This window comes from Triticum urartu, chromosome 5 (genome assembly GCF_003073215.2).
Source record: "Triticum urartu cultivar G1812 chromosome 5, Tu2.1, whole genome shotgun sequence".
Taxonomy (NCBI): Eukaryota; Viridiplantae; Streptophyta; class Magnoliopsida; order Poales; family Poaceae; genus Triticum; species Triticum urartu.
In genome coordinates this window covers 91,268,433-91,412,611 of record NC_053026.1, presented here as the reverse complement: position 1 = coordinate 91,412,611, position 144,179 = coordinate 91,268,433, and the positions used below count along the sequence as shown (strand labels likewise).

Here is a 144,179-nt window from a genome sequence, read left to right as displayed (position 1 = left end):
TATATTTCCTTATATCATGATAAATGTTTATTATTCATGCTAGAATTGTATTAATCGGAAACTTAGTACACGTGTGAATACATAGACAAACAGAGTGTCACTAGTATGCCTCTACTTGACTAGCTCGTTGAATCAATGATGGTTATGTTTCCTAACCATAGACATGAGTTGTCATTTGATTAACGGGATCACATCATTAGAGAATGATGTGATTGACTTGACCCATCCGTTAGCTTAGCACGATGATCATTTAGTTTGTTGCTATTGCTTTCTCCATAACTTATACATGTTCCTATGACTATGAGATCATGCAACTCCGAATACCGAAGGAACACTTAGTGTGCTATCAAACGTCACAACATAACCGGGTGACTATAAAGATGCTCTACAGGTTTCTCCGATGGTGTTTGTTGAGTTGGCATAGATCGAGATTAGGATTTGTCACTCCGAGTATCGGAGAGGTATCTAGGCCCTCTCGGTAATGCACATCACTATAAGCCTTGCAAGCAATGTGACTAATGAGTTAGTTACCAAATGATGCATTACGGAACGAGTAAAGAGAATTGCCGGTAATGAGATTGAACTAGGTATTGAGATACCGACGATCGAATCTCGGGCAAGTAACATACCGATGACAAAGGGAACAACGTATATCATTATGCGGTTTGACCGACAAAGATCTTCGTAGAATATGTGGGAGCTAATATGGACATCCAGGTTCCGCTATTGGTTATTGACCGGAGATGTGTCTCGGTCATGTCTACATAGTTCTCGAACCCGTAGGGTCCGCACGCTTAACGTTCGGTGACGATTGGTATTTTGAGTTTATGTGTTTTGATGTATGGAAGGTAGTTCAGAGTCTCGGATGTGATCACGCACATGACAAGGAGTCTCAAAATGGTCGAGACGTAAAAATCGATATATTAGAAGCCTATGTTTGGACATCGGAATGGTTCCGAGTGAGTTCGGGCATATACCGGAGTACCGGGGGGTTACCGGAACCCCCCGAGGAGTATATGGGCCCTAATGGGCTTTAGTGGAGAGAGAGAGGCAACCAGGGCAGGCCGCGCGCCCCCTCCTTCTCTGGTCCAAATTGGACTAGGAGGGGGGGCGCTGAGGGAGTCCTGGATTAGGGGGTGTCCGGATAGCCGGACTATACCTTCGGCCAGACTCATGGACTATGAAGATACAAGATTGAAGACTTCGTCCCGTGTCTGGAAGGGACTTTCCTTGGCGTGGAAGGCAAGCTTGGCGATACGGATATGTAGATCTCCTACCATTGTAACCGACTCTGTGTAACCCTAGCCCTCTCCGGTGTCTATATAAACCAGAGGGTTTTAGTCCGTAGGAACGACAATCATACCATAGGCTAGCTTCTAGGGTTTAGCCTCCTTGATCTCGTGGTAGATCTACTCTTGTACTACCCATATCATCAATATTAATCAAGTAGGAGTAGGGTTTTACCTCCATCGAGAGGGCCCGAACCTGGGTAAAAACATCGTGTCCCTTGTCTCCTGTTACCATCCGCCTAGACGCACAGTTCGGGACCCCCTACCCGAGATCCGCCGGTTTTGACACCGACATTGGTGCTTTCACTGAGAGTTCCTCTGTGCCGTCGCCATCAGGAAGGATGCCTCATCCCGTCTTTAAAGACGACACCGTTGCTAAGGGAGCTTTGGCTGTCGGCCAAACTCTCCGGCTAGGTGGTTTCCTTATGAACGCTTGTTCGGCTGCTGCGCCGACGATGACCTCTCGGGTCATCGAAAGCAATCTTCACGTCAGCTCGGAATTCGCCGAGCAGCTAGATCCAATGGAGCTCTCTTCCCTAAACGAGCTCTTGGATCGCATCACCACCCTGGGAGTCGCTACGGATTATGACCAGATTGGGCCTAAACCCGATCTGAGAGAGATTAACTCTCCCCAGATCACCCATCACGTTGCCGTGGTAGAGGGACAGTGCGGCGACCCTTCATCTATCTTAAGGACTAGCTATGTCCATATTCCCTATCCCTCCAAGACGGATACCCGCGGAGGTGAGGACATCACTCAAGACCTGAACTTAAAGTCAGGCGACGGGCTAGATTCATTGGACAGCATCCAAGAATCCAAACTTCCGAGTTCGGAAACTCCTTGGCCCCTGGGTCTCAGATTGGGTGAGGTTTCGGATTTGATTCCACCCACCCACCTGTACATAAGCGATCTATCCCAAATTAGGCAAGAGCCCGAAGAAACAGTACATCATTACTGGGCCAGATTCCTCCTAGTTATGAACAGGATAAAGGACTGCCGCGAGGAAGATGCAATTTCATTCTTCTACAATAATTGCAGGGACAAGGGAATCCTCAACGCCATAAGTCGCCGTGATATTACACGCTTCGCTGACTTGGCGTCCATAGTATGAAAGTACTGTGCGATGGAAAGCGCCTGGAAAACCGAAATAAAATTTTGGGACAATCCGGCCCTCAATACAAACCCAGTCCGAAATAAAAGGGTGCATCATCGCCAGACACCCGGGTTCAATACCAAAAAGCAAAAGCCCTCTACAGGGCACGGAACCGTACTGGAAGGATGGCTTAATGGACCCTGTAAAATTCACAGTGCAGAGGGCGCCACATCAACTCACAACCTTAGAGCATGTTGGATACTCCGGCAGGTGGCAAAAATTGGCGAAGATCTTCTAATTCCAGAAGCCACAGAAAGCCACCCCAGAGACACCAGTACGATATTAACAGTCTTCGAGACTTTCACATCAAATAATATGCGAAAAAGAACACTCCGCAGCCTTGCCGAAGTCTACCAAGTAGCAACAATAAACCCATGGAGTGACTCGGCTATTACTTTTAACGCCAGTGATGAACCTAAATTCCGAACAGCCCGAGCACCAACCGCATTGGTCCTCAGTCCAATAGTGGACGGCTTTCGTCTTACCAAGGTACTCATGGATGGCGGCAGCGGATTGAACCTCATTTATGAGGAAACCCTTCAAAAAATGGAAATAGACTAGAACCGCATTGAGTGAAGCAGCACAATCTTTAGAGGAATAATCCCCAGTCGGGAAGCGCGCTGTACAGGAAAACTCACACTAGATGTGGTGTTCGGCACGCCGGATAATTACAGGTCCGAACAGGTCACGTTCCAAGTGGCCCTGTTCAGTAGCGGATATCACGCTCTGCTAGGGCGGGAAGCGTTTACAATCTTCCAAGAAATACCCCATTACGGGTACATGAAGCTCAAGATGCCCGGGCCTAATGGAATCATCACTCTCGCTAGTGATCCGGACATAGCACTCCGTGCCAAAAACAAGACAGCCACACTGGCCCTCAAGGTGCTATCCGAAGCCCTAGCGGCTGAGGAACTGACTACGCTGCACTCCACGGTGAATAGGGACGATGTGATACTCGACAAAAGATCCAAGTCCACCTCCTTTAAACCGGCGGACGAAATAGTCAAATTCCAGGTCCATCCAACGGACCCCAATAAAACAGCTTCCATCGGGGCGCAGTTAAACCCTGATGTAGACGCCACACTGCAAGAGTTCCTACGAGAGAACTGGGACATTTTCGCCTGGCACCCGTCAGACATGCCAGGAATCCCACGCAGGCTGGTCGAACACAGCTTAAATATCCTAAAAGGATTCAAGCCAGTCAAACAGGCTCTTCGGCATTTTTCCGAACCTAAGAGACAGCCATGGGAGAGGAACTAGCCAAGCTATTGGAGGCCGGATTCATCAAAGATATAAAACACCCGGACTGGCTAGCAAACCTGGTGATGGTACCAAAGAAGGACAAATCCTAGCGCCTGTGCGTTGATTTTAAAGACCTTAACAAGGCTTGCCCAAAGGATCCCTTCCCTCTCCCCCGCATCGATCAAATTATTGACGCTACCACAGGACAAGATTCGTTGTGTTTCCTCGACGCATACTCCGGCTACCATCAAATAAAGATGGCAGAGTCAGACCAAGCCGCAACGACATTCATCACACCATACGGCCCATTCTGCTTCAACACAATGCCCTTCGGGCTCAAAAACGCCGGCGCAACATATCAGCGCATGATTCAGACATGTCTGGCAAACCAGATCGGCAAAACAGTGGAGGCATACGTAGATGATGTGGTCGTTAAAACAAGACATGTCGAATCTCTAGTAGACGACTTGAGGCTAACATTCGATAACCTCCGAACATACGACATCAAGCTCAACCCGGAAAAATGCGTTTTCGGCGTTCCAGCTGGAAAGCTCTTGGGCTTCATTGTATCCGGTAGAGGAATTGAAGCAAATCCAGCCAAGATCCGAGCTCTGTCACAATTGGATATCTTGAAGGACCTCAAACAAATACAAAAATTAACCGGATGCGTGGTGGCTCTAAGCCGCTTTATCTCCCGCTTGGGAGAAAAGGCCCTACCCCTTTACCGCCTCCTTCGGCGCACCGAACACTTCGAGTGGACGGATGCAGCCACGGCCAGACTTGACGAAATAAAAGCCATCCTGGCAACAAACCCAGTCCTGGCCGCGCCAAACATTGACGAACCAATGCTATTATACATTTCAGCAACCCATCAGGTCGTAAGCGCAGTGCTCGTCGTCGAACGAGAAACGGACAAACACAAATTCCCCCTCCAAAAGCCGGTCTACTATGTGTCCACTGTCCTTACTCCGTGCAAGTCACGGTACCCGCATTATCAAAAGATTGCGTACGCGGTATTTATGGCATCCCGGAAGCTGGGACACTACTTTCAAGAGTGTTCAATAATAGTAGCCTCGGAAGTGCCACTTAACGATATTATAAACAACCGCAACGCGACGGGCCGGATTGCAAAATGGGCCATTGAGCTCCTCCCGTTCGACATAATTTACAAGCCACGGCGAGCTATCAAGTCGCAAGTTTTGGCCGACTTCGTCGCAGAATGGACGGAGGCCAAACTCCCTAAAGAGTACGACACATATTCAAACTGGGTCATGCACTTCGACGGCTCCAAAATGTTGGCCGGTCTAGGGGCTGGCGTCGTTTTGACGTCCCCCACAGGAGACACAGTTCAATACGTACTCCAGATAATGTACACAGACTCCAACAATGCAGCCGAATATGAGGCCCTTTTACATGGTCTCTGGATGGCAGTATCCATGGGCATTCAACGCCTAGAGGTGCGCGGGGAGTCAAACCTCGTAATATCCCAAATAAATGGAGACTTTGATGCCAAGGATCCAAAAATGGCAGCTTGTCGCAACACCGTCCTAAAAATGTCAGCTCGGTTCGAAGGGCTCGAATTTCACCATATAGCCCAAGAAAATAATCAGGCGACAGATGTCCTGGCACGCATCGGCGCAAAACGCGATGTAGTCCCCCCCCCAACATCTTCTTGGAAAGGATGTTCAAGCCATCCGTAGTATGGGAAGGGGAACCCAGCAATAATAGCCCGGACCCAACCGCACTGCCCGACACCGAACACTCTGACATAATTGGAGGCTCTGCCAATGAAATAACACCTTCAGCCCACGTAATAATGGCCGTCATCGCCCCATGGACAGAACCATTCCTCGCCTACCTTACTAGGCAGGAACTCCCCGAGGACCAAAATGAGGCACGCTGCATAGTGCGACGATCTAAGGCCTATAAAGTCCATGAGGGAGAGCTTTATAAGAAAAGCACTACCGGAGTCCTTCAAAGGTGCATCTCCGAAGAGGAAGGGCGGAACCACCTGGCTGAAATTCATACCGGACTCGGCGGTCATCACGCCGCAGCTCGGTCCCTTGTAAGCAAGGCCTTCCGTACAGGCTTTCATTGGCCGACGGCCTGGGCAGACGCCCAGGACTTAGTCCAACGATGCGTCGGTTGCCAGCTTTTTGCAAACCAAAGCCATATGCCACCCACCGCCCTCCAAACTATCCCCATCACTTGGCCCTTCGCGGTCTGGGGGCTTGACATGGTTGGACCCCTTAAAGGTGGAACCCACAAGAAAAAAATACTTACTGGTCATGGTGGATAAGTTCACCAAATGGATAGAAGCCAAGCCTGTTAAGACGGCTGAATCCGGACCGGTGATAGACTTCATATCCGGGGTTGTACACCGTTACGGCGTCCCAACAGCATCATCACTGATAACGGCATGAACTTTACGGCTGACGAGGTAAAACTCTGGTGCAAAAACATGGGCATCAAGCTCGATTATGCTTCCGTCTATCACCCACAAACTAACGGCCATGTCGAACGTGCAAATGGTCTTATCATGAGCGGCATCAAACCCAGATTAGTGCGGTCCCTTAAGGAATCTAATACCCACTGGGTAGAGGAGCTCGACTCCATACTCTGGGGGCTGCGGACCACGCCGAATCGCACCATCGGATACACACCATTCTTCATGGTGTATGGCGCAGAGGCAGTTTTGCCCTGCGACATAATTCATGACTCACCTCGAGTGCGCATGTATGAAGAAAGAGAAGCCGAGCTCGATCGGCAGGACAGTTTGGACGCCTTGGAGGAAGAGCGTGACTTGGCAAAAGCCCGTTCTGCATTCTATCAACAGCAGGCTCGAAGATACCAAAGCAGAGAAGTACGGGCCAAAAATTGCAACGTTGGTGAATTAGTTCTACGCCTGCCGGACAAGAAAAAGGACAAACTCAAGCCCAAGTGGGAAGGTCCCTTCATAATTGACCAAGTCCTGACTGGTGGAGCGTACCGCCTGCAAGATGCATCGGATAACCGACTCGAGCTGAACCCATGGAACGCAGCCCGTCTCCGAAGATTCTATGCCTAGCACCGGACTCTGTGTTCATCTCCTTCCTCTGTCCATTTTTTATATACTTTCTGTCTTACATTTCTCTCCTTCTCCTCTCTCTCTTATAGCCTTTAAAGGCTCATAAAGTGACGCGCTATCCGCGCTCATTAAACCTGGGGGCTTCTTTAAATAGAAGCTTATTTATACGGGCTTCATGCCCAACACATGTGTCACACTTCCACATGTACCTTTTATTCACCATTATATGCATCGATATGACTTAAGTTTTGGTCAAGCTGGCTTGCCTGGCTCCTGTGCTTACCCCTACGTTCCCGATTGTTCGGCTAGGTGGTAAAGGGAGCACCTCTGCGATTGTTACTGCCGGGTCAGCCGGATGTGTACCTCAGACTGGGTGAAGCCGAAAGCTAGCGTTCTTAGGGGAATATTCGGTCGGTGAACTAAAGATGATATTTTTTTCACTTATTTATCTATACGCCCCCAGATGTTTTTCCTGTGTCTCTTTTCGCAGAATGGACATGCACTTTAGGGCATGCCTCCCAGGGAAAGGAACCCCTAACGGAACTATTCTCCCTGGAAGATGTTTCTTACTAACCATGTAATATAACATAACTAGTTGGGCACTTGTCTGTTCAAGCACTAATGACCCCTACGCCTGGTCTCCATGCATACCCCAGTTCTTATATAATCGCGAGGGTATTCGGGCACACTCCGGACCGTCAGGTCCCGAGGTTGAAGCGAAAAGGTCGGCCATGACAAACGATCTACAATCCGGCTAGAAGGCATTACACATGTCAATTAAAATTACATAGTCAATCTGACTGATTGTATTCCTCTTTAATACCATCTAATAGGCTGTCTAGCTTACAGTCCTGTTGGGAATAATTTGCGGCCAATTCTACTTGGCCGTATACTAAGCTCATAGGGATCTCCTTCCCATCGGGCCCCATGGGTCCGACCTCGGCCATGTGGTTTGGGTCAGCCTTCGTGTACCGCGTCTTCACCATGGCCCAGGCCTCCCTGGCGCCTTGACGGCAGGCCGACATCTTCCACAATCGGAAGCGCCGCCGCGCTCCCTTCATCTTCTCTACAAGCTCTCCAAGGCCTTCGAGCATGGAGACGGATGGCCACAAGGCCTGGGCGAAGCCTTGCATCACCTGCCGAACTCGCTCGTGCAGTTGTGAGAGCTCGGGAAGAAGGTCACCCATAGAACCGGGAATTTCCTCTGCAGGACGACCTGTTAGCATACGTACAGACATTACTCTGTTAGCCGACTTCCTCGCCGAACTCTTTTTTCAAAGTTCGTTTAAGAACTTACTAAATATGCCGCGTCGAAGCCGCTGATTCTCCTTAACGGAGTCCAACAGCTGGGCACGAACATCCTTCAGTTCAACGCCCAGCTTGGTGTTGGCATCTTGGAGATCGTTCTTCTCCCGCCTAACCTTTGTCAGCACACTCTCACCAGCCTTCAGCTGGCGTAGGAGTTGTTGCTTTTTCGGATTTAATCCGGCGCCATCTACAATTTCATTTGTTAGATTTGCACCCACGCCGCACTTCGCAAAATACTTATTTTTCGAAGCATATATTACCAGAAGGGGTCTCCTTGGGCTCCCCTGCCGCGGCTAGTGCGGCCTCAAGTTGGGCTTTGCACTCTTCCAGCTCCTGGGATAGTAGGGTATTCTTTTCTGTAAGAACCTGCATAAGAAATGATCCTTAAATCAGTTATTCTAACTGTTTCAAGTCTCGGGGGCTACTGGTATATATATAATCACCAAAATTTTCTTACCTGTATGTCTTTTACATACTGCTCCGTGGCTCTGGCTAGACCATTTTGAGCGGCACGGAGGTACGCATCTCCCGAATTGAAGGCATCCAATGCCTCTTGGGAGAAACAAGCATCGCGAAGAACTGTCCGGCGACGCCTGTGGTTCATGGCACTCTCCACCTCGGAATTGGTGGCAGACAGCCTGTCCGCATCCTCTGTCGGAGGAGCGTCCGGTGCGCGCCTTGTGTTCGCCTCCACTTCCGGACTAGGCTTTGGAGCCTGGCTGGTGGAGGCGTGATTGGCAACCTCTCCGGATATAGTCCGGCGAGGTCTCCTCGTCCTGAAGAGAGCACGAGCGTTAATATGCCTTGAAGGAATAAACCTGGGAATAAGATGGTGCGCCATACCTTTGCGCCGACGTCTCAGTCCGGACCGCACTTCTTTTCAGCCCGCGGGGCCTTACCGCCCCTCGTTGGCTAGTCGCCGCAGGCTCGGCCTCCCGTCTCAAGGACCTCCCCTGCAAAACACGGTTGTCATACGGCAATCGAAAACGCGCGAGGATAGATCCCTTTTCAAAGTGCTGGGACTTCGGTCTCAGTTACCTGTGAGGCTGGGAGTAGCCCTGGGTAATCGGCCGTAATGGCCACCAATGCGTTGTCCTTGCTCAATTGATGAAACACCCCATCAATCAGCTCCACGGATAAGTCCGGATCCTCTTCAGAGGCCGGGTCGAGGGACCGTCCCGGATCCTCGGGTTGTGGAGGAGGGCTGTTTATTTCTTTAACAGCCTGGCGCAGCTCCTGCGTTGAAGTCGTTAGAATGAATATTTAACGATGGGAATATAAAACATATGGGCAAGTAAAAGTGTCCACTTACCCAACTTGGGGGATTGTACATAGAAAATCCACCCTGTGGGTTGACGCGGAGAAATTCCTCCTCTTCTCCCTTGTACAAAGCGGACAAGATCTTTATTAGAGCGGCAGCCGAATCCGGCCCCTTATGGCCGTGACGGGTAGCGTCGTCCTCCCTGCTGAAGTCCCGCATGGGTGGCCTCTATACTGGAGCGGCTGCACCCCTCGCATGATGCATGCGGCCATGACCCCGATCATGGTCAGTCCAGAATGAGCTAACAATCTTATCCGGCCCATCAGGTAAAGAACGTCCTTGTCACTTTCCCTCCGAGGGCTCCATGGACGCTAGCTTAGGCGCTTCTTTAGGGGAGCACTGTCGAACTCAGGGAGGCCGATCCGGACAGGATCCGGCAGCGGGACGTCCTCCATATAAAACCATTCCGAAGGCCAGTCCTCGGACGCCTTCTTTGGGGTTCCGGATAGATATCCGGTCCCGGCAATGCGCCACACTTCGGCTCCGCCCACTTGATATATTGAACCCTTCTGAGAATGGGGCACAAGGCAGAATAGCCTTTTCCACAGCGCGAAATGAGCCTCGCAGCCCAAAAACAGCTCGCAAAGGGCTACGAAGCCCGCGATATGCAATATGGAGGCAGGCCTGAGGTTGTGCAGCTGGAGGCCATAGAACTCCAGGAGCCCCCGGAGAAACGGATGAATTGGAAATCTGAGCCCTCTTATTAAGTAAGGGACAAGGCATACCCGCTCTCCTTTGGAGGGATTGGGGGCGCTCTCCGCTTGCTCTCCGCCATTATAGGTGGCAAGTCCGGCTCGAACCGGGACCATAGAGGCCGGGGGAGCAATCCCTTGGTCTGGAGCGTCACTAGCTCGCTGTGCGGGATGGAGCATCTCTCCCAATCTCCAGGCTGAGGGCTGGAAGGGCGAGAGGAGGAGCTTTGACGGCCGGCCATGATAGAATGGACCTTTGTCGGATACGCTCTGATGAATACTCGCGGAGGGGAGAAGGTGTGGTTTGGATCTAAATCCTCGTCCCCTTAAATAGGCGGCTCATTCACGCGGCTAGGGGTGTAAATATAAAAACACCCTGACTTTTTGTATTCGTTTGACATGTGGAAGACGGCCATTATTGGGCATAGAAGCCAAGGAGCGCTACATTTACAAGAAACCGGACACTATTCAACAGGTACACGGAATTTGGAGGAGAACCCGCCTTGCAATGCCGAAGACAATTTGCGCGCCGGACTCGTCGTCATTGAAGCCTGGTTTGGGGGCTACTGAGGGAGTCCTGGATTAGGGGGTGTCCGGATAGCCGGACTATACCTTCGGCCGGACTCCTGGACTATGACGATACAAGATTGAAGACTTCGTCCCGTGTCTGGAAGGGACTTTCCTTGGCGTGGAAGGCAAGCTTGGCGATACGTATATGTAGATCTCCTACCATTGTAACCGACTCTGTGTAACCCTAGCCCTCTCCAGTGTCTATATAAACCAGAGGGTTTTAGTCCGTAGGAACGACAATCATACCATAGGCTAGCTTCTAGGGTTTAGCCTCCTTGATCTCGTGGTAGATCTACTCTTGTACTACCCATATCAGCAATATTAATCAAGCAAGAGTAGGGTTTTGCCTCCATCGAGAGGGCCCGAACCTGGGTAAAAACATCGTGTCCCTTGTCTCCTATTACCATCCGCCTAGACACACAGTTCAGGACCCCCTACCCGAGATCCGCCGGTTTTGACACCGACAGGCGCCCCCTTTCCTTCCTCCCTCTCTCCCCCTTCCTTCTCTCCTAGTCCAACTAGGGAAGGGGGGATCCAACTCCCGGTGGGAGTAGGACTCCTCCAGGGCACGCCATAGAGGGCCGGCCCTCCCCCTCCTCCACTCCTTTATATACGGGGTAGGGGGGCACCCCATAGACACACAAGTTGATCATTGATCTCTTAGCCGTGTGCGGTGCCCCCCTCCACCATAATCCACCTCGGTCATATCGTCATAGTGCTTAGGCGAAGCCCTGCGCCGGTAGCTTCATCATCACCATCATCACGCCGTCGTGCTGACGAAGCTCTCCCTCAACACTTAGCTGGATCAAGAGTTCATGGGACGTCACCGAGCTGAATGTGTGCAGATTGCGGAGGTGCCATACTTTTGGTACTAGGATCGGTCGGATCGTGAAGACGTACGACTACATCAACCGCGTTGTCATAATGCTTCCGCTTACGGTCTACAAGGGTACGTGGACATCACTCTTCCCCTCTCGTTGCTATGCATCACCATGATAGATCTTGCATGTGCGTAGGTTTTTTTGAAATTACTGCATTCCCCAACAGTGGCATCCGAGCCAGGTCTATGCGCGGATGTTATATGCACGAGTAGAACACAAAGGAGTTTTGGGCGTGGGTATATACATATTGCTTGCCGTCACTAGTTGATTCTTGATTCAGCGGTATTGTTGGATGAAGCGGCCCAGACCGACATTACGCGTACGCTTACGCGAGACTGGTTCTACTGACGTGCTTCGCACACAGGTGGCTGGTGGGTGTCAGTTTCTCCAACTTTAGTTGAATAGGATTCAATGAACAGGGTTCTTTCTGAAGATCAAAAAGCAATCACTATACCACATTGTGGTTTTGATGCGTAGGTAAGAACGGTTCTTGCTCAGCCCGTAGCAGGCACGTAAAACTTGCAACAACAAAGTAGAGGACGTCTGTAACAGCCCCAATGTCATGCTATAGTAAACCCCTGTTAATGGTGCCATGTCATCGTGTTACTGTTGCTAATCTTCACTTGATCCAACTCACAGTTCAAATTCAAATCCAATCTAAAGTAAAAAAAATCATATTTGTCAGACATGAAATCAAAAATGTTCATCTTGTGGCAAATAATCATTTGTTAATATTGGTGGTGGACCAACATTTTTGCAAGGTGTTTAAATGGCCTAAACCAATTAAAGCAGTGGCTAAAGCAACAGATTAAATGGCTTTTTAATTTATAAAAATTTCTACCTTTTTCAAAAGCCTCACAATTCTTTTTGTGGCATTGCACAATAATTCTGTGGAATTGTTTTAGCCAGTGGCCTAATTTTGCTAAGTCATTAGTGGCTAAAAGAACAGGCAAAAGCTGCTGGAAAAGAAAAAGAAAAAGGAAAGGAAAAGGAAAAGGGAAGAAGAAGGAGTGGTAGAGCCCGTGGCCTCCCCTTGGACTTCGGCCATCCCACCTGGGTCGGCCCACATAACCCACCCCAGCCGGCCCACTCCCCCTCCCCGGTCTCCTTCCCCCTTCTCCTGTTCGACCGACACGCGCCCGTGGTCGCCGACGAACCCGCTCGTCGCCTCGCGCCTCGCCAACGAGGGGATAAGGATCCCCTCCCTCTGCGTCGCCTTGATCCTCTCTGACTCTCCCTCTTCCTCCCAGATCCATTCTCCTCTCCCCTTTGCTCGCGCTCGCCTTTTTCTCCCCACTACCCGAGCACGCCCGTCGCCGTCGCCCCGTCAACCCCGCGGCCGCCGTCATCGCCCCGCATCTCCATCATGCCATAGACGTCCGCCGTCCTCCTCCACGTCGACCGGTGCCCGCCATTGGAGCCAGAAGGCACCACAGCGCCGGATCCACCATGTGTTCCTCCTCGGGACGCTCGAGCTCGCCGCCGTCGATTCGCTCCTCCTAGCCTCCCCCGAGCCCATGGTTGCACACCTGCAGGCTCCCGGTGAGCCTCTGCTTCCTTCCCCCTTCCTGCGACACCCCCATTCGCCCGTAGCCATGCTCACCGCACTAGGCCGAGCTCAGCTCCGCGATACGCCTCGCCGCCATGGCCACGGCCCCTGTCGTGCTCGCTTGAGCACGACATCGAGCTCCTAGTGCTCACAGGAGCCCAATGCGCATGCGCACGCGCCTTCCCGTGCCACCTAGCACCTAGCTCAATGAGCGCCCGAGAACGTCGCCGACTTCGCTCGCCGCCGACGTGCTTCCGGTGACCAAATGGTCATGTGCTCACGATCGTTGGCCTCGTCGCAACGCATACGCCCTGCCCAGACTCTCTTGTCGCTCGCTAACGTGCCACATCGCCAATTCCTCTCGAGGCCGAACACCGGCGTCCGCCACGCCGCTCACCGCCGTCGCTACGCTGCCTCTCCGGCTACGGTGTCGCTACCGTTCGACGCAGCTTCGTCTCTGTGTTCGAACGCCCCCAACCCCATGACGAACCGTGCCCCGTGGCCTCGCCTTCGAACTCGCCGGGCCTCGGCGTCCGCCCGATGTCGTCGCTGGCGACCATTCCGGCCACCCCCGCCGTCGTGCTTCCCTCCATCGGACGCGGCGTGAAGTGGCCATTTCAGAGAGCCTGGCCGCGCCCATTTTGGGCCACAGTGGCGAAATCCCGAAGCTCGCCGGTGCCCTTCACCGTGTTTTGGCTCACCAGGGCAACTCCGGTGTCGTCCGCCGACGTAGCTAGGCGGGCCCCACCCTTGGGTCACTGCCAGTGGGCCATGGGGGCCCCATTGATTGGGTTGACCCAGTCAACGTGCTGACTGGGCAGCCTAGTGGCACTGACATGCGGCCCCCACCGCGTAATTAAACTAATTAAAACATTTTTAGAAATAAAACTAATTAGTTAACCTAATCAGTCACTGACATGTGGGGCCCTACTGCTAATTAACTCTGTTTAATTAAAGGGTTAATTATCCTTTTGCCCCCAGTGGTGTCCATGTGCTCAGTTTTGCCCTCAGATGTGAATTGTCCTCAGTTTTGCCCCTAGTCCGAGCACAACAACTATGACGAGGCCAAACGGCCATATTTGAGTCCATTCCGTCCGCCGGCATTAGTGGTTGTGGGTCCGGAGCTTACACGTGGGACCATGTGGACGTGGGTCCGGAGCTGACATGTAGGCCCGTGCAACTAAATCCCCAAATCATTCTAGCTCACACCCATCCACCCGGTTGGCTGTCCTGCGCCGCTGCCGCCGCCACCTGCGCCGCGGCCAGCACCTGCCCCGCCACCAGCTGCACGGCCTTCTCCGCCGCTACCTCCCTGCGGCTATGCTCCACGGCTACCTGTGACGCCCACCACCTTCCCGCGACGCCACGGGTGGGGCGCCCGCCACCTGCTCGATCCGCGGTGCGGCCTCCTTCCATGCGCCCGGCCGGAGTGCTCAAAGGTGGGGGGCTCCTGGAGCTATTTAAACTAGGAGGAAGAACCCTGGGGCGAAATGGTGAGCAGCGGTGACCCCGGAGTATTTGGTGAGGCAGGCATCGAGCTGGAGATCCGCCACGTCCACGACTGGGTTCCCGAGGGGTAAGTCTCGCCTCTTGTTTAGATTGAGCTTAGTTGTGCATTTGAACACTCGATTCGAGTAGGTTTGCCCAATTAGTGTGCTGATTGCGTCTCTGTTTTTCGCCGGTTAGGATGGAGTTGCGGTTTTCTTTCATGGTGCACATTAGAAGGGACCGATACATGTTCGATGCAAAGGATAAGAAGAAATACCAAGGAGGTTTTGATTATCGGTTGCCAATGGCTAGTAATTGGAGTTTCAGACAATTTGGGGAGGTAATTTGTAGCCAATATCCTTGGGGTTTGCTTGATGAAGTGGTATACAAATACTATGATGGGGAAAAGAATTGGGTGACAATTAGTAATGATGAAGAGCTAGCTACCATGTTTGTTAGGCATAAAGAGAAAGATAATTTTCATGTGAGGCTGCAAGTTGATGTGCTTGAGCAGGCATTTGGACCTAGGATGGTGGGTGCAACATCTCGGGGAGAACCAAGTCGTCGTAATGGCATATCTAGCCAGAACAGTTCAGTTGGTGCACAACGACGTGGTAGCTCGACAAGTGTGGGCAACAGCAGTAGGGCCCCCCTTGAAGTGGAGCCTGATGGCTACAATTCTGAGGTTGATGAAGAGAAGCTATATTCTGATGTTATTCGGAATTTACGACGGGCACCTCGGACTGAAAATCAAGATGAGGCTCACAATGCAGTCCGTGTGGATGATGACGCGATGGGTGAGGACGAAGACCTTGCAGCTGTTGAATGGGACCCTTTGAACCCTCATATGGAAGAAGGTACAGTTTTTGCATCCATGAATGAGTGTAGAAATGCACTTGTGACATACTGCATCAAGGTAGAACGTACTTTCAAAGTTGACAAGAGTGATCATGTACGTTACAGAGTGCACTGTCCGACTGAAGGTTGTCCATGGAGGCTGCTTGCATCTAAAATGCGGAATAGCACTAATGTTCAGGTCAAAGTGAACCCTTTTAAGCACACATGCCAGGAATCAACCCTTAGGAAGGATACAATCAGTAGAGCCAAGTCAAGATGGGTGGCAGAAGAAGTAAAGAAGTGGGTGAAAGAAAACCAGCAAGTGGGTCCAAAGGAATTGCAGAAGAACATCAAAGATAAGTTCAAGATAGATTTACCATACATGAGGTTGTTCAATGGTAAACAACATGCTATGGATTCTATTTATGGTAACTGGCAGGAAAGTTTTCAATTTTTGTATTCATTCAAAGGTGAAGTGGAGAGGACAAGCCCAGGTAGTATTGTAGATATTGATCACCACACCGTGGAGTACACATTCAGGGGAGTGACAAAGACCAAGGAATGCTTTAGGAGGGTTTTTGTCTGCTTTGAGGCTTGTCGCCGGGTTTTTTTGGCAGGCTGCAAGCCTTATTTGGCTATTGATGCCACTTTTCTCACAGGGAGGTTTAAAGGACAGTTAGTAGCAGCTTGTGCAATTGATGCACATAGTTTTGTATTTCCAGTTGCCTATGGTGTGCTGGAGACAGAGTCTGAGGAGAGCTGGACTTGGTTTTTGCATAATATCCGTCGGGCTATTGCACATCCCAATGGGTTGGTCATTCATACAGATGCCTGCAAAGGTTTAGAAGTGGCCGTGGACAATGTGTTCCCTGGAGTAGAGCATAGGGAATGCATGTGTCACCTTGCTACAAATTTCATGAAGAAATTCAAAGGAAAGGTGTATACCGACAATTTATGGCCAGCATCTTTGACATGCAGTGTGAAGAAGCACAACTACCACTTGAGGCAGTTATACATGAATCCCAAAGTGAAAGAATACTTGGAAACACACCACTCCAAGTTATGGGCCAGAAGCCAATTCAGTGAAGTGAGCAAAGTTGACTATGTGCACAATAATCTAGCAGAGTCTTTCAACTCAACGATCCGGAAACTAAAGGGTCATTATGTGGTGGATTTGCTTGACATGATAAGGATAGAATACATGCAGAAATTTCATTATCATGCAGGAATAGCCGAGGCAAAATTCATGGGCCACATTATCATCCCTGCCGTGATGAATGAACTAAAGCAGAAGACAACAGGCTTGGAAATGAACATGACTCTTTGCTCGGGTACCACAGCAGAGATATCATATTTGGATAAAGAGAAGAGGGAATGGAGATATCCAGTGGATTTAGAAGGTAGAACTTGCAGTTGTAGGCAATGGCAGATAACTGGGTTGCCATGCATTCATGCCTTGTTTTTCATCACTTCTCTCCCAGGTCCAGCAGGGAACATACAGCAGTATGTGCATGATTACTACTCTGTTGCAAGGTTCAAAGCCACATATGCTTATGCCTTGCCTGCTATGGAGGGAAAACAACAATGGGACATGGTGGACCCTGGATTCAAGCTTTGCGCTCCAATTCTGAAGAGAGCAGCAGGTAGACCAAGGAAGAGTCGAATCAGACCTCGAAGCGAAGGAGCTGGACTTGGAGCGAGGAAGCGTAAGTGCACAAGGTGTGGTGGGTCTGGTCATTTTGGTAAGTATTGTGATAACACAGTAGATCCAGCGTTCGGAGAGAGTTTCTATGAAGGCTTCGATGAAAATGTTGGTCAGCAGCCGGTTGCCTCAACAGATGATGAAAATGATGGTCAACAGCCGGTTGCATCAGATGAGGATTTTGACGAGGTTCCAAATGATGATGGTCAACAACCGCATGATTTTGACGATGATCCAAAATATCCTCCAAATAATGATTCAAGTGAGGCTCCAAATGGTGATCCAAGTGAGGCTCTAAATGGTGATCATGGTGATCCAAGTGAGGCTCCAAATGATGATCCAAGTGAGGCTCCAAATGGTGACCAACCTTCTGTTGTTGTGAGTTCTGCTAGGTATGTAAATCTTGCAAGGGTCAAATACTACTGTACATCTATCACTTGACATGATCTCATTACCGTTTATGTTTTGCACAGCTCTATGGTAGGTTTGAAGAAGACGCGCAAGGTACCGACAACCAAGAGAAGAAGAGAAGAAACAATAAGCACAAGGTGCACGAGGAGCAAAGTGATGGCAAGAAGCTCAAGGAACAGACAGAAGCCCCAACGCTATCTATGAATAATTATGAAACATTATGAATAAGGGATGATGTTGTATTATGAAACATTTATCACTTGACATGTTGTATTTCTGTTGGATGATGTTGGACCTATGTTAGAAGTATGTTTGACATGATGTTTAAATATCTGTTGGATGATGTTTGAATGAGCACATGGTTTTTCCTTTTTTGATTTTTTTGAATTTTGTTTTGCTCATTTAAATTCTGGTCAAACCTAACTTTGACCAAGATTTAAACAAGTCTAAAACATCAAAATGAAAAACTAAGCTTGGATACTTCTTAGTCAATCCAAAATGAAGTTGTGGTGAGCTTTTTGAAATTTTCATGAAAAATGTGCTAAAAAGAGGGGTCCAAAGGTAGGGTAAACGACCTCATTTCTAAGCAAAAAAAAAAATTCGACCTTGTCTAAATCAGCCAAATAACTTTCCTACACATATATTCTATATGTACAGACTATGTGCGCTGGTTTTTCCATTTTTTGTTTTTTTTAAAATTTGTTTTGCTCATTTGAATTCTGGTCAAAATTAACTTTGACCAAGATTTAAACAAGTGTAAAACATCAAAATGAAAAACTAAGCCTGGATCCTTCTTAGTCACTCCAAAATGAAGCTGTGGTTAGTTTTTTGAAATTTTCATGTTCATTTCCCCAAAACACTTCTCTTCACTTCATACAAGAGAGTTTGAGATACTCGAGATATCATACAATACACATGAACTTATCATTTAAATGTATGTAAAGCTTGTTTATCAACTTAAATCGTTAGTATATGACATAAGAAGACTATGTGCGCAGGTTTTTTATTTTTCTGATTTTTATTTAATTTATTATGCTCATTTGAAATCTGGTCAAACATAGCTTTGACTGCTCCAAACCCCGCTAACCCTAGCGCTGAACAAGGACCGTTCATCTAACCCTAGCGGCGATCAAGGGCCGTCGATCTAACCCTTCTAGAAGGAATCTGCGGGGAGGAGGGGGCCAATCCGCGAGATGCAATCTGATTGGCTGGGAGATTGTTTTTTTAACAAATACCGGGCGCACTGGATGGACCATTGGGCCGTCTCGTGCTCTGGGCCTGAGACCACAGTAAATAGCCCGTCTCAGCCTTTCCAGGCCTTGCATGCATGGAGGCGGCGACGTGGGTTTGCATGCGCGGGAGGCGGCGACATGCATGCATGCGAGCGAGGCGAGCGAGGCGCTCTAGGTGAGCTAGGCTAGCGAGGCGAGCTAGGTGGTTCAGTGCAGTGGTTCAGGGCAGCAATTCACATGCACCGCCCAGTCAAAGAGCTATGCAGTGATTCAGATGCACGCACGCGCCCCATGCATCGTTTTCGTGCAAAAATTTAAGTGTGCAAAACGTAACGGATACACACACGTGTCCGGATTCACACATGCACCATTCTCATCCTTTCTCTCTTCCTCTCCCATGCACAGGCCTATAAATGGGGTGCCTCTCTTCCTCTCCCACCCACAAGCTAGATCTGATCCTCTCCAACTTCAAACACCCAAGCGACCGAGCCCTCCCCAAGCGAGACCAAGTGAAGATGCAGTTCAACGGGCCGACCTTCAACCGTCCGCCTGTCGTGCCGGAGCTGCGCTACCCACCGGGCGTGCTCGTGGAGATGGAGCTCCGTGTGTGGGCTATTTCAAGGTGGAGGGGTTCCGTCGAACTCACCCGCGCCTTCCTCAGAGCCGGCTATGCCCACCTCCCACGGGGCTCGCCAAGGATGTTCACCCTCAACGAGGTTCGTGACCTCGGCGGCATCCTCCTACTGCTCACGGTCACCTTCACCAACCTGTTTGACGCACGCGAGCTCCTCGGCCAAGTCTTTTGGTGCAGCTGCGAGGCCATCTTATTCACCGTCTACAACATCTACACCAACTACGAGCACATCTTCCCCGCTCCAGGCCAGATGCACTCCCTTCCCTACGACGAGGAGGAGGAGGTGTGAAGATGAAGACGGTGTTGAAGGGGCGCGCGCGGCCAAGGTGGAAGAAGAAGGTCAAGATGAAGATGTTCAAGCCCGGAGTCAAGCTCGTCATGTTTCATTTTTTATTTTGTTGCTTTTCTATGTCGTGTCGTGTCGTGTCATGTTTCGTCATGTGTCTGTGAACTGTCCGTGAACTTATCTAAGTTATTGCAATGGTACGGTGTGTTCCATCTTATCTAAGTTATTAGGGTTTATTATGTGTGTTAAAAAATGTCCGTGCCCAAACATATCATTCTTCCCTAAACAAGTCATGAAGTTCGAGAACTTGTGGTTTTCATTAATGAAAATCGGAGGGGGTGAGAAGCCCTCTGTTTCATTCAAACAAAAAGTCATGAACTAACATGCAAATTTATTCCCTTTAAATCCTAAACCAAGTGCCACTCTAACCCTAAACCAAGTGCCACTCTGACCAAAATCATGTGGTAGTGCAACATACATTTTCAACCTTCCAACCCTCCAAAATTTAAGTGCAAAACAATGGAAAACCACTCTCACGCATGTGCAAACATTCACGGTCTCACTATTTTTTTAAAAAAATTCACGATCTCACTATGTATACCTTCCTTCCCTATCCATGTCAAAGTCTTGCCATCTGTCCTAGCGGTTACCAGCGCAGCCCTAAACACCACAAACCCACGCGGTCCTGGGTTCGAGTCCCCAGCCGCACCAATTTTTTGTGCATTTTCCACCCTTCATTTTTTAGACAAATTATGTTTTTCTCAATGTAATGCCCTTAAAAATTGTTCATTTATTTTGGCACCTGGCGTAAACCTCTACCAGAGCTGAGGCACATTTTCCATGACATTTTGGTCTTTGATTTAAATCACGGTGTATTTGAATTGGATTAATTAACAGCTCCAAAAAATTTCTAACCTTAATTGTTTGGCTCCAGAATAATTCAATTAGCTTCCACAAAAAGTTCCATCATTATGATTTACTGCCTAAATTAAATCAGAATAGAAAACAGAAAAATATGCAAGAGAACCCCCGAATGGGCCTAATTGGATGCAGTTGGCCCATTAGTCTAGCCTGCACTTGGCTCTACGCTCTGAATTTGGCCCAAGAGCAACCTTTTTTTGGGACAGAAAGGCAGAGCAGAGAGCTGCATTTCATTGATCAAAAGTTTCTGAATTCCTACTTTCTTCTCTTTTTTCCAACATATTTAAATGTTGGTCACTTCTTCTCTTTTTGTTTCAACATTTAAACAACTTTAACCAACATTTAAACTAGGTGGATTTCTCAAACAATTTCAAGATTACAAATTCCTCCATAATTCATGCCTTTCCATACATTTTCAACATTACAAGCAGTGCGATTACCATACCTACAAATGCCCAAAAGTATTTGCAAATGGGTATTGGTAGTGCTTGATCTTCAAGCTTCCTAACCTTCTTCTTCAACATCCTAAGCTCAACAGCTAGCTCTCTGTCAGTGCGTGCTTCGCCCTCCATCCCTTATTTCGGAGCTCGTGGTGCGGCCACTGCCGTTCGTGGCAGCATGCGCAACCATTCTTCATGCTCTTCTTGCAGTTCATTCATCAGAGTCTTGGCCAGAGCATCGACCCAAAGAAAGAAGCATGTCACCTGCATGAACACCAAACAGATCAACCCATTGCTCAAAGATCCCGACCACGAAAATGGTGCAATTGCCCCGATTCTTACCCCATTCTCGCTGCACACGTAGAACGGAAGATTCTGGTTCCTCGGTGTCTGAGAAACCCTCCGATCAACGCCCGCCCGGCACCGCGGACAGACGAAGACAGGCATGTCCACACGCGCCTGGCTCTGCATCCGCGAGGTGGCGCGGGAGCTTGAGGAAGACATGGAGCTCGGAGCCGAAGGGATCTCAACGCCGCCGCGCCCTCCACTGCTAGCTTCCCACCGCCGCGCCCTCCACAGCTAGCTTCCCGCCGCCGTGCTCTCTCTCTCTCGCCGTGGTCACTGCCGTGCTCTCTGTCGCCATGGTCACCGCCGCTGTCGCCCGCTTATATAGCACACCCTCCAACGGCTCTCTGCTGGGTCCCACAAGCCACGCGTGCAACGGTCTGAATAAAATTGGCCGTTTCTATCGCCTGGTCCCACCTGTAAGGGCCGAGTCAAAAGGTTGACCTGACAGAGACGGCAGAGTTCACGGAATGAGTCGGTGCGCACGGACTAGGGGCAAAACTGAGCACAATTCGCATCTGAGGGCAAAACTGAGTACATGGACACCACTGAGGGCAAAAGGATAATTAATCCTTAATTAAAATAACCCACTGTTAGTCCTTTGTGTATGACATGTGGGACCCACTGGTCAGTTTGACCTGGTCAGCAGTCCTGTTGACTGCTGACATCATCAACATGTCATGATGACGTCATATTTCCCTATCTGTCAATTTAAATAATTTCTGGAAATGCTTTAATCTTTAGAAAATCATAGAAAATAAACCGTAGCTCGGATTAAAAGGTTTTATATATGAAAGTTGCTCAGAACGACGAGACGAATCCGAATTCGCTATCCGTTCATATGTCACATGCCCCTAGCATGCTGAACATGGAACATTCCCCCTCCGGTCCTCTGTCTGACACAGGTCCGGAACCGAGAAAACATTCCTGGTTGACTTCCCCTTTCACCGGTATCGTGTAGCACCGCGTTAGAACACGTCTAGCTCTACCCGTTGTCCTGTTATGCACTTGCTTGCTATGTATTTACTGTTTCTTCCCCCTCTTCTCTTCGGTAGACCCCGTGACGATGCTGATGCCCCTGTGACCGACGACCCCTCCTTCTCTTATGAGCGACCAGGCAAGCAAACCCCCCTTGAGCATTCTGATATCGCCCATTTCTTTCCCTCTCATGCTTGCATTAGAACTGCTACTGCTTTCTGTATGATCCTACTATGATGCATAGCCTGTTGTTGCTACCTTCTTTCATACCTTACCTGCTTATCCTAAACTGCTTAGTATAGGTTGGTTAGTGATCTATCAGTGACCCCCACCTTGTCCCAGTTGCCCGGCTTTATGTTCGATGACTCGATCAACATGATCGACGTCCAGGCCCCGACACCGCACATCACCCCCTTAGTTGTACGACTCTGTAGAGTTACCATCGAGTGCCGAGGGTGGAACCTCTTACATCACTCCTGATGAGACCTCTGTAGTGTAGCTATTCGGTCGTGGTCATTGAGGGTGATTTCCTCCTTAACCACTTCCGATACGGCTCTATCGTGCAACCCCTCAAGTGTGAACCTCGAGGGTGGATCCTCTTACGTTCACCTTGATGGTTACATTGAGTGGAATTCACCGGGGGTGATTCCTCGGGTTTCCCCCTTGGTGCTAGACACACAATTACTATGGTTACCATGACTTTACACTGAACCATGTTACTAAAGACGGGTCGGCCCTGAGGGGTACCCGTGCGAGCTTAATAGCGAGTGATGTGGAGTCGGGTTGACCTGGAAGGTGCCCGCGAGATACTTACGAGGCGTGGCCGGGCATTCTTAGCCCTTGCCGCAAGTACTCGAGATGGGGCGACGGGATCACATCTTTCGTGAGTCTCTGCTCGTGACCACACTACCAACACACTAACGGTTTGGATATTTGATCCGAGGGGCCTCTGGCTTGATAGCACTAACCATCACGTGGGCATAGTATGGGCGTTCTGCGTCGTATACATGAGCCGAAGCTTAATAGACGTCAGCGACTCAGCGGCGCGCACCGGGCTGGACTGCGTAAGCACCTGCCTTTTTTAAGGAGGTAGCTAGGTCTGCTCACCGGCCGCCCATGCAACATGCAGGAGTTCCCGGGGCGATGGCCCATGACCCCTGGGGGCATAGGTTTAGTCCGGCGTGCTGGCCTCTCTATTAAGCCTAGGTCGGGTTGCGGCGTATTGTTTGGCCGAGGCCGGGCATGACCCAGGAAAGTGTGTCCGGCCGAAGTTAATCGAGCGTGGTGGGTAAGTTGGTGCACCCCTGCAGGGAAGAAAACATCTATCGATAGCCTGTCCTATGGTAATGGACACTTGGAGTTGTATCCCGATCGATACAACTAGAATTGGATACTTGAGATGAGAAATGGTTATGAGAAATGGATAGTATGGCTCTGGGATTTCTTTCTCGCAGGGAGTCGAGAAAGGATCTCTGGCCAAGGTTGATAACACTACTACTACTTTACATTATGTTGATCTGTACTCTTCTATATGCTGCAAGATGCTTGAAGATGCTAGTCTTTGATAGGCTAGGCTTTCCCCTTCCTTCTGGCATTCTGCAGTTTAGTCCACAGATACAGCCCTTTTCCTTTGATACAGATGCATACTTAGTTTAGATCTGATGTAAGTCTTGCGAGTACTTTGGATGAGTACTCACGGCTGCTTTGCTATCTCTTTTCCCCCATACCCGATTGTTGCGACCAGATGACAGATCCCAGGAGCCAGACGACACCGCTGATGATTACTACTACCCCGAGGGTGCCTACTACTACGTGACGACCACTAACGACCTGGAGTAGTTAGGAGGATCCCAGGCAGGAGGCCTTGCCTTTTCGATCGTTGTTGATTTTGTGCTAGCCTTCTTAAGGCAATCTTGTTTAACTCATGTTTGTACTCAGATATTGTTGCTTCCGCTGACTCTTGTGTATTCGAGCTTATGTATCCGAGCCCTCGAGGCCCCTGGCTTGTAATATAAAGCTTGTATTATTTTAATTTGTGTCTCGAGTTGTGTTGTGATATCTTCCCGTGAGTCATTGATCTTGATCGTACACAGTTGCGTGTATGATTAGTGTACGATTGAATCGAGGGCGTCACAAGGTCGAACTTGTTTTTGCAGGCATGTTGTGATATGATATGGTCAAGACATGATGCTAAATTTTATTGTATGAGATGATCATGTTTTATGACACAGTTATCGGCAACTGGCAGGAGCTATATGGTTGTTGCTTTATTGTATGAAATGCAATCGCCATGTAATTGCTTTACTTTATCACTAAGCGGTAGTGATAGTCGTAGAAGCAATAGTTGGTGAGATGACAATGATGCTTCGATGGAGATCAAGGTGTCAAGCTGGTGACGATGGTGATCATGACGGTGCTTTGGAGATGGATATCAAAGGCACAAGATGATGATGGCCATATCATATCACTTATATTGATTGCATGTGATGTTTATCCTTTATGCATCTTATTTTGCTTAGTTCGGCGGTAGCATTATAAGATGATCTCTCACAAAATTTCAAGGTATAAGTTTTCTCCCTGTGTATGCACCATTGCTAAAGTTCGTCGTGCCGAGACACCACATGATGATCGGGTGTGATAAGCTCTACGTTCACATACAATGGGTGCAAGCCAGTTTTGCACACGCAGAATACTCGGGTTAAACTTGACGAGCCTAGCATATGCAGATATGGCCTCGGAACACTGAGACCGAAAGGTCGAGCGTGAATCATATAGTAGATACGATGAACATAGTGATGTTCACCATTGAAAACTAATCCATCTCACGTGATGATCGGACATGGTTTAGTTGATATGGATCACGTGATCACTTAGAAGATTAGAGAGATGTCTATCTAAGTGGGAGTTCTTAAGTAATTTGATTAATTGAACTCTAATTTATCATGAACTTAGTACCTGATAGTATTTTGCATGTCTATGCTGTTGTAGATAGATGGCCTGTGCTGTTGTTCTGTTGAATTTTAATGCGTTCCTAGAGAAAGCTAAGTTGAAAGATGATGGTAGCAACTACACGGACTGGGTCCGTAACTTGAGGATTATCGTCATTGCTACACATAAGAATTACGTCCTAGAAGCACCGCTAGGTGACAAACCCGCTGCAGGAGCAACGCCAGATGTTGTGAACACCTGGCAGAGCAAAGCTAATGACTACTCGATAGTTCAGTGTGCCATGCTTTACGACTTAGAACCGGGACTTCAACGACGTTTTGAACGTCATGGATCGTATGAGATGTTCCAGGAGTTAAAGTTAATATTTCAGGCAAATGCCCGGATTGAGAGATATGAAGTCCCCAATAAATTCTACAGCTGCAAGATGGAGGAGAATAGTTCTGTCAGTGAACATATGCTCAGCATGTATGGGTACCACAACCACTTGACTCGGCTGGGAGTTAATTGATATGTCTCCGTCGTATCTACTTTTCCAAACACTTTTGCCCTTGTTTTGGACTCTAACTTGCACGATTTGAATGGAACTAACCCGGATTGACGTTGTTTTCAGCAGAACTGCCATGGTGTTATTTTTGTGTAGAAATAAAAGTTCTTGGAATGACCTGAAAATCCATGGATAATTATTTTGGAATATATAAAAATACTAGAAGAAAGATCCACGTCAGGGAGGCCTCCACCTATCCACGAGGGTGGGGGCGCGCCCTACCCCTGGGCGCGCGCCCTGCCTCGTGGGCCCCCTGACGCTCCATCGACCTCAACCCTGACTCCATATATTCACTTTCGAGCAGAAAAAAAATCAGAGAGAAGGATTCATCGCGTTTTACGATACGGAGCCGCCGCCAAGCCCTAAACTCTCTCGGGAGGGCTGATCTGGAGTCCGTTCGGGGCTCCGGAGAGTGGAATCCGTCGCCATTGTCATCATCAACCTTCCTCCATCACCAATTTCATGATGCTCACCGCCGTGTGTGAGTAATTCCATCGTAGGCTTGCTGGACGGTGATGGGTTGGATGAGATTTATCATGTAATCGAGTTAGTTTTGTTAGGGTTTGATCCCTAGTATCCACTATGTTTCGAGATTGCTGTTGCTATGACTGTGCTATGCTTAATGCTTGTCACTAGGGCCCGAGTGCCATGATTTCAGATCTGAACCTATTATGTTTTCATGAATATATGTGAGTTCTTGATCCTATCTTGCAAGTCTATAGTCACCTACTATGTGTTATGATCCAGCAACCCCGAAGTGACAATAATCGCGACCACTCCCGGTGATGACCGTAGTTTGAGGAGTTCATGTATTCACTAGGTGTTAATGCTTTGGTCCGGTACTCTATTAAAAGGAGGCCTTAATATCCCTTAGTTTCCAATAGGACCCCGCTGCACGGGAGGGTAGGACAAAAGATGTCATGCAAGTTCTTTTCCATAAGCATGTATGACTATATTCGGAATACATGCCTACATTACATTGATGAACTGGAGCTAGTTCCGTGTCACCCTAGGTTATGACTTTTATATGATCGATCGCATCCGGCATAATTCTCCATCACCGATCCAATGCCTACGAGCTTTTCTATATATTGTTCTTTGCTTATTTACTTTTCCGTTTCTACTATTACAATCACTACAAAACCCGAAAATATTACTTTTGCTATCGTTACTTTTGCTACCGTTACCACTACTATCATATTAATTTGCTACTAAATACCTTGCTGCAGATATTAAGTTTCCAGGTGTGGTTGAATTGACAACTCAGCTGCTAATACTTGAGAATATTCTTTGGCTCCCCATGTATCGAATCAATAAATTTGGGTTGAATACTCTACCCTCAAAAACTATTGCGATCCCCTATACTTGTGGGATATCAAGAACATTTTCTAGCGCCGTTGCCGGGGAGCATAGCTCTATTCTTTGAGTCACTTGGGATTTATATCTGCTTATCATTACGAAGAACTTGAAAGATCAAAGAACTAAGATTTTTCCCTCAACTACGAGGGGAGGTAAGGAACTGCCATCTAGCTCTGCACTCGATTCACCTTCTGTTTTGAGTAAGCTTGCGACACCTAAACCTGCTTCTGCTATTAATTCTGATATGTCGCATGTTATTGATGATGCCACTTTTGCTTTAGATGATACTTATGATGAAACTACTTCTATGCTTGATACTACTGTGCCACTAGGTGAATTTCTTGATGAACAACTTGCTAGGGCTAGAGAGAATGAAATTATTGAAACTCATAATATTGATGAAAGTGATGATGAAGATTCTCCCTCTAGATATGAATTACCTGTTGTTCCTAAGGGTTATGTTATGGATGAAGAAACTGCTAGAGACTTTCTTGCTTGCAATGATAGGAGTGATCTTAAGAAACTATTAGCTAAGCTGAAACAAAAAACTTTGAATGCTAGAATGAAATATGATCCTGCTTATGCTACTTCACCTATCTTTATTACTGATAAGGATTATGATTTCTCTGTTGATCCTGAGTTAATTACTTTGGTTGAATATGATCTTTTCTATGGCTATGAATCTGGAACTGTTGTGGCACATCTTACTAAATTAAATGATATAGCTACCTTGTTTACTAATGATGAGAAAACTCACTACTATTACATCCTTAAATTATTTCCGTTCTCATTAAAGGGTGATGCTAATATATGGTTTAATTCTCTTGATCCTGGTTGTGTGTGTAGTCCCCAGGATATGATTTACTATTTCTCTGCTAAATATTTCCCCGCTCATAAGAAACAAGCTGCTTTAAGGGAAATACATAATTTTGTGCAAATTGAAGAAGAGAGTCTCCCACAAGCTTGGGGAGGCTTCTCCAATTACTTAATGCTTTGCCTGATCATCCTCTCAAGAAGAATGAAATACTTGATATCTTTTATAATGGACTAACCGATGCTTCCAGAGATTACCTGGATAGTTGTGCTGGTTGTGTTTTCAGGGAAAGAACTATTGATCAAGCTGAAATTCTATTGAATAATATGTTGACCAATGAAAATAATTGGACACTTCCTGAACCAACTCCTAAGCCAACTCCGAAGAAAAGGGGTACTCTATTTCTCAGTCCTGAAGATATGCAAGAGGCAAAGAAATCTATGAAATAAAAAGGTATTAAAGCTGAAGATGTTAAGAATTTACCCCCTATTGAAGAAATACATGGTCTTAATTTGCCGCCTGTTGAAGAAACACATGGTCTCGATAACCCGACACAGGTAGTGAAGGTAAATTCTCTCTATAGATATGATAAAGCTGAAATCCCTCCTACTAAGTTTGCCAACCAATGTTTGGATGAATTTGATAACTTTATGGTTAAGCAAGAAGATTTTAATGCTTATGTTGGTAGACAATTGAAACATAATGCTTACATGATTGAACACTTGAGTGATTATATGGCTAGTGTTAAAGGTGAACTTAAACTTATTAGTAAACATGCTTCTATGGTTACCACTCAAGTAGAACAAGTACTTAAAGCTCAGAATGATTTGCTCAATGAATTAAATAATAAGAATGATAATGATGTTAGAGTTATGACTAGAGGAGGCAAAATGACTCAGGAGCCTTTGTATCCTGAGGGCCACCCTAAGAGAATTGAGAAAGATTCTCAGAGAACTACTATAGATGCACCTAGTCCTTCTAAAAGGAAGAAAAAGAAAAATGATAGGACTTTGCATGCTTCTAGTGAACCTGTTGTTGACACACCTGAGAATCCCAATGATATTTCTATTTCTGATGCTGAAACACAGTCTGGTAATGAACATGAACCTAGTGATACTATTAATGATGATGTTCATGTTGATGCTCAACCTAGTAATGATAACGATGTAGAGTTTGAACCTGCTGTTGATCTTGATAACCCACAATCAAAGAATCAATGTTATGATAAGATAGACTTTGTTGCTAGGAAGCACGGTAAAGAAAGAGAACCATGGGTTCAGAAACCCATGCCTTTTCCTCCTAAACCATCCAAGAAAAAGGATGATGAGGATTTTGAGCGCTTTGCTGAAATGATTAGACCTATATTTTTGCGTATGCGTTTGACTGATATGCTTAAAATGAATCCTTATGCTAAATATATGAAGGAAATTGTTACTAATAAAAGAAAGATACCGGAAGCTGAAATTTCCGCCATGCTTGCTAATTATACTTTTAAGGGTGGGATACCAAGAAACTTGGAGATCCAGGAGTACCAACTATACATTGCTCCATTAAAAGAAACTATGTTAAAACTGCTTTATGTGATCTCGGAGCCGGTGTTAGTGTTATGCCTCTCTCTTTATATCGTAGACTTGATTTTAATAAGTTGACACCTAGTGAAATATCTTTGCAAATGGCTGATAAATCAACTGATGTACCTGTCGGTATTTGTGAGGATGTGCCTGTTGTGGTTGCAAACGTCACTATTTTAACGGACTTTGTTATTATTGATATTCCCGAGGACGATAGTATGTCTATTATTCTTGGAAGACCCTTTTTGAATACTGCAGGGGCTGTTATTGATTGCACCAAAGGCAATGTCACTTTTCATGTTAATGGTAATGAGCTACGGTACACTTTCCGAGGAAACAACCTCAAGTCCACAGTAATTCTATTGGAAAAATTTCAACAATCACTATTAGAGGTTTTGAATTTCCTCTTCCTACTGTCAAGAAGAAATATGATATTATTATTGTTGGGGACATGCATATCCCCGTTGAGGTAACATATTGTTATTCGAAATTTCTTCGGTTTCATGTTACTTGAAATGAGTTTGTTAACAAGACCTGATCAACCTTGTTAGTGGATTCCTTTTGATGAGCATGAGATGGATGAAATTAGAAAACACAACTCTTTGTACCCTCTTTTTACTTTCCGTTATTTATATTAAAAAAGCAAAAACAGTATATTCTGTCTGTTTTCTGAATTATCCATGCAATAAAAATACCCCGAAAATAAAAGTTCTCCAAATGCCCTGAAAATTCAATATGATTTTTTCTAGAATATTTGAGAATATCTGGCACTAAGAACACAGCAGGGGAGCAAGCACCTGGTCACGAGGGTCCAGGGCGCACCCCCTGCCTCGTGCACCCATGGTGGCTCCCCTCCACTTATTCCAGCCACCACACACTCCTTCTTCCTCCCACAAACATCACTCACCAGCTCAAACCCGAGTTCAAGCTCATCTTGCTGTCATTTTCGATCTCCTAGCTCAAAGCTCCATTCAGAAAACTGCTTTGGGGGATTGTTCTTTGGTATGTGACTCCTCCAATGGTCCAATTAGTTTTTGTTCTAGTGCTTTATTCATTGCAAATTTTTGCTGCTTAGGTGACCATGTTCTTGAGCTTGCATGTCAAATTTATATGGTCAAAAGTAGTTTTGATGCATGATATTGTCTCTAGGCACTTGTAGGAGTAGTTGCTATCAATATTGTTGAGTTTGGTTCACTTTTATTTTGAAGTTACTAAAAATTTCAAAAAAAATTCAGAGGAAGAAATATGTTTAGGAAAATGTACCAAGGTGGTTCTTCAAGGAAGCAAGCACTCAGACTTGCAATACGCGATGCAGACGAGGAACCACCAAGGGATGCTCAAGTGCGGCCCTGTGAATGGCCGTCGGAGGACTTCATGATTCAAGAAGGAATCAAGGAGGAATTTGATGCATATGTGCGTAATGATGATCTTGAGAGCTCCGAGGCAGATAAGTGCCATCAATGCCTCTATTTAACTGATTCATTTGTGAGAAGGTTTAAATTTTCATCATCACGCAATTCTCAAACTGTCTTGTTTGATCTTTATGATAAATCTTATACAATGGACTTAGAAGATTTTACCACTGCTTGTAAACTTCCACAGTGGGGTGATGTTAGTGAACCTCGCAAATATGAATTTAGAGATTTTCTTGCTAGTATAACTGTGGGGGAATCTAGAGATGTGACGCAAGCTACCATAGGGAGCATTCATTTTCCTGCTATACATTATTTGCTCTCCTCATAGGTAGATGCATTAATGGTAAAGATGAAGCATGTCACATGTGTGTGCCTGATCTTAGCGTTCTCAGAAGTGCTATTTTAGGAGATAAACAATACAACTTGGGGGCTATCGTTGCACGTAGGTTGCATAATAATCGTATTCATGGAGATTTCTTTGGTGGAATTTAAGCAACCTGTATAGCTAACTTTCTTGAGATACCCATACGTGGACATGATATTGAGTTGCCTCCTTCTTATCTAGATTATGAGGCTATGGTTTGTCATCAGTTTGTTGAGAGGAACGATCAGTTCCTCCAGTACCGACTAATCTTTGACAGACGACGCACCTATCACATCACTCTCCCTGCTCCTACTTTCTTTGACTTTCAGGCAAAGGGGAGATATGTTATAACCAGGGAGGAGGCGACCGAGTACGAGATGAGGGCAGAGACAGCTCGCCTCCAAGCTGCAGCTTGATACGTCCATTTTCCATCATGCTTTTATATCAATATTTATTGCATTATGGACTGTTATTTCACTTTATGTCACAATACTTATGGCTATTCTCTCTTATTTTACAAGGTTTACATAAGGAGGGAGAATGCCGGCAGCTAAAATTCTAGGCTGGAAAACGAGCAAATATTAGAGACCTATTCTGCGCAACTCCAAAAGTCCTGAAACTCCACGGAACATCTTGAAATAAATAAAGAAAAATCCTCGCCAAAGATGAAGGCCAGGGGGCCCACACCCTGCTCACGAGGGTGGGGGGCGCCCCCCCTAGGGCTCGCCCCCTACCTCGTGGGCCCCCTGGTGGCTCTCTGACGTCCATCTTCTCCTATATGAAGTCTTTTGATGAGAAAAAAATCAGAAGTAACCTTTCGGGACGAGACTCCGCCGCCACGAGGCGGAACCAATCTAGAGCTCCAGCAGAGCTGTTCTGCCGGGGATACTTCCCTCCGGGAGGGGGAAATCATCACCATCGTCATCACCAACGCTCCTCTCATCGGGAGAGGGCAATCTCCATCAACATCTTCACCAGCACCACCTCATCTCCAGACCCTAGTTCATCTCTTGTATCCAATTCTTGTCTCAAAGTCCGGGATTGGTGCTAGTAGGTTGCTAGTAGTGTTGATTACTCCTTGTAGTTGATGCTAGTTGGTTTATTTGGTGGAAGATCATATGTTCAGATCCTATATGCATATTATTACCCCTATGATTATGAACATGAATATGCTTTGTGAGTAATTACGTTTGTTCCTGAGGACAAGGGAGAAGTCTTGCTATTAGTAGTCATGTGAATTTGGTACTCGTTTGATATTTTGATAAGATGTATGTTGTCTAGCCTCTAGTGGTGTTATGTGAACGTCGACTACATAACACTTCACCATTATTTGGGCCTAGAAGAAGGCATTGGGAAGTAATAAGTAGATGATGGGTTGCTAGAGTGACAGAAGCTTAAACCCTAGTTTATGCGTTGCTTCGTAAGGGGCTGATTTGGATCCACATGTTTCAGGCTATGGTTAGGTTTACCTTAATACTTTTGTTGTAGTTGTGGATGCTTGCAATAGAGGTTAATCATAAGTGAGATGCTTGTTCAAGTAAGAACAACACCCAAGCATCGGTCCACCCACATATCAAATTATCAAAGTATCGAACGCGAATCATATGAACGTGATGAAAACTAGCTTGACGATATTCCCATGTGTCCTCGGGAGCGCTTTTCCTATTATAAGAATTTGTTCCGGCTTGTCCTTTGCTACAAAAAGTATTGGGCCACCTTGCTGCACTTTATTTACTTTTGTTACTTGTTGCTCGTTACAATTTATCTTATCACAAAACTATCTGTTACCGCTTATTTTAGTACTTGCAGAGAATACCTTGCTGAAAACCGCTTATCATTTCCTTCTGCTCCTCGTTGGGTTCGACACTCTTACTTATCGAAAGGACTATGATAGATCCCCTATACTTGTGGGTCATCAAGACTCTTTTCTAGTGCCGTTGCCGGGGAGTGTAGCGCCTTTGGTAGGTGGAATTTGGTAAGGAAAAATTTATATAGTGTGCTGAAATTTACTGTCACTTGTTACTATGGAAAGTAATTCTCTGAGGGGCTTGTTCGGGGTATCTTCACCCCATCCAGTAGAGAAAAGAGTTGCTCCTCAACCTACTGAACCTATTGAAAATGAAACTCCTTTTGAATTTCCTTTGGGTATGATGGAAAAACTGCTAGCTAACCCTTTTACAGGAGATGGAACAAAGCATCCTGATGAGCACTTAATATATGTGGATGAAGTTTGTGGATTATTTAAGCTTGCAGGTATACCCGATGATGTTGCTAAGAAGGTCTTCCCTTTTTATTTGAAGGGAGACGCATTGATATGGTATAGGCTATGTGAAGATATGAAATCATGGAACTATAAAAGATTGAAATTGGAATTTCATCAAAAGTACTACCCTATGCATCTTGTTCATCGTGATCGCAATTATATATATAATTTCTGGCCTCGCGAAGGAGAAAGCATCGCTCAAGCTTGGGGGAGGCTTAAATCAATGTTATATTCATGCCCCAATCATGATCTCTCAAGAGAAATGATTATTCAAAATTTTTATGCTTGGCTTTCTGAAAACAATCGCACCATGCTCGATACTTCTTGTGCTGGCTCTTTTATGATGAAGACTATTGAATTTAAATGGAATTTATTGGATAGAATTAAACGCAACTCTAAAGATTGGGACCTCGACGAAGGTAAGGAGTCAGGTATGACACCTAAGTTTGATTGTGTTAAATCTTTTATGGACACCGATATTTTCCGTAAGTTTAGCACTAAATATGGACTTGACTCTGAGATAGTAGCTTCTTTCTGTGAATCTTTTGCTGCTTATGTTGATCTCCCTAAGGAGAAGTGGTTTAAATATCGTCCTCCCATAGAAGTAAAAGTAGCTGCACCTATTAAACTTGAAGAAAAGACTGTCACTTATAATGATCCTACTGTTCCTACTTCTTATGTTGAGAAACCACCTTTCCCTGTTAGAATAAAGGATCATGCTAAAGCTTCAACTGTTGTTCGTAAAAGCAATATTAGAACTTATACACCTCCTGAGCAAGTTAAAGTAGAACCTAATATTGCTATTGTTAAAGATCTCTTGTCTGATAATATTGATGGGCATGTTATTCAGTTCGAAGGTGAAACTGCTAGAATTGCTAAACCTTGTGATAAAGATAAACATAGACATGTGGTAGGCGTGCCTGTTATTTCTGTTAAAATAGGAGATCATTGTTATCATGGCTTATGTGATATGGGTGCTAGTGCTAGTGTTATACCTTATGACTTGTATAAAGAAATCAAGCATGAAATTGCACCTGCTGAGTTAGAAGATATTGATGTCACAATTAAACTTGCCAATAGAGATCATATTTCAGCGATGGGAACTGTTAGAGATGTTGAAGTCTTGTGTGGGAAAACTAAATATCCTGCTGATTTTCTTGTTCTTACTTCTCCGCAAGATAGCTTTTGTCCCATTATATTTGGTAGACCCTTCTTGAACACTGTTAATACTAGGATAGATTGCAAAAAGAATGTTGTTACTATTGGCTTGGATGATATGGTTCATGATTTAATTTCTCTAAATTTAGTAAACAACATCGTGAGGAAGAATTACCTAGTAAGGATGAAATTATTGGTCTTGCTTCTATTGTCGTACCTCCTAGTGATCCCTTAGAACATTATTTGCTAGACCATGAGAATGATATGTTCATGAATGAAAGAAGGGAAATAGATGAAGTATTCTTTAAACAGGAACCTATTCTGCAACACAATTTGCCTGTTGAAATTTTAGGGGATCCTCCTCCACCCAAGGGTGATCCCATGTTTGAGCTTAAACCCTTGCCTAATAATCTTAAATATGCTTATCTTGATGAAAAGAAGATATATCCTGTTATTATTAGTGCTAACCTTTCAGAGCATGAAGAAGAAAGATTATTGAAAACTCTGAAGAAGCACCGTGCTGCTATTGGATATACTCTTGATGATCTTAAGGGCATTAGTCCCACTCTATGTCAACATAAAATAAATTTGGAAGCAGATGCCAAACCAGTTCGTGATCCTCAACGACGTCTGAATCCTAAAATGAAAGAAGTGGTAAGAAAAGAAATACTAAAGCTTCTGGAGGCAGGTATAATCTATCCCGTTGCTGATAGTTAGTGGGTAAGTCCTATCCATTGTGTCCCTAAGAAGGGAGGTATTACTGTTGTTCCTAATGATAAAGACGAATTGATTCCGCAAAGAATTATCACAGGTTCTAGGATGGTAATTGATTTCCGCAAATTAAATGAAGCTACTAAGAAATATCATTACCCCTTACCTTTTATTGATCAAATGCTAGAAAGGTTATGCAAACATACACACTATTGCTTTCTAGATGGTTATTCTGGTTTCTCTCAAATACCTGTGTCGGCTAGAGATCAATCAAAGACTACTTTTACATGCCCTTTTGGTACTTTTGCTTATAGACGTATGCCTTTTGGTTTATGTAATGCACCTGCTACCTTTCAAAGATGCATGATGGCTATATTCTCTGACTTTTGTGAAAAGATTTGTGAGGTTTTCATGAACGATTTTTCCGTCTATGGTTCCTCTTTTGATGATTGCTTGAGCAATCTTGATCGAGTTTTGCAGAGATGTGAAGAAACTAATCTTGTCTTGAATTGGGAAAAGTGCCACTTTATGGTTAATGAAGGTATTGTCTTGGGGCACAAAGTTTCTGAAAGAGGTATTGAAGTTGATAAAGCCAAGGTCGATGCTATTGAAAAGATGCCATGTCCCAAGGACATCAAAGGTATAAGAAGTTTCCTTGGTCACGCCGGATTTTACAGGAGGTTCATTAAGGACTTCTCAAAAATTTCTCGGCCTCTGGCTAATTTATTGCAAAAGGATATACCATTTGTCTTTGATGATGATTGTGTGGAAGCATTTGAAACACTTAAGAAAGCATTAGTCTTTGCACCTGTTGTTCAGCCACCTGATTGGAATTTACCCTTTGAAATTATGTGTGATGCTAGTGATTATGATGTAGGTGCTGTTCTAGGGCAAAGAGTTGATAATAAATTAAATGTTATTCATTATGCTAGTAAGACTCTAGACAATGCTCAAAGAAATTATGCTACTACTGAAAAAGAGCTTTTGGCAGTTGTATTTGCTTGTGATAAGTTCAGACCTTATATTGTTGATTCTAAAGTAACTGTTCACACTGATCGTGCTGCTATTAAATACCTTATGGAAAAGAAAGATGCTAAACCTAGACTTATTAGATGGGTTCTCTTGCTACAAGAATTTGATTTGCATATTGTTGATAGGAAAGGAGCCGAGAACCCTGTTGCAGACAACTTGTCTAGGTTAGAAAATATTCATGATGACCCACTACCTATTAATGATAGCTTTCCTGATGAACAATTAAATGTTATAAGTACTTCTCGTAGTACTCCATGGTATGATGATTATGCTAATTATATTGTTGCTAAGTTTATACCACCTAGCTTCACGTACCAGCAAAAGAAAAAGTTTTTCTATGACTTGAGACATTACTTTTGGGATGACCCACATCTTTATAAAGAAGGAGTAGATGGTGTTATTAGACGTTGTGTATCTGAGCATGCATAGGAACAGATCCTACTCAAGTGTCACTCTGAGTCTTATGGAGGACACCACGCTGGAGATAGAACTGCACATAAGGTATTGCAATCTGGTTTTTATTGGCCTACTCTCTTCAAGGATGCCCGTAAGTTTGTCTTATCTTGTGATGAATGTCAAAGAATTGGTAATATTAGTAGACGTCAAGAAATGCCTATGAATTATTCACTCTTTATTGAACCATTTGATGTTTGGGGCTTTGATTATATGGGACCTTTTCCTGCCTCTAATCGATATACACATATTTTAGTTGCTGTTGATTACGTTACTAATGGGTAGAAGCTATTCCAACTAGTAGTGCCGATCATAACACTTCTATTAAAATGCTTAAAGAAGTTATTTTTCCGAGGTTTGGAGTCCCAAAATATTTAATGACTAATGGTGGTTCACACTTTATTCATGGTGCTTTCCGTAAAATGCTTGCTAAGTATGATGTTAATCATAGAATTGCATCTCCTTATCACCCTCAGTCTAGTGGTCAAGTAGAGTTGGGCAATAGAGAGCTCAAATTAATTTTGCAAAAGACTGTTAATAGGTCTAGAAAGAATTGGTCCAAGAAACTTGATGATGCATTATGGGCTTATAGAACTACATATAAAAATCCTATGGGTATGTCTCCGTATAAAATGGTTTATGAAAAAGCATGTCACTTACCTCTCAAATTAGAACATAAGGCATATTGGGCTATTAAAGAGCTTAACTATGATTTTAAACTTGCTGGTGAGAAGAGGTTATTTGATATTAGCTCACTTGATGAATGGAGAACCCAAGCTTATGAAAATGCCAAGTTGTTTAAATAAAAAGTTAAAAGATGGCATGACAAAAGGATACAAAAGCGTGAGTTTAATGTAGGTGATTATGTATTGCTATACAACTCTCGTTTAAGATTTTTTGCAGGAAAACTTCTCTCTAAATGGGAAGGCCCCTATGTTATCGAAGAGGTCTATCGTTCCGGTGCCATAAAAATCAACAACTTTGAAGGCACAAATCCGAAGGTGGTAAACGGTCAAAGAATCAAACATTATATCTCAGGTAATCCCATAAATGTTGAAACCAATATTATTGAAACTGTAACCCCGGAGGAATACATAAGGGACACTTTCCGGAATGTTTCAGACCCCGAAAAGGAATAGGTATGTGGTACGGTAAGTAAACCGACTCCAAAGCAATTTTAAGGCAATATTTCTCCATTTTGGAATATTTAGAAAAATAGAAAAATAAGTAGCAGTCCGGGAAGGACACGAGGGCCCCACGAGGGTGGTGGGCGCGCCCTACCCCCTTGGGCACGCCCCCTACCTCGTGAGCACCTCGTGTGCCTTCCGGACTCCATTTTCTTGCACATTGCGTATTTTGGTCGGTAAAAATTCATTATATAACCTCCCGAAGGTTTTGACTCCCGTATCAGGCAATTATTCTCTGTTCTTGTTTCGAGCTGTTTTTCTGACAGATCTAGATTATCATGACGTCCCCAAGTGCTTCCAAGGACAAGTTCTTCGAGAAGGTCATCAACCCTTACCTCGCGGAGGTGCTGCGACACCCTCAAACCATTGAGATGTGTGATGGGTTGTTGCACATCCGCGATGTTGAGGGACCAAAGGGAACCGGAAGCGTGGAGACGAGGCTCGAAGCAATGGAGCAACAAGTTTTCAAGTGCCAGGGGATGATGGAGTGTGGAATCAATGCTAGCCACACGATGCTCGCGGAGTTCACTAACAACTACAAGCCGGACGCCAAGAACACCGAGGAGGCCATCTTCAAGCTATATGAGAAGATCGAGCACCTCCAAGCCCAAATCTATGACCTGCAAAACCAAAACTGTGAGTATGAATATAGATTCAAAAGAATGAGTTTGGCTGCAGATTCGAGGATTCTGGAGACTCGATCATCCTTCTATGATGGTGAACCTATGCCTTGGAAGATGGATGACAAGCCTGCATCATCAACAACATCTCCACCTTGTTCACCAACCAAGGAGATATAATCACATGGGTATGGGCACTCCCCTTGGCAACTGCCAAGCTTGGGGAGGTGCCCCGGTATCGTATCACCATCACAACTCCTATCTTTATCGTTTTTCTTAGTTCGATCCTATTAGTAGTATCTTGATCTAGTGGAATAAAGTTTATGGCATGATCTAGTTTTGAGTTTTGCTTTTTGATCCCTCTATGTAATAGAGTCCGTGAGTTATATATAATAAAGATTAGTGTTGAGTCAAGGGCTTGATTATTTTGCCATGATATTGGGTGAATAAAAGAAAGGAGAAAAAGAATAAAAAGAAACAAAAGGTCATATTGATCTTATTGAGAGTAATGACTTCACATAGAAAGAGTATGATGATTAAAAGTTGCTGGGAGTTGGCAGACATAGCTTTGGTCATTGTTGCAATTAATAGGAAGTAATAAGGAAAGAGAGATTTTCACATATAGATATATTATCATTGACATCTTTTATGATTGGGAGCACTCATTAAAATATGACATGCTAAAGAGTTGATGTTGGACAAGGAAGACAACGTAATGAGTTATGTCTTTCTTATATCTGAGATAAAGTATGTTGTCATGGATCCTCTAACTTGTTGAGCTTGCCTTTCCCCCTCATGCTAGCCAAATTCTCAGCACCAAGTAGAAATACTACTTGTGCTTCCAAATACCCTTAAACCAGTTTTGCCATGAGAGTCCACCATATCTACCTATGGATTGAGTAAGATCCTTCAAGTAAGTTGTCATCGGTGCAAAGCAATAAAATTGCTCTAAATATGTATGATTGATTGGTGTGGGAGAAATAAGCTTTATACGATCTTGTGATGTGGAAGTAATAAAAGCGACGGACTGCATAATAAAGGTTCATATCACAAGGGGCAATATAAAGTGACGTTCTTTCGCATTGAGATTTTATGCATCCAACCATAAAAGCACATGGCAACCTCTGCTTCCCTCTGTGAAGGGCCTATCCTTTATTATTATCTTCTACCTTATGCAAGAGTCATGGTGATCTTCACCTTTTCTTTTTCATTTTATCCTTTGGCAAGCTCAGCATGTTGGAAAGAACATGATATATATATATATATATATATCTAATTGGATGTAGGGGAGCATGAACCATTATTGTTGACATTACCCTTGAGGTAAAAGGTTGTGGGGCAAAACTATAAGCCCCTATCTTTCTCTGTGTCTGATTAAAACTCCGTAACCACAAGTATTGTGTGAGTGTTAGCAATTATGGAGGACTAAATGATAGTTGAGTATGTGGACTTGCTTTTTAGCTCTGACATAGACTCTTTCCGATGTTATGATAAATTGCAATTGCTTCAATGACTGAGATTATAGTTTGTCGGAGCCCAATAAGGTTTATGATTTACACTTTTGCATTGTGAATAGATCATCACTTGAACATAAGTAATCATACGACAAAATCTATATATGTAGCTGTTATGAGAATAATCATGACGCCTTCATGTCCGTATTTTATTTTTATCGACGCCTCTACCTCTAAACATGAGGACATATTTATTGTTATCGGCTTTTTGCTTGAGGACAAGCATGGTCTAAGCTTGGGGGAGTTGATACGTCCATTTTGCATCATGCTTTTATATCAATATTTATTGCATTATGGACTGTTATTTCACTTTATGTCACAATACTTATGGCTATTCTCTCTTATTTTACAAGGTTTACATAAGGAGGGAGAATGCCGGGAGCTGGAATTCTAGGCTGGAAAAGGAGCAAATATTAGAGACCTATTCTGCGCAACTCCAAAAGTCCTGAAACTCCACGGAACATCTTAAAATAAATAAAGAAAAATCCTCGCCAAAGATGAAGGCCAGGGGGCACACACCCTGCTCACGAGGGTGGGGGGCGCACCCCCTACCTCGTGGGCCCCCTGGTGGCTCTCCGACGTCCATCTTCTCCTATATGAAGTCTTTCAATGAGAAAAAAATCATAAGGAACCTTTCGGGACGAGACTCCGCCGCCATGAGGCGGAACCAATCTAGAGCTCCGGCAGAGCTGTTCTGCCGGGGATACTTCCCTCCGGGAGGGGGAAATCATCACCATCGTCATCACCAACGCTCCTCTCATCAGGAGAGGGCAATCTCCATCAACATCTTCACCAGCACCACCTCATCTCCAAACCCTAGTTCATCTCTTGTATCCAATTCTTGTCTCAAAGTCCGGGATTGGTGCTAGTAGGTTGCTAGTAGTGTTGATTACTCCTTGTAGTTGATGCTAGTTGGTTTATTTGGTGGAATATCATATGTTCAGATCCTATATGCATATTATTACCCCTATGATTATGAACATGAATATGCTTTGTTAGCAATTACGTTTGTTCCTGAGGACAAGGGATAAGTCTTGCTATTAGTAGTCATGTGAATTTAGTATTCGTTTGATATTTTGATAAGATGTATGTTGTCTAGCCTCTAGTGGTGTTATGTGAACGTCGACTACATAACACTTCACCATTATTTGGGCCTAGAGGAAGGCATTGGGAAGTAATAAGTAGATGATGGGTCGCTAGAGTGACAGAAGCTTAAACCCTAGTTTATGCGTTGCTTCGTAAGGGGCTGATTTGGATCCACATGTTTCAGGGTATGGTTAGGTTTACCTTAATACTTTTGTTGTAGTTGCGGATGCTTGCAATAGTGGTTAATCATAAGTGGGATGCTTGTTTAAGTAAGAACAGCACCCAAGCACCGGTCCACCCACATATCAAATTATCAAAGTATCGAACGCGAATCATATGAGCATGATGAAAACTAGCTTGACGATATTCCCATGTGTCCTCGGGAGCGCTTTTCCTATTATAAGAATTTGTTCTGGCTTGTCCTTTGCTACAAAAAGGATTGGGCCACCTTGCTGCACTTTATTTACTTTTGTTATTTGTTGCTCGTTACAATTTATCTTATCACAAAACTATCTGTTACCGCTTATTTCAGTACTTGTAGAGAATACCTTGCTGAAAACTACTTATCATTTCCTTCTGCTCCTTGTTGGGTTCGACACTCTTTCTTATCGAAAGGACTACAATAGATCCCCTATACTTGTGGGTCATCACAGCTCATCAGGCAATTGCCGTTGCATCTCAGTATGACCCCAGCTACAACTTTGGATATCCGCCAGGCCAGCCGTGGCCATAGACCAACTTAGGCCAAAAGCCTAAGCTTGGGGGAGTACGTATTTCTCACCGACATTACATTCATGTTCACACACTCATGCTAGTTGTTGGTTCTCATACTTTTTCACTATAATATCCATGCTAGTTTATTTTCCTTTTTATGCTTTCTTCTTGTGTGTTTGATAAACCTTAGAAAAACCAAAAAAATAGTTGTAGCTTTTAGCTAATTTACTTTTCATGCTTTAGTAGTAATAATTAAAAGAAAACCCAAAAAGATTTATCGTTCTTCTTTTGCTTGTTGGGAGCTCTCCTGTGTAGATAGTTTTATTTCTTTTCTTGTTCTTTGGGGTCGAGAGGAGAAGACCATAATGAAAATGTTGAGTGGCTCTCATATGCATTATTGTTGATCTAACAAAGAGCCCATATTACCTTGTCTTCTCTCTTGAATTGAATGCTTGCAGATTCCAGCTTAGCCCAATGCACGTGCACTATTATTATTATCCACACTATTCGGTCGTGTGAGTGAAAGGCAATAATGGTGATTATATGATGAACTTATTGAGATGAGAAAAGCTGGTATGAACTCAACCTCTCTTGTTTTTGTAAATATGATTAGTCCATCGTTCCTGATTCAGCCTATTATGAAAGAAACATATTTGCAATGACAATTAGAGATTATAGTTGCTTATGCCATGCTTAATTAGCTAGGATCTTATAATGGTTTACCTTGCGTGCCAACATGCTATTAAAATGGTTGTGATGTGGTATAATAGGGTGGTTGTGACGCCCCAAGGCCGGAGCTTCCGGTGCCTTCCAGGGTTTTTGGGTTTTCGTCGTGTGAGTTGTTGGTTTGTTGCATTCATCATTGCATCATGTGCATTGCATCATGCCATCATGCCATCATATTATTTCTTTTCTTAACTCAACTAAATAAATTGCATGGATCTTCGGTCCATTTAAACCGAGGGAATTCACGTGGTGATTCTCTTTATAACATATCCTCCCGATATTATGGAGCTATATTAAATATTCCATTTTCGGAATCACCCATAAACACACGTGCAAAATAATTCTCATGTCTATTCCTCTTCGAGCTTGACCTCAAACCTTGCCATTTATTCTTTCATCATTTCCCAGAGCTCCACCTAAATTCTCAACATTTTTGGGCACTTTGATAAACCTGTCCAAGTTCAAACCTTTTGAATTAAATTCAAAGGAATTTGAATTTAATCTTTCAGACTTGACCTTTTCTATTTTCCCGGACCGTGCACATTTTTCTGAGCCCATAAAAATTACCCCCGTGCCCAAATTCTTCCTCTAACCTTCTCTTCTCTCTTTTCCCTTCTTTTTTTTCTTTTTTTTTGTAAAGAGAAGGAGATGGGAGAGAGAAGAGCCCGGCTGGGCCTCCCAGCCCAGCTACAACCTGCTAGGCAGGCGCCATCCCCGTGGCCAACCTAGGTCTAGCGGCCTCTAAGGCCCAGCAGCGCCTCACTGCAGTCCCTAACCCTAGGCCCAACATCTCCCCTCACTACCCTCTCCCGACCGCATCCCCTTGTTCCCTGCTGCCGCCATTCTCCCTCGTCCTTCTCTCGATCGCATCGAGCCAGGGAGCCCTGTGCTCGATCCTTTTCTCTCGCTCGCTGCCTACCTTCCGCTCGATCTCCCTCATCCCTCGTCTCCTTCCCCTGCTCGTGTGCCAGAGAGGAGCGAAAGTCACGCGCTCGATCTCTGCCTTTGCGCCGTGGCAGAGGTCGCCGCCCGCTCCTTCCTCTACCCCGCCTCTGCACCGCCGTTCTCCATGGCCGCTGCCGGCCAAGCTCAGAGGACCGCCGTTCCACCCCGTCGCCATGGCCGAAAGCTGCGCCTCGGTTGCTTCTTGTATCGCAGCCGCCGGCCTCTCCTCTCCTGCATCATCCCCGATGCCGGCAAGCCCGCCGCCGCGCCATAACCAGCGCCTCCCCTGCGTTAACTCTGCCCGCCAGGAGCCCGCGACCCATGCTCCTCCTCCATGGTCTTCCTCCTTGCCGCCATGGGCGCGAGGGTCGAGCTCGCCCGCCCTACCGCGTCGCCGGGGCCGCCGGGCACCACAGCCTGCCGGCTTCTTCTCTGCTTGAGGATCTCCAGCAGCCGCGCATGGCTATGCCTCCCATGGAGCTCCGCCGCTGGGGCTGCTCCTTGCCTGCGTCGCTGCCTTCCCTCGCGCTGCTACTCCTCTGCTTGTCCTCTGCCGCTCGCAGCGTGCGTGGCCGAGCTGCCCTGCCTTGTTCGACCACCGGAACCGTGCCAAGTCGTTGCCTCTTTGCATCAAGTACCAGGACACTACGAAACCTGAATCGCCAAGGCCGGACTCGTCAAGTACCCCTTTGGATTCGTCAAGACCCTCATGTACAACTACACCCGATGATGTGACAAGTACCCCGACAACGTGTACATCTACGCCGCCAAGACCGGACCGACAAGTACCCCGACGTTGCGTGTACCACTACCGTCACCCCGAAGACATTGGAGTCATCAAGTACCTCTCCGGAACAAATGTGTACCACTACCGCCGCGAGTACCTCTACCGTCGTCGTGTACCCCACTACTTCCACTACGAACGTCCCGAGAACGTCTACTTGCTCTACTTGACACCGATCGAGAACCGTCCCGTTTGCACACTTCGAAGGTATAACCCGAGTCGACGTCTGTGTAACGAATGCTTGCGTTGTTTGGGATGCTCATGTTCGAACCGTGTTTGAGTTGTCATTGCACGTTCCTCCTCGGTTGCCATGCCGTCGACCCATGGGAAACCCGGTATCCGGGATCACCCCACCATCCTCGCATGATCCGTTCATCCACATTTTCTCTTGCACCGACATCTCAATGAGTTGTCGGATCACCCGGAATGTTGCCGTGGCACCATTTCCGTGGTAGTTGGCATGGCACCCTTTTTTTCCGCCATGACGACCAAATGCTTCATAATGCTCATGTCAACTCTTAATAAAAATTGCATAAAACTTGCTCATGTCATTTGCATCATGATAATAACATTTAAATGTTTAAAATTGTTGTTGCACCAAATTGATAAATGCATATGGGGATTTACCGGATTTGTTGTTTGTTATATCCAGCCCCATTTAAATTGTTTAGATGGTATAGTTTTGTTATGTTTCACCTCTTGCCATGCTAACAACATTTAATCTTGTTGGGTACATAAACGAGAGAGAACTAAATAAGTCATGTGGTTTTTTTTCGTCAATATGCAACTCGTTGCATAATGAGCTCCACTTAATTTGTAGGATTGCTTGTGCACTTTGCCATGCCATGCTTCTTTAAACCGGTCATGCATCATGCCATGATTTTTGTGGTGGTTGTTTACTATGTTGTGTGCTTCTTTCCGGTGTTGCTTCTTCGGGTTGGTTCCGGTAACGTCGCGTTTGTGAGGACCCGTTCGTCTACATCCGTTTGTCTTCTTCATGGACTCGTTCTTCTTCCTTGCGGGATTTCAGGCAAGATGATCATACCCTCGAAATCACTACTATCTTTGCTATGCTAGATTTGCTCGCTCTTTTGCTATGCCAATGCTACGATGCCTACCACTTGCTTTCAAGCCTCCCAAATTGCCATGTCAAGCATCTAACCCACCTTGTCCTAGCAAACCGTTGATTGGCTATGTTACCGCTTGCTCAGCCCCTCTTATAGCGTTGTTAGTTGCAGGTGAAGATTGAAGTTTTGTTCCTTGTTGGAACATGGAGATGTTGTTCCTGGTTGGAACATGTTTACTTGTTGGGATATCACAATATATCTTATTTAATTAATGCATCTATATACTTGGTAAAGGGTGGAAGGCTCGGCCTTATGCCTGGTGTTTCGTTCCACTCTTGCCGCCCTAGTTTCCGTCATATCGGTGTTATGTTCCCGGATTTTGCGTCCCTTACGTGGTTGGGCTATAATGGGAACCCCTTGACAGTTCGCCTTGAGTAAAAATCTTCCAGCAATGCCCAACATTGGTTTTACCATTCGCCACCCAGCCTTTTTCTTTTCCCTTGGGGGTCGCGCGCCCAAGTGTCATCATTATTTTACCCCCCGGGCCAGTGCTCCTCTGAGTGTTGGTCCAACTTGTCAGCCGCCAGTGGCCACCAGGGGAAACTCTGGGCTGGCCTACCAGAAGTTTGGACGATCCGATGTGCCCTGAGAAAGAGATATGTGCAGCTCCTATCGGGATTTGTCGGCACATTCGGGCGGTGTTGCTGGTTTAGTTTTACCCTGTCGAAATGTCTTGTTGTACCGGGATACCGAGTCTGATCGGAATGTCTCGGGAGGAGGTCTATTCCTTCGTTGACCGTGAGAGCTTGTGATGGGCTAAGTTGGGACACCCCTGCAGGGATTTGAACTTTCGAAAGCCGTGCCCGCGGTTATGGGCAGATGGGAATTTGTTAATGTCCGGTTGTAGAAAACCTGAAGTTGACCTTAATTAAAATGAATCAACCGTGTGTGTTACCGTGATGGTCTGTTTCCGGCGGAGTCCGGGAAGTGAACATGGTGTTGGAGTTATGCTTGACGTAGGTTGTTTTAGGATCACTTCTTGATCATACTTGTATCGACCGTGCTTTGCCTTCTCTTCTCGCTCTCATTTGTGTATGTTAGCCACCATATATGCTAGTCGCTTGCTGCAGCTCCACCTCATACCTTTTACCTTACCCATAAGCTTAAATAGTCTTGATCGCGAGGGTGCGAGATTGCTGAGTCCCTGTGGCTCACAGATACTTCCAAAACCAGCTTGTAGGTGCCAATGAGTCTATGCATATGACGCAACCAAGCTCAGGAGGAGCTCGATGAAGACCTTGTCCTTTGTGTTGTTTCGTTCTAGTTGATCAGTAGTGGAGCCCAGTTGGGGTCGATCGGGGACCTTTGTCGCATTTGGGGTTCTTCTTTTATTTTGGTTCCGTAGTCGGACCTTGATTGTATTTGGATGATGTAATGCTTTATTCATGTATTGTGTGAAGTGGCGATTGTAAGCCAACTATGTATCTTTTTCCTTATGTATTACATGGGTTGTGTGAAGATTACCTCACTTGCGACATTGCTTTCAATGCGGTTATGCCTCTAAGTCGTGCTTCGACACGTGGGAGATATAGCCGCATCGGGGCGTTACAAGTTGGTAATCAGAGCCTTCCCCGACCTTAGGAGCCCCATTGTTTGATCGTTTTTAGCGGCCGAGTTGTGTCTAGAAAAATGTTTTGAGTCATTTAGGAATTATATATTGGAGAGTTTAGGAATTCTTTTTACTTCCCAGTCTCCTCATTGCTCTGGTAAGGCATCCTGACGTAGAGTTTTGACTCTTCTCTTCTCAAATTTCACTAAAAAAAATTTAGGATCACGCGGGTATCTTGGAATCGTTCCGATGGTTTTATGACGAGAACATTGTCTTGGTGCCTCCTGTCAGGGGTTTTGTGGAAGTGTCCCGGGGAGTTGAGCTCTGAGGTGTTGTCGTCATAATTTTATCGTTGCAGTTCTGGAATACCTGAGTTTAGTACGCCGACATCGAAAAATCTCTTTTATGCAGTTCGTTGGTGAGATAACCTCGATGCCACCCAGTACTGGGGCGGGAGTTCGGGAGTATCACCGCTACAATATGATCGAGGTGGAATATGGTGGCAGGGGGCACCGCACACGGCTAAGGAACGATCTCAAGGATCAACTTGTGTGTCTAGAGGTGCCCCCCTGCTCCCGTATATAAAGGATCCAATGGGGAGGGGGCGGCCGGCCAGGAGGAGGGCGCAGGAGGAGTCCTACTCCTACCGAGAGTAGGACTCCCCCCCAATCCTAGTTGGAATAGGATTCCCCGAGGGGGAAGAGAGAGAGAGGGGGGCCGGCCACCTCTCCTTGTCCTAATAGGACTAGGGGAGGGGGGAGGCGCGCGGCCCACCTTGGGCTGCCCCTTTCTCCTTTCCACTAAAGCCCACTAAGGCCCATATAGCTCCCGGGGGGTTCCGGTAACCTCCCGGTACTCCGGTAAAATCTCGATTTCACCCGGAACACTTCCGATATCCAAACATAGGCTTCCAATATATCAATCTTTATGTCTCGACCATTTCGAGACTCCTTGTCATGTCCGTGATCACATCCGGGACTCTGAACTAACTTCGGTACATCAAAATGCATAAACTCATAATAACTGTCATCGTAACGTTAAGCGTGCGGACCCTACGGTTCGAGAACAATGCAGACATGACTAAGACACATCTCCGGTCAATAACCAATAGCGGGACCTGGATGCCCATATTGGCTCCTACATATTCTACGAAGATCTTTATCGGTCAGACCGCATAACAACATACGTTGTTCCCTTTGTCATCGGTATGTTACTTGCCTGAGATTCGATCGTCGGTATCCAATACCTAGTTCAATCTCGTTACCGTCAAGTCTCTTTACTCGTTCCTTAATACATCATCTCACAACTAACATATTAGTTGTAATGCTTGCAAGGCTTATGTGATGTGCATTACCGAGAGGGCCCAGAGATACCTCTCCGACAATCGGAGTGACAAATCCTAATCTCGAAATACGCCAACCCAACATGTACCTTTGGAGACACCTGTAATGCTCCTTTATAATCACCCACTTACGTTGTGACGTTTGGTAGCACCCAAAGTGTTCCTCCGGTAAACGGGAGTTGCATAATCTCATAGTCATAGGAACATGTATAAGTTATGAAGAAAGCAATAGCAAAATACTAAACGATCGGGTGCTAAGCTAATGGAATGGGTCATGTCAATCAGATCATTCAACTAATGATGTGACCTCGTTAATAAAATAACAACTCTTTGTTCATGGTTAGGAAACATAACCATCTTTGATTAACGAGCTAGTCAAGTAGAGGCACACTAGTGACACTAAGTTTGTCTATGTATTCACACATGTATTATGTTTTCGGTTAATACAATTCTAGCATGAATAATAAACATTTATCATGATATAAGGAAATAAATAATAACTTTATTATTGCCTCTAGGGCATATTTCCTTCAGTCTCCCACTTGCACTAGAGTCAATAATCTAGATTACACAGTAATGATTCTAACACCCATGGAGACTTGGTGCTGATCATGTTTTGCTCGTGGAAGAGGCTTAGTCAACGGGTCTGCAACATTCAGATCCGTATGTATCTTGCAAATCTCTATGTCTCCCACCTGGACTACATCCCGGATGGAATTGAAGCGTCTCTTGATGTGCTTGGTCCTCTTGTGAAATCTGGATTCCTTTGCCAAGGCAATTGCACCAGTATTGTCACAAAAGATTTTCATTGGACCCGATGCACTAGGTATGACACCTAGATCGGATATGAACTCCTTCATCCAGACTCCTTCGTTCGCTGCTTCCGAAGCAGCTATGTACTCCGCTTCACATGTAGATCCCGCTACGACGCTTTGTTTAGAACTGCACCAACTGACAGCTCCACCGTTTAATGTAAACATGTATCCGGTTTGCGATTTAGAATCGTCTGGATCAGTGTCAAAGCTCGCATCAACGTAACCTTTTACGATGAGCTCTTTGTCACCTCGATATACGAGAAACATATCCTTAGTCCTTTTCAGGTATTTCAAGATGTTCTTGACCGCTGTCCAGTGATCCACTCCTGGATTACTTTGGTACCTCCCTGCTAAACTTATAGCAAGGCACACATCAGGTCTGGTACACAGCATTGCATACATGATAGAGCCTATGGCTGAAGCATAGGGAACATCTTTCATTTTCTCTCTATCTTCTGCTGTGGTCGGGCATTGAGTCTTACTCAACTTCACACCTTGTAACACAGGCAAGAACCCTTTCTTTGCTTGATCCATTTTGAACTTCTTCAAAACTTTGTCAAGGTATGTGCTTTGTGAAAGTCCAATTAAGCGTCTTGATCTATCTCTATAGATCTTAATGCCTAATATGTAAGCAGCTTCACCGAGGTCTTTCATTGAAAAACTTTTATTCAAGTATCCCTTTATGCTATCCAGAAATTCTATATCATTTCCAATTAGTAATATGTCATCCACATATAATATCAGAAATGCTACAGAGCTCCCACTCACTTTCTTGTAAATACAGGCTTCTCCAAAAGTCTGTATAAAACCAAATGCTTTGATCACACTATCAAAGCATTTATTCCAACTCCGAGAGGCTTGCACCAGTCCATAAATGGATCGTTGGGGCTTGCACACTTTGTTAGCTCCCTTTGGATCGACAAAACCTTCTGGTTGCATCATATACAACTCTTCTTCTAGAAATCCATTCAGGAATGCAGTTTTGACATCCATCTGCCAAATTCATAATCATAAAATGCGGCAATTGCTAACATGATTCAGACAGACTTAAGCATCACTACGGGTGAGAAGGTCTCATCGTAGTCAATCCCTTGAACTTGCCGAAAACCTTTTGCGACAAGTCGAGCTTTGTAGACAGTAATATTACCGTCAGCGTCAGTCTTCTTCTTGAAGATCCATTTATTCTCAATTGCTTGCCGGTCAGCGGGCAAGTCAACCAAAGTCCATACTTTGTTCTCATACATGGATCCCATCTCAGATTTCATGGCTTCAAGCCACTTTGCAGAATCTGGGCTCACCATCGCTTCTTCATAGTTCGTAGGTTCATCATGATCTAGTAGCATGACTTCCAGAACTGGATTACCGTACCACTCTTGCGTGGATCTCACTCTGGTTGATCTACGAGGTTCAGTAGTATCTTGTTCTGAAGTTTCATGATCATTATCATTAACTTCCTCACTTATTGGTGTAGGTGTCGCAGAAACAGTTTTCTGTGATGTACTACTTTCCAACAAGGGAGCAGGTACAGTTACCTCGTCAAGTTCTACTTTCCTCCCACTCACTTCTTTCGAGAGAAACTCCTTCTCCAGAAAGTTTCCGAATTTAGCAACAAAAGTCTTGCCTTCAGATTTGTGATAGAAGGTGTATCCAATAGTTTCCTTTGGATATCCTATGAAGACACATTTCTCCGATTTGGGTTCGAGTTTATCAGGTTGAAGCTTTTTCACATAAGCATCGCAGCCCCAAACATTCAGAAATGACAACTTTGGTTTCTTGCCAAACCACAGTTCATAAGGCGTCGTCTTAACGGATTTTGATGGTGCCCTATTTAACGTGAATGCGGCCGTCTCTAGAGCGTATCCCCAAAACGATAGCGGTAAATCAGTAAGAGACATCATAGATCGCACCATATCTAGTAAAGTACGATTACGACGTTCGGACACACCATTACGCTGTGGTGTTCCGGGTGGCGTGAGTTGTGAAACTATTCCACAATTTTTCAAATGTACACCAAACTCGTAACTCAAATATTCTCCTCCACGATCAGATCGTAGAAACTTTATTTTCTTGTTACGATGATTTTCAACTTCACTCTGAAATTCTTTGAACTTTTCAAATGTTTCAGACTTATGTTTCATTAAGTAGATATACCCGTATCTAATTAAATCATCTGTGAAGGTGAGAAAATAACGATATCCGCCACGAGCTTCAATATTCATCGGACCACATACATCTGTATGTATGATTTCCAACAAATCTGTTGCTCCCTCCATAGTACCGGAGAACGGTGTTTTAGTCATCTTGCCCATGAGGCACGGTTCGCAAGTACCAAGCGATTCATAATCAAGTGGTTCCAAAAGCCCATCAGTATGGAGTTTCTTCATGCGCTTTACACCGATATGACCTAAACGGCAGTGCCACAAATAAGTTGCACTATCATTATCAACTCTGCATCTTTTGGCTTCAACATTATGAATATGTGTATTACTACTATCAAGATTCAATAAGAATATACCACTCTTCAAGGGTGCATGACCATAAAAGATATTACTCATATAAATAGAACAACCATTATTCTCTGATTTAAATGAATAACCGTCTCGCATTAAACAAGATCCAGATATAATGTTCATGCTCAACGCTGGCACCGAATAACAATTATTTAGGTCTAATACTAATCCCGAAGGTAGATGTAGAGGTAGCGTGCCGACCGCGATCACATCGACTTTGGAACCGTTTCCCACGTGCATCGTCACCTCGTCCTTAACCAATCTTCGCTTAATCCGTAGTCCCTGTTTCGAGTTGCAAATACTAGCAATAGAACCAGTATCAAATACCCAGGTGCTACTGCGAGCATTAGTAAGGTACACATCAATAACATGTATATCACATATACCTTTGTTCACCTTGCCATCCTTCTTATCCGCCAAATACTTGGGGCAGTTCCGCTTCTAGTGACCAGTCTGCTTGCAGTAGAAGCACTCAGTTTCAGGCTTAGGTCCAGACTTGGGTTTCTTCTCTTGAGCAGCAACTTGCTTGCTGTTCTTTTTGAAGTTCCCCTTCTTCTTCCCTTTGCCCTTTTTCTTGAAACTAGTGGTCTTGTTGACCATCAACACTTGATGCTCCTTTTTGATTTCTACCTCCGCAGCTTTCAGCATTGCGAAGAGCTCGGGAATAGTCTTATTCATCCCTTGCATATTATAGTTCATCACGAAGCTCTTGTAGCTTGGTGGCAGTGATTGGAGAATTCTGTCAATGACGCAATCATCTGGAAGATTAACTCCCATCTGAATCAAGTGATTATTATACCCAGACATTTTGAGTATATGCTCACTGACAGAACTGTTCTCCTCCATCTTGCAGCTATAGAACTTATTGGAGACTTCATATCTCTCAATTCGGGCATTTGCTTGAAATATTAACTTCAACTCCTGAAACATCTCATATGCTCCATGATGTTCAAAACGTCGTTGAAGTCCCGATTCTAAGCCGTAAAGCATGGCACACTGAACTATCGAGTAGTCATCAGCTTTGCTCTGCCAGACGTTCATAACATCTAGTGTTGCTCCAGCAGCAGGCCTGGCACCCAGTGGTGCTTCCAGGACGTAATTCTTCTGTGCAGCAATGAGGATAATCCTCAAGTTACGGACCCAGTCCGTGTAATTGCTACCATCATCTTTCAACTTTGCTTTCTCAAGGAACGCATTAAAATTCAACGGAACAACAGCACGAGCCATCTATCTACGATCAACATAAACAAGCAAGATACTATCAGGGACTAAGTTCATGATAAATTTAAGTTCAATTAATCATATTACTTAAGAACTCCCACTTAGATAGATATCCCTCTAATCCTCTAAGTGATCACGTGATCCAAATCAACTAAACCATGTTCGATCATCACGTGAGATGGAGTAGTTTCATTGGTGAACATCACTATGTTGATCATATCTACTATATGATTCACGCTCGACCTTTCGGTCTCCGTGTTCCGAGGCCATATCTGTATATGCTTGGCTCGTCAAGTATAACCTGAGTATTCCGCGTGTGCAACTGTTTTGCACCCGTTGTATTTGAACGTAGAGCCTATCACACCCGATCATCACATGGTGTCTCAGCACGAAGAACTTCGCAACGGTGCATACTCAGGGAGAACACTTCTTGATAATTTAGTGAGAGATCATCTTATAATGCTACCGTCAATCAAAGCAAGATAAGATGCATAAAAGATAAACATCACATGCAATCAATATAAGTGATATGATATGGCCATCATCATCTTGTGCCTGTGATCTCCATCTCCGAAGCACCGTCATGATCACCATCGTCACCGGCGCGACACCTTGATCTCCATCGTAGCATCGTTGTCGTCTCGCCAATCTTATGCTTCCACGACCATCGCTACCGCTTAGTGATAAAGTAAAGCATTACATCGCGATTGCATTGCATACAATAAAGCGACAACCATATGGCTCCTGCCAGTTGCCGATAACTCGGTTACAAAACATGATCATCTCATACAATAAAATTCAGCATCATGCCTTGACCATATCACATCACAACATGCCCTGCAAAAACAAGTTAGACGTCCTCTACTTTGTTGTTGCAAGTTTTACGTGGCTGCTATGGGCTTAAGCAAGAACCAATCTCACCTACGCATCAAAACCACAACGATAGTTTGTCAAATAGACTCCGTTTTAACCTTCGCAAGGACCGGGCGTAGCCACACTTGGTTCAACTAAAGTTGGAGAGACTGTCGCCCGCAAGCCACCTATGTGCAAAGCACGTCGGGAGAACCGGTCTCGCGTAAGCGTACGCGTAATGTCGGTCCGGGTCGTCTCGTCCAACAATACAGCCGAACCAAAGTATGACATGCTGGTAGGCAGTATGACTTATATCGCCCACAACTCACTTGTGTTCTACTCGTGCATATAACATCAAACCATAAAACCTAGGCTCGGATGCCACTGTTTGGGAACGCAGTAATTTCAAAATTTTCCTACGCACACGCAAGATCATGGTGATGCATAGCAACGAGAGGGGAGAGTGTTGTCTACGTACCTACGCAGACCGACTGCGGAAGCGTTGACGCAACGTAGAGGAAGTAGTCGTACGTATTCCCGATCCGACCGATCCAAGCACCGTTACTCCGGCACCTCCGAGTTCTTAGCACACGTACAGCTCGATGACGATCCCCGGGCTCCGATCCAGCAAAGCGTCGGGGAGGAGTTCCGTCAGCACGATGGCGTGGTGACGATCTTTATGTTCTACTGTCGCAGGGCTTCGCCTAAGCACCGCTACAATATGATCGAGGTGGAATATGGTGGAAGGGGGCACCGCACACGGCTAAGGAACGATCTCAAGGATCAACTTGTGTGTCTAGAGGTGCCCCCTGCCCCCGTATATAAATGATCCAAGGGGGAGGGGGCGGCCAGCCAGGAGGAGGGCGCAGGAGGAGTCCTACTCCTACCGGGAGTAGGACTCCCCCCCAATCCTAGTTGGAATAGGATTCCCCGAGGGGGAAAGAGAGAGAGGGGTCCGGCCACCTCTCCTTGTCCTAATAGGACTAGGGGAGGGGGGAGGCGCGCGGCCCACCTTGGGCTGCCCCTTTCTCCTTTCCACTAAAGCCCACTAAGGCCCATATAGCTCCCGGGGGGTTCCGGTAACCTCCCGGTACTCCGGTAAAATCTCGATTTCACCCGGAACACTTCCGATATCCAAACATAGGCTTCCAATATATCAATCTTTATGTCTCGACCATTTCGAGACTCCTCGTCATGTCCGTGTTCACATCCGGGACTCCGAACTAACTTCGGTACATCAAAATGCATAAACTCATAATAACTGTCATCGTAACGTTAAGCGTGCGGACCCTACGGTTCGAGAACAATGCAGACATGACTGAGACACATCTCAGGTCAATAACCAATAGCGGGACCTGGATGCCCATATTGGCTCCTACATATTCTACGAAGATCTTTATCGGTCAGACCGCATAACAACATACGTTGTTCCCTTTGTCATCGGTATGTTACTTGCCCGAGATTCGATCGTCGGTATCCAATACCTAGTACAATCTCGTTACCGGCAAGTCTCTTTACTCGTTCCGTAATACATCATCTCACAACTAACATATTAGTTGTAATGCTTGCAAGGCTTATGTGATGTGCATTACCGAGAGGGCCCAGAGATACCTCTCCGACAATCGGAGTGACAAATCCTAATCTTGAAATACGCCAACCCAACATGTACCTTTGGCGACACCTGTAATGCTCCTTTATAATCATCCAGTTACGTTGTGACGTTTGGTAGCACCCAAAGTGTTCCTCCGGTAAACGGGAGTTGCATAATCTCATAGTCATAGGAACATGTATAAGTTATGAAGAAAGCAATAGCAACATACTAAACGATCGGGTGCTAAGCTAATGGAATGGGTCATGTCAATCAGATCATTCAACTAATGATGTGACCTCGTTAATAAAATAACAACTCTTTGTTCATGGTTAGGAAACATAACCATCTTTGATTAACGAGCTAGTCAAGTAGAGGCACACTAGTGACACTAAGTTTGTCTATGTATTCACACATGTATTATGTTTCCGGTTAATACAATTCTAGCATGAATAATAAACATTTATCATGATATAAGGAAATAAATAATAACTTTATTATTGCCTCTAGGGCATATTTCCTTCAATAGAGATTTGCAAGATACATACGGATCTGAATTTTGCAGACACGTTGACTAAGCCTCTCTCACGAGCAAAACATGATCAGCACCAAGACTCCATGGGTGTTAGAATCATTACAATGTAATCCAGATTATTGACTCTAGTGCAAGTGGGAGACTGAAGGAAATATGCCCTAGAGGGAATAATAAAGTTATTATTTATATTTCCTTATATCATGATAAATGTTTATTATTCATGCTAGAATTGTATTAACCGGAAACTTAGTACATGCGTGAATACATAGACAATAGAGTGTCACTAGTATGCCTCTACTTGACTAGCTCGTTGAATCAATGATTGTTATGTTTCCTAACCATATACATGATTTGTCATTTGATTAATGGGATCACATCATTAGAGAATGATGTGATTGACTTGACCCATCCGTTAGCTTAGCACGATGATCAATTAGTTTATTGATATTGCTTTCTCCATAACTTATAGATGTTCCTATGACTATGAGATCATGCAACTCCTGAATACCGAAGGAACACTTAGTGTGCTATCAAACGTCACAACGTAACTGGGTGACTATAAATATGCTCTACAGGTGTCTCCGATGGTGTTTGTTGAGTTGGCATAGATCGAGATTAGGATTTGTCACTCCGACTATCGGAGAGGTATCTCTGGGCCCTCTCGGTAATGCACATCACTATAAGCCTTGCAAGCAATGTGACTAATGAGTTAGTTACAGGATGATGCATTACGGAACAAGTAAAGAGACTTGCCATAACAATATTGAACTAGGTATTGAGATACCGACGATCGAATCTCGGGCAAGTAACATACCGATGACAAAGGGAACAACGTATATCGTTATGCGGTTTGACCGATAAAGATCTTCGTAGAATATGTGGGAGCTAATATGAACATCTAGGTTCCGCTATTGGTTATTGACCGGAGACGTGTCTTGGTCATGTCTACATAGTTCTCGAACCCGTAGGGTCCGCACACTTAATGTTTGGTGACGATTGGTATTATGAGTTTATGTGTTTTGATGTACCGAAGGTAGTTCGGAGTCCCGGATGTGATCACAGACATGACGAGGAGTCTCGAAATGGTCGAGACGTAAATATCAATATATTGGAAGCCTATGTTTGGACATCGGAATGGTTCCGAGTGAGTTCGGGCATATACCGAAGTACCGGGGGGTTACCGAAGCCCCCCGGGGAGTATATGAGCCCTGATGGGCTTTAGTGGAGAGAGAGAGAGAGAGAGGAAGCCAGGTAGGCCGCGCGCCCCCTCCCCCTCTGGTCCGGATTGGACTAGGAAGGGGGCGGCGCCCCCCTTTCCTTCCTCCCTCTCTCCCCATTCCTTCTCTCCTAGTCCAACTAGGGAAGGGGGGAATCCTACTCCTGGTGGGAGTAGGACTCCTCCTGGGCGCGCCATAGAGGGCCGGCCCTCCCCCCTCCTCCACTCCTTTATATACGGGGGAGAGGGGCACCCCATAGACACACAAGTTGATCATTGATCTCTTAGCCGTGTGCGGTGCCCCCCTCCACCATAATCCACCTCAGTCATATTGTCGTAGTGCTTAGGCGAAGCCCTGCTCCGGTAGCTTCATCATCACCGTCATCACGCCGTCGTGCTGACGAAGCTCTCCCTCAACACTCAGCTGGATCAAGAGTTCGTGAGACGTCACCAAGCCGAACGTGTGCAGATCGCGGAGGTGCCGTACTTTTGGTACTAGGATCGGTCGGATCATGAAGACGTACGACTACATCAACCGCATTGTCATAACGCTTCTGCTTACGGTCTACAAGGGTACGTGGACATCACTGTTCCCCTCTCGTTGCTATGCATCACCATGATAGATCTTGCATGTGCATAGGAATTTTTTTGAAATTACCGCGTTCCCCAACAAGCACACGATGGGACACCGGGTCATAGCAGCGGAAGCCTTTGGTGTTAGGTTGGTACCCAAAAAAGACACAGGCAAGGGAACGAGGCGCCAGCTTATGTGGTGTCACAGCTGTGATGTTAGGATAACAAAGGCAACCGAAAACATGAAGATCATCATATGACGGAGGTGACTGATGACCCACAAGTATAGGGGATCAACCGTAGTCCTTTTGATAAGTAAGAGTGTCGAACCCAACGAGGAGTAGAAGGAAATGACTAGTTTTCAGCAAGGTATTCTCTGCAAGCACTGAAATTATAAGTAACGAGTAGTTTGATAGCAAGATAATTTGTAACGAGTAAGTAACGGTAATGGTAACAAAAGTACAGCAAGGTAGCCCAATCCTTTTGAGGCAAAGGACAGCCTAAACGGTCTCTTATAATAAGCAAAGAGTTCTTGAGGGTACACAGGAATTTCATCTAGTCACTTTCATCATGCTGGTTTGATTTGTGTTCGCTACTTCGATAATTTGATATGCGGGTGGACCGGTGCCTAGGTGTTGTTCTTACTTGAACAAACCTCTTACTTATGATTAACCCCCTCGCAAGCATCCGCAACTATGAGAAAAGTATTAAGATAAAATCTAACCATAGAATTAAACTTTTGGATCCAAATCAGTCCCTTACGAAGTAGCGCATAAACTAGGGTTTAAGATTCTATCACTCTCGCAACCCATCATCTAATAACTACTCCACAATGCATTCCCTTAGGCCCAAATATGGTGAAGTGCTATGTAGTCGACGCTCATACACCACTAAGGGAATCACAACATACATACCATCAAAATATCGAACACATATCAAATTCACATGATTACTTGCAACAAGATTTCTCTGTGACCTCAAGAACAAAAGTAACTACTCACAAATGATAATCATGCTCAAGATCAGAGGGGTATTAAATAGCATAATGGATCTGAACATATAATCTTCCACCAACTAAACCATATAGTAATCAACTACAAGATGTAATCAACACTACTAGTCACCCACAAGCACCAATCTAAGGTTCCGGTACCAAGATTGAAAACAAGAGATGAAATAGGGTTTGAGAGGAGATGGTGCTATTGAAGATGTTGATGGAGATTGCCCTCCCCAAGATGTGAGAGTTGTTGGTGATGATGATGACGATGTTTTCCCCCTCCGGGAGGGAAGTTCCCCCGGCGGAATCGCTCTGCTGGAGGGCAAAAGTACTCCTTCCCAAGTTCCGCCTCGAGACGGCGGCGCAACGTCCCGAAAGTCCTCTCCTTATTGTTTCTAGGTCAAAATGACTTATATACCAGAAGAGGGGCACCAAAGGTGGGCCGAGGAGGGCACAACCCACGAGGGCGCGCTTGGGCTCCCTAGCACGCCCAGGTGGGTTGTGCCCACCTGGTGGGTCCCCTTTGGTAGTTATTTTCTCCAATAATTCTTATATATTCCATAAAAATTCTCCGTGAAGTTTCAACTCATTTGGAGTTGTGCAGAATAGGTAGCCTGACGTAGCTTTTTCAGGTCCAGAATTCGAGCTACCGGTATTCTCCCTTTTGTGTGAACCTTGCATATTATGAGAGAAAAGGCATTAGAATTACTCCAAAAAGCATTATTATGCATAAAAACATTATAAATAACAGTAGTTAAACATGATGCAAAATGGACGTATCAACTCCCCCAAGCTTAGACCTCGCTTGTCCTCAAGCTAAAACCGAAATCGAACATGTCCACATGCTTAGAGAGAGAGGTGTTGATAAAAACAAAATACAGACATAGAAGCATCATGGATATTATTATAACAGCAACAAACTTTATCATAGAACTTTTATCACATAACTTCTATCATAAGCTTCTCATCAAAAAGTAACAATGCATCACAACATCAAAGTATAGAGCATAAACTCTATTGGAAACTGACAAACTATGTTCTCAGTCAAATTTGCAATTGTAATTCATCATCTTTTTAGGAAGGGTCACGTATCGGAGCCTTATGGAAAGTCCACATACTTAACCATCATATAGTCTTCTATGATTGCTAACAATCACCGCATACACATGAGCAAAAAGTTCCAACCGTACACATAGAAAGATAGGGGCTTATAGTTTCGCCACCCAACATATTCACCTCAAGGGTGATGTCAACAAGAATAACTCATGCTACCCATATCCAACTAGATATATGTGCCAAGATCTTTCCTCACCACATGGTGCTTGCCAAAAGAGAAAATAAAAAGGAATAGAGAGAAAAACTTTGACTCTTGCATAAAATTAAATACATAAAAGTAAAAGATAGGCCCTTCGTTGAGGGAAGCAAAGGTTGTCATGCGCTTTTTGTTTGTATGCTCAATCTCTTAGTGCAAAAGAACGTCACGTTATATTGCCCCTTATGATAGCAACCTTTATTATGCAGTCTGTCACTTTTATTCTTTGCCATCACAAGTTTGTTCAATGCTCATTTTTCTCTTACATTAAATGATCTAACACTTTTAGAAGCAATTTTTATTGCCTTATTGCATCGATGACAACTTGCTTGAAGGATTTTACTCAATTCATAGGTAGGTATAGTGCACTCTCAAAACAAGATTTGGTTTAAGGGTTTTGGATGCACAAGTAGTATCTCTACTTAGTGCGGAATTGTTTGCTAGCAAAGATGGGGGGCAAGTACCACATGTTAAAGGATCTATGACAATATATATTCTATGTGAATATGAACAAACATAAATCATTACGTTGTCTTCCTTGTCCAACGTCAACAATTTTGGCATATAATATTTTGATGGGGCTCACAATCACAAAATATGTCTAGGATAGTGTGTTTGCATGTGAATCTTCTCTTCCCTTACTTCATAGTTGGTCCAAATGATTCTGCATCTACTACTATTACTCCACACATCGACCGCTATCCAGCATGCATCTAGAGTATTAAGTTCATAAGAACGGAGTAACGCATTAAGCAAGATGACATGATGTAGAGGGATAAACTCAAGCAATATGATATAAACCCCATCTTTTTTATCCTCGATGGCAACAATACAATACGTGCCTTGCTGCCCCTACTGTCACTTGGAAAGGACACCACAAGATTGAACCCAAAGCTAAGCACTTCTCCCATTGCAAGAAAGATCAATCTAGTAGCCAAACTAAACCGATAATTCAAAGAGACTTGCAAAGATATCAAATCATGCATATAAGAATTCAGAGAAGAATCAAATAATATTCATAGATAATCTTGTTCATAAATCCACAATTCATCGGATCTCGACAAACATACCGCAAAAGAGTATTACATTGAATAGATCTCCAAGAACATCGAGGAGAACTTTGTATTGAAAATCAAAGAGAGAGAAGAAGCCATCTAGCTAATAACTATGGACCCAAAGGTCTGTGGTAAACTACTCACGCTTCATCGGAGAGGCAATGGTGTTGATGTAGAAGCCCTCTGTGATCAATTCCCCCTCCGGCAGATCGCCGGAAAAGGCCCCAAGATGGGATCTCACGGGTACAGAAGGTTGTGGTGGTGGAAAAGTGGTTTCGTGGCTCTCCCTGATGTTTTTAGGGTAGAGTATATATAGGCGAAAGAAGTACGTCGGTGGAACTATGAGGGGCCCACAAGGGTGGGGGCGCGCCTACCCCCCTGGGCGCGCCCTCCTGCCTCGTGGCTTCCTCGTGGAGTTCTAGACTTCGAATCCAAGTCTTCTAGATTGCTTTCGGTCCAAGAAAGATCATCGCGAAGGTTTCATTCCGTTTGGACTCTGTTTGGTATTCCTTTTCTGCAAAACTCTAAAATAGGCAAAAAAACAAAAACTGGCACTGGGCCTCCGGTTAATAGGTTAGTCCCAAAAATTATATAAAAGAGCAAATTAAAGCCCATTAAACATCCAAAACAGATAATATAATAGCATGGAACAATAAAAAATTATAGATACATTGGAGATGTATCACCCCAACCTTGTGGGCCCCTCGGTGACCCCCTGACCTAGATCTTCCTCCTATATATATTCTCAAATACCCGGAAACTTCCAGGGGAGCCACGAAACCACTTTTCCACCGCCGCAACCTTATGTACCCGTGAGATCCCATCTAGGGGCCTTTTCTGGCATCCTGCCGGAGGGGGATTCGATCACGGAGGGCTTCTACATCAACACTATTGCCTCTCCGATGAAGCATGAGTAGTTTACCACAGACCTACGGGTCCATAGCTAGTAGCTAGATGGTTTCTTCTCTCTCTCTTTGATTCTCAATACCATGTTCTCCTCGATGTTCTTGGAGATCTATTCGATGTAATATTCTTTTGCAATGTGTTTACCGAGATCCGATAAATTGTGGATTTATGATCAGCTTATCTATGAATATTATTTGAATCTCCTCTGAATTTTTTTATGCATGATTTGATGTCTTCGTAAGTCTATTCGAACTATCGATTTGGTTTGGCCAACTAGAATGGTTTTTCTTGTAATGGGAGAAGTGCTTAGCTTTGGGTTCAATCTTGCGTTGCTCGATCCTAGTGACAAAAGGGGAACAGACATGTATTGTATTGTTTCCATCGAGGATAACAAGATGGGGTTTTCATCATATTGCTCGAGTTAATTCCTCTACATCATGTCATCTTACTTATTGCGTTACTCTGTTCTTATGAACTTAATACTGTAGATGCAGGCAGGAGTCGGTCGATGTGTGGAGTAATAGTAGTAGATGCAGAATCGTTTAGGTCTAATTGACACGGACGTGATGCCTATATTCATGATCATTGCCTTAGATATCGTCATAACTTTGCGCTTTTCTATCAACTGCTCGGCATTAATTTGTTCATCCACCATAATAATTTCTATCTCGAGAGAAGCCTCTAGTGAAACCTATGGCCCCGGGTCTATTTTCCATCATATAAGTTTCCGGTTTACTTTCTTTTCAATCTTTTACTTTCCATGCCATAAAGCAAAAATACCAAAAACATTACTTTACAGTTTATCCATCTCTATCAGATCTCACATTGCAAATAATCGTGAAGGGATTGACAACCCCTTTATCATGTTGGGTGCAAGTTGGTGTTTGTTTGTGCAGGTATTCGGTGGCTTGCGCGTTGTCTCCTACTAGATTGATACCTTGGTTCTCAAAACTGAGGGAAATACTTACTCTACTTTGCTACATCACCCTTTCCTCTTCAAGGGAAAAACCAACGCAAGCTTAAGAGGTAGCAAACAGCAAGTGAATAATTCATAGGCATTTCTTGACGCTTACTAATATTACCAATTCTTCGACATTCATCACAAGATAAACAAACCTACGTGAATACTTGAAGAGAGTAGGCCAATAAAAACCAGATTGCAATACCTTGTGAGCAGTTCTATCTCCCTCATGATGCCCTCCATAAGCTCCGGAGTGACATTTCCGTAGGATTTCTCCCTGTTCATTCTCAGGTACACAACGTCTAATAATATCATCTACTCCTTTATAAAGATGTGGGTCATCCCAAAAGTAATGTCTTAAATCATAGAAGAATTTTTTATTTTGTTGGCATGTGAAACTAGGTGGTATATATTTAGCAACAATATAATTAGCGTAGTTAGCATACCAAGGAGTGTTTTGAGAAACATTTATTGCAGCTAATTGCTCATCAGGAAAAGTATCATTAATAGGTTGTGGGTCATCAAGAATATTTTCTAACCTAGACAAGTTTCAGCTACAGGATTCTCAGCTCCTTTTCTATCAGTGATATGTAAGTCAAATTCTTGTAGCAAGAGAACCCACCTAATGAGTCTAGATTTAGCATCTTTATTTTCCATAAGATATTTTATAGAAGCATGATCAGTGTGAACAACTACTTTAGAATCAACAATGTAAGATGTGAGTTTATCATAAGCAAACACCACTACTAAAAGTTCTTTCTCAGTAGTAGCATAATTGCGCTGGGCACTGTCTAGAGTTTTACTAGCATAATAAATAACATTTAATTTCTCATCAACTCTTTGTCCTAGAACAACACGAATAGCATAATCACTAGCATCACACATGATTTCAAAAGGCAAATTCCAATCAGGTGGTTGAACAATATGTGCAGAAATTAAGGCTTTCTTAAGTGTTTCAAAGGCTTCTACACAATCATCATCAAAAATAAATGGAACATCCTTTTGTAAAAGATTTGTAAGCGGCCTAGAAATTTTAGAGAAGTCTTTAATAAATCTCCTATAGAAACCAGCATGACCAAGGAAACTACGAATACCTTTGATATCTTTAGGACATGGCATTTTCTCAATTGCATCAACTTTAGCTTTATCCACCTCAATACCTTATTCATAAATTTTATGTCCCAAGACAATACCTTCATTAACCATAAAGTGGCACTTCTCCCAATTCAAGACAAGATTAGTTTGCTCGCATCCCTGCAAAACTCGATCAAGGTTGCTTAAGCAATCATCAAAAGAAGTTCCATAAACGGAATAATCATCCATGAAAACCTCAACAATATTTTCACAAAAATCAGATAATATAGCAGTCATACATCTTTGAAAAGTAGCAGGTGCATTACATAAACCAAAAGGCATACGTTTATAAGCATAGGTTCCAAAAGGACAAGTACGTGTGGTTTTCTTTTGATCATGTTGTGAAACAGGTATTTGAGAAAAACCAGAATACCCATCGAGGAAACAAAAGTGTGTGTGCTTAGATAGTCTTCCTAGCATTTGATCAATAAAACGTAGCGCGTAATGATTTTTTCTGGTAGCTTTATTTAATTTCTAAAATAAATTACCATTCTATAACCAGTGATAATTCTTTGTGGAATGAGTTCATTTTTGTCATTAGGAACAACAGTAATACCTCCCTTCTTAGGGACACAATGAACATGACTTACCCATCTACTATCAGCTATGGGATAGATTATACCTGCTTCTAGAAGCTTCAATATTTTAGTTCTTACCACTTCTTCCATTTTAGGATTTAAACGTCATTGGTGATCAACAACAGGTTTAGCATCAGGTTCCATATTAATCTTGTGCTGACAGAGAGTGGGACTAATTCCCTTAAGATCATCAAGAGTATATCCAATAGCAACTCAGTGCTTCTCCAAACCTTCAATAATCTTTCTTCTTCATGTTTTGAAAGGTTAGCAGTAATAATAACATGATATATCTTTTTCTCATCAAGATAAGCATATTTCAAAGTCTCTGGCAATTGTTTTAATTCAAACACAGGATCACCTTTAGGTGGTGGAGGACCTCCTAGAGTTTCAATAGGCAAATTGTGTTTAGGCAGAGGTCGTTGTTCAAACAAATTTTTATCTATCTCATTTCTTTCATGCATATGCATATCATTCTTGTGGTCTAGCAAATATTGTTCTAGTGGATCAGTAGGAGGCATGGCAATAGAAGCAAGACCAATTATTTCATCCTTACTATGAAATTCTTTCTTATGATGCTTTCTACTAAACTTAGAAAAATTAAACTCATGAGACTCATCACCAAAACTAACACTGACAATTTGTTTCTCACAATCTATTTTAGCATTAACGGTGTTCAAGAAAGGTCTACCAAAGATAATGGGACAAAAGTCATCTTGTGGGGAACCAAGAACTAGAAAATCAGTAGGGTATTTTATTTTTCCACACAATACTTCAACATCTCTAACAATCCCAAGTGGTGTGATGGTGTCTCTATTAGCAAGGTTAATAGTAACATCTATGTCTTCTATTTCAGCGGGTGTTATGTCATTCATAATTTCGTAATATAAGGTAAAAGGAATAGCACTCACGCTAGCACCTAAATCACATAAACCATGATAACAATGATCTCCTATCTTAACTGAGACAACAGGCATGCCAACAACAGGTCTATGTTTATCTTTTTCATCGGGTTTGGCAATTTTAGCAGCTTCATCACAGAAGTAAATAGCATGCCCATCTATATTTTCTACCAGGAGATCTTTAACCATAGCAATGCTAGGTTCTACTTTGATTTGTTCAACAGGTTTAGGTGTTCTAATATTAATTTTATTGACCACAGTTGAAACCTTGGCATGTTCCTTTATCCTAACAGGGAAAGGTGGTTTTTCAATATAAGCAGTAGGAACAACTGGATCAACATTATAGATAATAGTTTCATCTTTAGCTATTACCAGTTCTTTAATTTATTCTTTTAATAGGTTCGTGATATTTAAACCACTTCTCTTTAGGGAGATCAACATGAGTAGCAAATGATTCACAAAAGGAGGCTACTATCTCAGAGTCAAGTCCATATTTAGTGCTAAACTTTTGAAAAGCATTGATATTCATAAAAGATTTAACACAATCATACTTAAGCTTAATACCTGACTCTTTACCTTCGTCGAGTTCCCAATCTTCAGAGTTGCATTTAATTCTTTCTAAAAGATCCCACCTGAATTCAATAGTCTTCTTCATAAAGGAACCAGTACAAGAAGTATCAAGCACGGATTGATCAACACGAGAAAGTCGAGCATAAAAATTCTGAATGATAATTTCTCTTGAGAGCTCATGATTGGGGCATGAATATAACATTGACTTAAGCCTCCCCCAAGCTAGATCGATACTTTCTCCTTCACGAGGCCAAAAATTATATATATAATTCCGATCATGATGAATTAGATGCATAGGATGATTTTTTTGGTGAAATTCCAATTTGAATCGATTCCAATTCCAAGATCCAATATCATTGCATAGCCTATACCATGCCAATGCTTTTCCCTTCAAAGATAAATGGAAAACCTTCTTCTTAGCTTCATCTTCGGGTAAACCTGCAAGCTTAAATAATCCACAAATTTCATCCACATATATCAAGTGCATATCAGGATGTTCGGTTCCATCTCCTGCATAAGGATTAGCTAGCAGTTGTTCTATCATACCCAAAGGAATTTCATAAACAATATTTTCAGTAGGTGAAGTAGGTTGAGGGGCAACTAATTGTGGTTCCGGTTGAGGTGAAGATACCCCGAACAAACCCCTCAAAGGATTGTTCTCCATAGTAACAAGTGACAATAAATTTCAGCACATAGTAATAATTTTTCCTTACCGATTTCTACTTACCAAGAGCGCTTCACTCCTCGGCAATGGCGCCAGAAAAGAGCCTTGATGACCCACAAGTATAGGGGATCAATCATAGTCCTTTTGATAAGTAAGAGTGTCGAACCCAACGAGGAGCAGAAGGAAATGGCATGTAGTTTTCAGCAAGGTATTCTCTGCAAGCACTGAAATTATAAGTAACGAGTAGTTTGATAGCAAGATAATTTGTAATGGGCAAGAACGGTAACGGTAACGAAAGTTCAGCAAGGTAGCCCAATCCTTTTGAGGAAAGGGACATTCCAAAACGGACTCTTCTGATAAGCAAAGCGTTCTTGAGGGTACACGGGAATTTCATCTAGTCACTTTCATCATGTTGGTTTGATTTGTGTTCTCTACTTTGATAATTTGATATGTGGGTGGACTGGTGCTTAGGTGTTGTTCTTACTTGAACAAACCTCCTACTTATGATTAACCCCCTCGCAAGCATCCACAACTACGAGAAAAGTATTAAGATAAAATCTAACCATAGCATTAAACTTTTGGGTCCAAATTAGTCCCTTACGAAGTAGCGCATAAACTAGGGTTTAAGCTTCTATCACTCTCGCAACCCATCATCTAATAACTACTCCACAATGCATTCCCTTAGGCCCAAATATGGTGAAGTGCCATGTAGTCGACGTTCACATGACACCACTAAGGGAATCACAACATACATACCATCAAAATATTGAACACATATCGAATTCACATGATTACTTGCAACAAGATTTCTCCCATGACCTCAAGAACAAAAGTAACTATCACAAATGATAATCATGCTCAAGATCAGAGGGGGTATTAAATAGCATAACGGATCTGAACATATAATCTTCCACCAAATAAACGATATAGTAATCAACTACAAGATGTAATCAATACTACTAGTCACCCACAAGCACCAATCTAAGGTTCCGGTACAAAGATTGAACACAAGAGATGAACTAGGGTTTGAGAGGAGATGGTGATGTTGAAGATGTTGATGGAGATTTCCCTCCCCAAGATGGGAGAGTTGTTGGTGATGATGATGATGACGATGATTTCCCCCTCCGGGAGGGAAGTTCCCTCGGCAAAATCGCTCCACCGGAGGGCAAAAGTGCTCCTGCCCAAGTTCGCCTTGATATGGCGGCGCTTCATCCCGAAAGTCCTCTCCTTATTTTTTTTCTAGATCAAAATGACTTATATACCAGAAGAGGGGCACCGAAGGTGGGCCGAGGAGGGCACAACCCACCAAGGCGCGCCTGGGCTCCCTGGTCGCGCCCAGGTGGGTTGTGCCCACCTGATGGGCCCCCTATGGTAGTTATTTGCTCCAATAATCCTTATATATTCCTTAAAAATTCCCCGTGAAGTTTCAGCTCATTTGGAGTTGTGTAGAATATGTAGGCTGATGTAGCTTTTTCAGGTCCAGAATTCCATCTGCCGGTATTCTTTCTCTTTGTGTGAACCTTGCATATTATGAGAGAAAAGGCATTAGAATTACTTCAAAAAGCATTATTATGCATAAAAACATTATAAATGACAATAGGTAAACATGATGCAAAATGGACGTATCAGTGACCCGAATAAGAGATGATGAGGTGTGTAGTTCCACCGGGGTTTGCAAGGCCGGATGTTGAGAAGAAGTGTGGCGGCGGCGAGAGCATCGGGCCAAAACCGGGAGGGCATGTGCGCATGGAAGAGCAAAGCGTGAACACTCTCATTGAGTCTGCGAAGAACACGTTCGGCACAGCCATTTTGCTGTGATGTATATGGACATGTGAGGCCAAAAATGGTGCCCTAAGTGGATAAAAGATTACGAATAGCGAGGTTATCAAATTCTTTTCCATTATCTGTTTGAAGATGGGCAATGGTCCGATGAAAATGAGTGGCAACATATGCGTAAAAAGCATGGAGAGTCGAGGCGACATCGGATTTGCAGCGTAACGAAAAAGTCCAAGTGAAGTGAGAAAAAATCATTCAAAATCATGAGGTAATATGAGAGACCCGAATTGCTAGGCATGGGAGATGTCCAAACATCATAGTGAATAACATCAAAAGGAAAAGTGGCAATTGATGATGAAGATGAAAACGGCAAACGAATGTGTTTTCCTACGCGATAGGCATGACAAGTGTGTGCCTCCGATTTATTACATGAAAACGGAAAATTACGCAAAACTTTATGAAGAACATCGGTGTCGGGATGACCAAGACGAGCATGCCAAAGGGAGACATTGGTGTGAAGGGCGACGTGACCGCTGCTCGCCATTGGACTGCATGGATAAAGGTCGTCGGGAGAATCACATCGGTGCAGAACCTTCCGGAAGTGAGCATCCTTAATAGAAAAACCATGCTTATCAAACTCAACTGTAACAGGGTGTTCATGAGTAAGAGTACGAATGGAACATAAATTTTTGATTAAGGACGGAGACACAAGAACATTGTTAAGAGGTAATGATGATGATGGGAGGGGGAGGGATGACGCGCCTTGGTGGGTGATGGGAAGGGTGGTACCATCACCGACGACGATGCAAGAGAAGAAGGGATACTAAGAGGCATGAGAGAGGATACCGGGGTGTGATGCCATATGAGAGCTAGCGCCCGTGTCCGTGTACCAGTCCCCGCCGCCAGTGTAGTTGCTTGGGGAAGGGACGGCGTGGAGATAGGCGAGGAGCGCCGGGTCGTAGGAGAAGCCGCTAGGCGCGACACCATAGGGGGCGGCATGGCGCCACCATAGGCCGTAGGCCCGCCGTAGACCAAAGGACCACCGGAGCCGAAGCCACCAGGAGCGGTCAGGAGGGCCTGATGAGTGGCCGACCGAGGGCCAAGGAGGCCCGGAGCGGGTGCCCGGGGGAGAGGCATGGAGTAGGCGTGAACTACTCCACTCCAGGGGTTGTACCCCATGAGCCAAGGCGGTGGCGCCGCGGCCGGGGCAGCGGCGGGTGCAGCGGCCTGGCGGGCCGTGGATCCTGGGTTGCGGGCCCACCCGTCGCCCCCCCCCCCCCCCCCGTTCTTCTTCTGGCGACCGTGGTCGGGGGCGGCTAGCGGCGGTGGAGTCGGCACGCGAGGAGGCGACTGGGGGCGGTGAGGCCCCCGTTGGTGCCAACGTGGAGCGCGGCATGAGGCACCTACCGGGCCGCGTGACAGAGGCGTTTCTCTTCCATCCGCAGGTAAGTGATGGCCTTCGCGAAGGAGGACGTGGTGAGGGTGAGGTTCGTGATGGAGTGGCCAAGGTCGGGGTGGAGGCCGCGGACGAGGTTGGTGAGGAGGACGGAGTCATCGACCACCATGCCGACGTCGCGAAGCTCATCGGAGAGTACTTTCAGCTTCGTGCAGTACTCGTCGATTGTGAGATCGTTTTGCTGCATGGTGAAAAACTCCCCTTGGAGGAACATGCGGCGTTGGAGCTGATTGTCGATGAAGAGGTCGCAAAGCCGCGTCCAGATGACGTGCGCGGATGGGTCACGGCAGTTCACGATGTCGAAGAACCCTCGCGAGATCGTGAGGAACATCCACTTGACGATGCATGCGTCGACGGCCAGCCACTCGTCGTCACCTTTCATGTCGCGGATGTCGATGCTCCCATCAACATGATCGATGAGGTGGTAGGAGCGGAAAAGTAGCGCGAAGTAGGTGCGCCATGCATTGTAGGATGGGGAGTCGAGCTTGAGAACATCGGGGACATGGTCTTTGATGTGAAGTTCGTTGAGGTGATCGGAGGTGAAGGCGAGAACGGTGGTGGAGCTGGCGAGGGAGGAAGCGGAACCAACCATGTTGAAGGTGCGGCGGTGGCTTGGACAAGAGCGGCAGCGGGAGGGTAGGTTTGGAGGGTGGCCGCGGCGGCTGAGGAGAGAGGTGGCGGCGGCGGCCTAGAAGGGTTAGAGTTTTAGATGGGTGCAGCGACAACGGCTTAGAGAGGAAGCAGCGGCGGTGGCGTGGGAGGATTAGGGTTTAGGTGCAGCGGCGGCAGCTTGGGAGGAAGCGGCGGCGGCAGAAGAGGAGTAGGCGGCGGCGGCCTAGAGCGGAAGCGATGGAGATCGGAAGAAAACTTATAATACCATGTAGAAGACTATAGGATGCAACTTAATTGTATTCATCAGAGTCTGTTATAATATATACAAGTAATGTCTTGCGTGACAAGCCAACTAACCCTACAATATCTTTAGAAGTTAACCTATACAAAGCTAGAGATGATAGGAGAATCAGTCGGTAATAAATACAGATATGTCATGGTTCAGCAGTAGGAACCAAAATAAAATAACAGATGGCTAAAAATCACAGATGTCCTAATCTTCAAATGGAACAACCATATAGGAAAAAATTCCAAATAACTGAAACCCCATGAAAAAAATATTCAAAGATGCCAGATTAAGAAAAGGTATCCGATATTCAAGTGGGGGTCGGATAATGGAAGGAATCACATTAAACAAAACATATTTTGAAATAGATAGCATGTTAGGGATATCATATGCATGCTGCCTCAACCCTTAATTTTAATTTACACAGGCATGTTGCCTTATCATTTGTCAACTACATGCAAGTGCTCGTTCCTCAAATGAAAATAAAAAATAATAGATGGCTATAGTTGCGTATGACTCTGAAGAGTCTGAGGTAGCTTCCATTCCAAGTGAAGCACATGCAAGCAAGCAACATAACTAACCTCCATCCAGATAAACTAATAATAATAGTCTAATGTTGGGTAAATAAAGCTGGAGAACCAGCACCAGCACTAGGCCAACTGATTATATTATAGTATCAAAATGATCAACCGTGGTAACCGCCAATTGAGTGCATGGGCCGGTGGTGGAATTCGGTGTCTGACCTAATTTCACCCAACAGCGAGAGTGACAGTTGGACTCCGTCGTCCCACTTTGACCCCAGCGGACATTTTTTTGTTGTTGTGTGTGTCCCCTATTCTTTTTCCGCGCACAGCATGTCCATCGTTTCTATGCATCCAAAATTCTAATATATTGTGGAAAAGGGGAAATATTGCTTCAATGTAGTGCATGCTACAAGTGAATTCATGAATTTTAGGACACGACTATTCTTAGCTCGAGCTCAAATGAGCCTAGATGAATAGTAAAAATATTATCTTTCAAAAATAGTAAAAGCATTAAAAAATAAAAAAATCTTATTTTGTAGGGAAAACATTGACAAATGTTTTGAGTGCTTACAAATTTTCATCTTTGAAATCACATTAGTGTAAGTCATGGAAAAAAAATAAGATCGATGCTCCAAAATGCCATTTTCAAAAACATTTTGGAGTGTTGATTTCTTTTGCCGCCACTTTCACGAATGTCTTCCATGGTGGAACTTTGCAGGCACTCAAAACATTTGTCAAAGTTTGCTAAAAGAATCATAATTTTTTGATTTTTTTTCTTCTAGATTTACTGTTCATCACGAGCTCATTTGTGCTCGGGAGCAGTTGGGAACTTTCCTGAATTTCGCTCCTTTACACCCATATAAATTTTACCCTGAAGAGAATAAGTCTAGATTAGCCCTTTTGCGTGAAACCGTCTAAGACACCTCTCCGACCGGGTCATCGGATTGGGCTGCCCATGATGAGGTTTACCTCCTTCCTCAACTCTTAATATTGTTTAAATTTCCAGCCTCTTTCAGCTTGTACATTATCTTCATCCTCCTCTTTGTCCACATCAGAATTTGAGGTAGTGACTTCAAAAGCAATTTTCTCCTAAAATGTGCGCGAGCGGAAATTTGAACAACCAGCTCAATAAATTATGTTTGATTTTTTCTATTTTCTTAAAAAAAATTGAATGGTCCGGAATTTGTCTCAAATATTGAGATACCAACTCAAAAAAGATTTTCTTCCAAGTTGTCACTGCGAATGAGCTGAAATTTAAACAACCGACATACTGAGTTGTGGTTTATTTTTCGTAAAAAGTTTGGACTTTCTGAATAGTTTCAAACTTCGGTAAAGAAATTGAAGTAGCAAATAAAAACGTGATATTCTTTTCCTAATACATTTGTGCAAATGAGCTGAAATTTGGGCGGTTGGCTAGTGAGTACTTAATTTTTCAATTGCTATTTTAAATCTAGCTAGAATATTTGTAAGCACTTCAATTGAGTTGATTTTCACTTGACTAACAAAAAAGAGAGAGAATATGACTTGGTGACACGAGTCGCGGGCGAAAAGCGTTTCTAGGGCATGCATGCAAACAGATGCAAGCCAAAGGCGGTTAGGGCTCTTCCTATGTTGCCATCCCTGCTCCGGTCCGTCGATAGATTGTCGGCCTCCTCATCCTCCGCCAGCCTCGTCGCTCGAGATGTGCATGTCGGGCCCCAGTTACCGGATGGGAGTTGCAATAATGGTTCATTCGGCTTTTTTTCCGGCCCGATGGTGTGTATGCCGTCGGACTGGATTGTATTTTCTTTTCTGTTCATGAATTTAATTATAATGCTAGTTTGTTTAATACAAAGTTTCTGCTCCTTCGCTGAAAAAAGGTTAAATCATTTGGGTAAAGGGACCTGATAAGTCGCACTTATCATTTTGGCAAATGATAAATGTCACATGTGTGGCACGAAGCAATTCCACCTTAACGTTTTTTATGGTACTTTAATTAGTCAAGGATAGCAGCTTTAGTTGTGAAGCATGTCAACTTTCTATTTGTATGACAAGTTTTAGTTTTTTAGGGCTTTGTTTTTTTTCGGATGGCAATTTTAGGGAGCGTTCAGCATCTCTCCGCTCCGCTCCGCAACGCCGGCTCGGAGCGGAGCTACGTGCAATTACGATTGAAGGAGGGGTTAGAACCACGCTCCGCGCGCTCTCCCTTTCTTGGAAGGTTGCCGAACAGGGCTTTAGTTAAAAAAACGCCAGGACGGTGTTACTATGTGCCATACTTGTGACACTTATCATTTAGGTATAAAGTAAACATATGGAATCGAGGGGCTAAAATAACTTGACCGAGACAGTAATAATAATAATGTAAAGTAAAAAAAAAACACAGACACATCACACATGATGCTGAGCGCCCTTGTGGACAGGCAGGCACTTGAAACGCACGGCATATGCAACGTCGGAACCATCGCTGCCACGGTTCCACCGCCAGGCCCCCTCCACGTCCGTCCGAAAGCTGCACACATATCCCTCCATTGAGTGGGATGTGATGCAAGAAACCCCTTCGTCGTCACCCGCACCGCTAGCTCGATCTGCATGCATCCATCGCCAACCTAGCTAGTATCTAGCTTGCACCCGACGCACGCACGCACGTCGCCTACAATGCGCCCCTCTTCTTTTCTTTTTCTCATTTGGCAAACACAATGCGCCTCTTTTGTACGCACATATAACAGGCAAGGAACGGAAAGAAAAGGAAAGAAACACGCGGTGGATATACAGCCAGCCTCATCGTCTGATAAAAATGGCGATGATTAATTTCTAGCCTAATTGGTACTCGCACACAGTACTATATATATTAAATTGGGCATAGGAGTGGATTGCTTGCTTCTTCTCCGGTCCTCCTGTCCATTTCTGATTTCTTCCTCTTGCAGTTACGGTGTCAGTTCCTTCCGCCGGTGGTTGGCCCGGATCAACTCACACACACTCCTCCTCCTTCCTCCTCTCTTGACCTCCCGCCAACCATCGCAACCAACCATAAAAACTCCGCCACTCGAGCTACACAACACAGCACCGCATTACTCATTGCTGCCTGTGCCCGACCTCTCTATCGCCCCGTCCGCACGTCGTCATGGTGAGGAGGGGAGGGCTGCTGACTGGTGGGTATGGCGGCGCGTCGTCGTGGAAGGCCGGGAGGGTGATGAGGGCGGCCGTGGCGGCCTTCTTCAACGGCTACCACTGCTTCAGCCCCGTGGCGGCCATGCTCGCGCTGCCCTTCTCCGCGGCCGTGCTCGCGTCCCAGGCCGCCGCGTCGTCGTCGTCTTCCTCGTCGGGGGCGGTGCTCCGCGGCGTGTCGTCGCGGCTCCGGGGGATGTTCCACGCCGCGGGGTTCCCGCCGTCGCCCTTCTTCGCGCTGCTCAACGGCAAGCTGTCGCAGACCGTGTTCACCTACGCGGCCACGCTGCCGGTGGCGCTCACCGTCCTGCTGCTCGCCAAGGCCTGCGTCGCCGGCGTGCTCCGCGCGGACCCGGCGCACGACCGGCGGCGGCGGGGGCGCATGTCGCTCCCGCCCTGCGGCGCCGTGGCGCGCGCGTACCCGGCGCTCGTGGCCACGCACCTCGTCGGCTCCTTCGCCATGCTCTCCGCCAACGCCGCCGCCTTCTCGCTGCTCTTCCTGGCCTTCGGCGCGGCCGACCTGCTGGGCTTCACCTCCCGCGCGTCCACGCTCGCGCTCTCCGCCGCGGGCGCCATCGCCTACTCCGTGGCCGTCGGCGTCGCCACCGTCGTCTGCAACCTCGCGGTCGTGGTGGCCGCCATGGAGGAGCGCTGCGCGGGGCACGCCGCGGTGCTGCGCGCGTGCGTCCTCATCAGGGACCGCGTGCCCACCGCGCTGGCGCTGGCGCTGCCCACCAACCTGGGCATGGCGGCGGCGGAGGCGCTGTTCCAGCTGCGGGTGGTGTCGCAGCGCCGGAAGGCCGGGAGACTGGCGCCGGGCGTCGCCGGCGAGGCCTTCTCGATCGCATACATCCACGCGCTCTGCGTGGTGCTGGAGATCATCGTCAGCTGCATGTTCTACCGGAGCTGCAGGAGGAGCGAGGCCGATGAGCTGAGAGAGCTGGAGCCCGAGGAGAAGGGCGACCTCCAGGCATAGTCAGACAATAGCCGCGTAGCTTTGTGATTCTGAGAAACTCTTGGGAGGGTCTCATCAGACGGTCCAGAGAAACATGCACTATACAGTAGTAAACTGGGATAGCTCTACATTATTTCCCTTTTTTCCTGAATAGTTTTGTTCGTTTGTTTCCTTTTTTTTATGTTGGCATGGAAATGAAATGTAAAAGATGGTTCTATTGTACAGCAGAAAAAAAATACTCCGTCAAACTGAAATAAATAACCAGTGGATTTTGCACCGTGCAAAAAAAAGAGGAAAGAAACGAAGAATGATATGGTTTGGTTCAACATTCTGTACTTTTTTGGTTGAAAATTGTTTCACATGGACCGTTGTTGAAGACACTATAGTACAGAAGAATATCTCAAGCTCTGCCCTGGTGATCACATCTGTCAGGTTTAAATTTCTATGTTTCAGCATACGGAGCATTGAAAGTGCAGCATTACTGCCAGTCTCAAGGCAGAACTTTTTTGCCAGCAATGCTGTAACTTCAACGGAAAATGCAGTTACAAGGACCACAAAAAAAGAACAATTACAACATAAAATGCAGTTCCATACACCACAGATGAAATGGGTGATTAGGGGACAGAGGAGGGAGCAGAAGAGAAGAGAGTGCAGTGTGAATTAGCAACAGAGGACCATTTCCCGTTTTGCACATCATCAGACAAAAACACTGAAGCTATCACTTCAGTTGATCAGGAGAACAAACCGCATATTTTGCTCTTTCAAGACAGGGTTCATGCACAAGCACCTCGATGCATGATTTGGCAACAAATCGAAAGCATGACTGTGCAAAGCGGTTACACAAAGATCAGTATACATATTGTAGAATCACCTGGTTGAGCTATAGTGATGTGTGTCAACCTGTCTATCGTTTCAAAACCGCCTAATCTGTTGGTTGGAAAATTTCCTGTGGTAACAACACTAATCCTTTTCTATTTCTTCTAGACTACAAATCATTGCTTACATTCTTTTCATTTTCCTAGTTTACAACCACTGGCCTACTCCTGCTGCTACTGCTAGTGTAAAACAAATGGGGGAAAATCTAATAAGAAATCTGTACACATGGACCTACGTTAGGTGCTGGGTTAGCTTTGTACAGTGTCATGGGCTATCAAACGTGGATGTCCAACTGGAAGTATCTGTACGAAACCAAATAAGTGATTCTAGGTTAGGGTTATACCGAGAAGAACATTTCACGAGTTAGGATGAAACAGAGCATATGCATAATTGTATGTTACCTTGTCTTGTAGGCATGAGATGTCCCCAAGGAAGTCATGCATCTGGCGACAGTCGAGCCTCCTGAAGATCTGCATGGCTGGCAGAGGTCGTCTGCTGAGGAAAAACTGATGACCGTATCCAAGTTTCAGGACAGATATCATTTGAAGGGCGACCTTGGTGATCCTACATTTCCATCTTTCAATTTTACAGGAGTTCTGTCCTGGCTTGCTTCCTTTTCCGCTTCTTTCAGCGCTTTCTTCCTCTGAGCCTCGATCTGCTTGAGATTCTCCTCATGCGCCTTCCGAAATAACCCCACAAAGGTCAGAAGGGTGGAAGCAACTGCGTAGTTTTCAAGATTCAGTATGAGTAAGAGATAAGAGGGATATCGAATTACTAGCAAATGCTTGCTTTATTTTGGAGATAGATGAGGACATGCAAGGAGGAGTTCAGGACATTGATGCCATTTTTTAATTTCAAAGTGAAAGAAAGACATTTAACATGGATTAAATGATAAAGCAGGTCATAAATCGCATAAAAGGAACTGTTGTAGTTCATAGACATGTATGTTTGCCATTTGATATTTACTGGCTCAAAGAGAGAAAACTGAAGAGGGAAATTAACTACAGCAGATCTGATAAGGAGCAAACTATAGGAGTATTCTAGAGGCAAATAAGCAAGCTAGTCAAGCAGATCAGACGATCAGGTAAATGGTGATCCCAACCAGGCAACCACTCAACCAGTATTGATAAAACTGGGGACAGGTAGCAATAAGCCAAAATCACCACAAAGAAGTCTAGCTAGGAGTACTTCGGAGAGAATCCTCATTAATCCAGCCGAGGTTCAAAATCTCGCCTTTAGCTTGTTATAACATCAACCAATGAACCTCAAGAAGTTTTCTGAGCCCTGGCTCCACACTTCCAGATGAAGCGTCAATTAACTTATTGCAGAAGAAAAACTGAAAATGTAGTGTTGTCTTGGTGAAGGGCAGGTGCAGTCTGCCTATACCATTTTAAATCAGACCAAACACATCCATAGTCTCTAGTTTCTCACTCTATCATCTTAGTGCATCAATGGTCACAACACACTATCTTCACTAAAACTTCACAAGCATAATTGGAAAAGGAGGAAATATAAAATATACATTCATTCAGAACCATCTCACATAGACTGATTCAATTGATAATTTGGCATGGAAATTACCTTGCTCAAAAGGGTATTTTGCAGGGTCTTCTCCAAAATAAAGGGAAAGTGCATCTGCACTTCTACCCTGTCAGCACTTGTACGTCAAAAGTGGGCAAATTTGAAGTGTACACTATTAGTAATGAAAGCAGGGAGGGGCACGAAAGGCTTACTACATCAGCGTAGAGTGCTGATAGGGCACGTACATCAGCACCAGAATCATCAAGGAACTCCTTTAAAGTCTACATTGCATTGAAGCAACAAATATATAGAGCACCATACAAGAAAATATTGAAAAATACAAAATAGCTACCAAAACACTTCATTAAAAGCAAATGGTCTCAGAAGGATGGGAAATGTACCTTCCGAAAAACATCAGAAACTGGCCCATCACTTTCTGAAGCAGTTAGTTCCTGTTCAACTTTCTCTAGCCCTTTTACAACTGCCTGCTGTTCCTCCGCCAATGCTTTCAATTGCAACTGTTTAAATAACTCCAGAATATTTAGTAAATATTATCAATGTAAGTCATCCATATTAGTCAGCATGCACAATACCTTCGAAGCAGCTTCCAAGCTAACTAAATCCTCATGAAAATCCAGTAGTTCTGGTGACTTTCCTGCAAGGGACTGAAGAACACTTAAACCAGTCATTAAGTTTTGAAGCATACTGTATGAATGCACAATATGCAGCATGAAGCCATGAACCAAGAAAAATATTGGCGATTGGTTTCTTCAAATTTATAACACATTGTGATTCTAAGGTCCGCGTCTACATTTACAATAACACATTGTGAGTTTCTAGAGTATCGTGTCCACAAAGCACGCAGGTGGAACTGTCAAATCTAGTTCCTTCCGATTAACATGTCTCCGGTGTTAAGTCGGTCTTGGAGTAGGAGCCAGGAGAAGGCCTTGACTTTAGGATTGCACTTGCAGTTGCAGGCCCAGAGCCATTTAAGATGACATGGGTTTGGTGATCCTTGGAGACTTATTTAGTTTTTACCTTGGACAATTTTTTGACCCCAGATGCAGCTCCAGACATCATTACTGAGATCATGAAGGTAGATTCTGACATTCTGTTAAGATGTTGATGAAGGTAAAGCAGCTCATTGTAGGCTTGACTAGAAAGCAGAAGGTGAAACATGTGAAGGATATTGACAGCTAGGCTGATCATCCAAAAAGCTAAGCTGGTCATTTATGGTGAAAGAGTGAAGTCTGGCATAAAGCTCACAGGGAGGCCGCTCGATTCAAGGATCACATACAAAGGAGATGTTTGCCGCCTCTATTAATGACATCTGGCAATTCTTTTTTACTTGTCACAAAGGCCCAGGGCGAAGCCAGAAAAAATTATTTTCGAGAAAACGCAAATGGCTTTTGCGTTTCATTGAATTGGAAAGAGAGGGAATTTACATCCTCCTAGGAGGCAGTTTTACACAGCCGTCAGGGGCTCAGTGGACATCCCAGGATGATGGCAAAACGACCCTGAGCCCTTGAGCTCCGGCCTTTGCCCAGAAAAAATTATTGCTGGTGTCATATTTGTAAGTATAGTGGTAGCATTGCGTATTTGTAAAGAGTATTTTGTTACCTCTAAAGTAGGCTAGCGAAAAATCATTGGTGTCATTTGACACCATTGACCACATGCTAGCTCCGCCCCTGCAAAGGCCGAAGACATCAACACCACCAAAAAGAACCCGCATCAGTGGAAGGAGGAGGTGATGCTGTTGTCCTAACAGAGAGGCCGCTCAATTCAAGGATCAATTAAAAAGGATTTTTTTTGTCGCCTCTATTAATATTTGGCGATTCTTTTGTACTTGTCACGAGGCTGAAGGCATCATGCCACCAAAAGAACCCACACGAGTGGAAGGATGGGGGTGCTGTTGTCATCATAATATCACTATACCAGGCTAACCCATGGAATGTTCGGATTTGCCTCTCGAGCCAGAGCGCTGTGAATTACCAGTCATCAGATGGCCAGGTGAGATCAGGAAGCGCTGAGAGCACCACGGGACTTCATGGGATGGCAGGTGGGGCATGGGAGGCAAGAGATAAAGCCTATTTAGGCTGTTGAGTCGTTTTAGGCTATTTATCAGTTTATATGCCAATACACATGTATGTTTACACAAAAGAAATTGTGTATTCATTTCGAATTGAGGTGGGCCTGCCCCTGCCAATCAAGCACCCCTCCTTGTTCTCACTTTGCCTATCGACTCTCGAGCATCCATCCTCTACTGCACCTTGCCATCAGGTTATTGTCAATGGTGTTTGCCATCCCCCATTCTCAACTGGCACAAAGCAGATCATTGCCAAACCACAAACTAGTTTGCATGATCTGGATTGGGGTTCTACGTGGATTGCCATGAATCAGCTAACTATATAATATTATTTTCCTCATTTTTTAATCAATCAATGTCGGCCAATTATTTCCATACCTTGCAAAGAAAGTGCATTAGTGTTGTTCTACTGCTGGTTGCACGGGTCTCTACAAGTTTTAGGATACTATCCAAGCGGAAACCAACAGCCTGGCCTGCAAGGGAATAGCAAAAAAGAAATTGAAATTGAAATTAAAAAGGTACGAGGCAGAGGATAAAATTGTTTGGTAAACAAAAAACCCTGAAGATGCAATAAACTGGTATTGATACAGTTTCAATCTACTCCCCAAAATAGTACCGTACAATAGATAGTTGGAGCATTCTTCCCAACTAATAGTCTAATAGGATAGTTAGAAATCAGCGAAGACACTACCTCTTGGTGTCCCTTCATTTAATGTGTTCCCAATTAACAGAATGTTCTTCATGATCACCTTCAGCTTCTCAGAGCCTCTGAGCTGATTGGCATATCAGAAATGAGTTCTCGCGTGCTAAACATGAATACTGAACGTGAGAAACCTTAGTTGTTAGAATGTTTACCTCCTCACAAGCCGATGCCACGGTCAGCAAATTCTTTCTAACATCCCTAATCTAAGCAGGAAATAAATAAGTGGAGAGTGAGAAAGCCATGAACAACACAAATGACCTTAATCTCTAAAACTTAACGGTGTATGACCTGTGTCTGAAACTGAATCTTGAAAGCAAATATCCTAAACTTAGATTCAATCCTTGGCACCTTCATCAATTCTAGAAAGAACTGCATATATAGGAAAAAGATAAATAGTAAGGTAAACTGAGGTACAAATGTAAAATGTCATTTAAAACTTCAATTCAGATAAAATATGACCAGAGAAATATATAAGAGAAGGAAGCTATAAATTATGTGATAAGCAGGTAAACTTAGATGAAACATGATATTTGCATTAGAGTAATGCGTGTAAGCCAAAAGATATAGATTTACCTGTTCACATTTTCCAAGAGTTTCCTTGTCTCCTGTAAAGTTCTGCCAGCCAAATTTACAAAATAGGTAGAAAAAAATTGTTCATGATTATACTAGAGACAAGGGGAAAATTCAAGGAAGTGTTAGTTTGGAAACAACCTTTAGAAGCTCCATTTCCTCTTTTGTTGGGCAAAACTTTATGAGATTTTCAACCTGATCAGCGTCTAAAACTGAATCGTCCAAGGCCAGAGCAGCACTCTATTATGAGCAGAGAAAGTAAAGACATATCGGTAGAGAAAGTACAATTACTATGTAAAAAATATATGCAGTCACGTGACTTAATTTAAAAAAGAGAATGATTTCCTGATTATTATTTTTGCGGGAAGATTTCCTGAATTAACAGCACACTTTAAACTTATTTGACTATTGACTCAACTCGCTAAAAAACCAGAATTAAATTGGTGTAAAGTTCACGTAAAAAACAGGGAGATGGGATTTTAAAAGCTTTAGGCCATGAACTGAGTTCTCAAGTTCACCAAAAGAATGTGATTCTGAAAAACAAATATGCAAAGAACTTCCAAGCAAATTTTCGGGTGAAAGAACCCGGTGGCAAAACTAAATTTCCCTATAACTCACTTGTTGAATGTGTGGCCATGTATTGCTGGTCCAAGTGGCCCAGGCCCATTGGGGCTGACCTAGAAGAGTGCAGCCAGACATGTCTGGTGAGCTGCACGGCATCACACACACTGCATTGAGCCACTGGCTCGTACACCCCTCCTCTGTTCTACCTGGTATCAGACGCCACGATCGTCTAGTAGCTGGCCGGCGGTGGGGTCCGGCGAGGAGGCTGCGGCGGGGGCTCAAATCGGCGGCGGCGGTGGCGGCGTGCTGCGCGCGCGACGCGGAGAGCGGACAGGCGGGGCTGCGCGGGTGGCTGCTTCTTGGACCCGAGGCAGAACCCCTGCTCGAGCTCTTCCTCGTCCTCGGGCGGCTGAAGAGGAAGAGAGGCTGCTCGGGTGGTTGCTGGTGCTGTTGCTGCACGGGAGGTGCGGGTCTGCGCTGTGGGTCAGGACCGGCTGCTGGGGACCGAGGTGGTGGGCAGCCCAGTGTTTGCGGCAATTGTGGAAGAGTCTGGGGCCATGAAACATCACTACAGAATGGGGCATGTATCCTTTGATAAAATGTTCCAGCTGTTTCCTGATGTAATGCATGGACTAGATAATAACAAGCTGCAATGTGATGCGTGTGAGTTTGCAAAACACACGAGACGTCTTATGTGAGTAAGGGACTTAGAAGTATATCCCCATTCATGCTTGTTCACTCGGATGTGTGGACAAGTCCGGTGGTGTCAGTTAGTGGTGCAAAGTATTTTGTGACCTTTATTGATTGCCACTCACGTATGACATGGATCTAAATGCGTCACAAGGATGAAACTTTCCAATGCTTCAAGACTTTCAATGCCTATGTGAAAAATCACTTCAATGTTCAGGTGCATGTGATAAGAAGTGATAATAGCACCGAGTATGTGAACAAAGTGTTTGGGACTTTCTTATCAGAGCAAGGGATTTTGCATCAAACCTCATGTCCGGACACTCCTCAGAATGGAGTGGTAGAAAGGAAGAATCGACATATTCTGGAGGTTGCTCGATCACTGATGTTTACAATGTATGTGCCAAAATTCTTGTGGAGTGAAGCAGTGATGGTTGCGACACACCTGATCAATCGCACATCATCGAGAGTATTGGGTATGAAGTCACCTTCTGAGTTACTTCTGGGAAAGAATGATTGTGTGGTTCCTCCCAAGCTGTTCAGTTGTGTCTGCTTTGTCAGGGATCACAAGCCATCTGTGGGCAAATTGGATCCACAGGCTGTCAAGTGTATCTTCACTGGGCAGCACGGCTACAAGTTTTTTTTTTCGAGAAAACGCAAAAGACTTTTGCGTTTCATTATATTGAAAAGAGAGATACTCCCTCCGTCCCAAAATATAAGAACGTTTTTAACACTAGCATAGTGTAAAAAACGTTTTTATATTCTGGGACAGAGGGAGTAGTTTGTTACATCCTCCTAGGAGGCTCTGAGACAGGCAAAACACAAAAAAAACATCAGTGGACGTCCCAGATCTGTGGGAGGATGACACGCAAGCCTTGAGCACCTGCGGTTGCCCAAAGCGCAGCTTCTTCCTTGATCCTTGCTACCAAGACGCTAGTCGATGGTGTTGCGGCATTGAAGACGCAATCGTTGCGATGCTTCCATGTCATCCAAGGGATCAGCAGCGTTGCGGTTGTGAGCCCTTTGTGCATCGGCTTGGGCGTGGCCTGCCGCGCTGTGCGCCACTAGATAGATAGGGAGCCCTCACCATTAGGCGCGCTGCAAGGTAGGTGCAGCCAAGACAGGACGTCATGCCAAACCTGCTTGGTGAAGGAGCATTCCAGGATCAGGTGGTTCATCGATTCCGGCATCTGATCACAGAGCGGGCAGCGAGGAGGGTGCGGCAATCCGCGGCGGGCGAGGCGATCGGCCGTCCAGCAGCGTCCCAAGTTAGCGAGCCAGTGGAAGAACTTCACTCGCGGAGGTGCCCAGCTCTTCCAGGTAAGCTGCCATGCCGGGCAGAATGCAGAGCCATGGAAGGTGGCTAGGTACGCGGACTGTGCGGTGTATGTGCCTGAAGCATTCCACCTCCATTGGAGTTGGTCCGGTTCAGCAGAGAGGGTGGTATGCGCGATGGCCCGCCAGGTTAGCAAGTATTGGCCAATCTCTTGGATGCCAAGAGTGCCATGTATGTCTGAAGCCCACTGGTGCGCTTGAAGACCGTTTGCCACTGTTCTGCTTTTGCGTCTGTGCTTGGGGATGAGGGCGTACAACTGAGGAGCGATCTCAGAGATGGATCGCCCATTGATCCAGCGGTCCTCCCAAAACAATGCCCGTCGACCATCGCCAATGAGCATGGAGGTGGACGCGAAAAAGAATGCACGTTCCTCGCTTGAGAATTGGAGGTCGAGGCCAGCCCATGCTCTGTTTCCATCAGTGCGTGCCAACCAGAGCCATCTAGTGCGCAAGGCGAGGCCCGTGCGCTCCAGGTCGTGGATGCCAAGGCCGCCCAGGCTGGTAGGGCGGCAGACGCGGCGCCAATTCACGTGGCAATTGCCGCCTTGAGAATCGGCACGGCCAGCCCAAAGAAATCCTCTCTGGATCTTCTCAAGGAGTTTGAAGACTTTCTTCGGCGGCGCGAGCACAAGGAGCTGATGCAGGGGAATTGCACTGAGGACGGACTTGACAAAGGCGAGGCGACCAGCCTTGTTCATGAGGTGCGCCTTCCAAGTGGGTAGCTTCCCGGCAGTCTTGTCGACGACGGGCTGCAGCTGGGCGGCCGTCGGGCGTCGCAAGGTGAGGGGGATGCCCAGATATGTGATGGGGAACTCCACGAGGGGGCATCCCAGGGTCGCGACGGCTGGGGCGACCTCATCGTCCGCGCAACGGATTATCGTGGCCGTGCTCTTCTGGAAGTTGACACGCAGGCCTGACGCACAGCCGAAGAGCTGCAGGATCTCTCTGACCGCCAATGTATCGCTAGGCGAGGGGTGGCAGAAGAGGATGACGTCGTCGGCATAAAGCGAGATGATGGGAATCGCGCGACGGGGGTGCAGCTGTTGCAGAACGTTGAGCTCAGCAGCTCGGCGGAACAAGCGCCCCAACGTGTCGACAGCAAGCACAAAGAGCTGCGGTGACACAGGGTCACCCTGGCGGAGTCCACATCGATGCCAGATCGCAGGTCCAGGCGCGCCATTAAGAAGGACTCGGGTGCTGGCCGATGATAGCAGGATCGCGATCCAGCCGAGGAAGCGGTCGCCGAATCCGTATTGACGCAGGGCCTCGAAGAGAAAGGGCCACGAGACAGAGTCGAAGGCGCGGGTGAGGTCGAGCTTGAGGATGCGCGAGGCTCCTAGCTGGTGGAGGAGGCGCGCCAACTGTCGCCCGATCAAGAAATTGTCGTGGAGACTGCGCCCGAGGATGAAGGCGTTCTGGATGGGACTGATCAAGTCATTCAGCTTGGGCGCTAGGCGGAGGGATAGCATCTTTGCGAAGATCTTGGTGATGAGGTGGATTAGGCTGATGGGCCTGTAGTCAAACAGGCTGGCAGCGTCAGCGCGCTTTGGGATCAGCGTGAGCAGCGCTTGGTTCAGGCAGCTGAATCCTCGTCCCCGGAGCGCATGGAGCTGCTGGAAGGCGCAGACGAAGTCATGCTTGACGACGGGCCAGCAGGATCGGAGGAATTCCGCGGTAAAGCCATCAGGGTCGGGCACCTTGCACGCTGGTAGGCGCTTTATTGCTTGCCAAATCTCGTCTTCGCTGAATGGGGCTTCCAGGTCGTCGAGGACGGTCGACTCGATGATGTGCTGCAAGTCAAGGGCGCAATCTCGAGGGTGATCGGTCCCGAGCAGGGAGTCGAAGTGCGCGCGCATGATCGGTGAGCACGGTGCCGTCAACCATCAGGGAGTGGATCATGTTCTTCTGCTTGCGATAGGTGCACTGGCGATGGAAGAAGGATGTGTTGGCGTCGCCATCTTTGAGAGAAGAGATGCGCGCGCGCTATCGCGCCAAAGTTCGCTCCAGCGAAGCCAGGCCAAGATATGACAGCTTGACCTGTTGGCGGAGCCAGTCCTCGTGGGGTGTTAGTTGGCGGATCTCCTGGGCCGAGTCAAGGCGCAGGAGCAGCTCACGCGAGATCGCGAGCTGGTCGCGGATGTTGCCCACGGCGCGAGCACTCCAGCTCGTGAGCATGCGCGCGGTGGCCTGCAAGCGCCGCATGATGCGGCGAAACGGGCTCGGGTCGTCCACCGAACTCCAAGCAGCCGCAACCACGTCCTGGAAGCCCGCAATGCGCGTCCAGTACTCCTCGAAATGAAAGCGCCGATGCGCCGGGGGCAATGGCGAGCAGTCAAGCAGGAGCGGTCTATGATCGGAGACAACCGAGGCAAGGCAGCGAAGGTGGCACTCTCCGTGCCGCTCCTCCCAGTCCGCAGTGCAGAGGACACGGTCAAGGTGAACCAGCGTGGGCGGGGTCTGCTCATTCGACCAAGTGTATCGCCTACCGTTGAGGTAAACCTCCTTAAGCGCGAGGTCATTGAGAACGCGGCGGAAGCGTCCCACCATGCGTCTGTTGATGTTCCCGTTGTTTTTGTCTTCATCTCGATAGATCAAGTTGAAGTCCCCGCAAAGCATCCATGGGCTGGCGCAGTTGGCGCGTACATCGCGTACAAGTGTTGGAGTCCATCTGAACGGAGGGCCTTTGTGAGCATGGATGTCACCTTTAGGGAATCCGAACCATTTTATGGTGAGAAAACTGATCTTAGTGGATTACTTGAAACTTTGAAAGTCATACCCAGTCTACTGTGACAGGTCAAGAGGGGGAGAGTGGTGGTGGTGCCGATTCAGTGCTGCAGCAACCAATTGAGGGTGATATTCCGGTACAGCGAAGCGAGCAGCAGCCCCAGAAAATGATAACACCACAGAGTGAAGGACCGATTGTGACTGATGGGGTGCCGAGTCAGGCAGACAGTACTCCCACCCAGATCGGTTGTGTACCGAGGTGGACAGCAGAGCAAGAGGAGCAGCTAAAGGTGTATTCACGGAAGCAAGGTGATGATTCCCATAGGTGGCAGAAGGTGAATGAGGAGCGCAATCCTCAAGTTTATTCAAGACGACAGCATCATGTTCAGGGGGAGCCACCAACACAGATGCAGGGGGGAGCAGCAAGGTAGCAATGCAAGCTCATCTGACACAGAAGACTTGCCAATTGCTTTGAGAAAAGGTACTCGAGAAAAATCAGGGATACCAGCGCCAAAGTATGGGTTCGATGCCAATGATATTGGAAATTATGTTTCCTATGAAGCATTATCTCGAGCCACAAAGCATTTGTTGCTTCTCTTCAGCTGGTGTCTCTTCCAACTGATTGGAAGGCAGCAAAAGTGGATCCAAAGTGGCGAGCAGCTATGATAGAGGAGCTGGAGGCATCATGTAAGAACAAGACATGGGTACTAACACCTCTTCCAACAGGAAAGAAGGCAGTCAGCTGCAAGTGGGTATACACTGTGAAGCAGAATGCAGAAGGGAAGATTGAAAGGTACAAAGCAGGCTTGTGGCGAGGGGGTACAGCCAGACCTACGGCATTGACTATGATGAGACCTTTGCTCCAGTAGCAAAGATGATCACTGAGGATCCAGATCTCTTGTGCAGTGAATTTCGAGCGGTCCTTATATCAACTTGATGTGAAGAATGCTTTCTTGCATGGGGACCTGAAGGAGGTCTACATGGAGATCCCAGTTTCTCTACGTCTGAGACTGTTGGCAAGGCATGCAGGTTAAGGAAATCTCTGTATGGTCTGAAACAGTCTCCGAGAGCATGGTTTGACAAGTTCAGACGTGTTGTATGTAGTATGGGGTATGGGCAGTGTAACGGTGGTCATACACTGTTCTACAGACATAAACAAGGGAAAATCACTATACTTGCCATATATGTGGATGATATTATTATCACAGGGGATGACAAAGAAGAAATAGCAAGACTGAAAGAGTGTTTGGGTAAGGCCTTTGAAGTCAAAGATCTGGGCCGACTCAAATACTTCCTGGGCATAGAAGTGGTTGGGTCTGCGAAGGGGATTGCACTATCTCAGAGGAAGTATACTTTAGATCTCCTATAAGCGATGTAGGAATGCTAGGATGTTGGGCAGCATCAACTCCAATAGGTCAAAACCACAAACTGACAGCTCGGTCAGGAGAGCCAGTGAATAAGGAGAGATATCAAAGATTAGTTGGGAGATTGTTGTACTTGTGTCATACACGACCAGGCATTGCATTTGCAGCAAGTGTTGTGAGCAGATACATGCATGAGCCTAGAAGTGAACATCTTGAGGCGGTACATAGAATCTTGAGATGCTTGAAAGGTACTCCTGGGAAAGGACTGTTTTTCAAGAGTTATGGACACCTTGTTGTAGATGGTTATTGTGATGCTGATTGGGCTAGCTGCCTGGATGACACGAGATCAACTTCAGGCTATTGTGTCTTTGTAGGAGGAAATCTAGTGTCTTGGAGAAGCAAGAAACGACCTGTTGTTTCCAAATCAACTGCAGAGGCTGAATACAGAGCCATGTCTCAGGGACTGAGTGAGTTGTTATGGATAAGGAATCTATTAGAAGAGCTGAAGATACTGAAGACCAGTTGCATGAATGTATGGTGTGACAACAAGCCGGCAATTAATATAGCAAACAGCCCGATTCAACATGATATGACCAAACATGTGGAGATTGACAGATTCTTTATCAAAGAAAAGCTGGATGCTGAGATTATCAAGATAGGGTATGTGAGCTCAGGGCAACAAATTGCAGATTGCTTGACTAAAGGACTGGGAACCAGAGAATGCAGCTTAGCTTGTGACAAGATGGGAATGATAGATATCTATCACCCCTCTTGACGGGGAGTGTTGAATGTGTGGCCATGTATTGCTGGCCCAAGTGGCCCAGGCCCATTGGGGCTGACCTAGAAGAGGGCAGCCAGACATGTCTGGTGAGCTGCACAGCATCACACACACTACATTGAGCCACTGGCTGGTACGCCCCTCCTCTATTCTACATCACTGATAATTTATTTGAGTTAATACCCAATCTTCATGCTAACACTTCAATAAAACTGATGAAAACAAACTATGCTGGATCTTCTACACTAACTAGAAGGAACTTGAGCAATCAACAGGTTTGCCCTTCCAATGACAGTATGTGCCCTCTTTGCTACCACCTACCAGGGTTGCTTATGGCGTTTGTCTTGCCGACTTTGCCGCTAAGCTCCCTTGTATGCATGTCTGCTCCCTACTCGGTGAAAATATGTGCATGTGCTGTTTGCATGTTCTCTAGAAACAAAGAGACGTCAGCTAGTAGCGAGATACTTACCATCATTTCGGAGAGTGGCATTTTGATTTTCGTCAACATGATCTCTGTGTTATTTGCCCGTCTTATATCCATCTGTGGATTTTCCAAGGACATGAACAAAACTTTCAGGGTTTTTATTTGCACCACAAGGACATAAGTTTTGTTGTCAGAAAGGAAATATAACTAAAAAAGTCCAATGCAAGCAGCTTAGAGTCAGAAAAGCATACTTTGAGGTAGCTAAAAATTAAGACATGCTACAAATGCAAAACCGAGTGTGAAATACCATCTATGTTCTTTCCCTACACTAAGTTTAGTTCACGAAAAAGGCCGTTGCAACTTGCATGGTCTCAACATTACCATGACTTCAGTCTCACATGGTAACTTGGAGGAGACAGTTTACACTACTTCTGTGCATGACCTTACATGTGATATATCATGTTACCCGTATCTAGATACATCCGTATCTAGACAAATCTAAGACAAGCTTTTTGGGACGGAGCGAGTATGTTAAAGAGCAAGCATAGTATAATGCTTGTTTAAACCTAAAGTAATTGACATTCTATAAAATTGAATAGAGTACTGCACTCTGTCTACATTGTATGGACCTGCCCTCTGAAAGGATATTACAGTTTTTTTAGTGCGGAAAAATATAGGAAATTTCATGATGCTGACATGCTATGCACTATAAACTTTGATGCCACTACAGAATCCAGTAGCATAGCAGAGCTAGATGAAATTGCTGGAACAAGTTACCAGGTGAATCTTATCAGTTTTGGAACCAATAGATTTTCCAGCCCCTTCTGTTTTTGCGCCACCTTTTGCCTTTGGAGCAATAGTGAAAAGAGATGCCAGTTCACTCACATCGAACTCGGAATCGCTGCATAGATGGTGCTATTAGTTAGCAGAATAAGGATGCACTAAATATATATTTTGCGAGAATTGAGCTGATAGCGACATTCGATCATCAGAGCAAGTTACGAGAATTTATATCTTCTGGCAAACAAACAGTTGAAATAACAGAGAGTACCTATCAGCATCTTGCTTTTGAATTTCTGCCCATACACTTCCTTGCATTGCTCTTGTTACTTTGACCCAGTGCAGTGGTTTTAGAGATGACTTCCGTGCTACAGTAAGTGAGGTTGCGCCCAAGGAACGAAGACCTCTTACACCAGGTGGAGGGGGGCCACCTCGTCCACCAGGAGGTGGAGGGGGGCCACCAGGTACTCCAGGAGGTGGAGGGGGGCCACCAGGTATTCCGGGGGGCATTGGAGGAGCAGGTGCACCTGGTGGGGGAGGGGGGCCACCTACTCCTCCATGCCCTCTAGGAGGAGGTGGTGGAGGAGTCCCGCCATATCCTCCGGGAGGAGGAGGAGACGGAGCTCCACCTCGAAATCCTGCGGGAGGTGGAGGAGTTGGAGTACCTCCTATCCCTCCAATAGGCGGTGGTGGAGGTGGAACTCCTCCGATTCCTCCAGGTGGAGGAGGAGGTGGAGGTACCCCTCCATATCCTCCGGGAGGTGGCGGCGGCGGCGGTGCAGCCCCACCATAGGCTCCAGGAGGTAGCGGAGGAGGTGGAGGTGCCACTTCGTATCCTCCGGGAAGTGGTGGCGGCGGTGGAGCTCCACTATGTGCACCAGGAGGTAGCAGAGGAGGTGGAGGCGGCCCTTCGCATCCTCCGGGAAGTGGCGGCGGCGGCGGTGGAGCCACTCGACATGCTACAGGAGGTGGTGGCGGCGGCGATGGAGCCCCTCCATGCACTCCAAGAGGTGCTGTTGGAGGTGGAGCTCCACCTTGAAATCCATCTTGCAGTGGAGTTCCTTCTCGTCCTCTAATAAGAGAAGGCTGTGGAGTTGTTTTATTTCCTTCAAGAGAAATTGGAGGTGGAATTCTTTCCTTTCCTTCACAAAAAGGAGGTGATGGCGGAATTGGAGCTCTAACTTGACATTCTAGTAGAGTTGGAGATGGGCTTCCTTCAATAGGATGAGGAGGGAAATTCCCAGCGCTCTCTCTAGGTGGAGGTGGTGGTGGCAGCGGAATTCCAGCATCCCTTGTTAGAGGTGGAGGTGGAGCTATTACATGATCCTGGGAAATGGAAGGAGGCAAAAGTGCTTGATGTTGTCCAAAAGGAGGTGGTGGTGGAGGTGAGGGTACATCATGCCTTTTAGGTGAAATTGGAGGCAAAGGGCAAATTACTTCATGCTCTCTAGGCGGAGGTGGAGGAGGCGGTGGAGATGGTGGTGGGGCAGACGGGGATGATATATCATTTATATGAAGGGCTGGTGTTTGAGGTAAATGGGGAGATGACAAGGATTCTGTTGAGGGTGTAACTGAAGGTGAGGGCAAAGGTTCTAGAGATGGGAGTAAAGACAAGTGTGGTGGCAAAGGCGGGGCTGCAGGTGGTGTTGAAGGTGGGTGACGGGGTTGACGTGTAAGTATATGAGCAGGTGAAATTCCCCTATGCCAGCTGGGTGGATGTGGTGGGGTTGGAATGGCTCCATGTTCTTTTATATGAACTGTGGAGGGTGGGGTTTCATTGATCAGTTCATGCCACGAGAATTCCTTGCATGCTTCCAAAGGAGGATCTAAAGGCTGTTCATGAGGTACTTCCTCTTTAAATTTTGAACTTGAAGGATCATTTGCTCCAAGTGGAGGTGGAGAGAGGGGTTGTTTTCCTGGTGGTGTTGCTGCTTCTTTATATGAACAATCTGAAGAAGACTTTGAGCTTATAAGTGGTACTGATTCACTATCTGTAATTGGCAATGGTAGTTGTGGCAGTAGAGGAAGCAGAGGTGGAGGCTGTGGTGTACTATGTTGAGAAGTTTTGGGAGATAAAGAATGAGGCATGTGAAAGAAATACTTTGTATCTTCACTGGTAGTTGGAACATACATGTCAGTTGGTATATTTCTTCTGTTTGTTACTTCCATGTCTATAAAATCAGAGGCTCCTAAGATAAAGTCTGTCATCACTATACTACTTTTGGATGGTAAAGTTAGAGAGGAAAAACCTAGGTTGAGAATAGTTTGTCTACGAGGACTAGAGGAGCAAGACCCTTTTTCTCTTCTTTGTGCATGATGAGATATTGAGGTGCTTGAAATAATTTTAGTACAAAGAGTACGTGAAGGAGGAGGTGGGGGTGGCGCTGGAGGGTGAGATGCATACCTGTTGGAAGCAGGCAAAGCAGGAAAAGATAGACTACCTGCATGTAAATCTTTTTCATGTGTCTTTGCTGGGTAAGGTTGTCGAGGTGGTGATAATGACATCAAGGGAGGATGAGGGTTAACATGTGATAATGGAGAATAGGAAGTTGACATCTCTATATATGCTTCCAATGATGAAGATGAAGGTAAAGATGAAACAGTTTTGATTGGTCGTAGAGGGGGATTTACTAGGGATGATCTCAGAGATGTAGAGGATGGGGGCGGTGGAGACACTGAAGGTGTAGTAACAACATCCCTCCCGCTTGTAGAAGGAACAGAGTTCTGATTAGATTCTGTTTGCAATGGAGATAGAAAGGACAAATCTGTCGATGCTGAACGGAGCACATTACGCCTGGGAGAGTATGGAGCAAAAATACGTTGTGTTGACAAAGGAAGAAAAGTTTTTTTCTTTAGCGCCAGTCGAGACGAGTCAGCTGTAACTGTACTTGCACTGGCATGAGTTAGAGTGCCATTTGCTTCCAGGCTAAAACCTTCAGATAGCATATTCACAGAAGAAATATTCGAAGGTTGGCCTGTCGAGTTGGATACAGAAGCTTCCGTTCCCTCTGTTTGTTCTGCAGCTCCATTGTTATTGGAAGCATCAGACTGCTTAATCTTTTGCTCGCCAGAATTTAAAATCATGGTAGCACTTGTGCTCTGCAGGTGTGGCCTCCCTACTAGTGGAGGCTCCATCCTGTTATTCTGATCTGCGGGCTCAATCACTAGTACGTTTGTGTCACTGATGCTAGGTTGATCCGTATTACTGTTGTTTTCTTGTTTGGTGCCATTGACAGAAGTAACGCATTCTTCTCTTGGACTATCTCCCTCATCCTGTTTGAGAGCAATGTCAATGTTAAGTCCTTCAGTACTATCAGCCTCCGTCAATATGATGCTTTCTGAATTGTGGACTGCATTGCCTAATTCAATCTCGCCCTCCAGCACTTGTTTTGGAGCGGTGACTTCAGATATGATTACTTCTTTGATCATCTGAATGTCCTTTGGACTATTGGTTTCCAATATAATCACCTCTTTGACCAGCACGTTATCAGTATGACTCAAGTCTTGCTTGGGATCCACTATCCTGTCCTGCCTTGAATCGCTGTTTTCAACTGTGCAGCCATCATCTTTATCTATGTAGGTAGCAGAACTCGAATTGATGCTGTCTCTGCCTCCATCTGTTGTACTTTCCAAACTTGACACTACTCTCGTTATATCTTCATGCATAATATTGGTGTCAACAGATGTGCATGCATTTTCATCATTTAGTATTCCAAATGACATATTCATGTCATCGATTTTATTTTCTGGTGATCCATCAATATCATCACTGCTCAGCTCAAGACTGGAAAATGGTGAGATTTTCCTAGCTTCAACGCTTGAAGTACGATCTGAAGAAGCTATGGAACGAAAATCAGCATCCTTGTGTCCATCATGTAAGTCAAGACTACTGAAGATTTCTTCTGCTTCAAAGAACTCATCAGCAGAGCCAACTTCTATCTCATCACCACAGTCGTCGTCGTCATCATCATCATCATCACCGGATGCAATTTCGGAAGACGCATCAGATTCAGCATCAAACTCTGAAAAGAGTACCTGGTTCAGGCATGCACTTGCAATTAACATTAATTGATTTGATAATAAGTTGCCCCAGACATGTAAGAAAAAAGCATGGCCTACCTCTGCTTTGAAGTTCTTTATGAACCGGTGATCAGCATCCCAAGAGACATCAATGTGCTCAAAGTCCAACTGTAAAATGTGAGACTGGATAAAGAAAGTATTGAACATCACCCTAAACATTAGCCTTTCATTTTCTAGGCCATCATCCACATGCAAGCATTCAAGGACCACATCACCTTGGACGCATGATCCCACATTTAACTTCACCGGCATGTTGTCTGCCTGCAACGATAGTTAACAAGTAACTAACACAAATAGCAGAATGATCAAGATCTAAGCTGAGCTTGATGGTACCTGTCTGTAACGCCTAACATGTTTCTTGGCTTTGAATGGTGTTGCAAGAGCATTGCGACCTCTATCAAGCGTTAGAATATCCTGCCCATATACTCGAACTATTGGCCTACAACCACCTACCCCATCGAAATTTGGTACTCCTCTAAGAATTACACAATCCAGGGTGAAAGGAATAGGTTGTGTGGGCAACCCTAACTCGTAGTCCATTCTGCATATGTACTGTAGATATCGAACATGAGAAGGCTGTGGATTTAATGTTGTTAACATCTGAAGAAGCTCCTTCGGTGCTTGCTTGTACACCATGTCCAGAGTTCTTTGTTCCCCATTGTATTGTTTCCGGTACAGAAGAAGAGCTGCAAGCATAAATGCCAACACTGGCCATCCGCCTTTCTCACAGTGCATTAGCAGAATATTTTGCTTCCCTTCAAACATAAGCCACCTCTCGCTCAGCCTGAGGAAGTGGATGACGATGTCCAAAGGAAGCAATGGGCATCCTAAGTATTGGCAGGGGTAATCTTTGACTGTAATTCTGTACAGGGAGAACAAGCCTGAAACCAGACTTTTTCCTTCATCTCTGAAGTTTAATACCATCAATGAAGAATCTGCAAACTGCTCACGGAGCTGCAACACAATGCTGTCCAGGTAATTCTTGTATTTGAATTGATCCATGGTTTCTGTCGAGAAGCAACAATCGAATACTGCAAGCATTGAACAGACCAGTCATTTTCTCTTCATGTCAAACTGGACTTGTAACTGTAAGCATATTCACGAAGATTTTAGCAGCATGGTGCAAGGCTCGCAGGCACTACTTGTTGAAAACAATCAGATATGGGAATAGCAGCACTACATGATAATTTTTGGAGCCTCTGTTCGCACAGTTCAGTAACATATTGAAAACCTATACGACTCACAAGATTTAAGTGTTGTGATTGGAAAAAGGGGCGGCACATTCATGTCGTAGTTTTGTCTCCCCGCTTCAGTCTTGTTCTAGTTCTCAAACTATAACTGCACGATAGTGATCATGCGCCTGTTTTGCCTTAGCTATACAGCTACTTGTTCTTTTCCATAGGTTAGAACAGCACATTATTCATTTGCATTGGCCTAAGTAAACTAGAATGGTGTTTAAAGAAGTAACTAATGCAGCACGTACATAATGTAGACATTGGTGATAAAATGTGGGGGAAAAGAATAAAATCTTGTACTAGCAGTTTCTTCCCGTATAGACCAAATTATTACGTAAAACAGCTAAATTTATGAGGCTAAAAGAGCTATAATAAAAAAAATCGCGAGCAATTCCATGCCCCCTTGCATCCTTGGCGAATTGCCCCAACATTTCAAGAGGACGAGGCGGGCGGGGTTACCGTAGACGCGGTCTGCGATCTCGAGGAGCCGATCCGGCGGCTTCCGGTAGAACAGCCTCCGGAACAGCGCCATTTCTTCCTCGTCCCCGTTGCCGCCGTCTCCGGCGGCCTAGGCTGCGGCACCCCGCTTCCTGATCGCGTCCGCCTGCTCAATCGCAACCAGCGACCGAGGAGCACTACCAACGACGCCTCGCCCGCGCCGCCGCGGCCGCCGGCGACCCCACGACCCAGCTCCGGCACGCGACGCGCGCGGGGGGAGGCAATGCGCGGCGGAATTCGCCCCTCGCTAGGGTTTCGCCCTCGTATTTTTTTCCTCAAATTTTTTGGTGCGAAAAAATCTCTGGTTTTTTGGGGTCGCTGCTAATTTTTTGGTGTTTGAGGTGGCGGAGAAGCGGAGGGAGAGGAGAGAGAGAAGAAAGGAGGGAGGAAGGAGGAGGCGGCACGAGACGGAACAGCAGAAACTACGGCTCGGCTCGTCTGTGAGTTTTTTTAAACATATATAGGTGCTCATGTATACATATACTCATCTTTATGAATATACATGTTAAATCAAAAGCTTTGTAGTCGACGAAAACATCTTCTCCAACTAAATAAATATTGCCGAAAAGTTTAAAATAAATCCATAAAAATGTGAGCATTAATGAGAAGTTTAGGACTTAAACTCTCAAACTCTGGTGGATTGATTTTACTATACAAAACCTAACCATCTGTACTACACTCACGTCGTGAAGATTCTTTTTTCACTGAATAGCTTGGGAATGCTCGAAAGTGCCAGTATGTTCTGGTTGTTCAATTTTTATCATTACCACTGGAAGAGGAAATTGATACACGTGTTTTTGGTATGCCGATGCTCTTCCTCTGCGTTTATTGATGGTGCATCGTGAGCAAAGCTTGATACCGCCGGATCTCTGAAATACTTTTGGATTTAGAGTAATGTTGTTGACGCAATGGTCAAATGGTCCTGTAGATAGCTAATTGAGGATCGCATCAGCATTTTAGAAAATTAAGGCGACGAAGAAAGTCAGGCAACCATGCTAGGTCCATTTGGGCAGAACCGAGAAGGCCTTACCTAGCTAACTTTCGTACAATGCTAAAGCTGGCCATGCTTCACCGACCAAAGAAAAAGCCAACAAATCTAAACGCAAACAATAGCCATCCACACCACGAAACAATGTCATCGAAGATCGATTACATGAAACAAAGACAACGTCAGGACCCCATATCTGACCCAGACCGAAGGTTCACACACCATTCATCGATACAATTAGCACCGCTAGAATGAGGATAGCATGGTGGGGTGGCCTTATTCCATGTTGTCAATGACGTTGTCGCCTTGCCATTTTTGGTCAGGCACTTAGACTAAACCCTAACTAGACATAGGATGACCCAAACAATGCGGCCAACCCCAAACTGTGGTTCCCCCACTTCACCAACGTCGAAGGCACTTGAAGGCAAGGGGAACCCGTGGTTATGGCAAGTACAAGAGAAACCCTAGATGCCTTTCCTACCACGAGAGATGGGATAAACATTTTTGTTATATATAGTGGGAAATATTAAGATAAAAAAATCACATATACAAACATTTTTATCTTACACAGCCCTACCTAGCACATACTTAGCAAATTATCAAGACCAAACTAGATGAACAAGAGTCAAACAATTGTCATGGTCAACAAGTCATGGGAAGGAAAGATGAGGAGACTTTTTAGGGAACATTGCTCAATTTTGTTCAATCTCAACATTTAAGGGGGTCATTACAAGATCATGGGGAGTGCCAAGCCAAACATGACAACCTATATCAAGGGATAATGAGAACTTTGCTAAAATATGAGCTTCATGGTTACTGCTTCTATGCTCATGGCTAAAAAACAAGCTCTGAAATCATACTTTCTAGCATTAATCTCCTTAATGATGGCACCATTCCTTCCACCCACTCTATCTTCTATATCATCACCACGGATAAACAATCACTCACAACAAAAAACCGTTGCACAACCGGATCCGCAACCAAAACTTGGGCTTCTCTGCAGGTTAAAGTCTTAAGGGAAGATGGATCATTTATACCTGGGGGTAAGCACTGATGACACTACTAGAAACAAGCACGATTGGCACCAACATACAACAACCACTGAATCAGATTGTCCATTCCTCGAAACTGTGCCATCTACATTGAATTTGGTGAAACTCGCTGGTGGAGGAACCCACGGTACTCTTTTGTTTATTATAGCACTTGGAATGGCTGGTTGTATGACTAACACTTCCAGTGTTTCCAAATCTTCCATGAAGCTAGTAATAAAAAAATGTGTCGAAAGCAGTGACTGAAACATAACTTCATGAATGGCCTTCCTCCAAGCTGGCCATATTGTGAGCACTATCTTCATTGGTTCAGATCATATGCTCAACAATACCCTCATCCGATAATGCCCCGTGACATCAAACACTCCATGAATGAGTGCTTCCATGAATCCTCCATTCACACAAAGTACAGTTTGGTTCAATTGCCATGTTTCGATGCTCCAAAACATCATAGGTTGGGAGAGATCATTGTGCTAGACGCCAGAGAAAAATACCTTCAGTTTGGAGGGAACCTTATTTTTTCCAAATAAACACCCAACACTTCTCTAGTCATTCGCTATTTTGAAGATCCATCCAACCCATCTACCGGGTTTCCTCGAGTGAGTTTTGTTTTCACCAACATCCTATATGTTTATCAGACTGTGAAAACACCCTTTTTGTCTTTACTCCACGACCAAAAATAGAAGATACGACGAGTTCATAAAGGGATTGCAAGTATACCTGCAACATCAATTGGCAAAAAATTATTGAACACCAAATCCTCCCTCCATCTCGCAAACATATCTGAAGGGTCGACAAGATAGGTCTAGAGGGGGTGAATAGAGATTAACAAGGCTAAAGTTGTAGTTTTTAGTTTTCTTGGAATTTAGGTGATTTTATCACAAGTTAAGAGGCAACCAATACAATCTACACATGCACATCTAGAGTTTAGGCAGCGAAAATTACACAACATGCAAGTGCAAGAATGTAAAGGGAGGTAGAGATAGGAAGATCAAACACAATGAATACATGGTGATTTTTGGCGTGCTTCCGATAGGTGGCGCTATCGTACATCCACTTTGATAGATACTTCAACCCACAGAGGGTAACGACTGCGAGAGTCCATGGAGGGCTCCACCCACGAAGGGCCCATGGAAAAACGGCCTTGTCTATTCCATCATGGCTTCCGCCCATGAAGGACTAGCTTCACTCGAGGTAGATCTTCACGAAGTAGGCGATCTCCTTGCCCTTACAAACCCCTTGTGAAAGGATCGATATAGTTGACTAGAGGGGGGGTGAATAGGCAACTAACAAATTTTAGCTTTTCTTTACCAATTTAAACTTTGCATCAAAGTATGTTGTCTATATATGCAACTAGGTGAGTAACCTATATGATGCAACAACAACAAGCACACAAGCAAACAAGGGATGCAACACAATATAAGCTTGCACAAGTAAAGGTACGAGATAACCAAGAGTGGAGCTGGTGAAGACGAGGATGTGTTACCGAAGTTCCTTCCCTTCGAGAGGAAGTACGTTTCCGTTGGAGCGGTGTGGAGGCACAATGCTCCCCAAGAAGCCACTAGAGCCACCGTATTCTCCTCACGCCCTCACACAATGAGATATGTCGTGATTCCACTATTGGTGCCCTTGGAGGCGGCGACCAGACCTTTACAAACAAGGTTGGGTGAGGGAGTCCTGGATTAGGGGGTCTCCGGACAGCCGGACTATCTCCATTGGCCGGACTGATAGACTAAGAAGATACAAGATTGAAGACTTCGTCTCGTGTCCGGATGGGACTCTACTTGGCGTGGAAGGCAAGCTAGGCAATACGTATATGGATATCTCCTCCTTTGTAACCGACCTTGTGTAACCCTAACCCTCTCCGGTGTCTATATAAACCAAAGGATTTTAGTCCGTAGGACAACAATTACAACATACAATCATACCATAGGCTAGATTCTAGGGTTTAGCCTCTCTGATCTCGTGGTAGATCTACTCTTGTACTACCCATATCATCAATATTATTCAAGCATGACGTAGGGTTTTACCTCCATCAAGAGGGCCCGAACCTGGGTAAAACATCGTGTCTCCTGCCTCCTGTTACCATCCAGCCTAGATGCACAGTTCGGGACCCCCTACCCGAGATCCGCCGGTTTTGACACTGACATTGGTGCTTGAGAGCTCCTCTGTGTCGTCGCTGTTAGGCTTGATGGCTCCTACAATCATCGACAGCGATGCGGTCCAGGGTGAGACTTTTCTCCCCGGACAGATCTTCGTATTCGGTGGCTTTGCACTGCGGGCTAATTTGATTGGCCATCTGGAGCAGATTGAAAGCTACACCCCTGGCCATCAGGTTAGATTGGGAAGTTTGAACTACACGGCCGACGTCCGCGGAGACTTGATCTTCGACGAATTCGAGCCACAGCCGGGCGCGCCGCACTATCTCGATGGGTATGACCTAGCTCTGCCGCCGAACAGTACCCCAGAGGCCGCGCCCGCATCAGCTCTGACCCTTAGCTCAGAGCCAACTGCGTCAATCAAGGACGGGTGGCTAGACACCGCCTCAGGGGCTGCAGTCTCGACGGCAACCGAGCCAAACACCGGCATAATCCTCTGCGCAGCCCATGACTCCCAGGTGCCGGACTCTTTTTCTGACTCCGAACCGCCCGCGCCCCTGCCAATCGAATCCGATTGGGCGCCGATCATGGAATTCACTGCTACGGATATCTTTCAGCACTCGCCCTTCGGCGACATTCTGAATTCACTAAGGTCTCTCTCTTTGTCAGGAGAGCCCTGGCCGGATTATGGCCAATAGGATTGGGATGCGGACGACGAAGAAATTCGACGTCCACCCACCACCCACTTCGTAGCCACTGTCGATGATTTAACCGACATGCTCGACTTCGACTCCGAAGACATCGACGGTATGGACGACGATGTAGGAGACGAACATGAACCAGCACCTATAGGACACTGGAAAGCCACCTCGTCATATGACATATACATGGTGGATACACCCAACGAAGGCAATGGCGACGGGATAGCGGAGGATGACCCCTCCAAGAAGCAACCCAAGCGCCGACGTCAGCGGCGCCGCTCTAAGTCCCGCCAAAGCAAAAGTGGTGATACCGGCACAGGAGATAATAATACTCCGGATAGTGCCAAAGACAACAACAATCCCCTCCAGCAAGATTTAGAGCAGGAGGATGAAGGAGCCAGCTCTCCTGAGAGAGCGGCAGATGGAGAGGAGGAGGATGACAATTACACCCCCCCTCCGAAGACGAGGCAAGCCTCGGCGACGATGAATTCATCGTTCCATAGGATCCCGTCGAACAAGAGCGCTTCAAGCGCCGGCTTATGGCCACGGCAAATAGCCTGAAGAAAAAGCAGCAGCAGCTTCAAGCTGATCAAGATCTGCTAGCTGACAAATGGACTAAAGTCCTCGCGGCCGAGGAATATAAACTCGAGCGCCCCTCCAAGAGTTACCCAAGGCGCAGGTTACTACCCCGACTGGAGGAAGAAGCGTATGATGCGGCTGATCGGCCACCTCGTGGCCGCGATAGAGAGGCATTCCAGCCAAAAGCTCAGCCTCCACCCCAACGCCATTCAAATAAAAAGGCATGGGGAGATACGCCAGACCTGGGAGACATATTGGAGGACAAGGCAAAGCATTCAAGATCGATCTACGGATCACGAGGGTGCACCACTCTGCGAGACGACAAACGTCACGCCGGATACAGTAAAAGCAAATCCGGCCGGGCCGAACACAGCGGGCAAGACCCATTCGAGCTGCGTCGAGATATAGCCCAATACAGAGGCGGCGCACACCCCTTATGTTTCACAGACGAAGTAATGGAACATCAATTCCCAGAAGGTTTCAAACCTGTAAACATTGAATCATACGATGGCACAACAGATCCCGCAGTATGGATTGAGGACTTCCTCCTCCACATCCACATGGCCCGCGGTGATGACTTACACGCCATCAAATACCTCCCACTAAAGCTCAAAGGACCAGCGCGACATTGGCTTAACAGCTTGCCAGCGGACTCCATTAGCTGTTGGGAAGATCTGGAAGCCGCATTCCTCGACAACTTTCAGGGCACCTATGTGCGACCACCAGACGCCGATGACTTGAGCCACATAATTCAGCAGCCAGAAGAGTCGGCCAGGCAATTCTGGACTCGATTCCTTACAAAGAAAAATCAAATCGTCGACTGTCCGGATGCGGAGGCCTTAGCGGCTTTCAAGCACAACATCCCGGATGAGTGGCTAGCCCGGCACCTTGGTCAGGAAAAGCCGAAATCTATGGCAGCTCTCACGACGCTCTTGACCCGCTTTTGTGCGGGAGAAGACAGCTGGCTGGCTCGCAGTAATAACATATCAAAGAACCATGGTACCTCAGATACCAAGGACGGCAATAGCAGGTCACGTCGCAACAAGCATAAGCGCCGCATTAACAGCGAAAATACTAAGGATATGGTAGTCAATGCCGGATTCAAAGGCTCTAAACCCAGTCAGCGGAAAAAGCCATTCAAACAAAGTACGTCGGGTCTGTCCAGCTTGGACCGTATACTCGATCGCTCATGTCAAATACACGGCACCCCAGACAAGCTAGCCAATTACACCAACAGGGATTGTTGGGTGTTCAAGCAGGCCGGCAAGTTAATTGCCGAAAACAAGGACAAGGGGCCGCATAGCAATGACGAGGAGGAGCCCCGGCAGCCGCATACCGAAGGACAGAAGAGGTTTCCCCCGCAAGTGCGGACGGTGAACATGATATACGCAACCCATATCCCCAAGAGGGAGCGGAAGCGTGCGCTCAGGGACGTATATGCGTTGGAGCCAGTCGCCCCAAATTTCAACCCTTGGTCCTTCTATCCGACCACCTTCGATCGCAGGGACCACCCCACTAGTATCCATCATGGCGGATTCGCCGCACTGGTCCTAGACCCAATCATCGACGGATTTCACCTCACTCGAGTCCTTATGGACGGCGGCAGCAGCCTGAACCTGCTTTAGCAGGACACAGTGCGCAAAATGGGTATAGACCCCTCAAGGATCAAACCCACAAAAACGACCTTTAAGGGCGTCATTCCAGGTGTAGAGGCCCATTGCACAGGCTCAGTTACACTGGAAGTGGTCTTCGGATCCCCGGATAATTTCCGAAGCGAAGAGTTAATCTTTGATATAGTCTCATTCCGCAGTGGCTATCACGCGCTGCTCGGGCGAACCGCATTCGCTAGATTCAATGCGGTACCGCATTATGCATACCTCAAGCTCAAGATGCCAGGACCTCGCGGAGTTATTACAGTCAATGGAAACACAGAGCGCTCTCTCCGAACAGAGGAGCACACCACGACCCTTGTCGGCGTTCTGGGAACGGGGGTCCCCAGACTTGCCTGCCTGCGGCCTGCGGCGTGGCTCAAAGGGGGGCCCAGCGCGGCCCATCTTCACCAACACAAACCCAAGACCCTCGCGAGGGGCCAAGCCTCGCGGGGCGGACGACGCGGAGCTTCCTCAAGCACGGCCTCGTCAGGCTGGCTCACGAGGAGGCGGAGAGATCAAGGCGGGGTACCTCACGAGGTGCCTGTGACGCAAGCCATGACGACCGGGGGCGTCAGGCGGGTGCCAGCCCGCGCAGTGTCCTCCCTTCCTCTTTGGTGCAAAGGGGGCAAGCGCAGCCGCGGAGTACCGAGGCATCAGGCAAAGGTTGCCATTTCGGTGCAACGAGACCAAGACCAGGAGGACTACGAGATGGAGGTCACCGTGGAGCCCAAGACGGCGTCATCACCAGAGCTTTGTGTAGGCGAAGACTAATTTTGTCAGGGTAGCTAGTACTAGCTGTCCCCCTTCAAATTAGCCCGCCATTGTTGGTTCCCTTCCCGCTCGATATTTGGGAAGAGGACCAGGGCCTCTATAAATAGGACCAGCCACCCACAGAGCAAAGGGGATCAGAGAGAGAGAGAGAGAGAGACGGGGAAGAGAAGAGAGCTGGCCAGGGGGTTGGAAGGATAGAGAAGATCAGAAAGAGAGAGAGAGAGAGAGAGAGAGAGAGAAAGGTGACTGAGCTCCTCCCAGCAGTTCATCGCCCCAGCCAAGAACAGACCCTCGCGAGGCTGTTCTTCCTTGTATTGTTCATCATCATCAGCCCAAGAGGCAATCCACCATACCACACACTGGAGTAGGGTATTACACGACAACGGTGGCCCGAACCAGTATAAACCCTGTGTCTCTTGTGTTGTTCTTTCCATAGTTTAGATCCTAGCAAGGCGGAGGGGTGCAGGTAGGTAGGAGGCGAAATCTCTGCGCGCACCCCAGTGTTCGAACCTCAAGGGTCTGCCGAAACCCAAAATCCGACATTTGGCGTGCCAGGTAGGGGTGCGCCGGGATTCGTCTTCCACCACCCCGTTCTCCTCCGAGCATCGCACCCATGTCTAACGCTCGTCGGGCCCGCGTCGAGCGCTGGGCCGCACTCGCTTCTCGCATCGCCCAGACGGCCCCTGTCGGCGGGCATCCTCGCCGTTCCCCGTCACCTGCCGTCAACGCCGCCACCGGCCCGGCGGGGGACGAGCAGCAATCATCATCCCAGCATCCGTCCGTGCGGCAAGACGGCCGCACCGCGACTCCCTCGCTCACCCCAGCCGGTTCTTTGTCCCGCGCGCTCCGCGCGCCCATGGAGGCTCGGGCTGCACTCATCGCGGCGAACGAGCTCCTGCGCTACCGTCCCGTCGACGACGTCTACGAAGAATGGCTCGACCGCATCGCCGAGCTCGTCCGCGCCGCAGGGGGCTCTCCTGCGCCGTCCGTTCCGCTGCACCGCACCCCGCCCCGCGCGGGCAATGAAGCTCCGGCGGCGCCCCGTCCGCCTCCTCCTCAGGAAGGCGCCATGGCTCCAAGGTGCGTGGCCCCTGGGCGGAACCCGCTCCGTCAGGCGCCAGCGCAGCAAGAGCAGAGCTGTCAAGAAGTCCCTCGCCCGCAAGAAGCTGCCCGGGCGCTCCCTGCTCCAGCACGTCGCGACCATGCTCCTGCCCCCGCGCGTCAAGACCCCGCGCTGCTCCCAGCTGCAGCGTGTGGGGACATGCAAGACCAAGCTCCCCGTCACCCGAGGCCTCCCGTGGCCACAGCAGGCTGCCGCGCCTTCACCACCGAGCTACGCAGCGTCGCGTGGCCCGGTAAGTTCAAGCCAGACTTGCCTCCTCGCTACGACGACACGGCTGACCCTGTAGAGTTCCTCCAGCTCTACGAGCTGGGCATCGAAGCTGCCAACGGAGACGAGAAGGTCATGGCGAACTGGTTCCCCATGGCACTCAAGGACGGGGCCCGCACATGGCTCCTGAACCTGGCTCCAGGCACAATCTCCTCCTGGGACGAGATGCGCACCCGCTTCATCGCCAACTTCCAAGGCACTCGCGACCGGCCACCCGCCATGAGCGACATGCGCCGCATCAAGCAGCAGCCCGGGGAGACCCTGCAGAAGTACATCCAGCGCTTCAACAACGCGCGCCTCAAGATTCCCAAGGTGACTGAGGAGGCCATCATCTCGGCCTTCTCCGACGGCGTGCGTGACGTCAAGATGAAGGAGGAGCTAGCGATGCATGAAGACCTGTGCACTTCCTTGGAACTGTTCAACCTGGCAACCAAGTGCGCCAGGGCCGAGGAAGGGCGCCTCTCCCTCCTCGAGCTGCCTGCCGCAGACCCAGAAGAGAAGAAGCCCAAGGCCAAGGATGTGAAGCGCAAGGGGGCTGCCGTGCTCGCGGCAGAACCAGACACCAAGCGGGGCAGAGATCAGCCCGAACCTTCCAAGAGCAGCCGTTACTGTGTGTACCACGACCTCCACACCCACAACACCAACGAATGTTAAGAGCTCCGAGCCGTGCGAGAAGGAAGGATCGGCCGTCGCTTTGACCGCAGTGACCGGGGCTATGGTCGAGGAGGAGGAAGGAACGCAGGACGCTGGGAAGACCGAGGCCCGCGCCAAGGGTGGCGTGATCAACCTCGCGAGGATCGCTGGCAAGACCCGCCTCGCGAGGGAGGCTGGAGAGATCAGCCTCGCGAGGGAGACTGGAGGGATCAGCCTCGCGAGGATCGCCCACAAGGCAACGCAGGCCTCCCACCGCTGCCGCCGCAGCCAAGGAGAAACGAGGACCACCACCAGGATGAGGGGGCTGGGGGCTTCCAGGAGCCGCGCGCGATCGCCTGCATCCTGAGCGGGGCACAAGCCCCAGCCTCTCAGCGCATCTTCAAGCAGTTCGCCCGCGAAGTGAACGCAGTCCTCCCCAGGCTCGAAGCCACGCGCCCTCTCAGGTGGTCAGCGTGCACCATCACGTTCAGCTCAGCAGATCAGCTCAAGTGTGCGGCTACAGCCGGAGTTCTCCCGATGCTTTGTTCCCCAATCATCAGCAACATGGTGGTCACCAAGACCCTCATCGATGGTGGTGCATGGCTCAACGTCCTGTCCGTGGAAACATTCAACAACCTCCAAGTGCCCTACAGCCAGCTTCAGCCAACCAAGCCTTTCTCCGGTATCACCGACGGCTCCACGGTCCAGATTGGGCAGGTCCGCCTCCCTGTCACCTTCGGGGCACGCGACAACTACCGCACCGAGCTCATCGACTTCGACGTCGCTCACATTCGCCTATCGTACAACGCCATCCTTGGGTACCCAGCGCTGACCAAGTTCATGGCCGTAACTCACCACGGCTACAACGTCCTCAAGATGCCAGTGTTGGAAATATGCCCTAGAGGCAATAATAAATTGGTTATTATTATATTTCCTTGTTCATGATAATCGTTTATTATCCATGCTAGAATTGTATTGATAGGAAACTCAGATACATGTGTGGATACATAGACAACACCATGTCCCTAGTAAGCCTCTAGTCAACTAGCTCGTTGATCAATAGATGGTTACGGTTTCCTGACCATGGACATTGGATGTCGTTGATAACGGGATCACATCATTAGGAGAATGATGTGATGGACAAGACCCGAACCTAAGCCTAGCACAAGATCATGTAGTTCGTATGCTAAAGCTTTTCTAATGTCAACTATCATTTCCATAGACCATGAGATTGTGTAACTCCCGGATACCGTAGGAATGCTTTGGGTGTGCCAAACGTCACAACGTAACTGGGTGGCTATAAAGGTACACTACAGGTATCTCCAAAAGTGTCTGTTGGGTTGGCACGAATCGAGACTGGGATTTGTCACTCCGTGTAAACGGAGAGGTATCTCTGGGCCCACTTGGTAGGACATCATCATAATGTGCACAATGTGACCAAGGAGTTGATCACGGGATGATGTGTTACGGAACGAGTAAAAGGCACTTGCCGGTAACGATATTGAACCAGGTATCGGGATACCGACGATCGAATCTCGGGCAAGTATCGTACCGATAGACAAAGGGAATTGTATACGGGATTGATTAAGTCCTTGACATCGTGGCTCATCCGATGAGATCATCATGGAGCATGTGGGAGCCAACATGGGTATCCAGATCCTACTGTTGGTTATTGGCCGGAGAGTTATCTCGGCCATGTCTGCATGACTCCCGAACCCGTAGGGTCTACACACTTAAGGTTCGATGACGCTAGGGTTATAGGGAATAGATATACGTGGTTACCGAATGTTGTTCGGAGTCCCGGATGAGATCCCGGACATCACAAGGAGTTCCGGAATGGTCCGGAGGTAAAGATTTATATATGGGAAGTCCTGTTTTGGTCGCCGGAAAAGTTTCGGGTTTTATCGGTAATGTACCGGGACCACCGGGAGGGTCCCGGTGGTCCACCAAGTGGGGCCACCAGCCCCGGAGGGCTGCATGGGCCAAGTGTGGGAGGGGACCAGCCCCAGGTGGGCTGGTGCACCCCCCCAAGGCCCAAGGCGCAAGGGGGAGTGGAAGGGGGCAAACCCTAGGCTCAGATGGGCCTAAGGCCCACCTAGTGGTGCGCCCCCTCTCTCCCCCTTGGCCGCCCCCCTAGATGGGATCTAGGGCTGGCCGCCACCCCTAGGGGTGGAAACCTAGGTAGGGGCGCAGCCCCTCCCCTTCCCCTATATATACTTGAGGTTTTGGGCAGCTAGAGACACGATTCAATCTCCTTCTTGGCGCAGCCCTACCCCTCTCCCTCCTCGTCTCTTGCGGTGCTTGGCGAAGCTCTGCTGGAGTCCCGCGCTCCTCCACCACCACCACACCATCGTGCTGCTGCTGGATGGAGTCTTCCCGAACCTCTCCTTCTGCCCTTGCTGGATCAAGGCGTAGGAGACATCACCGGGCTGTACGTGTGTTGAACACGGAGGTGTCGTCCGTTCGGCACTAGGATCATCGGTGATTTGGATCACGACGAGTATGACTCCATCAACCCCGTTCACTTGAACGCTTCCGCTTAGCGATCTACAAGGGTATGTAGATGCACTCTCCTTCCCCTCGTTGCTAGATTACTCCATAGATTGATCTTGGTGATGCATAGAAAATTTTGAATTTCTGCTACATTCCCCAGCAGTGGTATCAGAGCTAGGTCTATGTGTAGTTACTATGCACGAGTAGAACACAAAGTGGTTGTGGGCGTCGATATTGTCAATTATCTTGCCGTTACTAGTCTTATCTTGATTCGGCGGCATCGTGGGATGAAGCGGCCCGGACCAACCTTACACGTACGCTTACGTGAGACCGGTTCCACCGACTGACATGCACTAGTTGCATAAGGTGGCTGGCGGGTGTCTGTCTCTCCCACTTTAGTCGGATCGGATTCGATGAACAGGGTCCTTATGAAGGGTAAATAGAAATTGGCAATTCACGTTGTGGTTTTCACGTAGGTAAGAAACGTTCTTGCTAGAAACCTATAGCAGCCACGTAAAAAAACTTGCAACAACAATTAGAGGACGTCTAACTTGTTTTTGCAGGGTATGCTATGTGATGTGATATGGCCAAGAAGAATGTGATGAATGATATGTGATGTATGAGATTGATCATGTTCTTGTAATAGGAATCACGACTTGCATGTCGATGAGTATGACAACCGGCAGGAGCCATAGGAGTTGTCTTTATTTATTGTATGACCTGCGTGTCATTGTACAAGCCATGTAATCACTTTACTTTATTGCTAACCGGTAGCCATAGTAGTAGAAGTAATAAGTTGGCGAGACAACTTCATGGAGACACAATGATGGGGATCATGATGATGGAGATCATGGTGTCATGCCGACGACAATGATGATCATGGAGCCCTGAAGATGGAGATCAAAAGGAGCAATATGATATTGGCCATATCATGTCACTATTTGATTGCATGTGATGTTTATCATGTTTATACATCTTATTTGCTTAGAATGACGGTAGTACATAAGATGATCCCTCATTAAAATTTCAAGAAAGTGTTCCCCCTAACTGTGCACCGTTGCGAAAGTTCGTCGTTTCGAAGCACCACGTGATGATCGGGTGTGATAGATTCTTACGTTCACATACAACGGGTGTAAGCCAGATTTACACATGCGAAACACTTAGGTTGACTTGACGAGCCTAGCATGTACAGACATGGCCTCGGAACACAAGAGACCGAAAGGTCAAGCATGAGTCGTATGGTAGATACGATCAACATGAAGATGTTCACCGATGATGACTAGTCTGTCTCACGTGATGATCGGACACGGCCTAGTTGACTCGGATCATGTAATCACTTAGATGACTAAAGGGATGTCTATCTGAGTGGGAGTTCATAAGATGAACTTAATTATCCTGAACATAGTCAAAAGGTCTTCGCAAATTATGTCGTAGCTCGCGCTTCAGTTCTACTGTTTAGATATGTTCCTAGAGAAAATGTAGTTGAAAGTTGATAGTAGCAATTATGCGGACTAGGTCCGTAAACTGAGGATTGTCCTCATTGCTTCATAGAAGGCTTGTGTCCTTAATGCACCGCTTAGTGTGCTGAACCTCGAACGTCGTCTGTGGATGTTGCGAACATCTGACATACACATTTTGATAACTACGTGATAGTTCAGTTAAACGGTTTAGAGTTGAGGCACCGAAGACGTTTTGAAACGTCGCGAAACATATGAGATGTTTTGAGGGCTGAAATTGGAATTTCAGGCTCGTGCCCACGTCAAGAGGTATAAGACCTCCGACGATTTTCTTAGCCTGCAAACTAAGGGAGAAAAGCTCAATTATTGAGCTTGTGCTCAGATTGTCTGAGTACAACAATCATTTGAATCGAGTGGGAGTTGATCTTCGAGATGAGATAGTGATGTTTCTCCGAACTCATTACCACCAAGCTGCTAGAGCTTCGTGATGAACTATAATATATCAGGGACATATATGATGATCCTTGAGATATTCGCGATGTTTGACACCACAAAAGTAGAAATCAAGAAGGAGCATCAATTGTTGATGGTTGGTGAAACCACTAGTTTCAAGAAGGGCAAGGGCAAGAAGGGATACTTCATGAAACGGCAAATCAGCTGCTGCTCTAGTGAAGAAACCCAAGGTTGAACCCAAACCCGAGACTAAGTGCTTCTATAATAAGGGGAACAGCCACTGGAGCAGAATTACCCTAGATACTTGGTAGATGAGAAGGCTGGCAAGGTCGATAGAAGTATATTGGATATACATTGTGTTAATGTGTACTTTACTAGTACTCCTAGTAGCACCATGGTATTAGATACCGGTTCGGTTGCTAAATGTTAGTAAACTCGAAATAAAAGGCTGCGGAGTAAACGGAGACTAGCTAAAGGTGAGCTGCAATATGTGTTGGAAGTTTTTCCAAGCTTGATGTGATCAAGCATCGCACGCTCCCTCTACCATCGAGATCGGTGTTTGCGTTGAGCATAGACATGATTGGATTATGTCTATCGCAATACGGTTATTCATTTAAGGAGAATAATGGTTACTCTGTTTATTTGAATAATACCTTCAATGGTCTTGCACCTAAAATGAATGGTTTATTGAATCTCGATCGTAGTGATACACATGTTCATGCCAAAAGATATAAGATAGTAATGATAGTACCACCTACTTGTGGCACTGCCACGTAAGTCATATTGGTATAAAACGCATGAAGAAGCTCCATGTTGATGGATCTTTGGGCTCACTCGTTTTGAAAAGTTTGAGACATGCGAACCATGTCTATTGGTGTATATGCATGAAGAAACTCCATGCAAATGGACCGTTTGGACTCACTTGATTTTGAATCACTTGAGACATGCAAATCATACCACATGGGCAAGATGACTGAAAGCCTCGTTTTCAGTAAAATGGAACTAGAAAGCAACTTGTTGGAAGTAATACATTTTGATGTGTGCAGTCCAATGAGTGCTGAGGCGTGTAGTGGATATCGTTATGATCTTACTTCACAGATGATTTGAGTAGATGTTGAGTATATTTACTTGATGAATCACGAGTCTGAATTATTGAAAGGTTCAAGTAATTTCAGGGTGAAGTTGAAAGATCATCGTGACAAGAGGATAAAATATCTATGATATGATCATAGAGATGAATATCTGAATTACGAGTTTGGCATAGAATTAAGACATTGTGGAAATTGTTTCACAACTAATACAGCCTGGAACACCATAGTGTGATGGTGTGTCCGAACATCATAACTGCACCCTATTGGATATGATGCATACCATGATGTCTCTTATCGAATTACCACGATAGTTTATGGGTTAGGCATTAGAGACAACCACATTCACTTTAAATAGGGCAACGCGTAATTCCGATGAGATGACACCGTATGAACTATGGTTTAGAGAAACCTAAGCTGTCATTTCTTAAAAGTTTGGGGCTACGACGCTTATGTGAAAAAGTTTCAGGCTGATAAGCTCGAACCCAAAGCGGATAAATGCATCTTCATAGGACACCCAAAACAGTTGGGTATACCTCCTGTCTCAGATCCTAAAGCAATAAGGGATTGTTTCTAGAATCGGGTCCTTTCTCGAGGAAAAGTTTCTCTCGAAAGAATTGAGTGGGAGGATGGTGGAGACTTGATGAGGTTATTGAACCGTCTCTTCAACTAGTGTGTGGCAGGGCACAGGGAGTTGTTCCTGTGGCACCTACACCAATTGAAGTGGAAGCTTATGATAGTGATCATGAAACTTCAGATCAAGTCACTACCAAACCTCGTGGGATGACAAGGATGCGTACTACTCCAGAATGGTACGTAATCCTGTCTTGGAAGTCATGTTTCTAGACAACAATGAACCTACGAGCTATGGAGAATCGATGGTGGGCCTGGATTCCAAAATGGCTAGAGGCCATATAATCCGAGAGAGGATCCATATATGAAAACAAAGTGTAGACTTTGGAAGAACTACTTGATGGTCGTAAGGCTGTTAGGTACATATGGATTTTAAAAGGAAGACGGACAATGATGGTAAGTATCACCATTAAGAAAGCTCGACTTGTCGTTAAGATGTTTTCTGACAAGTTCAAGGAGTTGACTACGATGAGACTTTCTCACTCGTAGCGATGCTAAGAGTCTGTTGGAATTATATTAGCGATTACTGCATTATTTATGAAATCTTGCAGATAGGATGTCAAAACATTGTTTCCTCGACGATTTTCTTGAGGAAAGGTTGTATGTGATACAACCGGAAGGTTTTGTCAATCCTGGAAGATGCTAATAAGTATGCAAAGCTCCAGCAATCCTTCTAAGGACTGGAGTAAGCATCTCGGAGTTGGAATGTATGCTTTGATGAGATGATCAAAGATTTTGGGTGTATACAAAGTTTATGAGAAACTTGTATTTCCAAAGAAGTGAGTGGGAGCACTATAGAATTTCTGATGAATATATGTTGTTGACATATTGTTGATCAGAAATGACGTAGAATTTCTGGAAAGCATATAGGGTTATTTGGAAAGTGTTTTTCAATGGAAAGCCTGGATTAAGCTACTTGAACATTGAGCATCAAGATCTATAAGGATAGATCAAAACGCTTAATGGTACTTTCAAATGAGCACATACCTTGACATGATCTTGAAGGTGTTCAAGATGGATCAGTCAAAGGAGTTCTTGCCTGAGTTGTAAGGTATGAAGTTAAGACTTAAAGCTCGACCACGGCAGAAGAAAGAGGAAGGACGAAGGTCGTCCCCTATGCTTTTGTCATAGGCTCTATACGGTATGCCATGCTGAGTACCGCACCTGATGTGTGCCTTGCCACATATCTGGCAAGAGGGTACAAAGGTAATCTAGGAGTAGATCACCAGATAGCGGTCTAAATTATCCTTAGAGGAATAAGGATATGTTTCTCGGTTATGGAGGTGATAAAGAGTTCGACGTAAAGAGTTACGTTGATGCAAGCTTAACACCTATCCGGGTAGCTCTGCGTAGAGATACCGGATACGTATAATGGAGCAACAATTTAGAATAGCTCCAAGTAGAACAGTTATTTGAAATGGCTCCAAATGTAGCGTAGTAGTTGCATCTACAAGATTTGCGAAGTACATACGGATCTAAATGTTGCAGACCCGTTGACTGAAACCTCTCTCACAAGCGTAACATGATCAAACCCAGAACTCTTTGGGTGTTAGTCACATGGGGATGTGACCTTGAGTGTTAATCACATATCGATGTGAACTGGATTATTGACTCTAGTGCAAGTGGGAGACTGTTGGAAATATGCCCTAGAGGCAATAATAAATTGGTTATTATTATATTTCCTTGTTCATGATAATCGTTTATTATCCATGCTAGAATTGTATTGATAGGAAACTCAGATACATGTGTGGATACATAGACAACACCATGTCCCTAGTAAGCCTCTAGTCAACTAGCTCGTTGATCAATAGATGGTTACAGTTTCCTGACCATGGACATTGGATGTCATTGATAACGGGATCACATCATTAGGAGAATGATGTGATGGACAAGACCCAAACCTAAGCCTAGCACAAGATCATGTAGTTCGTATGCTAAAGCTTTTCTAATGTCAAGTATCTTTTCCTTAGACCATGAGATTGTGCAACTCCCGGATACCGTAGGAATGCTTTGGGTGTGCCAAACGTGACAACGTAACTGGGTGGCTATAAAGGTACACTACAGGTATCTCCGAAAGTGTCTGTTGGATTGGCACGAATCGAGACTGGGATTTGTCACTCCGTGTAAACGGAGAGGTATCTCTGGGCCCACTCGGTAGGACATCATCATAATGTGCACAATGTGACCAAGGAGTTGATCACGGGATGATGTGTTACGGAACGAGTAAAAGAGACTTGCCGGTGACGAGATTGAACCAGGTATCGGGATACCGACGATCGAATCTCGGGCAAGTATCGTACCGATAGACAAAGGGAATTGTATACGGGATTGATTAAGTCCTTGACATCGTGGTTCATCCGATGAGATCATCGTGGAGCATGTGGGAGCCAAAATGGGTATCCAGATCGCGCTGTTGGTTATTGGCCGGAGAGTTATCTCGGCCATGTCTGCATGACTCCCGAACCCGTAGGGTCTACACACTTAAGGTTCGATGACGCTAGGGTTATAGGGAATAGATATACGTGGTTACCGAATGTTGTTCGGAGTCCCGGATGAGATCCCGGACGTCACAAGGAGTTCCGGAATGGTCCGGAGGTAAAGATTTATATATGGGAAGTCCTGTTTTGGTCGTCAGAAAAGTTTCGGGTTTTATCGGTAATGTACCGGGACCACCGGGAGGGTCCCGGTGATCCACCAAGTGGGGCCACCAGCCCCGGAGGGCTGCATGGGCCAAGTGTGGGAGGGGACCAGCCCCAGGTGGGCTGGTGCGCCCCCCCACCAAGGCGCAAGGGAGAGTGGAAGGGGGCAAACCCTAGGCTCAGATGGGCCTAAGGCCCACCTAGTGGTGCGTCCCCTCTCTCCCCCCTTGGCCGCCCCCCTAGATGGGATCTAGGGCTGGCTGCCACCCCTAGGGGTGGAAACCTTGGTGGGGGCGCAGCCCCTCCCCTCCTCCTATATATACTTGAGGTTTTGGGTAGCCAGAGACACGATTCAATCTCCTTCTTGGCGCAGCCCTACCCCTCTCCCTCCTCGTCTCTTGTGGTGCTTGGCGAAGCTCTACTGGAGTCCTGCGCTCCACCACCACCACGCTGTCGTGCTGCTGCTAGATGGAGTCTTCCCCAACCTCTCCTTCTCCCCTTGCTGGATCAAGGCGTAGGAGACGTCACCGGGCTGTACGTGTGTTGAACACGGAGGTGCCGTCCGTTCGACACTAGGATCATCGGTGATTTGGATCACGACGAGTACGACTCCATCAACCCCGTTCACTTGAACGCTTCCGCTTAGCGATCTACAAGGGTATGTAGATGCACTCTCCTTCCCCTCGTTGCTAGATTACTCCATAGATTGATCTTGGTGATGCGTAGAAAATTTTGAATTTCTGCTACGTTCCCCAACAGCCAGGAAGCGGTGGAGTCATCACGGTGCCATGTGAAGAGAAGGATGCGGTGTGTTCCCTGGAACGAGCCTTTCAGGCCGCGTCACTGGAAGACCCGGATCGTGGAAGCAGGAGGCCTCCCGAGACCGCCCCTAAGAAGAAGAAGACATCGTCCGGCCCGACCACTCAGGAGGCAGGGCCCTCTGGGCCCGCGCCTGCCTAGGGGGAACCTCCTTCCATCGCATAGGAAAGCGCGCCTGGCGCCCTCCTCAGGCAGGGCTCGGGGGCTCTCCCCTGGAGGGCCACCGACCCAGCCAGGGTCACGAGGGAGGCGCTTGGGCACCATATGGAGGCGTGTTTCGAAGCACGTTCCCTCAAGAAGGAGCAAGGCAAGGAGATCCAGACGCTCAGGAGTTCGTCAACAAGGCCATTCAGGAGCTACAGGAGTCAAGAGTCATGAAAGGCGGCCGCCGCCTACCAGCAGTGGCTCCCCATCCAGGCGAGGATGGTGGGCTGCGCGTCTGTGTCGACATACCAGGGCTCAACTGAGTCGCCTCTCTGGAGCGCCTCTGGCCCTCGTGAGTGGGGCGTTGCGGAGGCCCACCCCACAGCTACGTTTGCATGCCTTGCGGCCTGCCGAATGCGGCTGACACGTACCAGCGCCTCATGAGGGGCATCATGGAGGCACGAGAGGCAGGGCGTTCCGCAGCCCTAGCAGGGATGGAGATGGCCCGTGAGGAGCCGCCAGCGCCTCCAGAGCCTCCCGAGGCCCCTGGGCCTGGGGGCTCGTGAGGATCGGCTCCCGCAGCCCACCGAGCCCGCTACATCAACGCTCCTTCATCCTCAACATCATCAGGTGACGTCTTTCGAGTTTTATTTCCAGCTGGGAGCACCCCCCAGGGCTGCATTATTCCCATGCCGCGTGGGTCCGTCCCTGCGGAGTGTATCCCTTTTTTATTCCATGTTGTTAGCTTACCTTGTTGGGGGCGCCCCTCGGGCTGCATGATCCCCAAGCCGCTCGGGCCAGGCCCAACGGCATGTATCCTGTTTGCGTTTATTTCCGATTATGCGTTAGACCCACCATGCTTGATTATTTGATGCCGGTCCACGGCACCTCTTCTTCTCCATGCCGACCACTTGCACGTTAAAGGGGGGGGTACCTGAGCATCGCGACTCAGGGCTCTTACTGGCTCTCCAGCCCTCACCCTCTGGCCTTGTCCACGGCATCGCGACCTGGCATACCAGCGACGGCTGAGACCAGCTCGAGGGCCGGGACCCGAGGACGTAGAGTGCCGGCATCTAACCAAATTTGCAGGGACACATCACAAGATAAGACCCAGTGCCATGCGCAACCCGCCTAGAGGTAGGGCCCCGTGAGTCCCGCGCTGGCTCACGGGTGCCCAGATACACCTCGCCAGGCCCTACCGTGCCAGCCACGTGTCAGGGCGGGGCTGTACACGCCCCGGGGGTTCCTCCCGGAGGGGGCCCCCCTCCCACGTACCAGTGGAAGCACCATGCTCCACGCTGGCTGACGACACTGCCGAGGAGCGGCTATGCCCGTACACATATAGTAGCGCTATGCTCCGCGCTGGTGATAAACAACTGAGGGTGACCCCTGGGCCGCACCAACCTCAGGGAGCCCAGAGCTCAGTGTCTAGCCTCATCGTAACGCCTCCCCTCGGGAGTGCCGCGCGAGGGGGCTGGGCACGGGGGCTGCGCCTGGGTCACACCCAGACGCACGCCGCCCAGCCAGGACCCCCCAGGCCTGGTTCGTCGCGCGTCTCCCCGAGCGGAGCCAAGGTACGAAGGCCGTTTGAGCATCAAGGGGGACTCCTGAGCATTGTGACTCAGGAGCCTAACTGGTCACGTAGCCCCTCACTCCGTGGCCCCGTCCTGGTTTCCGGTCGGGACCAACGCTGGGTGAGGCACGCGCGCGGCCGGGCTCTGCAGACGTAGAACGGTAGATCCACCCGCATCACACCTCCCTACTTGCTGTTCGTGCGCCAAGGGGGACTCCTGAGCATCGCGACTCAGGAGCCTAACTTGTCACGTGGCCCCTCACTCCTTGGCCCCGTCTTGGTTTCCGGTTGGGACCAACGCTGGGTGAGGCATGCGCGGGGCCGGGCTCTGCCGGCGTAGAACATAAGCAAGTAGGAAGGAAAGGCGCAAATTTCAAGGAATTCAAAAGCAAATATTACAGTCCACACTGTTATCTCGATGCCAAACGCAAGTTTAAACGCCTCCCCGAGGCATGATACATGTGCAGGAATTAAAGGCAGGGCAGGAGCCGCGACAGAGTCACTTGTCGGCGATGGAGCAGCGCGGATTGGGTACGCCTCACGGAGCGGTGGGGTCGGCAGCGCCTTGCTTCGGCCTGGTGCTGAAGGCCCGGAACTTCCTCAACAGGGCCTCTGCGCGACCCTTCACGGCCTCGGCAGCGGCAGCGGCACGCTCGCCGCTCACTGGCTCCAGCAGGCTGTCGAGGTCGACACCGGGATCGCGAAGGTAGGTGTGGGTGAGGACCCGCGTCATTGCTGCAGAAGACAAGACACGCGCCTCGGCCTCGGCCGCGGGGCCAAGGCCAAGGGCGACATCTTCAAGAGCGTGAACCAGGAAGGGAAGCAGCTTGGCGGGGCCGTCCTCGGCGCCAGCCAGTGGGCTCTCCAGGCCGCTGTCGTAAAGCGTCCTCGGTGAGGAGCGAGCCCTCGCCTCCATCTCCGCGAAGGCCACGCGATCCTCGGCAAGAACCAGGGCCTCGTCGTCTAGCTTGGCCTTCCTCGCCCCCAACTCCTGCTCCAGCGCGCCTAGGCGGTCGCGGCGTTTCTTGAGCTTGACCTCCCTCTCCTTGAGAGCCGCCTCGTGAGCCTTCATGCCTTCTTCCTGCTCTTGGCGAAGGTGGACCTCGTTCGCGAGCTGGTCCCGCAAACCTTGCAGTTCGCCCTCCAGCGCCTTGCAACGGCCACGGACGTCGACCACCTCCCCCAGGGCTGCATCACGAGCGGCCTTCGCTTCAAGGACGGCCTGCTTCTCCTCATCGCATGCCGTCGAGGCCTGGACCAGCGCCTCCCGAATCGAAGCGTCGGAGCGAACCCATCCTGAAGCCAGCTCCAAGTGCCCGGCCACCAAGCGGGGGTCGGCACCAAGAAGATCCTGACGCAGTCGGTCCAGCTCAGCAACGGTATGATCCAGAACGGCAGAAGGAGTCAGAGAGACAACAGCCGGTGGAGTAGGAGGAGAAGGCGGCAGCGCGGCCGCAGCATCCTGAGGCGGAGTCTGCCGCGCCTCGACAGCTGAAGTGGCGGCGACAGGCAAGAGCACCTCGGGAGCCACTTGGGCCGTGGGGGCTGAGCTCGCCCCAGCCGGCTCAGCCAGGCCTCGCGAGGACGACCGGGCAGGAGAATCCTGTGCGTCGCGGTCACCCTCCTTTGCGGGCAGAAGCGCTGCCACGGATGGAACCTCGGGAGCCCCCTTCGGCTTCTTTGCGGCGGGCACCAGCCTACCCAAGAGATGCAGACGTCAAGCCTCAGAAGCTGAGCAAGAGATAAAGACAAGAATCGAATGCTTACGGGTCGTCGCCAGTGAGCTCAAGCGGCCTCCGGCCAAATTTGAAGCCTGAAAGCCGGCTGGAAGGGTCAACCTCAGGAAGCTTGGAGGCAGAAGGCGCATCTGCGGTCCTCCCCGGGGCCGGGGCAGACCCACGGGAGATCAGCCCGGTCCTGTCCTTCTTCGGGATCGGGGGCGAGCTCCCGCCGTCTTGCTCGTCGTTGTCCTCGTCGTCGTCTTCGTCGTCATCCTCGTCGTCATCGCTCGGAGAGATGCGGAGAACGCGGGACCTTCGCCGGGGGAGGGGAGCCCTCGACTCTGCGTCAGTCGCCGCGGAGTCAGGCCCTTTTCCCCGCTCCCCTCCTTCCTCCTCTTCGCTAGAGTCGTCGGAGGGCACGTCCACCAGTTCCTCGGGAGTTTCCACGGGCACGGGCCCATCCCCGTTGAAGACGGGCATGGACTCCACTACCTGCTCCCAGTCGTCGCGGAGGAACAAGGGCGTAGGAGTGCCTGCCAACCTCGCCACATCGCCCCTGACCAGAGATTGGAGGACAGCAGCCAGATCTCCGTCAGCTAAGGCCGCGGGGCTCGGGCGGGGCCTCCACATCGGAAGTGAGTACTGCCGAAGCGGGGCCAGCTGGTGCTCCAGGAATTCCCTCAGCAGCGACGCGCCGGTCAGCTTCACCGCCGCCATGTTGGCCGGCCTCAGATCTGCGTCCATCTTCTCCAACATCAGCTTCGCGCGGGGGTCCGTGAGCTCCACTCGACCCCAATCGCTGGAGCTCGTGGGCTGCTCCGTGGGCAAGATCAGCCGAGGGTGGATGCGCCCAACATCCACCAAGACCCACTTGCTCTTGAAGCCCTCAATCCTTTTCCCGGGGTTCGAAATGGCAATGGCGCCACCGTACACGACGAAGCTCGCGCACGCGGAAGCAGTACCACGAGAGGTCCGGAGGTAGAAGTAGTGGCGCAGCAAGGCCACTGAGGGCTGCACCCCTACGTGAGCCTCGCAGTAATAGGCGAAGATTGCCAGGAGAAGGACGGAGTTGGGGTGGAGATGTAGGGCTTGTAGCTTATAGTGGCGGAGGACAGAGAAGAAGAACTCGGAGAAGGGAGGCACCAGGCCAGCAGCAATGGCACTTACGAAGAGCGGATAGAAGGTGCTCCCTTGACCCTCAGGGGTGGCGGAGCCGGCTTTAAACACCTTCGCCCCGTTGATGCCCCGCGCCGTCGCCATCTGGCGCAACCGGGCAAGGCTCGCCTCCGACACGTTCGGCGGGTCCAGGGCAGACGAGTACCAAGCTACGGCCGGGGGCTGATGAGGCGCCATGGCTTCCTAGGTCACACGGTCAGAGTGGATCTGGAAATTTTGAAGGAAGGAAGGAGAGGCGCAAGAAAGGGGATCTGAGCAGCAACCGGGAAAAGCAAGAAGCAAAGCCTAGGGGGGCGGCACTCCTCTATCAACTCGCGCGGTTGCTAGGGCGCCCACATCCAACCAACTGCCACGCGGCGCCCAAGGTCGCAGGCTGTTAGGGCCCGCGGCGCTTCGCCCTTGCCCTTCCGCCTCCCTGCACGGCCAAGTCCGGGCGCGCCTTGGGCCCGGGGGCTACTATCGGCGTTCTGGGAACGGGGGTCCCCAGACTTGCCTGCCTGCGGCCTGCGGCGTGGCTCAAAGGGGGGCCCAGCGTGGCCCATCTTCACCAACACAAACCCAAGACCCTCGCGAGGGGCCAAGCCTCGCGGGGCGGACGACGCGGAGCTTCCTCAGGCGCGGCCTTGTCAGGCTGGCTCACGAGGAGGCAGAGAGATCAAGGCGGGGTACCTCACAAGGTGCTTGTGACGCAAGCCATGATGACCGGGGGCGCCAGGCGGGTGCCAGCCCGCGCAGTGTCCTCCCTTCCTCTTTGGTGCAAAGGGGGCAAGCGCAGCCGCGGAGTACCGAGGCATCAGGCAAATGTTGCCATTTCGGTGCAACGAGACCAAGACCAGGAGGACTACGAGACGGAGGTCACCGTGGAGCCCAAGACGGCGTCATCACCAGAGCTTTGCGCAGGCGAAGACTACTTTTGTCAGGGTAGCTAGTACTAGCTGTCCCCCCTTCAAATTAGCCCGCCATTGTTGGCTCCCTTCCCGCTCGATATTTGGGAAGAGGACCAGGGCCTCTATAAATAGGACCAGCCACCCACAGAGCAAAGGGGATCAGAGAGAGAGAGAGAGACGGGGAAGAGAAGAGAGCTCGCCAGGGGGTTGGAAGGATAGAGAAGATCAGAAAGAGAGAGAGAGAGAGAAAGGTGACTGAGCTCCTCCCAGCAGTTCATCGCCCCAGCCAAGAACAGACCCTCGCGAGGCTGTTCTTCCTTGTATTGTTCATCATCATCAGCCCAAGAGGCAATCCACCATACCACACACTGGAGTAGGGTATTACACCACAACGGTGGCCCGAACCAGTATAAACCATGTGTCTCTTGTGTTGTTCTTTCCATAGTTTAGATCCTAGCAAGGCGGAGGGGTGCAGGTAGGTAGGAGGCGAAATCTCCACGCGCACCCCAGTGTTCGAACCTCAAGGGTCTGCCGGAACCCGAAATCCGATAGCCCTCGCAGCAGAAGCGCAAAGCAACCTCTCAAGGCAATCAACCAGTTCGGCGCTTCAAAGCCCAGACACCTTCAAGCACGCTCGGGGCAATCGGCAAATAGACCGCCTGGCGCGATCTGAGCTCGCGTAGCAATACGGCGGCCACCCCAATCCCAGCCCAGCGGCGAAACTCGTGCCGCGCGTACATAATTATGCATTAAAAATACCATGGGCACAGGTGGGGAGGGGGGCACAACTGCGGCACGCCCCAAAACGCGGCCTAAACTGCACTAGGGGCTTCCCGTTTGGTTATTTTTCTTTTTCTTTCAGGACCTTAATCTCTGGAAACACTGTCCGGCAGCACTATTGCCGAACACATGATGCAGCAACCAAGGAGGCAGACAACTACGTCATACCGCGGAATTCCCAGGTCGATTACAGTAACGATTTCATATCACTCCTCAACTTGCCCTTGGAAGGGACTTAGTCCTACTCTTTGCTTATCGCACTATCTGTATCACTCTGCTTTAACACAGTTTTTTAATAAACAATGCATGACATTACGACTATTATTGCATTTTTGTTATATATATATGTGCGTGTGTGTGTGTGTTCATTAATGACACCTTGCAACCGTACACTCTGGTACGGCCAATACACCAGGGGCTTACGTACCCCATAATGCGGTGTGAAAAGTCCGAACACTTTCACAAGTGCGGCACCCCGAACTTATAGCATTATATGCATCAGCTCCGAATCATGTCTTTGGTCAAATGTTGGGTTTGCCCGGCTCCTATGTTTTGGTACCTTACGTTCCGCTCTATCGGCTAAGGTAGCGCTAGGAGAACTACTGCGATTGTGCCCCGGTTCTGCGGGGCTTAGCACCTCAGTAGAGAAAGCTAAAACTGACTGTCATGATAAGGCGAGAGACTGGTCGCTGTTCGGCGAGGTTTTTCGAGTCCCTAAAGACTTATGCCGCTTAGGGCGAGGGGCCGGCCCTGTCCGGCTGAAAGGCGTGTATCGCGCCCCGAATTCGGCCTTCCGAATACCAGGGGCTTCGCCAAAATTTAAAATTATAGAATTCTATGGCTAAGTGAGAGTGATAAAGCATTATTAGTCCGGTTGCCTTGTTCATTGTGCCGAGCACCTCCCTCGAAGGACCCAAACATGGGAACAAGAGTGCTCAGGATTATCCCGAACACCCCAGCACTTGTGGCATGGGGGCAGAAGCCGAGGACTAGCCATCTCTCATATTGGATAAACAGCCAAACAGAAGGTAATATTTTAAATTCAAACAAGCATTGCATAACGCATATGAAACAAGTTTTCATAAATACAGGATAAAACGAGCAAGTTTACTCAAATATTACATCTTTTGAACACTCATCCGCGATAAGATGGGCACCCGGCAGAACACCCTCGTAGTACATCTCGGGGTGGCGGTGCTCCTTGCCCTCCGGCGGCCCCTCCTTGATCAGCTTCACGGCGTCTAGCTTGACCCACTGCAATTTCACACGGGCGAAAGCCCGGCGTGCACCTTCAATGCATACATATCGCTTGACGACCTCCAGACGTGGGAAGGCATCCACAAGCCGCCTCACCAGGCCGAAGAAGCTGTTCGGAAGGGTGTCGCCAGGCCACAACGGACTATAAAGCTCTTCATGGCCTGATCGGCCGCCTTGTGCAGCTCGACCATCTACTTCAGTTGGTCGCTCACTAGCACCGGATGTTCGGCCTCAGCATACTGAGACCAGAACAGCTTCTCCGTCGAGCTTCCGTCCTTGGCCTGGTAAAATTGTGCGGCATCGGACACACTGCGGAGCAAATCTACGAATGCTCCTGAAGAGCTCCGGATCCGGGTAAGTAATCGGTAATTTACTTGTACATGCTTGCTTTGCATATAGAAAGCCTTACCCGCCGCTATGTTCTTCATCGCGTCGATCTCTTGGAGGGCCTTTTGGGCTTCGGCCTTGGCACTTTTTACACTCTCGAGGGCCGCAGCAAGCTCAGACTCACATGTCTTGAAGTCAAGCTCCAACACCTCGTGCTTTGCCACAAGGGCCTGGAGCTCTTGCTGCACCTCACCCACCCGAGCCTCGTGCTTCTCTCGCTCGGTGCGCTCCTTGGCCGCTTTATCTTCGGCCTCGGTTAGCGCTTGCTTCAGGGTCGCCACCTCGGTCCTGGCCCCTGGCAAACATACAATGATCCTGTCATTTTGCAATCACGTCCTTTCTTATATATACATCTCTATAGACAGGGTATTACTTACCCTTGTTCTCCTCGAGCTGCCTCTTGGCAAGGCCGAGCTCTTTCTTGGACCCCTCGAGGTCCTGCTTTAGTACGGCGACCTCCGCAGTCAGTGCGGCGGACGCCAGCAGCGAAGCCTGCATACGCATATTGACATACTTATATTAGACTCCTGCGATATTATTTGATCCTCTGTTCGGCTTTTCTTTGTGAACACCGAACAAAGCATCAGGGGCTACTGTCTATGTGGTAACATTTCTACTACATTTTAAAACACTTACCTCAAAGCCTGTTAGAAGGCTGGCACATGCTTCAGTCAATCCGCTCTTGGCGGACTGAACCTTCTGGATCATGGCACTCATGATAGTGCGGTGCTCCTCGTCGATGGAAGCGCTTCCAGCAGATTGTCCAGTGCCTCTGGATGGACAGAGGTCACCAGCACAGGCGTCTTGCCCCTCCTAGAAGGAGGCCGCCTGCCTGAGCCCAGAACCGCTGGAGGGTCCGGCACGGTGTTCGGCTGAGGGCCGAACTCGGAGCTCTCGGGGGCCCTGTCCCCGCGGCTCCCGGAGTCCGGAAGGTCGCCTTGAGGCACCTCCAGGACTGTTTCCCCTTGATCCGGTGCCTCTTGAGACAACAGCTCGGCGTCGTCGGCAGGATGAGGGGAGGTGGCAGTCGGGACTGGATCGCTATCCATGTCCGACAAGCCCAAGGAGTCGTCCGATGATACATCGATACTGGCTCGTGGCAGCCTGCATAATTGCGTTCGGCGTTAGGGAAAGCAGTGCAACAAAGGAATCCTATGAGTTACTCTGGTATCCGAATACTTACGATCTCCCCGGGGGCTTGACCCTGGGCAACCACTCGTATTCGCCTTCGTCGGCGGCGGTGGAACTGTCCGGAAGGAGAGTCCTTCCCTTCTTGGACCCTCCGGCCTCCCCAGTTGGGGCGGCCTTCCTTTTCTTGTCTCCCCCAGTCGGTGGGGGAGCATCTTCTTCTTCTTCTTCTTCTTCTTCTTCCCCATCTTCGGGGGAAGAGTGCGCCGCAGAGTCATCGGACGGTGAGTCCGACGACGCCTGGTGTCGGGAACTCTTTCGAGTTCCCTTGGCCTTCTTGGTCTTCTCCGGCACCTTATAAGGGGCCGGAGTCAACATCTTCGCCAGAAGAGCGTCTGCGGGGCCTTCGGGCAAGGGAGCCGGACAGTCGATCTATTCAGCCATCTTCTGCCAGTCCTGTCAAAGGTACGAGAGTTTAGATCCCGCATAGAGTCAATCCATATAAAAAAATAAGTATCATGTGAAAGGTAAAGCAGCTTACCGCACTGGCTTGGCGCTTCGCGCTGAATCCGCGATCCTCAGTAATAGGGGGGACCTCGGCACTTTTGAACAACACCCTCCAGGCGTCTTCATGAGTTGTGTCGAAGAGCCTGTTCAGAGTTTGGTGCTGTGCCGGATTGAACTCCCACAAGTTGAACTCCCGTTGTTGGCACTGGAGTATCCGGCGGATGAGCATGACTTGGACTATGTTGACAAGCTTGAGCTTCTTGTCCACCATGTTTTGAATACATGTTTGGAGTCCGGTCAGCTCTTTCGAATTACCCCAGGACAGGCCCTTCTCTTTCCAGGAGGTGAGCCGTGTGGGGATGCCAGATCGGAACTCGGGGGCCGCTGCCCATGCAGGGTCGCGCAGCTCGGTGATATAGAACCACCCCGATTGCCACCCCTTTATGGTTTCCACAAAGGAGCCCTCGAGCCATGTTATGTTGGGCATCTTGCCCACCATGGCGCCTCCGCACTCCGCCTGGCGGCCGCCCACCACCTTCGGCTTGACATTGAAGGTCTTCAGCCATAAGCCGAAGTGGGGCTTGATGCGGAGGAAGGCCTCACACAGGACGATAAACGCCGAGATGTTGAGGTTGAAGTTCGGGGCTAGATCGTGGAAATCCAGGCCGTAATAAAACATGAGCCCCCGGACGAAAGGATGGAGAGGGAATCCCAGTCCGTGGAGGAAATGGGTGAGGAATACTACCCTCTCATAGGGCCCGGGGGTGGGAATGAGCTGCCCCTCATCGGGGAGCCGGTGCGCGATGTCGTCGGGCAGGTATCCAGCTCTCCTCAATTTCTTGATGTCTCCCTCCGTGACGGAGGAGACCATCCACTTGCCTCCCGCTCCGGACATGGTTGGAGAAGGTTGAGGCGGAAGTGTGGGCTTGGGCGCTGGAGCTTGAGTGTGCGAAAACGGATGAGCAAAGGAGGAAGAAGGCGTGGATAGAAAGGTGAATCCTTATCCCTTTATATGGGCGGACGAAACTAAGCGTCCCCACTTTCCTGGTAAAACTCACTTATCCCCCAAATGCCGCAATTGATGGCGCGGTTGGGTTACCCACGTCTGTATTGATGAGAGTCCCGTAATAAGGGGACACGATCTCTGCTTTGACAAGACGTGTCGAAAAACTGCCTCGCGTTATGTGCGGGGCTGGTTAAAAGAAACGGTTCGAATAATCACCGGGCCATGACATAACGTCATGCGACCAAAACAAGCCAGCAAATTAGATATGCGAAAATATTATTCTCTCTACGGTAGTACGTGGAACTTATTTTGCAGGGTCAGATACTATCCTCGTATTCAAATTCTTCTGATGTATTCGGAGAAGGAACCCGCCTTGCAATGCCGAAGAAAATACTACGCGCCGGACTCATCGTCATTGAAGCCTGGTTCAGGGGCTACTGAGGGAGTCCTGGATTAGGGGGTCTCCGGACAGCCGGACTATCTCCATTGGCCGGACTGATAGACTAAGAAGATACAAGATTGAAGACTTCGTCTCGTGTCCGGATGGGACTCTACTTGGCGTGGAAGGCAAGCTAGGCAATACGTATATGGATATATCCTCCTTTGTAACTGACTTTGTGTAACCCTAACCCTCTCCGGTGTCTATATAAACCGAAGGGTTTTAGTCCGTAGGACAACAATTACAACATACAATCATACCATAGGCTAGCTTCTAGGGTTTAGCCTCTCTGATCTCGTGGTAGATCTCCTCTTGTACTACCCATATCATCAATATTAATCAAGCAGGACGTAGGGTTTTACCTCCATCAAGAGGGCCCAAACCTGGGTAAAACATCGTGTCCCCTGCCTCCTGTTACCATCCGGCCTAGACGCACAGTTCGAGACCCCCTACCCGAGATCCGCCGGTTTTGACACCGACATTGGGGCAATCTCCATAACTTAATTAGAGGCTCCCAACGACACCATGAAGCTTCACCACAAAGGAATATGGCTCTGCGGTGACCTCAACCGTCTAGGGTGCTCAAACACCCAAGAGTAACAAGATCCGCAAGGGATTAGTGGGGGGAATAAAATTTCTCTTGGTGGAAGTGTAGATCGAGGCCTTCTCAACCAATCCCTAGAGAATCAACAAGTTTGATTGGCTAGGGAGAGAGATCGGGCGAAAACGGAGCTTAGAGCAACAATGGAGCTTAGGGATGGAAGAGGTAGTCAACTTGGAGAAGAAGACTCCCCTTGTATAGTGATAGGACAAATCCAACCATTATCCACTTACTCAGCCCGCGACTTGCGGTACTACCGCACCAGACATGCGGTACTACCGCAAGGGCCTGCGGTACTACTGCATGCGCGACAAGAGCTAGACCAACCCTGATGCGTTGAAGCAAAGAGCGGTAGAACCGCCGGAGCGGTATTACCGTAAGGCAGGGTTTGTCTGGGTTGGGAAGGCACGGACAAATAAAAATACATCTATGGCTACTTCCGCTGAGAAACGATCTGTGCAAAAATCCGACACGGTACTACTGCACACCTGGAGCGGTACTACCGCATAGGGCGTGAATGTAAAGAATTACATCCGCCCCTACTTCCGCTCGTGCTATTGTGCCCGGCCTGAGGCCACGGTACTACCGCTCCCATGGAGTGGTACTACCGCAAGGGCCTACGGTACTACCGCATCCCTGGCCTGTACTACCGTGAGCCTTTGCAGTACTACTGGTCCCATGGGCAGTACTACCGCATGCCACAACACAACAAGCACTAGGAGTCCTTCATTTTGCAGAGGCACGAATAAACTGTGGTTGCTCCAAGGAGCCAAAGGAAAGGTGGCGCAAAAGGAACAGACGTGTATGTGATGATTCCACCCAAACCTTTCCAAAGCAGACCCCCTCTTAATAGCACGACTTTCCTACGACTCAAATCCACCGAAAAGAAACATAGAAGAAACTCCGTCTTCACTAGACTCCGAGGGGCAACGAATCGTCTTGTGCCTAAACCTGAGATATCTGAAATGCTCAATGCACACGATTATGAAGGAAATATGCCCTGGAGGCAATAATAAACTTGTTATTTATATTTCCTTATATCATGATAAATGTTTATTATTCATGCTAGAATTGTATTAACCGGAAACTTAGTACATGTTGAATACATAGACAAACAGGGTGTCACTAGTATGCCTCTACTTGACTAGCTCATTAATCAAAGATGGTTAAGTTTCCTCGCCATAGACATGAGTTGTCATTTGATGAATGGGATCACATCATTAGAGAATGATGTGATTGACTTGACCCATCCGTTAGCTTAGCACTATGATCGTTTAGTTTATTGCTATTGCTTTCTTCATAACTTATACATGTTCCTATGACTATGAGATTATGCAACTCCCGAATACCGGAGGAACACTTAGTGTGCTATCAAACTTCACAACGTAACTAGGTGATTATAAAGAGGCTCTACAGGTGTCTCCGATGGCGTTTGTTGAGTTGGCATAGATCGAGATTAGGATTGTGTCACTCCGATTATCGGAGAGGTATCTCTGGGCCCTCTCGGTAATGCAGATCACTATAAGCCTTGCAAGAAATGTGACTAATGAGTTAGTTGCGGGATGATGCATTACGGAACGAGTAAAGAGACTTGCCAATAACGAGATTGAACTAGGTATGATGATACCGACGATCAAATCTCGGGCAAGTAACATACCGATGACAAAAGGAACAACGTATGTAGTTATGCGGTTTGACCGATAAAGATCTTCGTAGAATATGTAGCATCCAGGTTCCGCTGTTGGTTATTGATCGGAGATGAGTCTCGGTCATGTCTACATAGTTCTCGAACCCGTAGGGTCCGCATGTTTAACGTTCGATGACGATCGATATTATGAGTTTATGTGTTTTGATGTACCGAAGGTAGTTAGGAGTCCCGGATGTGATCACGAACATGACGAGGAGTTTCGAAATGGTCGAGACATGAAGATTGATATATTAGAAGGTTATGTTTGGACATCGGAAAGGTTTCGGATTAGTTCGGGCATTTACCGGAGTACCGGGAGGTTACCGGAACCCCCCAGGGAGTTAATGGGCCTTGATGGGCCATAGTGGAAGAGAGGAGGAGGCGGCCAGGTGTGGCGCCCCCCTAGGCACAATCTGAATTGGGGTAGGGTTTGGGAGGGCCGCCCCCTCCCCTTTCCTTCTCTCCCTCTTCCCTTCCTTCCCCCTCCTAGTTAGACTAGGAAAGGGGGAAACCTACTCCTAGTAGGAGTAGGAATCCCCCCTTGGGGCGCGCTCTAGGAGGCCGACCCTCCCCTCCTCCACTCCTTTATATACGGGGGAGGGGGCACCCCATAGACACACAAGTTGATCTTAGCCGACTAGGAAAGGGGGAAACCTACTCCTAGTAGGAGTAGGAATCACCCCTTGGGGCGCGCTCTAGGAGGCCGACCCTCCCCTCCTCCACTCCTTTATATACGGGGGAGGGGGCACCCCATAGACACACAAGTTGATCTTAGCCGTGTGCGGTGCCCCCTCCATAGATTTCCACCTCGATCATATTATCGTAGTGCTTAGGTGAAGCCCTGCGTTGGTAACTTCATCATCACCATCAACACGCCACCGTGCTGACAAAACTCTCCCTCGGCCTCAGCTGGATCTAGAGTTCGAGGGACGTCATCGAGCTGAACATGTGCAGATCACGGAGGTGCCATGCGTTCGATACTTGATCGGTTGGATCACGAAGACGTTCGACTACATCAACCGTGTTACTTAACACTTCCTCTTTCGGTCTACGAGGGTATGTAGACACGCTCTCCCCTCTCGTTGCTATGCATCTCCTAGATAGATCTTGCGTGATCATAGGAATTTTTTTGAAATACTGCGTTCCCCAACAGATTAGTCCGCAAATGCATTGTCATCAATCACCAAAATCACTTAGGGGTAAATATGCCCTTACAATCTCCCCCTCTTTGGTGGATTGATGACAATACAGGATTTGCACACAGGGATATAAAATGAAACATAGGCAAATCCAGCATCTATAAAATATAGACGGGCTCCCCCTAGATGTGTGCTCTCTAGAGAAGTGCTTTGGACTGCACGACACACATACTAGGATCAACACTCCCCCTATATTTTATAGACGAGGCATATCTTGCAACAAAATAATTAACACTAAGCAAGGAGGCAAGACAATGAGTATGAGCATAAAGTAAAGGGCACAAGATAGCATGGGCTCATGAGCTACTAATCATGAAAGACAATAGAATAAGCACCATATGATAGCATGGGATTAAGAGTGCATATGTCTTACACCATATGACAGGGAACCGGGTCACACGAGCACAAACCAAACCAAAGCAACACAAACGAAGGTTCAATGAAAACGAACACAAAGAGACCCGAAAGAAAATCCTACGCCCTCTCCCCCTTTGGCATCGAGACAACAAAAAGGCAGAGAGAACACCTACGACACAGGTGGTAGCATCCTCTGCATAGATCACTCAGCACGCTCCTCATCGGACTCAGCAGTGGGATGGTCTCCTCCTCTGACTCGGTCCACTGATAGCCCTGCTTGGCTAACCATTCAGCCTCTGGAGTGATGTTCGTCTCAGACCCACTCTCCACGATCTCGCCGAAAGTCCTCAAGATCCTCTTATCGCGCTGGCGACTCTCCTTGGAAGCAACATGGGACATGTACTACCCCTTAGCTTGCATAAATAACAGAGTCTTCACCTTTGCCTTCAACTTCTTAGCCCAAGAGGGCTCAGTAGAAGGAGGAGCATACCCAGCAGAACTGTCCTCGGCCTCCTCCTCCTCAATCTCTTCCTCATCCACATTCATCCTTGCAGCCTCAGCCTCAGCCCTGGTAGTGGTATTAGCCCACTTGTTCTTCTGATGCAGCCTGATAGGCTCGTGGCAGGTCCAGTTTGGAGCAGAAAAGTCGTCCTCCGGAAACATCTTGTCCCAAGTCTTCAAGATCAGAAGGTGCAGATAAGGACCATAAATGGGAACTTTACGATTGAAGACCACAAACCTGAGCTCATTCCACAAGATATGAGATATGTCAAGAGGCTGAGTGGCATGCCGACGCGCCTTCTCACACAGAAGAAACATATCCACGAGATAAGCATGCACCTTATCTTTGTCACCGATGCGTGGAAAGAGAGTGTTGCGGAAGATTCAGTGCATGTCATCTAGGAAGGGGTTGAGCACCCAAGACTGAGTGCCATTGGGAAGCTTCTTCTCCACAAGATACGGCAGAATCTTGTCCTTGTTGGTGGACTCGGCGTTGCCGTGAGGGCGGGCGCCAATGGGCACATCGGGCCCATCATCACGGACATGCATGAGCGTCATGAATTCCTTCCAAGTAGCTGACAACTTCTTCCCATTGGTCATCCAAGTCATAGTCTGCTCCCCATCCGTGTGAAAGTGGACGGAGGCAAAGAACTGCGCCACTAGCTCTGGGTCAAAGTCCATATGAAACGTGATGAAGTATTCAATGCCAAACTGCTCCACCAAGTCCAGTGCCTTACCAAAGTAGTTCTGGTCCTGCCTTAGATGATTCATATCAATCCACTTCATTGGGACATAAAGGTTGTGCTTGGACTTGATCACATCAATGTACATGAGATTCTGCTGCTTGGTCCAGAACAACTCACTCCCTCTGACATTCTCACGAGGATTCACATAGGGATTGATCCTCCTTTGAATGATGAACTCCGATTGAGGCAGCTCATCCATGCCCTGAACTGGCTCCTTGTACCGGTTGGCTAGCTTCTTGACATTGCATTGTTCAGCATTGGAGCCCTCCGGAGCTTCTTGATTGCGAAGACGGTTGGAGTTTGTGTCGCGGCTTGGGTTCGAGCGACGGGCATTGGAGCCACCACCTATGACACACAACACTAGAACACACAAGAGAAACAAGAAGGATCAATGCAAAGACCACAACAAAAACAAACAAAATACGTAGAAATAAGATTGGGTAGTCGCCACAAGGAAGTTTCAAAGTCAACGGTAGTACCGCACCACTAAGCGGAAGTAAAATTTTACTGCAGCTCTAGCCGCGGTAGTACCGCCTCGGGATGGCACGATAGTACCACGCCTAGAGCAGAAGTAAAAATTTACTTCCGCGCCTTGAGCGATAGTACCGCTCCAGAGGAGTAGTAGTACCGCATGAGGCAGATGCAGCCAGAGCGGTAGTACCATACGGGAGGTGCGGTAGTACCACTCGGAATCAGATCCGGGACGAACAGATCTAGGCACATCCGCATCATTGGAGCGGTACTACGGGTGATCAAAAATACTGTGTGGCAACATACCAAATAGCATCTCTACTGCACTACTACTCTCCTACATCCTACTCTTGCAAAGATTTGGCCTAAAATCTCAAGAACAACATGCATATCCCCAAAACCTAGAGAGAAAACAACGAGGCAAAGAGAGAGGGATTTGGGGGAGAAACCTTGTTCCATGGCAAGAGGGCGGGGTGGGGAACAATCCCACCGGTCGGAATACGAGGAGAGCGGCCGGAGACAGAGATCTGGTGAGGTCCTCCGGCACCGTTCTTGGGCAGGAGAGAGAGAGAGAGAGGAAGTGGGGAAACGGAGTTGAATGGGTATGGGGGAGTTGGAACTCCCCCTACCCACTCTTGACCCCCACCTGCTCGTGACGGCGCGGTAGTACTACGGGTCATCACGGTAGTACCGCCTGGGCGGAAGTACCGCATGCAGGGCGGTAGTACCGCTCCTCCAGCGGCAGTAAAAAAAGTACTGCCATGCTAGTTGCGGTAGTACCATGCTCATCTCCTGCGGTAGTACCGTGGCTAGCAACGGTAGTACCGTGGACCCAAGAAAGTGCACGTTTCAAAAAAGCGGAAAAGCATGGCCTTTGCACAACGACCGGACACACAAGTGCACGCACACGGGGCAACTCAAACACAAACACGGCTCAACGGGAAGGAAAAAGGCAACAAGGAACAAACACTAACCAAAACCTCTCTTGAGGAGAGGGCGGTGGCCGAATCCACCTATATTTGAGTCAATTGGTATGGCACCGTGAAGAGTTATCCTTGGGCCCATGACCAAAACTCGTCTTTGAAGCACATGTACCATCAAAAACGGCAAATGTGAAAGAGTTGATCAATTTATGCATAATGGGGGGAGGGATAGTTCATTGAGAGAAAAACACTCCCCTTATGTCCATGCCTACACCTAAACAAGATATCAAGATGAGTATGGTGGGGTGTGCAAGGGTTCAAACCACATTGCTCGAATCAATGATGTAGCGACCCGACCCTAATGGATCAAGTCTCTGTGCGTAAGTGTCATCCCTGGATCGGTATGCTGACACACACTGTACTCAAGGATTTATAACAGAGGTAAATCACATGTATAAAGTAACGTAAATACTATTACCTCAATCCATATAGCGGAAGCAACAACAAGGTGTGGATTCCCATCAACACCAACGACAAAGTTGAGTGTAGAAATCATAACCCTAACATATCACTTATTCGTCGTAAGAATCCTGCAACATGAGACGTTGCAGCCATGAAGGTCAGTACATTGAATGTACTGGCAATTTCACACTGTAGAGCAATGCTGAATAATGGCTATCACTACATGCATATTTGGCTGGTGGAGGCTCTAAGTTTAATTTTTGCATAAAGCTAATTTTTCCCTACAACAAAGGAATATATTTTATTTAACTACAAAGTTTGTTGAAAACATTGAGAAGGTTCCTCCAACTCAATCCCAAAAGAATAGTTATAACCCAATCAATTAATTAAGTAAGGTGATGAGATCAAACCAATAATTCAAGTACCAGATACTCAAGATGTCCATAACCGGGGACACGACTAATCATGATTAGTTTGTACACTCTGCAGAGGTTTGTACACTTTTCCCCACAAGACTCGATCTCCTCCGTTGGATTTCTCGCACTACATGGTGTTTGAGAAACGGATGATCGAGACACCGTCTTTCAAAAGCATTAACTCTTTACTCTGGGTAGATAGTACCACCTACATCCCCTACATCTGCTAGCCTACCACTAGAAGAGGTCACACAACTTAGTCAACTATGCCAGAGCCCATAATGGCTTGTGGCTGCACACGGAAGTTTCTAGCATGAATAATCTTATGATCCCTTTGAGCCTGGGTGGCATTCCATAGGGTGATCACACGGGTACTCCGGGATTCCCTTGGGCAAACACTGGGTTCTCCAGGTGCCCGGGCAAACCACTGGGTGCTCTAGGGTGCCCCAACCAATCCACCCAGATGTGTATTAAAGTAGCCACCTTAAGTTAACACTTAGATATAAATAACTCTCACATCTTTCATGAATCTCACAAACCAATCCACGTCTACGAGCATAACATAGCAGTATAAGCATAACGTAGTAATACCCAGGGGTTTGAATATCGGACAGTAGGTTCCTACCTCATCAACTACTTCCCAAATACCCACATGTTATCACATTCTACTCATGCAATGTTTGAGGATGAGACTAATGCATAAAAACTAGCTATGAAAAATATGATCAAAGTGTGAACTTGCCTTGTACTGTTGATGAAGATGATTCGCACTCATAATTCCTGATAGTTCTACTCGTCACACTCCGTTCAATCTATCGTGAGAAAGCAATTGCATACATAAGCACTCATGCAAAAGAATCGAAGAAAAGACTTTGGAAAACTTCGAAAACAAGCAATTAACTCTTGCAACAGAAAACAATTTCTAATACTACCAAATTTGGGTGGATTTGGTCTTATCAGAAAGTTTAGGTCAAGAGCTTCGATTTGCAAAAAGAATCAACTAAATCGAAGTTACGAAACTCAAGTTATGATCAAAAGAAGTTTGAATATGAATATGAACAAATTTGAAAATTTTAAAATTTTCAAAAAATTGATGTGCCAGGTTCACTAGATAGGTGAAAACAAGACGAAACTATAGGCGCTAGTTTCAGCTAATTTGGATGAACGAGTAAAAGTTATGTCTATTTAAAAAATCAGGGTCAAGCTGTTTTATGGAAGAAAAATAGTTACAGCTAAAAGAATTCTAGGTCTAATGTATAAATATAGAGACTAATTGATAATCTAATTATTCTATGGTCTAGAAATAATAAACCACGGGAGTATAAAAGGAAAAAAAGATACCTTTATAAGATAGAGAAAATACAACTTCAGAGAGAGAAGACAATTTCAAGAAGTCCCGTCGGAGAGGAGAAAAATATTTTTTTAATAAATCTAGTCAAACCATAATATTGATTTAATCTGAATTAGATAATTTTTTGAGGCTCTATGAGTCTATATTTATAGGTTGAAAGGATGCGTGAACATTTAAGACTAGGCAATGTGAGATTAAACGTAGACGAAAATAAATGAAACAAGGAGAAAAATTGAAACGCATCGCACGGGTCTAAAGGCCATTGGCCGGCCGTGCGCGTTGCAATTTTTTTTCCAAAGGAAGAAAGAAAAAAAATCTAGAAAGAAAAATGCTGGCTAGGCCTGGCCCATTTAGGAGAAAAAAATAAGACGAGGCGCCCACTGCCACTATGCTACGCGTGTGGGCAGCAAATAATTATGGGCTGCGCGTACAATTTTTCTTTTTTAAATAGAAACAGAAAGGAAAATTGAATAACGAAAAATAAAATAAAATTTTATATAGGCATATTGTATATAGAAATTTTCAGAAAAAGATTTCCTACCACGTGAACATTTTTCTAGCATTCAGTAAAATCCAAAAAAATTCAAATAAAGCAAAGAGTGCTACTGATTTATTTAAAACCCAATAAAAATCATTTTAAAAATACCAAAATGATTTCAAATTTATTTCCTTCCAATTTTCTAACATAGGGAATCATTTTACCCTAATTTCCATATATTTTATTTTTGGATAAAAATAATTTTAATAAAACCAAATAACTCCAAATTGGAAATTAATTTCAAAGGGGACTTTAAATTTGATTCTTTTAAAATCCCAACTCATATTTCATGTTTTGAAGAAGTCATTTTATCTTCTCTCTTGAAAATCATTGAGTTGCTTGAAGTTTCTGAATTTGAAATATTTCCAAATGGAATTCAAATCTTTTCAAAACCCTTTTCATTTATTTAAATGGAAGAAGTCATGTCATCTTCTCTCTAGGGTTTTATGATGAAATGAATTTGAATTCATGGAGAATATAAAAGCAAGATGAAAGTTTGGGAAAGTCATTTTATTCCCTCTCATTTAACTTTTAAAAAGTTTCAAATTTCACTCAAGCCTTAACTCACGAAATCTTGCTTCATCCAAGGGCTTCATGAAGATATCTGCAAGGTTATCATGAGTGTTGACATAGTTGAGATCGATCTCCCCTCGCCTAATATGATCCCGGATGAAGTGATACCGAATCTCAATATGCTTCATCTTGAAGTGTTGCTCCGGGTTGAGAGAAATCTTGATGGCACTTTCATTGTCACACCAAAGAGGCACTTTGTCACAAATGACACTGTAATCCTTTAAAGTTTGCCTCATCCATAGAAGTTGTGCACAACAACTACCAGCGGCCACATACCCCGCTTCGGTGGACGAGAGAGATACACAACTTTGCTTCTTAGAAGACCAACTAACCAAAGAGCAACCAAGGAATTGGCACCCTCCGGAAGTTGACTTCCTATCCACTTTGTCTCCCGCCCAATCAGAGTCCGAAAAGCCTACGAGGTTGAAGTTTGCTCCTCTTTGGTACCATAAGCCAAAGTTTGGGGTATGAGCCAAATATCGAAAGATTCGCTTGACCGCCACATAGTGGCTTTCCTTAGGTGCGGCTTGAAACCGTGCACAAATTCCCACACTCGACATGATATCCGGTATAGATGCACAAAGGTAAAGCAAGGAGCCAATCATGGAGCGATATACCTTTTGATCCACCGCTTTACCATTGGGATCTATGTCAAGTTGGCATTTGACGGGCATTGGTGTGGAAGCTGGCTTGACTTCACTTAGCTTGAATCTCTTGAGCATGTCTTGAGTGTATTTGGCTTTGTTGATGAAGGTCCATTCTCTTCTTTGCTTGATTTCGAACCCGAGAAAGAACTTCAACTCTCCCATCATGGACATCTTGAACTTTGAGGTCATGAGAGCGGCAAACTCCTAATTGAAAGCTTTGTTAGGAGAACCAAAGATAATATCATCAACATATAGTTGGCATACAAACAACTCTCCTTTGACCTTCTTGGTAAAAAGAGTGGGGTCGATTTTCCCAATTTCAAACCCACGATCTTGTAACAACTCGGTAAGATGCTCATACCACGCACGTGGGGCTTGTTTAAGGCCATATAGCGCCTTATCGAGTTGGTACACATGATCGGGAAAATAGGATCCTCGAACCCCGGGGGTTGTTTGACATACACCAACTCATTAATAGGACCATTAAGAAAAGCACTCTTCACATCCATTTGTGGCAACTTAAAGTTATGATGAGAAGCATAAGAAATCAATAAAAAGAATGGATTCAAGGCGAGCAACGGGAGCAAAGGTTTCACCATAGTCGATGATACGTCTCCAACGTATCTATAATTTTTGATTGTTCCATGCTATTATATTATCAACCTTGGATGTTTTATATGCATTTATATGCTATTTTATATGATTTTTGGGACTAACCTATTAACCTAGAGCGCAGTGCCAGTTTCTGTTTTTTCCTTGTTTATGAGTATCACAGAAAAGGAAAACCAAACGGAGTCCAATTGACCTGAAATTTCACGGAGATTATCTTTGGACCAGAAGAAGCCCACAGAGTACCGGAGATGGGCCAAAAGAGTCCCGAGGCACCCACGAGGGTGGGGGCGCGCCCCTTACCTCGTGGCCGCCTCGGAGACCCCCTGTCTTGTTCCCGACTCCAACACCTCTTATATATACCCAAACTTCCAGAACATAACCTAGATCAGGAGTTTCGCCGCCGCAAGCCTCTGTAGCCACCGAAAACCAATCTAGATCCGTTCCGGCACCCTGCCGGAGGGGGGGGGGAATCCCTCTCCGGTGGCCATCTTCATCATCCCGATGCTCTCCATGACGAGGAGGGAGTAGTTCACCCTCGGGGCTGAGGGTATGTACCAGTAGCTATGTGTTTGATCTCTCTCTCTCTCGTGTTCTTGATTTGGCACGATCTTGATGTACCGCGAGCTTTGCTATTATAGTTGGATCTGATGATGTTTCTCCCCCTCTACTCTCTTGTAACAGATTGAGTTTTCCCTTTGAAGTTATCTTATCAGATTGAGTCTTTAAGGATTTGAGAACACTTGATGTATGTATTGCATGAGCTTATCTTTGGTGACAATGGGATATTCACGTGATCCAGTTGATGTATGTTTTGGTGATCAACTTGTGAGTTCCGTGACCTTGTGAACTTATGCATAGGGGTTGGCACACATTTTCGTCTTGACTCTCTGGTAGAATATTTGGGGAACTCTTTGAAGTTCTTTGTGTTGGTTGAATAGATGAATCTGAGACTGTGTGATACTAATCTAGACCTGTTCCGGCACCCTGCCAGAGGGGGGGGGATCCCTCTCCGGTGGCCATCTTCATCATCCTGGCGCTTTCCATGATGAGGAGGGAGTAGTTCACCCTCGGGGCTGAGGGTATGTACCAGTAGCTATGTGTTTGATCTCTTTCTCTCTCTCTCTCTCGTGTTCTTGATTTGGCATGATCTTGATGTACAACGAGTTTTGCTATTATAGTTGGATCTTATGATGTTTCTCCCCTCTACTCTCTTGTAATGGATTGAGTTTTCCCTTTGAAGTTATCTTATCGGATTGAGTCTTTAAGGATTTGAGAACACTTGATGTATGTCTTGCATGAGCTTATCTGTGGTGACAATGGGATATTCACGTGATCCACTTGATGTATGTTTTGATGATCAACTTGCGAGTTCCGTGACCTTGTGAACTTATGCATAGGGGTTGGCACACGTTTTCATCTTGACTCTCCGGTAGAAACTTTGGGGCACTCTTTGAAGTTCTTTGTGTTGGTTGAATAGATGAATATGAGATTGTGTGATACATATCGTATAATCATACCCATAGATACTTGAGGTGACATTGGAGTATCTAGGTGACATTAGGGTTTTGGTTGATTTGTGTCTTAAGGTGTTATTCTAGTACGAACTCTAGGATAGATTGAACGGAAAGAATAGCTTCATGTTATTTTACTACAGACTCTTGAATAGATCGATCAGAAAGAATAACTTTGAGGTGGTTTCGTACACTACAATAATCTCTTTGTTTGTTCTCTGCTATTAGTGACTTTGGAGTGACTCTTTGTTGCATGTTGAGGGATAGTTATATGATCCAATTATGTTATTATTGTTGAGAGAACTTGCACTAGTGAAAGTATGAACCCTAGGCCTTGTTTCAACGCATTGCAATACCGTTTTCGCTCACTTTTGTCAGTAGTTACCTTGCTGTTTTTATATTTTCAGATTACAAAAACCTATATCTACCATCATTATTGCACTTGTATCACCATCTCTTCGCCGAACTAGTGCACCTATACAATTTACCATTGTATTAGGTGTGTTGGGGACACAAGAGACTCTTTGTTATTTGGTTGCAGGGTTGTTCGAGAGAGACCATCTTCATCCTACGCCTCCCATGGATTGATAAACCTTAGGTCATCCACTTGAGGGAAATTTGCTACTGTCCTACAAACCTCTGCACTTGGAGGCCCAACAATGTCTACAAGAAGAAGGTTGTGTAGTAGACATCAAGCTCTTTTCTGGCACCGTTACTGGGGAGGTTAGCGCTTGAAGTTATATCTTTAGATCTTGCAATCGAATCTTTTTGTTTATTTTTTATCACTAGTTTAGTCTATAAAATAAAATTACAAAAAATATAATTGAGGGTACCTCATATGCTTGATCTTTTTAATATCTTTCATGAAAATAAGGATTTCGATAATTGTGCCAAAATGCTAGAAGAAGAATGCATTAAAATGTTTGGCACTAAATCTTTGAATGATAAGCATGATTGCAATGTTGTTAGTACGAACTCCTTGAATATCCATAGTACTAATGATAATTGCACTAGTCATGTGTAAAATATCTCATATAAGCATGTCAATTTTTGTGGAGTGCATAGAGTTGGCAACCACACACCAAATAGGGAAGATATATTTTGCAAGAGGCATAAGTATTTAGAAACTAAATGGTTGCAAGAAAGGCTAGATGTTTGTGCTGAAAATTTAAATTTTCTTAGCCATCCTTGTGAACTTTGCAATGAACATGGTCATTTAAATATCCAATGCTAATTGTTTCATGATCGAACCGTGTCCAAAAATTGTGATGACTTGATTTCCCTTGCGCATCATAATGAACTTAGTTTGCTTCTAGGTTATGAAGAAATGAAACGTATAACTAAGGATATTCCAGAATTTGTCCTTGATAAAGTTCTTGATTTTGATTTAGAGGATATTTATATGTATTGTGCTGTGAATTGCATTGAAAATCCTTATATTGCCAATTACATAAAGACAAGAAAACAAATAGAAGATGGAGAGAATACTAATGAAAGGGAAGTGACTTCCCAATATCCTCCTATTATTTCTTATGGTGAATCAGGTAACGAGGAGGAGCCTTCTATTCAACCAATCTCATTAATAAGGAGCTCCAAAAGGAGGATTGAACCCACACATGATGTGAAGAAGAGAAAGAAAAAACAGAGAAGCAAAGGTAAAAAGGTATCTCTCCCAAATGATGTTGCTTCTATTACTCATTGTGATGATGATAATTGTTATACTATTGATGCTATCCGTACTATTGATGATGATAGTGATTATGCTTATGATATGAAAAGGCCCAAGCTTGGGGATGTTATGTTTGATGAGAATTACATGTTTGAGAATGTATTTGCTGCAATTAATGTTTGTCCCAAGCTTGGGGATGCTATGTTGCATGAAGATGATATATTTAACCTCCCAAGCGTTGATATGCAAATTTATTTTGATGATAGCATGCCTCCTATTTATGATGATTATATTGATGAAAGTGGGTTTGGAAGAGTGTCAACTTTAGGAAGTAATGATCCCACTATTTTGGAGGGTGTTGAATCTTATTATGATAATTATGAAAGTGGATTTGGAGAGGTCATGACTTTATTTAGTAATGATTCCACTATCTTGCAAGAGGTTTCAATTGATTATGATGAGAACAAAGTTGCTACTTTTGATGATTATTGTGACGACACTTATGCTATAAAAAGTAGTGATGATTATATTTATAAAAATTGTCATTATTATGATTAACCTTTTTTGAACATTACTCTTCTAATGTGGAAACCATATATAGTATTCGGGTCTCTTATGATACTCCCACTATTCCGAATGAGAAGAATTTTGCTTATGTGGAGAATAGTAAATTTTCTATGCTTGTAGATCATGGAAATAATGCTTTATGTGATAGCTATATTGTTGAATTCATTCATGATGCTACTAAAAGTTATTATGAGGGAGTAATATATGCTTGTAGGAATTGCAATAATATGAAGTTTCCTCTCTACATGTTGAAAATCTTGAAGCTATGCTTGTTTTGCTTTCCTATGCTAGTTGATTATTATTCCCATAAGTTGTTTGCTCACAAAATTCCTATGCATAGGAAGTGGGTTAGGCTTAAATGTGCTAGTTATATTCTTCATGATGCTCTCTTTATGTTTCAATTCTTATCTTTTATGTGAGCGTCATTGAAATCATCATGCCTAGCTAGGGGCGTTAAACGATAGCGCTTGTTGGGAGGCAACCCAATTTTATTTTTGTTCCTTGATTTTTGTTCGTGTTTAGTAATAAATAATTCATATAGACTCTGTTTAGATGTGGTATTATGTTTTAATTAGTGTTTGTGCCAAGTAGAACCTTTGGGAAGACTTGGGTGAAGTCTTTGCGATCTTGCTGTAAAAAACAGAAACTTTTGTGCTCACGAGATTAGCTTCCATTTTTTACTGGAGAGTGAGTTTAGATTGATTCTTTTTGCAGATGATTAATAAACAAATTCCTCAGGTCCACCAATTTATTTAAGAATTTTTGGGGTGACATAAGTATTCGAAATATTCAGATTACTACATACTGTTCTGTTTTTGACAGATTCTGTTTTCTATGTGTTGTTTGCTTATTTTGATGAGTCTATGAGTAGTATCGGAGGGTACGAACCATAGAGAAGTTGGAATACAGTAGATATTACAAAAATATAAATAAAGAATGAGTTCACAACAGTACCAAAAGTGGTGATTTTATTTTCTTATACTAATGGAGCTTACGAGTTTTCTGTTGAGTTTTGTGTTGTGAAGTTTTCAAGTTTTGGGTAAAGATTCGATGGACCATGGAATAAGGAGTGGAAATAGCCTAAGCTTGGGGATGCCCAAGGCACCCCAAGGTAATATTCAAGGACAACCAAGAGCCTAAGCTTGGGGATGCCCCGGATGGCATCCCCTCTTTCGTCTTCGTTCATCGGTAACTTTATTTGGAGCTATATTTTTATTCACCACATGATATGTGTTTTGCTTGGAGCGTCATTTTATTTTCTTTTGTTTTGCTTGATGTTTTAATAATATCCCAAGATCTGAAATTATTAAATGTTAGAGAGTCTTCACATAGTTACATAATTATTCAACTACTCATTGATCTTCACTTATATCTTTCGGAATAGTTTGTCATTTGCTCTAGTCTTCACTTATATCCTATTAGAGCACGGCGGTGGTTTTATTTTATTGAAATAGATGAACTCTCATGTTTCACTTATATTATTTTAAGAGTCCTTTAGAACATCATGGTAATTTTCTTTGGTTATGAAATTAGTCCTAATATGATAGGCATCCAAGATGGGTATAATAAAAACTTTCATATAAAGTGCATTGAATACTATGAGAAGTTTGATTCCTTATGATTGTTTTGAGATATGAAGATGGTGATATTAGAGTCATGCTGGTTGAGTAGTTGTGAATTTGAGAGATACTTGTGTTAAAGTTTGTGATTCCCGTAGCATGCACGTATGGTGAACTGTTATGTGATGAAGTCAGATCATGATTTATTTTTTGATTGTCTTCCTTATGAGTGGCGGTCGGGGACGAGCGATGGTATTTTCCTACCAATCTACCCCCTAGGAGCATGCGCATAGTACTTTGTTTCGATAACTAATAGATTTTTGCAATAAGTATGTGAGTTATTTATGACTAATGTTGAGTCCATGGATTATATGCACTCTCACCCTTCCACCATTGCTAGCCTATCTAGTACCGCGCAACTTTCGCCGGTACCATAAGCCCACCATTTACCTTCCTCAAAACAGCCACCATACCTACCTATTATGGCATTTCCATAGCCATTGCGAGATATATTTCCATGCAACTTTCCATCGTTCCGTTTATTATGACATGCTTCATCATTGTCATATTGCTTTGCATGATCATGTAGTTGACATCGTATTTGTGGCAAAGCCACCATTCATAATTCTTTCATACATGTCACTCATGAGTCATTGCACATCCCGGTACACCGCCGGAGGCATTCACATAGAGTCATATTTTGTTCTAAGTATCGACTTGTAATTCTTGAGTTGTAAGTAAATAAAAGTGTGATGGTCATCATTATTAGAGCATTGTCCCTTGTGAGGAAAGGATGATGGAGACTATGATTACCCCACAAGTTGGGATGAGACTCCGGACAAAAAATAAAAAAAGAGAAAAAGGCCAAAAAAAGGAGAAGGCCCAAAAAACAAAAAAACAAAAAAATGAGAGAAAAAGAGAGAAGGGGCAATGCTACTATCCTTTTACCACACTTGTGCTTCAAAGTAGCACCATGATCTTCATGATAGAGAGTCTCCTATGTTGTCACTTTCATATAATAGTGGGAATCTTTCATTATAGAACTTGGCTTGTATATTCCATTGATGGGCTTCCTCAAAATGCCCTAGGTCTTCGTGAGCAAGTGAGTTGGATGCACATCCACTTAGTTTCTTTTTGGGCTTTCATACACTTATAGCTCTAGTGCATCCGTTGCATGACAATCCCGACTCACTCACATTGATATCTATTGATGGGCATCTTCATAGCCCGATGATACGCCTAGTTGATGTGAGACTGTCTTCTCCTTTTTTTTCTTCTCCACAACCATCATTCTATTCCACCTATAGTGCTATGTCCATGGCTCATGCTCATGTATTGCGTGAAGATTGAAAAAGTTTGAGAACATCAAAAGTATGAAACAATTGCTTGGCTTGTCATCGGG

General features: G+C 46.5%; 2 protein-coding genes across 10 annotated transcripts; one reads left to right on the top strand and one right to left on the bottom strand.

Moving 5' to 3' along the window:
- The first annotated feature begins 74,364 nt into the window (after positions 1-74,364).
- Positions 74,365-76,039, top strand: LOC125508039. Its single transcript, XM_048672593.1, has one exon. It carries the CDS (start codon positions 74,715-74,717, stop codon positions 75,732-75,734), a length of 1,020 nt encoding a protein of 339 aa, XP_048528550.1. The 5' UTR covers positions 74,365-74,714; the 3' UTR covers positions 75,735-76,039.
- Positions 76,040-76,395: 356 nt separating this feature from the next.
- LOC125508038 (formin-like protein 12) lies at positions 76,396-96,338 on the bottom strand. Of its 9 annotated transcripts, XM_048672583.1 has the most exons (18): positions 95,900-96,336; positions 94,539-95,236; positions 94,245-94,466; positions 90,397-94,160; positions 90,123-90,246; positions 89,391-89,462; positions 81,611-81,709; positions 81,473-81,514; positions 81,188-81,268; positions 81,052-81,102; positions 80,888-80,969; positions 80,575-80,669; positions 78,704-78,775; positions 78,512-78,628; positions 78,323-78,391; positions 78,171-78,237; positions 76,991-77,309; positions 76,396-76,891 (listed from the first exon to the last, which is right to left on the bottom strand). In XM_048672583.1, exons 1-17 carry the CDS (start codon positions 95,970-95,972, stop codon positions 77,128-77,130), a joined length of 5,910 nt encoding a protein of 1,969 aa, XP_048528540.1. In that variant the 5' UTR covers positions 95,973-96,336; the 3' UTR covers positions 76,396-76,891; positions 76,991-77,127. The 9 variants fall into 9 exon arrangements, with proteins under 9 accessions (XP_048528540.1, XP_048528542.1, XP_048528543.1 ...); XM_048672585.1 differs by lacking the exon at positions 76,396-76,891 and having other exon boundaries at positions 77,264-77,309; positions 78,171-78,246; positions 95,900-96,337; XM_048672586.1 differs by lacking the exons at positions 76,396-76,891; positions 76,991-77,309; positions 78,171-78,237; positions 78,323-78,391 and having other exon boundaries at positions 78,704-78,765; positions 95,900-96,337.
- Positions 96,339-144,179: the final 47,841 nt, after the last annotated feature.

Coding starts and splice junctions, on each gene's coding strand:
- LOC125508039 (XM_048672593.1), top strand. CDS start 74,715: ATGGTGAGGAGGGGAGGGCTGCTGACTGGTGGGTATGGCGGCGCGTCG.
- LOC125508038 (XM_048672583.1), bottom strand. CDS start 95,972: ATGGCGCTGTTCCGGAGGCTGTTCTACCGGAAGCCGCCGGATCGGCTC. Junction 94,467..94,538: donor ATGTTAGGCGTTACAGACAG/GTACCATCAAGC, acceptor CTATCGTTGCAG/GCAGACAACATGCCGGTGAA. Junction 78,392..78,511: donor TTTCTGATGTTTTTCGGAAG/GTACATTTCCCA, acceptor AATGCAATGTAG/ACTTTAAAGGAGTTCCTTGA.